This window comes from Drosophila busckii, chromosome 3R, assembly GCF_011750605.1.
Source record: "Drosophila busckii strain San Diego stock center, stock number 13000-0081.31 chromosome 3R, ASM1175060v1, whole genome shotgun sequence".
NCBI lineage: Eukaryota > Metazoa > Arthropoda > Insecta > Diptera > Drosophilidae > Drosophila > Drosophila busckii.
This window is the reverse complement of record NC_046607.1, coordinates 3317222-3458222: the sequence shown is the minus strand read 5'-3', so window position 1 is coordinate 3458222 and position 141001 is coordinate 3317222. Positions and strand designations below refer to the sequence as shown.

At 41.1% G+C, this 141001-nt stretch overlaps 12 protein-coding genes and 1 non-coding gene across 38 annotated transcripts; 6 read left to right on the top strand and 7 right to left on the bottom strand.

The window, feature by feature from the left end:
• Positions 1 to 1112: 1112 nt before the first annotated feature.
• Positions 1113 to 4154, bottom strand: LOC108601486 (centrosomal and chromosomal factor). Its single transcript, XM_017989384.2, is given in 4 exon segments — positions 1113 to 2552; positions 2625 to 3156; positions 3158 to 3210; positions 3288 to 4154. Coding segments are annotated over 4 exon segments (1626 nt in total). The 5' UTR covers positions 3666 to 4154; the 3' UTR covers positions 1113 to 1889.
• A 32406-nt stretch (positions 4155 to 36560) lies between these two features.
• On the top strand, positions 36561 to 38269 carry LOC108602700 (geranylgeranyl transferase type-2 subunit alpha). The gene has a single exon (XM_017990851.2). It carries the CDS (start codon positions 36638 to 36640, stop codon positions 38141 to 38143), a length of 1506 nt encoding a protein of 501 aa, XP_017846340.1. The 5' UTR covers positions 36561 to 36637; the 3' UTR covers positions 38144 to 38269.
• Positions 38270 to 44486: 6217 nt separating this feature from the next.
• LOC108602710 lies at positions 44487 to 46537 on the bottom strand. Its single transcript, XM_017990864.2, has 2 exons — positions 46447 to 46537; positions 44487 to 44851 (listed from the first exon to the last, which is right to left on the bottom strand). Exons 1-2 carry the CDS (start codon positions 46456 to 46458, stop codon positions 44597 to 44599), a joined length of 267 nt encoding a protein of 88 aa, XP_017846353.1. The 5' UTR covers positions 46459 to 46537; the 3' UTR covers positions 44487 to 44596.
• A 10093-nt stretch (positions 46538 to 56630) lies between these two features.
• LOC108602701 lies at positions 56631 to 65286 on the top strand. Of its 3 annotated transcripts, none has more exons than XM_017990853.1 (6): positions 56631 to 57033; positions 63696 to 64186; positions 64259 to 64529; positions 64586 to 64812; positions 64869 to 64974; positions 65035 to 65286. In XM_017990853.1, exons 1-6 carry the CDS (start codon positions 56856 to 56858, stop codon positions 65151 to 65153), a joined length of 1392 nt encoding a protein of 463 aa, XP_017846342.1. In that variant the 5' UTR covers positions 56631 to 56855; the 3' UTR covers positions 65154 to 65286. The 3 variants fall into 3 exon arrangements, with proteins under 3 accessions (XP_017846342.1, XP_017846341.1, XP_017846343.1); XM_017990852.1 differs by having other exon boundaries at positions 64250 to 64529; XM_017990854.1 differs by lacking the exon at positions 56631 to 57033 and having other exon boundaries at positions 63595 to 64186; positions 64250 to 64529.
• A 2432-nt stretch (positions 65287 to 67718) lies between these two features.
• On the bottom strand, positions 67719 to 106471 carry LOC108602696 (afadin). Of its 12 annotated transcripts, none has more exons than XM_017990834.2 (20): positions 106359 to 106471; positions 94713 to 95016; positions 94538 to 94646; positions 94057 to 94250; positions 93477 to 93998; positions 93325 to 93406; positions 80623 to 80975; positions 79261 to 79382; positions 78657 to 78711; positions 78313 to 78596; positions 77734 to 77940; positions 76598 to 77063; positions 75998 to 76522; positions 75690 to 75940; positions 75513 to 75631; positions 72293 to 72577; positions 71975 to 72179; positions 68895 to 70995; positions 68704 to 68825; positions 67719 to 68638 (listed from the first exon to the last, which is right to left on the bottom strand). In XM_017990834.2, the coding sequence occupies exons 2-20, from the start codon at positions 94815 to 94817 to the stop codon at positions 68446 to 68448; spliced, it is 6300 nt and encodes a 2099-aa protein (XP_017846323.1). In that variant the 5' UTR covers positions 94818 to 95016; positions 106359 to 106471; the 3' UTR covers positions 67719 to 68445. The 12 variants fall into 12 exon arrangements, with proteins under 12 accessions (XP_017846323.1, XP_017846324.1, XP_017846325.1 ...); XM_017990835.2 differs by having other exon boundaries at positions 75690 to 75937; XM_017990836.2 differs by lacking the exon at positions 72293 to 72577.
• LOC117134883 lies at positions 88062 to 88183 on the bottom strand. The gene has a single exon (XR_004458897.1). It is a non-coding gene; the product is annotated as a U4atac minor spliceosomal RNA (small nuclear RNA).
• Positions 106472 to 107165: 694 nt separating the features above from the next.
• On the top strand, positions 107166 to 108786 carry LOC108604097 (RAB6A-GEF complex partner protein 2). The gene is made up of 4 exons (XM_017993379.2): positions 107166 to 107386; positions 107447 to 107661; positions 107722 to 107993; positions 108048 to 108786. The coding sequence occupies exons 1-4, from the start codon at positions 107241 to 107243 to the stop codon at positions 108711 to 108713; spliced, it is 1299 nt and encodes a 432-aa protein (XP_017848868.1). The 5' UTR covers positions 107166 to 107240; the 3' UTR covers positions 108714 to 108786.
• Positions 108787 to 108841: 55 nt separating this feature from the next.
• Positions 108842 to 109708, top strand: LOC108604098 (vacuolar protein sorting-associated protein 37B). The gene has a single exon (XM_017993380.1). The coding sequence runs from the start codon at positions 108903 to 108905 to the stop codon at positions 109542 to 109544; it is 642 nt and encodes a 213-aa protein (XP_017848869.1). The 5' UTR covers positions 108842 to 108902; the 3' UTR covers positions 109545 to 109708.
• A 569-nt stretch (positions 109709 to 110277) lies between these two features.
• LOC108604096 (katanin p60 ATPase-containing subunit A-like 1) lies at positions 110278 to 113830 on the bottom strand. Its single transcript, XM_017993377.2, has 6 exons — positions 113696 to 113830; positions 112464 to 112625; positions 111705 to 112401; positions 111524 to 111645; positions 110646 to 111205; positions 110278 to 110587 (listed from the first exon to the last, which is right to left on the bottom strand). Exons 1-6 carry the CDS (start codon positions 113705 to 113707, stop codon positions 110389 to 110391), a joined length of 1752 nt encoding a protein of 583 aa, XP_017848866.1. The 5' UTR covers positions 113708 to 113830; the 3' UTR covers positions 110278 to 110388.
• Positions 113831 to 114155: 325 nt separating this feature from the next.
• On the top strand, positions 114156 to 117538 carry LOC108604751 (MMS19 nucleotide excision repair protein homolog). The gene is made up of 6 exons (XM_017994338.2): positions 114156 to 114322; positions 114394 to 114777; positions 114837 to 115183; positions 115239 to 116693; positions 116753 to 117175; positions 117233 to 117538. The coding sequence occupies exons 1-6, from the start codon at positions 114238 to 114240 to the stop codon at positions 117422 to 117424; spliced, it is 2886 nt and encodes a 961-aa protein (XP_017849827.1). The 5' UTR covers positions 114156 to 114237; the 3' UTR covers positions 117425 to 117538.
• An 89-nt stretch (positions 117539 to 117627) lies between these two features.
• Positions 117628 to 119022, top strand: LOC108603538. Its single transcript, XM_017992450.2, has 3 exons — positions 117628 to 117919; positions 117980 to 118715; positions 118771 to 119022. The coding sequence occupies exons 1-3, from the start codon at positions 117771 to 117773 to the stop codon at positions 119005 to 119007; spliced, it is 1122 nt and encodes a 373-aa protein (XP_017847939.1). The 5' UTR covers positions 117628 to 117770; the 3' UTR covers positions 119008 to 119022.
• A 161-nt stretch (positions 119023 to 119183) lies between these two features.
• LOC108603536 (protein unc-79 homolog) lies at positions 119184 to 134586 on the bottom strand. 12 transcript variants are annotated; one of them, XM_017992435.2, is made up of 28 exons: positions 134508 to 134586; positions 134221 to 134329; positions 134016 to 134135; positions 133798 to 133959; positions 133569 to 133739; positions 133423 to 133512; positions 133179 to 133364; positions 132421 to 133116; positions 131705 to 132364; positions 131363 to 131643; positions 131210 to 131311; positions 131019 to 131157; positions 130065 to 130121; positions 128871 to 128950; positions 128477 to 128539; positions 126947 to 127264; positions 126746 to 126894; positions 125961 to 126694; positions 125117 to 125902; positions 123749 to 124016; positions 123048 to 123690; positions 122910 to 122987; positions 121664 to 122854; positions 121299 to 121480; positions 121084 to 121238; positions 120310 to 121022; positions 120081 to 120259; positions 119184 to 120023 (listed from the first exon to the last, which is right to left on the bottom strand). In XM_017992435.2, exons 2-28 carry the CDS (start codon positions 134273 to 134275, stop codon positions 119204 to 119206), a joined length of 9078 nt encoding a protein of 3025 aa, XP_017847924.1. In that variant the 5' UTR covers positions 134276 to 134329; positions 134508 to 134586; the 3' UTR covers positions 119184 to 119203. The 12 variants fall into 12 exon arrangements, with proteins under 12 accessions (XP_017847924.1, XP_017847926.1, XP_017847925.1 ...); XM_017992437.2 differs by having other exon boundaries at positions 120081 to 120250; XM_017992436.2 differs by having other exon boundaries at positions 121299 to 121477.
• A 1324-nt stretch (positions 134587 to 135910) lies between these two features.
• LOC108602330 (immunoglobulin A1 protease autotransporter) lies at positions 135911 to 137009 on the bottom strand. 2 transcript variants are annotated; one of them, XM_017990417.2, is made up of 2 exons: positions 136638 to 137009; positions 135911 to 136561 (listed from the first exon to the last, which is right to left on the bottom strand). In XM_017990417.2, the coding sequence occupies exons 1-2, from the start codon at positions 136897 to 136899 to the stop codon at positions 136098 to 136100; spliced, it is 726 nt and encodes a 241-aa protein (XP_017845906.1). In that variant the 5' UTR covers positions 136900 to 137009; the 3' UTR covers positions 135911 to 136097. The 2 variants fall into 2 exon arrangements, with proteins under 2 accessions (XP_017845906.1, XP_017845905.1); XM_017990416.1 differs by having other exon boundaries at positions 135911 to 136579; positions 136638 to 137006.
• Between the last annotated feature and the right edge of the window lie 3992 nt (positions 137010 to 141001).

Sequence of the window (141001 nt, the reverse complement as noted above, 5' to 3'; positions counted from 1 at the left end):
AACGGATGTTGCATGTTGGGGTTCTGCTTAACTCTTTATGCGATTAGCTTGGGGTTTTTTGTTTTTATTTTTAGTTACTGAATTTACGAGCAGTCGCCGCATATCGCGCATTTGTTTATTGTGAAACTTATTATAATCTTTATGCACACAATAATTCATTTCAATTCAATTCAATTTGTTAAAGTGTTTACAAGAATTGCAGTCTTAGCTTTCGAAGCGAACAAAAGCCACATTTGGTTGGCAATTAAGCAATCAATTACTTAGTCACGTTACCTAATGAGGTTTTTGGTTTTTCGTTTCGTTGTCTGTTTGGGTTGGCTAAAAATATAAGTTTACCGTTACAAGCGCTGCCAGCGCTACTACATAGATCTATAGATCTTTAAACAGAATTCGGAAACACAATGCGTCCATTATGTATGAGCGAGCGAAGTCGACTCGACTCTACTCATAATCAATGACTGAGCTGAAAGTCTTCAATCAATGACAACAATCAATCACAACGCTCTGTCTCGAACTTGTGTGTGTGTATGTGTGTGCGGGGGAGGGGTTGGCAAATGCGTGGGGCAAAGCAAATGAATAAGTCACACTAAAGAAAAAAAATATTATATACTCAAGCTGTAAAAGAAAATCTAATTCAACAAAAAGACCGACGGCAAAATACTGCGGAAATTCTTATGAGTTCTTGAAACTTTTAATTGAAAACACAAAATGTTTTAGAATTTTTGAATTGATTTGCATAAATCGCTTTTATCTCAAATTACACATTGCATAATTTGGCATAATATTTATTCATTTCTAGTTGTGTGTGTGTGTATATGTGTGTAATATATATTTATACTTTTTTGTATTTTTTTGTTTTCGATTATAATTTTTTTTTGTATAATTTTTCGCTTAGAAATTGTTTTTGCTTTACCTGCTTGTTTTATATTTTAGAATTAATAATGCAATATGTTTAATTTTTTAGCATTCCATTTACTGTTATGATTTTATATTATTGTTTTCATTTTTATTTCTTGTTGGTTTACACGCATTGTTGTTGTTTTTTGTTGGTTTTGTTTTTAATTTAAATTAAATTACATAATTACTAAAATTATTTTATAACAAATATCACTACAATAGTTTGCATTTTTTTGTTGTTTGTTTTTGTTGTTTGTTGTTGTTGATGTTGTTGGTTTACTACAAGTTACTTAAGAAAATTGATTTCATTTCAGATTTTCTTGTGTTTTTTTTGTTTTTATGAATTTTTGGCAACAATAATTGTTAGTTAGCAGCTTAATTTAAATATGTATATATGTATATGCAAAGAAAAAAATCAATCAAATAATGTACACAGATCATTACAGGGCTGCAATCATAGAGTTACAAAAAATAAACATAATACGTTCGTTTGTTTTTTTTCGAGTGTATTTAGTACATGCATTGAATCAAATTGAGCTTGACAACATAACTCGTTGATTTTTGATAAATTTCATTTTCAAATTTCATTATCACAAGTGAAATGCACGCACACATTTACATACGAGTATGTATGCTTGAAATATATATATATATAGGTATATATGTTAGATATAATAAATACACAATCCGTATTTTTGATTCTTGTTCTGAACACAAGCCCTTTGAGTAAAATTAAAAATAAACTAAAACAATTGAAATTTTGACAACTAAATAGAAGCGTTTTGCAATTTGTTGTTGTTATTGATATTGTTGGTGTGGTTGGTGTTGTTGTTGATTTTGTTTATGTATTTATCATTGACGTTTACTTGGTAAGCGTCTGTCTCAGATTGTTGTTGTTGTTGTTATTGTTGCTGCTGGACTCTGATGATGTTGTTGTTGTTGTTGTAGTAGTTGTTGTTGCATCTGTTGCTGTTGTTATTATTATTGTTGGATCACACATTATAACAGGAGATTTGCTGCAGTTGCTGGAATGTTGGTGCTGCCGCTGCCGTCGCCGATGTTGCCGCTGCACCAAATGGCACAAACGAGGCATGCCCCAGATTGGCACCAGCGGCTGCGGCGGCTAGTGACGCCGCTGCCGCTGCTGCCGCATAGGGATGCATGCGATGTTGAGTGCGCAAATATTGGCGATACTTGCCGCTCAGTTTATCAGTCGCTGTGGGCGGCAAGCGGTGCATGGGCGTGGCCTCAGGACCAGCCTGATAATTGCTAGGAACTGTTGCCATCGGCGAGCGATCAATGAGCAGCGCAGCAGCCGCCGCTGCTGCCGTTGTTGCATCCCAAGGTGCAACTGGCGGTGGCAGGCAGTGTTGCTGCTGCTGTTGTTGTTGCTGCTGCTGCTGGTGGTGTTGCTGCTGATGTTGCTGGTGTTTGTTGTAACTGCTGCTGCTGTTGTTGTTGTTGTTACTGCTGCCCGAAATCAACGCATCGCGTTTGCCAGCGCTATTCGCAGTGGATGTAATGGCGGCGGAATTGACGGCGGCAGCGGCGGCAACACTGCTGTTCTTGGTGGCATACAGTGTTGCCGCATGTTGTTGCATGTGTTGTTGCTGTTGCTGCTGCTGGTGTGTGTGTGAATGTGTGTGGGTGTGTTGGTGATGCTGCTGCTGTTGCTGCTGCTGGTGGCTTTGACTTTGGCTTTGACGACTTTGGTTGCGCTGTTGTTGCTGTCGCAACTGCTGTTGCTGCTGCTGTTGTTGTTGTTGTTGTTGTTGTTGTTGCTGCTGCTGTTGCTGCTGTACTGGATACAGCGCCTGCTGCGACATTTGTGACATTTGCTGCTGTTGTTGCCGCAGCTGTTGCTGATAAGCTTGCCGCTGCTGTTGCTGCTGCTGCTGTTGTTGCTGCTGCTGTTGCTGCTGCTGTTGCTGCTGTTGCATTTGTTGTGTCTTGCGTCGGGCAGCACTGCTAGGCACAGCAGCTGTCACGCCGCCACCAACACCGCCTCCCAAGGCGGCGGCGCTGCTAACAGCGCTGCTGGCAGCATTGCGTGCATTCGCCGACGCCGTTGCCTGCATATTGTTGACAAACGGACTGCGGCGCTGCGACTCCATTTTGCGAAAATAGCAGGGATGGATCATGAGGAGCGGCTCCACGCGCTGACCAGCTGGCGGCTTTGGCTGATTGGGCAGCTCGTACTCCACACTGCAGTCCACATGCAATGGTATGCTGTAGTCCTTGGTGGTGTTGCTGTTGCTGCCGCTGCTGCTGCTGATGTTGGTGTTGCTGGCGCTGCTGCTGCTGCTGCTGACGCTTACACTGCTGGCGGCTGCAGCATTGCTGAGTGCAATTGCTGCTGCTGCAGCGGCGGCGGCAGCGGCGGCTGCGGCGCTGTTGCTGCTGCTGTGTTGCTGCTGGCGCTGGTTGCTGGCGGCGACCTGTGTTTGGGCCGCCGCCACAGCAGTCACATGACTGTGCTGACGTGTGTTGCTGCTGTTGCTGTTGTTGTTGGCGGGGGTATGTTGATGTTGGCGTTGTTGCTGTTGCTGCATCAGCTGTTGCTGGTGCGCAGCAACTGCAGCATGATACATATGCTGCTGTTGCTGCTGCTGCTGCTGTTGATGATGATGTTGCTGCTGTTGCTGCTGCTGCTGTTGCTGTTGCTGCTGCAGCTGCTGTTGCTGCTGTTGCAGAGCAGCCGACATGCTGTGCGATAGCGACGACATGGAGGACATGTCATAGTTGGCATAGCAAGCAGCCATCGTCATTGTTGTTGTTAATTGCTGCTGTTGTTGTTTGTCACACACACAATTGTTGGCAGATTTAATTTAATTTTCTTTTTGCTCTTTGTTGCGTTAGAATTTCATATTACTTAGAGCTTTCGCAACTTTGCTTTCGACACTTCACTTTGACATTGACAAAACAGAATTGATATATTGGCACTGGTAATCCAAATGTAGACAGAGAGACAGTCCGAGGAGACGGCGTCTAACTGTTGTTTAAGCTGCAGTTAATCCGTTTGAGTGTATTAATGCGCGTATGTGTGTTTTTTAATTTGTTTGTATGCGTGTGTGTAAGTGAGAGGAACCTTAATCCATATAATGTTGTTGTTGCTCGCGTGTTTAATTTTTGTTTGTATTTCGCTTTGCTTTGAATTTTGTTGGCTTCGTGCTCGCACCCGTAATTTAATTATTTTGCATTTATAGTATTTGTTAATCAGTCTTTATTTTATTATTTCTTGTTATGTATTTATAGCTGCAAATTGGTTTGTGTGTGTTCTGCTTAGATTTTTTGTTGTTCAGTCTTGATATTTTATAATGCAAATTCACGCGTGTGTGTTTTACAGTTTGTTTTTTTTTCTTTTTGTTTTTGCCTTTCCTCCAAGCGACTTTGACGGCCAGAGAATTATTCGCTCAGACACACACGTCCGTTCACTTTGAGCAGCGCAAGCGAAATAAAAAAACGGAATCAAAGAGCGCTCTACCTCTGCGTGGGCTGAGAGAGCGGCGCTGAATTAGATGCTGCCGCTGAGAGAGTAAGCGCAAGAGAGTGTGAGAAATACCGAAACAGCTGTTACGCGACGCCAACGTCGACGTTTGTTGTTATTTTTGCTTCAGTGTTTTTTTTTTCAACTTGTTTTAAAATTTTTGGTACACTCGTCTCACTTGCTTAACAATTGAACTTGGCAGTTAGCACATTTATAAAAATGTTTATTGTTTGCTGTTTAACTGCAGTTTTCAAAGAACATTGAGAATTTTGGTGTTTTTCGGAATTTATTGTTCGCAGCCGTCTGCACGCGTCAAGCTCTCTCAAGCGACTGTCTGGGCCTGGCTTGTGGCCCTTTTTCTCTGCCGACTGCGACGCTGCCTGTATGGCTGTGTTAGTGTGTGTGTGTGTGCCTTACCTGCCGCGCACAGCTGATCGGCGACTGGCCCGTGACGTCGTCGCGTATTCAGCAGATACACACACACATACACACAAACAGATACAGATACAGTGGGACGACAACTTTGTTATTGTTGCTGGCAAAGCGCTTAAGCCAATTGCAGTCTGTGTGTGTGCGTGTGTGAGTGTTGGTATTGCTTACAAATTCAGCCATATAATAGCAACGGCGGCCATCTTTACAACTGTTTTTGTTGCATGTGTGCGAGAGAGAGAACGACCAAATTGCTCTGCCTCTTTATTTTGTAATCATGCTCATACAATTGTGTGTGTGTGTGAGAGTGTGTGTGGCGTCGTTCTCTCGCTCTCAGTGGAGCGTATGTGTTAAGTGCTGCCCTGCTTTAATTTTTATGATTTCTTTTATGGCTCAGACAGAGTATGCAGTTACCATTTAATGACCTGCCTTGATCATCCGCATGTATTTAAAGGCATTAAATTTTAACTACAAATGTTTATTAGCTACATTAAATTTATACAAGATAGTAGCAGAGTAAGCGACACTCAGCCAAAATTGTTTCATAGAATTGTCATACATCTTGCATGCGCTCTATACGTTCTCTAAGCCTCGAGGTGCGGCACTAAAATGAAAGCCCCAAAAAAACGAAGCAGCAGTATTAAAAATGACTGAAACAGATATGTTAACTAAAGCAAAAAATAACCACAGCGCAGCAGAGAAACAGCAGCTGCACAGTTACAACAGCAACAACAACTAAAATAAAATTCAAACTAAGCCACACGGAAACTGCGCAATGAGCGCAACATTTTCAGTGCAAAAAGCTGCCAGCAAATAATACACACCAAAAGAGATTACCCTTCAAGCAGCGCCACCTCCCCACCGCCAACAACATCAGCATATCCCCAGCATGCCCCATCAACAAAGCGAAAAAAATAAAACACACACACACACATACATATATAGAGACTGCTACAAAGCATAAGAAGCGGCAGCAGAAGCAACAACAGTAACGAGCCAACATTAAACTTAAATGTTGCAGACATTTCTGCACTAAAAACTAAGCAATTTAAGTCAGTGTACACCGCTGCCGCCCCCAGGCCCCCCGCAGCCTACTAAAGCGTCGTCTGCAAGCCACACACACACAAGCACTACGTCATACAAGTACGTTTTCAGAGAGTAAATACACACACAGAGAGACCTACTCATACATATACATGTGTACATATGGCGAACACGATTACACACATTGTAATAAATAAGGAAGGTCGTTGCCATAGCAGCAGCAGCAGCAGCCTCTGCTAGCGTCGTTAGAGTTTGTTATTTTTTTTTTGTATAGCGCTGCTGAGCGTGAGAATTCAGCGCTGCTCTCACGCTTGCTCTCCGCTTATTCAGCGCCATTTGATAACAAATCAGCTGTTCGGTCAGAGTACTGCTGTAAAAACTGTTGAGGAGGTGTGTCTGCGCCTTCGTGTATCCATATCGTTACTGTGTGTGTATGTGTGTGTGTGTGTGTTGCTGTTTGTGTGACCGTCTGGCAGCGTGTCTGTGAGTGAAGCTTTGGCTTTGGCGTGCCCATTACTGTTGTTGCTATTCTGTTGTTGTTGTTGTTAAAGCATATGTTTTGTTTGAGCAGCTATTGTTGCTGGTGTGTGTTTGTTGCTGCTGCTGCTTGCGTGCTTAACGACGAGTCGACCGCATTACAGTTGATTATGGGGGGCACACCAATTTTTAAATTACCAAACTGCTCAAATTAAAGAAATAGGTACGGAACGGCTTCTTCTTCGCCATAAGACTACAAAGTATAGTGAGGGTAACAGGAAATTGCTCAAAGAAAAAATTACACAAAGGCATGAGTAAATTGAATCAACAGTAATTAGCTTTAGTTGCATTAGTGTGGCGGCTCACACAGACAGACAGACAGACAGACAGACAAACAAACAGACAATTAGCTGTAGTTTCTATAGCTAGAATAAGTTCGAATGCAACTGCTTTATATATAAAATAATGAAAAGATATAATAATGCCATGTGGGCATAAACTTCCTGCATAAGAAGGAAACCCTATACTGTTTAATTTGTGAGTTGCCACCTACCAAGCCACACACACATACACACACACACACATGCGTGCAGCTAACAAACAACTTCAAATTGCTGTTCGCTCATTAAATTCTTGAATACGGCCATGTTACAGCCCACATTCTCTGATTTCCTGTGTGTGTGCATGTGTGTGTATGTGTGTGTGTGCCTTGTGGCCCGGTTCTAATCGCGCTTTGTCATCGCTTTGATAAAAAGCCATTTCGGCATACAATGCACAATACCCATAGCCTGCTTACATTCGTTCATATATCAATATCCATAACTCAGCTCAAGCGAAACGCTTGTGCCTTTCTACTTTGGTCAGCTTTGATCAGTCCCAGTGCCAGTCCCAATCCCAGTCCCAGTCCCTCCAGCATCCTTAGCTGGAATAAAGGTAAGCCCGAAACCTGTTTGCATTATTAAGTAACCGCTCAGCTTAACGCTGTTTGAAAGAACATTGCGAACCGGTTCGCATCCATGGCTTCCTGTAATGCGCATTCTAAAGAAGATACAAAAGAGAGAGAGGAAAAAAAAAGAAGATTGTTTTCAAGAAACTTTCCTTTTTATGTTGTCTTCGCTCCATCTCTTTCGCACACACACTACTGTAAGTAGTTGCCTCTCTCTATGTGTGTCCGTCGTCTGGCGATTTGTTTGCCTGGGCCGCTTGTTAATTCGAAATAAAAACAGGAAAATTTACTTTACAATCTGTGCTAAAATCGTAAATTTTTAGCTGGCACTCAGGGGAGCGGCACTCTTGCAGTGCGATAGAGAGAGAGAGAGAGAGAGAGAGAGAGAGAGCGGGCAAGCAGGTAAGCTAATCCGCTTGCCCATGGCCACATGACGATGACTTGCCTATTTGTTCTCAACTCTAGTGTGTCTGCTTTAGTGTTCTGTTTTTATTTTTCTTTCAGCTTTACGTTCCACGTATTCCCCATGCCCAAGCCCATGCCCATGCCTAGGTTGTTATCTTTTCGTATTTAATTTTTGGCTGCCATTGCGCGCTGTCTAATCTTTCCAGCAATATCATCACGAGCTCTCAAGTCGCGCTCTCTAAGCAGACACGAACCAAAAATACCCAAGACCAAGTCCGCTGGCCCAATCGCCTGCTGCCTGTTTCCCCTTTGCGTGCCAAGCATGCGATGATTATGGATGCTCACTCCCTCTCTCTTGCTAGCTTAGCAGCTTGGAGTGTCCCAGGTCTTGAGTTTTAAAACCGTTGATTGATGCGTTGCCCATACGGAATTTATGCCATGGACTATTTGGGCGAACGAGCGAACGAACGAACGAACTGAGCCGCTAAGCAATTCATTTTTCAAGGCGCAGGCCGCATCCAATCCCCTCCAGCTGCGCACAATCAACAGCAGCCGAAGATCGAAGCGTGCGATACTCTGGCAGCAACAACAACAATGAGCGATTTTGTACGTAGGACCAACAACCAACAATCGAATCAAGTCGAGTTGCAAGTTCGCCTGCGTCTTTCGTCTCGGGCACGACGTCGAATGAATCTAAATTGCTAAATACCTTTTTATGGTTAGTGGGCTTTGTGTTGTGTTGTTCGCTTCAATTTAACATTTTAAAAATGTATCTTTGTAGCCGTATCTTGCCCGACTCGACTCAGTATGGCCTGGCCTGGTCTCTGGTCTGGTTTGGTCTGCTCTGCGCTTCGCAGAAGCCTTACACGTAATGCACTGTATACATTTTCGCCCGAACTGCTTTTCCTTTCCCCATCATCAGCAGCAGCAGCAGCAGCGGCAGCGGCAGCAGCAGCAATACCAATCTCCCAGTAGTGACTCCAACTCTGTCGCTATGTCTACTGATTCATCACGCGCAGCCGGTGCCCTCCTGCCATTTTGGTGGTGGCTGATTGCTGCTCACTAATACAGCTGCACACAATTGGCATTGGCATCTTTTTAATAGCCCCCACTGGCTCCCATTGGGAATTATTCATTTTCATTGTCCGATTGCTTTGCCCCGATCGAGTTATAAGCAATTTCAATTATTTCTGTTTCTCCATTTTTTGCCTTTTGTTCGATCTTGTGTTGGACTTCAAATTATGCAACTAATTGTCAGCAATGTGAAATATTTAGCTCCCAAAAACTGCAGATTTTACTGCACACCCCTCTGCCGCCCTGAAAACAGTGTCAGCTGGCAAATGCATTATTAAACTGACCTTCTGGGAAGGGTAACGCCAATCAAAAAGGCAACTGAAATTGTGGCCAGCTACCAAACTGCAGTTATACGCCAACTGACGAACATTTGTCAGTTTTTATATATATAAAGTTTTTACTTCTTTTTATTGCAAATGCTATTAAATGAATTCCGTTGAAATATTTTTGAAGAGCGAACCGTTGCTGTGCCTGAGAGTCCTGAGCCCTTGGAATGTTTAGTTATTTTTTTTCTCTGCTGCTGCCTTTCGCTCGTTATTAATTCATTCCGACCCTGAGTTGAAATTATAGTCATAGCGGCGAATATTTCAAATATTTCAACCATACGGTAATATATAGCAAAAAAATATATACATAACATATGTATAATGCTTTTCAATGGAAAGAGCAGTTAAGTTAAATTATAAGGGGTCGCTCTATAAAAAGTTGCATGAAATGAATTCCTTAGAAAGTTTCGCATGTCATTTTCAGTAGAGCTGGAGCTATCATTTCCAGAGTTACACCCTCAACAGCAAGCAGTCAAAAAACAATATAATAAAATATAGTAAAGTTGCTTTACCTTTGGGCGATTAGCTTAAAATAAAAGCAAAGCAAAGCCCAGCACATATATTTAGAACAATTTCAAAATAATAACAGTGCTTTAGTCGCTGCAACAGCAATTGCCATAATCTTGTCGAGCATTTTACAACAATTACGAAATTCTATATACAGCAACAACAAAAAAAAAAGGGCAGCGCAGCAATAAAAGGTAGAAGTGAAAGAAAAACGAATAAAAAAATTGCTGCCAGCGAATTGTGAATTGTGCAAAGGAAGTTAAGCTTACATACTTAGACATAAGTTAAGGCAAAAAACCAGCTAAGTAAGCTTAAATGTAGTGCTTGAAATCATATAAAGAGTATTAAGTATTCGTTTAGTTCAAACTATCGAACTGACTGTCACTTTGTTATTTTGGGTGCTTTTTTCGCGACGCTGAGGCGACACATTTCAAAGATATTTAATACCTGTATACAGATACACACACATATAGCCATATGTAATTATATACTTATGTATGTAGTTGAGAGTACGTTTAACATTTTGATTGCAGTTTCAAATTGCAGCTATTAGGCGGCAACAACAATTGCAAGCAAAAGGGGCAAAACTGTCACTTGCACTTGGTTATGGCCGCTATAATTGCAAATGGGGGCAAACATATGCCAAATGGTGAAAGGGGGGGGCGCTGCGCTATTAGCGTTAAGTTATGTTGTTGCTGATGCGGGGCAATATTTTATACAAATTGTTGTAAGCCCGCTCGTTATAAGGGTCGCACCTGCCTTAAGGGCCACAAGCATGCATTAAAAAGTAAAGGGCCACACACACATACGAACACACCAGCATACATTAGCACACACACACACACACAGGTGGCAGCTGAGTTGGCATCCAAGGGATTAAGGCGCTGCTGCCTGGGATGGGAGGTGGAGCGATTTTGCATTCGTGGCCGCTGTCACGCTATAATTTAACATAAATTCTACATGGCTCTGCAGATTAATGTATCTAATGACCTGATTTGCTGATTTACAGTAATTTCCAGCTTATAGACAGCCGCACATGCATGTACTTGGCCAATTCTCTACCTGCAGCTATGGGCGTTTGCTTACTTTTTGTGTATTCACATTTGCCAGACATTTCCAGGAAGTGTGCGCAAGATACACAAAAGATATGCGACTACATAGTCACTGTGTGTCCAGGTCCATTGCCAAACACAAATCTTTCTAAGCACTGTGCACAGGCAAAGGCACAGCTCGAGCGCATACAACGCGCTAGCGGAAATGAATTTGCAGTCATTAATCATGTGCCCAATAGGATTTTGCTGCTCGCCCCAGCTCAGCCCACACCCCACACACTTTACACAGTCTCGCTCAGCTGGCAGTGGGTTTCTTTTTTTCACAGCTGACCAGAAGCTGTAGTTGTAACCCAAAGGCTGCAGGTCTGTGGGTATTTGTGCTAGAACTTGCTTGAGAACTTTTCTACACAGCCAAAGTGCCAAAGGAAGCGCAAGAAACTGTGTTACAAGCAGAGAAAGGAACTAAGATAAATAGCTTAAGCAGACATTGCATATTAAGATATAGCAAGGCGTAGTGCAATAAACTAAAAAAGTTGTAGCAAAGTTTTTAATTTCTATAATGCAGCAGCACGTGATATGTGCTACGAACTATAAAGCGATATTAATGTAGAATTGCTCACATATTAGATGCATATTAAAAATGTTATAAAAGTTCTTTCAGCGAAAAGTTTAGCCAACAAGTTATAATGAATTAATTTATGCTAGTACAGCTTTTGCATTTTTGCTGCTTAGAATGTTTTTAGTGCATTAAAAATATTACAAAAATTATGCTAAAGTTTTAAATATTCCTAAAATCATACTAATGATAATCCATATGGAACACACACAAGCATAGTATTTTTAATGGTGTGTGTGACTTGCCAGGCTTGCTAGGGTTTTTTTTGTTTCCGTCTATCAATTAGAGATCCCAAACTATTCGAAATGAAATTGCCAATGATTTTGTTCAGTGCAAAAGTTGATAACTAAATTTTTTCTCATTTATATATGTGTGTGTTTTTGTTTTTTTGTTCATATGTATTAGTAAGTGCCCTGCCGTAAGCAGTGCTTGGGCACCACTGTACTAATGTCAAGGCTCTGAAATAATCATTTGATTAATATGTTTAAAAGTTGTGATTACACTACAATGTTGAGACTTTTACAACGCTCGTAATAAAAATTGTAGAAAAATTATAATAATTTAAGGCTCGGAAATAATAGTTTTATGGAGATAATATAATGTGTTTAAAAGTTGTGATAGTAATAACTCGAAAATAATGAGAAAAATTATAATAATTATTTAAGGCTCTGAAATAGATGATTTAATTTGATTGATACTTGTGATAAAGATAAGTCTTTTAAACTCTTAAATATTTATAACAATTATTGTAGAAAATTATTAATAATATATGGCTCTGAAATAACAACAAACTTTATTCTGTAAACAACACAAAGGTCTCTGATTTGATTACAAAACGATTTATTTTAACTGTTTTAACTATTAATAATTAGCACTAAGCTAACCCGATTGGATTTTTGGTTTTTCCCCAATCCTTGCAACGAATGTTGGCTCTGTTTAACACTCCCAATCTGTAAGCTTATCAAATTTAAAAACAAAAACATAATTTTTAAATACTTTTAACTTTAAATATTTTTAGCCATAATTTTCTCTTATCGTCGACTGTTCATAGTTGATATTAAATAATTGCAAATAAAAAATATTCAAGGAAAATAAGTAAAGTCTTTCAATTTTGTGTTTAAAAAACTCTTTAAAACTCCATATGTAAGTTGTTAGGCCTCTGTTGACTCTCTGCTCTCTGCTCTCTGCTTAACATTTTCATTAGTCTAAATACATATGCGTATGCTTGTTTTTAATCAGTACGAATAAAAAATGTTGTGCATTATATCAAACGTTGTTTGATATTTAAAACCCTTTCATCATTACTCATTATTATCAAAGCCTGTCAGCAAATGCCCATTGACAAAGTTCTCTCTCGCTCATAGCCAAGGGGTTCGAGTTAAGGCTGCCTGAACTCATCCGATATAAAAATTGGCATTCATTTGCAGGCAGGCAGGCAACCAATTCCAAATCGAATTTAATGCCAAACTCTCATTTGTATAGCACTTGAGACGGCGCCGTTTGTATGTGTGTGTGAGCTGGCAGTGCGGCTGCGGGGCTGCTCCAATAACAAATCGAATCGTGGCAGCGATAATTTCCACACGCAGCTGGCCATAATATCCTTGATATCCTGCATCTATTTATCTTGCTGCCCGAGCCACCCTTATACAGTATAAATTAAACCCTTGAGTGCGATATTGCGGCTCAAGTGCGAAACCAAACACAGCCTGAAGCTTTTTTTTCTCGCTCTCTTCTTAGTTTTTTGTATGTTCGTTGTGCTGGAAACGGAAATAAAACATAAAAGTAACTCTTGGCTGTTTAATGATAAAGCTGAAGTTGATCTCAGTGTGTGCGTAGCATTGTTCGTGGCCACGCCCTGTGCACAGGCGGCGCCCCTCGGGGCACTGGTTTTTGCGTATTTTTGCACGCTCAGCTCAACACACCGCACACCAAAAAAAAAAAAGGCAAAAATAAAATTCCCAAACGATTGTGCCAGAAAAAAAAACGCATTAATTACGCTATGCAGCATAAAAAATGCAAAAAAAAAACAAAAAAGCGAAAAGGCGAAACCAAAATCAAGCTGCCAACGTATGTTATTTCCATAAACTAGTGGCCCGATGTGGGGTGAGTTTAGACATTATCCTACGCATATATTCGAGCTGGTTTAACGCTTGATTATGCGTCAATGCAGCGTTTCCTTTAAGCCATTTCCTTTAACTAGTTGCAGGACATGGGGTGGGGCTGAACTGGGCTGGGCAGCTGGCACGCTTCATTGCTTGGCAGTTAAACCGGAAGCGAAATAAAACGAAAATCGACAGTTTTTTCAGTTCCAAATTAACCGGTGCAATAATAAACAACACAAATTGAAAAAAAAAGGAAAACGAGTCTAACAACGCAAATTGTCATTAAAAAAAAAACCGATCAAGAGGGAATGCATTGAAGCGCAGGCCAAAAAAACTAAAAAACCAAATACCAAAAGAGAAATGCACACAAAAAATAAATTATATCAAAAAAAAAAACTAAAGTAGAGTAGAGTTATGTCCATGCTGCAACTGTCGCTAATTGCTAGGGTCAGGGGTTGGGCTGCGGCTCAGCTGAAAGGGGTTTCTCTCTCAGGAAGTCGTTCAAAATCAAGCGAAACGAAATTACTTGGCCCTGACTGCTGTCGCCCCTTGCTGTCCTCACAAAATGCTGACAGTTGCCAGCAGGCAAGAAATACAATAAAAAAAAAAGCAACAGCAAAGGCTCATTAGCATTTTTTTGTTTTTACATATACTACGTGTCTGCAATGCGAGTTGTTGTTGTTGTTGCTACTTATGCAGTCGCACTTGCTGCTTGTAAATCGTTTGATAACACGCTAACTTGGCTAACGGAAAGTGCCAAAAAGTACAGCAACAACAACAACAACTGTTGCTAAGGGCGCTGTAGGACTTAAACACATGAGAGCGTGTAGATATGTAAATTAAATGTCTGCCAAATGCATTTATTTTATACCTTTTTGAATTGTTGTCAATTTTTTAGGGTTCGACAGCAGCATAAATATTGAAAACAACTGTCAAGAAAACAAAATGCGAACAACAGACTGTGTGCATGATTTGCATTTCCCATTAAAAACACAAAACTTCTTATACGTCTACATCTGCTCAAGTAAATAAGTTCGAGAAACTTGATATCGAGACAGTACAGCGTAAAAAACTTAATACATTTGAAGCTATTTTTATGCTCCAAACTAAAGTATGATGAACTTTTAGTCAGTTCATTTAATTCAGAAAATACTTCAAAGCTACACTTTGTTTTATATATTTGCACTGTTTAATTAAATATTTAAATCAATTGTATTGACAATATATTAAAGTACTGCTGCTTTTGATTTGCTGTCCAATAATCTTAATATTTCTATAGCTCAAATGACATGCCATAAATTCTCAAAGTTAGCTACATAAATTGCAATAATTTTGGCATAAAACTAAGTTATAAAAATGCATATAAAATGTTTATTCCTCACTCATTTTTGTAGCTGCTGACCCTCTTTCAATATATATTGGCTATTTGAACACATTGTTAGTCTGAAAGTCTCTGTTATTTCCAGTTCAATGTAAGCACAAAAGTCGTTAAAAATATTTAAAATTATTTTATAGACTGTCTGTGTGAGTCTTGAGGGCAAAGCAATGAGAATAGCATGCGCATGTTTGCAGCTTTACTTGACCTATTTATATGTGGCCTTATATGCCATTGTTGCAAAGAGTTGCTGCTGCTTTTGTCTTGACTCTGAGCCGCCTGCAGCAGCAAGCGGAAACCAAAGAAATTGCCAAGACATGCCACAAACAAGCGCCAAGCAGCACACACACAAAAGCACAAAAGGGCGAAGGCATGCATAGTGAAGAGGCAGGAGGCACGAGTGGGAGCTAAACGAATGTGACACTTAGGCTGACCACAAGCGCAACGCTCACAAAGACTTGAATAAAGGAGCACAATTTGCAGGCGAAGAATGATCGCCAGGCAGGCAGTGAATGCGACAGTTGCAAAGACAAAGCTCGAAAGCAGCTACAGTTGATTATACTAGCCCATGTAGAGAGTGCTAAATAGCAACCACCCAACCACCCACCCACTGCACAGGTTGAGGGGGCGCAGTCTTGGCTTTTCATTAGGGCTCAAGCAACGCCCTTTTGTAATAGCAGCCAAGCGCGCCACGTGCCATAAATTTGGCTTTAAATGGAGCATGGCCAACGTGTATTTGTAGCTGTATCTGCATCCTGTTAGCCCAGCTAGACCCACTCCACACTACACCATCGATGCTGTGGCCTGCCATGAGTCGCGTTATCTTACAATAAATTGCTGACTTAGTCGGCAAACTGACTGCGCGTTGCCAGGCTAAAGTTTTTAGCCACCACTGCCAGCAGCACCGCCAGCACTTCGAGTCCATAGCTTGACTGAAATTAATATTAATTTGGAGTGTGTATTATTATTTTGCACGGCAGCAGCGCAACTTTGACGTCGCTGAAGTCCTATTAAATATGCACCAGCGCCAAATCCAAACTTAAGGCAACAGCAATTCAGACCAAACTTGGGCCTGCCTAACCGCAGAGCCGCAGAGCCACAGCCGCAGCCACTCCCCTCTATTTTCCATAATAAAAAGTAATTAAATTTTAACTGCCTGCCATTCTCAGAGTTTTCGCATTGCATTCCCAATGCAAGAGCCAGCTGCCAAACAATTTTCGGAGAATAAAGCAGCAGCAATTTTTGGCAAAGTCTTTGTGTGCCCGCCGTCCTTGTGGACGGAAAGTTAAGCAGGCGCTAAACTTTTTAGCAGCCAAGTCAGGGCAGCAGCAGCAGCAGCACAATTAGACTGCGCTTAAAGGCAAATCACGTTTGGCAGCAGCCCACAGCACCCACCCACAAGCTCATTTAAATTTGATCAACATGATGTTGGCAATGGCCGCACAATTCGGTCAAAAGACACGTGAATATTCTATAAATTTTTATGGCCAGACATGCCATGTTCAATTGTCAGCCAGCCGAGCCGTCTGTTGAAATACTTTAAATGGCTGCCATAGGAACAGGAAGCGGACTGAGTGGCTGGCTGGCAAGCAGCCCAGCAAACAGGAGCAGGTAACGTCTGCTGAGTTTTCCAAGCCAACTTTCATTTGGAGCAACGTACACGTAATTGCTGCTCTCATGTAGTTTTCGGCTAGCAGCCATACAATATGTGTATTTGTGTGTGTGTGAGTGTGTGTGAGTAAACACCTTGTCTGGGCCGTTTGCCTTGCGGCCATTTTCATTTGCACAAATATTTTGCAATTTGGCTGTGTTGCTGTTTTGGCTTTATAGATATTTTGGCTCATTGCTTAGGGTAAGGCAATTAGCCAGCGGCCAAACGCGTCTCTCTCTCTCTCTCTCTCTCTCTCTCTAAACTGATGAAGGCAGCTACCAAGCTAGAGCTTAGGCATAGTTAATGCTACCTTAATAGCTGGTTAGCCTGCTGAGAAAATCACGCAGGCAAAGATCAAAGCCGAACATCGATTAAAATTCCAGCATGCATGTTGTTGAAAATGTGAAATGAAATTCAAGGAGCTGCCTGCTCAAAAATTAAAAAGCAAGAAGGCTGCTAACTGTTAGCAGCTTCTGTAGAAATATTTGCCAAAAAGCTGTGTAAACAAGGCAAAAACCTGAGACCGCAGTGCGGAAATTCTCACGAAGCGTAGCGTAGACTAAAACTTCAAACATTTTGAAACTCTTTAGCCATGGCAACTGCTATTTGCGCTTGATGGCAATTAATTTATATGAATTCATTTTTTAGGCTTCAGTCTCAAGCTAACTTGACAGCAATTTGCTTATAAGCGGCGTCGAAAGTTTTTGTGCCTTAAATTGAAGTTCAAAGTGCTTGGGCTGCAACTAAATTCAGTTGCCAACGAAATGCAAAATTATTACAACTGACTTTTCATTTTATTTTCTTATACAATATTGTTGTAATTTTTTTGCTTTGCAGCAAATTATTTACTTGCCCTTAGGCGAAGCCACCCTCAAAACTGGAGGGTTGCTTTGCTCTAAAAAGTTTATGCATAACTTTACTTGGGCATAATTTGCACCAACTCCTGGCCAAGTCAAAAGCATAGCAGCCAAGGGTTGAGTATGTGTTAGTGTGTGTGTGTGTGTGTGTGGCAACTTTAACTTCCGCATGCAGACGTTTATGATTTGCTTCATTCTCTGATAAGCATAAAGATACGCTATGTGTTTATGTTGCCCCCTTTGTGTGGGTGTGAGTGGCTCTTTATAAATTACACTACAGCACAAAACAGTGGTTTGCATTTTATAGTGGGGTGGCTGCCACGTTTGAGCCGAGTGCAGTCTGCGTCTTGGCATTTTCTCATGCTCCGTTCACCCCTCCCGCAATTGTCATGTAAATGCAAATGCAACTGACGCGCAACGAAATCGAAAGAGGAAAAAAAAAACGATTTTTTTTTCATTTCCATAACCATTTCATGTTGCATTGTTCCAGATTTTCCTTGCCTGCATTTTGCGCTTAAATGAAACCAATTGAAGCGTAAATCTTGCACGTCGTCATCAACATAAAATTGATAAAGAAACCGTATAATGAGTTTATATCGACACAAGGGAAAGTATGCAGGGGCAGTAATTTAAGCTTTAGTATATTTCAGTCTTATAATAATGCATATTATAATGTGAATGGATGTGGGATTGAATTAATGTTGCCTTATAACTAAAATGGCAATATAAATGTAAATTAAAATTAAATATGAACCATCCATCAAACCAATTCGTTGTAGCTGTTTCATTAGTTGCAATATTAAGTTCCAGTGTTCATAAGAAAATTAGCTTAAAATGTTTCTCAACTGTTTGGAACTGTCCACAATTTACTAATATGGCTAATAACAAAAGGTTTGTCTTTTGAATCGCACTAATTATTCAACATTGCATGTTGCTTTAATTAAAATTGTAATTATGTTATAGTCCTGTCGAAAGCATTAGCTTGCACTTATCAAATATCCATTAAAGCCATAAATATTTCAAGTTGCTCTATGATTACAGCCCCCTAAATGGTGTCCTTGGGAACACCCTTCTTGAAAAGCTTAAGACTTTCGTTCGCCACGTTCGTGTAATGCGTTCAAAGTTGGTACAAAACTTTCAGCCCGTTAATTCAAATTAATTATAGGCACACGCACACATCAATGTATGGGTGGGGTGGTGTCCCACAGGCCAGAAACTAATACCACACACTGTATATAGTATAATATAAGTTATAAGACATGGTCGAGGCCACGCCCACAAGCGACATGCAAACAAAGAGTTGGCAGCAGCAACGGCAACGGCAACGGCACAAATAAAATGTAATTTACTTTAATGAGCAACATTTAGTCGGCCCACATGTACAGGCAGCGTTATGTGATTGAGCCAAAGAGATAGCTGGGGCATAGAACAGGCAGAGAAAGAATGGACACGCCGTCGCCGTCGTCGTCGTCGTGGTCGTCTGATCCATTGTGTAATTAAAGTTCGCATGACCAGCAATTGCATTTTGAATTTGAAACGGGTCGCTCGCTCGCTCGCCAAATGGTTGATGGCTCGACGATTGGGTACGTCCCACTCGAGCCGCAGCTCGTTGGCGACAACACAACAAGTTAAGGCCTCTTTCTCTACGCTATGCTAGACCAAGCAACATTATCATAGACGTACGTATAGTTGGCATTTAATGCCTTCCACTTTGCCTTTTTGTCGATGCTTGACTTGTCATTGATGAGCTGCTGGTTGTTGCTGTTGCAAACATTTACGTATGCATGGCATGTATTTAAGTAGATTGTTAAGTGGGCATTAGGGGCATGCTACAGTGTGTGACCTTATATAGAACAGCAGCCTCCAGCCGACTTTGCTATAACCACTCTATATCCTGCCTGTGTGTTAAATAAATTATACGAGTGTCTGCGCTGTCGTCTCTCTCTCCCCATTATGCTTAACTATTCACAAGTATTTGCGTTGTTTTTACAAATTTCCAGCAATTTTTTTTAACGACTTGCGGTTACTGTCACTGCGTATGCTATCCAGGCCCCTCCTCTAACGCCCATAATAACACTAAACCCCTTCACCCATGTGCATTCATGTGGAAATGAGTGCAGCCAGCAGCATAGCACACAAAGTTGCATACAACACGACAAAAAAAAAAAGAAAGAAATACGTAGAAAAAACAAAACCAAGCCGCACAGTGGGAAAACAATGGCCATAGCTGCCCCTTGAGCGTTGCTGAGCTTCTAGTTGCGCTGGCAGTGGCAGCAACAGCAAAAGCGACTGCGGCGGCGGCGGCTGCTTCTGCTGATGGCTATACATACATACATAAGTGGTAATAATAATTCCGCTCAAGAGGCGTCGCCCGGCGTTTTATTTCAATGACACACAAACCAATGACGCCAACAGCACCAGCAGCGGCAGCAGCGATGAGGTTGCTGCCATATGATGACTACGGCAAATGTTATAGTTGTGTTGTTGCTGTTAGGTGCAGCCATCGGCTGTGACTGTGTTTTTGTCATCGCCATAAAGACTGTAAGCCCGCATATGTGTGCTGATATGCCCCCCAACATATGGAGGCTAAGCGCAATACAAAACTAAGCCACAGAACTAAAACGAATAGCAAATGCTCTATCAATTTCGAATGCACAACAATGTTGCAAGCTGTTGCTTGGCTGCAACATGCTCTGTCTGTCTGAGAGGGCAGTTAAAATTGCTGCTCCCGATGGCTTAATATTGCGTATGCGCCGCTCGTCATTCATTCATTGCTTGACTGTCGCTCGCTCTGTGGCTCCTTTGATTGCATTGTCTCGTCATGGTCTCGAGTGGTTCCTGCAACGTTTTATGCCGCTGCGGCTGCAGTTGCTGCTGCCCAGTCCCTATACTCAATTCTCCATCTCTTTGTCATTTTACTTTTTATGGCACTCCACCCCTGTGTGTGTGTGTGTGAGTTTTTTTTTCTCACTGAGCTCACTTGACATACAATTATGTTGATGACATTGTTGTTTATGCCTGTGTCGCGGCTCTGCTGCTGCTTCCTTTCCTTTTGCTGCAACAACAACAACACCAAGAATAATAATAATAGCGACTACAATGCCGACAAGTTTTATGTGCATTCAGTGCCTGCTGCTAGCTGCCGATGCTGGTGCTGCTGCTGTTGCTGCTGCTGGCTGCTGGCTGCCCATATCTAGACTCGAACTCGCACTCGCACTCATATTCGAGTCGTACTCGCATTCATTGTAGGCCCATATATCTCGCGTATCTCACATATCTCTATGGCCATAGCTGCATTTTTATTGTTATATAGTTTCATTGCCATTTGCTGACGTTGCCGGCAGCAGCAGCAACCAAGAGCAACCAAACAGCTTTCAGTTTGCTCGTCGCGACTTTAATTAAAAATTCTTTTGGTGTCAAATAATGACGTCTCTCTGGGCATTTTCCTCTCTCCTGCCTAATGCTCGACTCCCTGCTTAATTGTTGGGCTTCCTTTTCAAATCAAATGCAACATCTAAGAGCACTCAGCACGTCTTTGTACCCTTCCTACAATAACTAAGTTGTCTGCATTGCTGCTTCCCAGTATGGCTCATGGTAGTATAATTAATTCCCTGAATTCCCTTTTTCGTATTTATTATGCTTACCTCCTTCGTTAATCAAATTCAAATTTATGATGCGCGAACTCGAATTCTATTGATATAAATATAATATAAATTGATGAGTTGACAGCAGCAGCAAAGTTTTGTCCAAATTATCAATACCCTTTTGTCTGTTTGATTTGAAAAAGCTTTCAGACAATCACTTGGGGAAAGCTGCAGCCAAAGATTTTCAACACCCACACACACAGACAAAAGAAAAACGCCCAGTGCTGCTGACGTGACTGTTTTTGCTCTCGAGGACTAAACTTGAAGCTCGCTTATAGGAAAATCTAATAAATTTTCCAGCACGTAGACACAAAATATGCGTGTAAATTTCATTTATTGATTTATTGATGCCTATGTTTGTGTGTGTGTGTGTGTTAGTGCCACATGTGGCATGGGGCAGCGGCAGCTCTAAAAACATTTGGATAAATACGCAAAATGATGGCGTCTGCGACTGCTGCAAACTTCCTGCCATAAATCAAGATGAGCTCTGGGCAAACAATACGCAGCGCAATTCTTGACACCACCGCGGTGGCTGCTCTGGCTGCTCTCCGGCTTGCTCTTCTATTTTTTTATCCATGACTCTCATGACTCGAAAAGTTCTATTTGATTGCGTATAAGCGCAAAATGCTGTGCGCACATAAATTCAGCTTTTAAGACGAAATTAGTGACCAGCAGCAGCAGCAGCAGCCATAGCTGGGCAGAGATTAAAGTTGCCTACGTGCTAAAGTACGTGGCTGGGTGCAAAACAAAAAACTGCAGTCTCAGCTCAAGTGGTCACGTGGCAACAGTGAGGACCAATGCGCAAGTTTGTGGCACGAAAATGACTTGAGCAAATATTGTTTGTGCGAGTTTATGAACACTCACGCACATGCCTCATGCCGCATGCCACATGCTTCTTGGTGTAGCAAGCAACACACAATGACAATTAAAAAAGTTTCACACAACAATGTACGACAATCTAAGTTGAGCAAATCAATAGCGTCGAATCAAATCGAAACCTTCGCTCTACCCCTAGCTGAGCGCTGAGCTCTGCCTGCTGCTGTCTATTGACTTTACAGCTTTAATGAGCCTTTGGTTTTAGTTACCTTCGCAGTTGTCAAGGCTGCTGCTGCTGCTATTGAGCGCATGCCTAACGCCTTATTTCTTTCAATCTTTTAATTATACTCGAACGTAAAAGGTCCGTACAACGGACCGGGCACCCTCAGCGCTCAGCGCTCAGAGTTTCGCTTGGTTGCCGCTCTCTACCTGGGACCGGCATGTCCAGGGCCAACATATGGCGCAGTTAGTTAGAGTGAGTGCCTCATAAAAATTATCTTTTCCATTTCCATTGTTACGGAGCTCGGTTGGGGTGCCATAAAATCTTGCAGCTACAACCCAAGCCAACTATAACCATCGACATCGGCATAAATCACACAGAAACTTGTTAATTGTGCGCTATTTTTATTGTATACATTTCGTTTTTCGGAAAATAACACACAAATAAAGACTCGACAGACATTGAAGCGAACAGGTGCCTTTTCCAAACTAAGCACTTTACATATGAGCTGCATGTGTGTGTGTGTGTTCGATAAGATAATAAGTTGAGCTGATTACCAGGACATCGAAATAGTTGAGGAATACTTAAGACTTGCAGCTCATTGCGTATGCGTAACATGTGCAAGATATTAAGTGAGGCTTTCAGAATCTAAAATAATTTCAATAACAATTATACTGAGTGGAGACTCGATAATCTACAAATAGCTATTCCCATAAATAAGAACTGAATGCTTTAAGATTTAAATCTTTTAATGTTAGACATACAAATCTATAAAGTTTGATTGCTTCTTAGTAAAAATTTGTTAGCAACAAAACTTGAATGAATAAAAACGAAGCTAGTGCTTGTTCTATTTAAATGGCAAACAACATTAACAATTGTTTATCATATTATGTAAAATTAACTTTAGTAAAGTTACAAACATTGACATTTTGAAACAGTTGACTTTGAAATAGGTTAGCGAGCAAAAATAAACAAATAATATGCCTAGTATTTGTTAATTAAACTACATATAGCTATTTTATAAACAAGTTTTCTATAAATTTGTGTTTTTAGCACCAATTGTAGATTTCACAGATGTAGGCTAATGAAACTAGTTCAAGTTGACATCAAATATTCGATTCTATTGACGACAACTGTGAGCTAGTTGAGCTGCAAGCAATTATTTCAATTTCAATTTTGATTGTAAACGTGTCAAAGTCTGTTTTGAGTTGTATTTTCCATTGAGCAGAACAATAATATTTTTACAACATAAGCTATCAGCTTTACTTTTACCCTCCCCCCTCTGCGCCGCTGGCAACACTTTCGTGACAAAGAGCCTGAGCTATCAATCGACTTAAACCATTTGTATCAACATACATATGAACGTATATAGCTAACAAATATTTATGTACATGTTTTCATTTCAATGAGTTTATTTATTGTGAGGCAACTTTTCCACACAATGCCAATGTACATAAAATGTTATTCTCTCTAACTCTCTAGTTTGCTTGCTTGTTGCTATTTCGTTTCGTATTCGTATTTTATTGAAGCTTTTCTAGCTAAAGCACTTAATGTTTTTATTTGGTTTCATTAACGTGTTCGTCGCTGTTGTGACTTTGATACTCCAATGCAGGCAGGCAACAACTGCCTAAAGCTTAGGGAATGGAGTACTCTAGGTGCCTGGGCTAGATTTTTTTATTTATTTAGTTGGTTGTTTGGTTGGTCGGTTGGCTGGTTGGTTGGCGGCGACGTTGATGATGATTGCCAACTGTCGACAAGGGTCTCTTTTGTTGTCTATTTATAAGAATTATATTTGCACCCATTTGGGGCCTGCTGTGCTCATTTGTATGTCCAACAGACACTCACAGATACACACGCAAACGCACTTAGATAAATACCTAGGCGAACAGACAGACAGACAGACAAACAGACAGTGCAGACATGTTGAGTTTGTTTCAATTGCTTTCATAAATTATCGATAATTGGGCACAGCTTATCGGCGTAGCATGTGCATATGTGTATACACACATGTGTGTGTGTGTGTGTTATATGGCTAGACAGGTGCATTTGCCACATAGGAAAATTCATTTGAAATTCATAAGCTCATTAAACTTTCAGCAGACGACAGCAGTTTGAGCTTAAGTTTGCGTTTGCTTTTGGCATTTGGGTTTGGGTTTGTGTTTTAAGTTGCTCAGCAAATACAATTAAAATGGCATAAAGCAAATTAGCCAAGACAAACTTTTCATATTTTTGCTGCGAACTGGAAATTAGACGCGTGCAACAGCGGAAGGGAAATTGCTGTTGCTGTTGCTGCTGCCGCCTGCCAAAGGGAGACTAGCATAAGTGACTGGCAGGTTGGGCTGGGACTGGGACTGGGACTTGGGTGGGGCACTAAAACACATCCTGTGCTTTTACCCGAACAGGCGTTTTGGGTCTGTGGGTAATTGCGAGGCGTGTGCTGCAACTTCAGCAAATTGTCGGCAATTATGTGGCGAAGAGAGAGCGAGAGAGAGACAGGGTGAGAGTGTACAGCATGCACTCAAATTATTAATTTCGAAACTATTTTGAAAGAAATCAGCTTTAGTCTGCCCGCATCTATGCAACCTGCCCTAGCCAAGCCCGAGTGTATTAAATTATAATTATTTGTGCATGACAAAGGGTCATGAAACATGCCTAATGACACATTTGCCACACAGCCACCACCAACAGCAACAACAGCAACAGCAGCACTTAATATAATACAAAGGCTGCGAGGAGTCGACACGTTGCTGGCTCTGGGTCGGGCTCTGGAATCTGCGTGCTGGGGATATATTCAGCATTGGCGTCTTGGCTTTGGCTTTGGCTTTGGCTTTGGCGTATATGGTTACAATTAACAACGCTCGTTATGTTTGAGGCGTGCGGCAAGCGAAAGAAATTAAACAAAATTGGCTGCAAAACTTGAACTTGCAACACTCCAAAATCTAAAATTGCAACAGCATCTCTCAACAGACAAGCGGCATGTTTTGTTCTCTTTCAACTTTTGTATTTTATATACTTTTCATGCTTAAGCTATTCACAGTAAATAGTATAGCGTGTAGCATTCAATTTGCTGCTGCTGCCTTTGCAGATTAAGTAGAAAAGCAGTAAAGTACTTAGCTGCAGCCACAGCCACACAGTCACTTAGCTGCCACATGTTGTATGTTGCATGTCAGTTGGTTTACTTTCCATTTTAAGCACACAGCTCACAGACTCTGTATTCAGTTGGAATCGCATACCCCATGCAGGGTATCAACTGTCTACGGCTTAAGAGTTATGTTTCCTCAGCTAGTATTAGTGGCTTGAGGAAATCCGAGTCATGGTCGCTAGTGTCGCATTCAGGTCAGCAGCAGCTACAGATAAAACTTAACAGCAACAGCAGCAGCAAAAAAGATACAAAAACCTTCGTTGCCTGTTGCGATTACCAAATGTGCGGCCAAAATGTGTTGCAAATGTTTACATATGTAGCCAGAGCCATTTAATATGCCCGCTCTCATTTTCATATTTACCTAGATGCCTATGCGGATTTCATAATTAAACGGAAATGTTTCGAATTTAGACAGAGCGAGAGGAAATGACAGCGAGTCTGAGTCTGAGTCAGCGACTGAGTTTGCTTGCTGCCATCAGTTAATGATAGAAGAGAACGTTTCCCTAGTGGTTATTATGACGCACATGGCTGAGCTCATTTAGCCCATCCATCCATCCATCCATTCATTTGTGTCAGGTTCCCAGCAGCAGCAGCAGCAGCAGCAACAACAACAAGCACGACAGCAATTGCTGCCAGCTGTGTTCATAATTTGATATGCGCCAAATTTGATTCGAGTTTTGCCCGCTTTAATTAGCTACAGTTGCTGACTTTTTAATGGACACACTGGGACTTGAACTGAGCCACTGAGGCACGGCCTGTTTCTGTGGCTCGCTAACAGGGACACACACACACACAACTCGAGAGTGCCTGCCTGACAGTTAGCAGAGGCGTGGCATCTACGCTGGGGTTTAGGTTTCGGGTTTTGGGTTCGCTTATCAATTGCGCTTAAATCGCGCACATCAATTACACGCTTCAACTGGGAAAACTGGACAGGGACTGAGTGGACATGGACGTGCACTATCAATAAATTTACGTTGCGTTTCATGTTACCTTTTTAACCAATTTAATTGAAATTGAAATTTAAGCCTAAGGACAGAGACCCCCTCGTAGGCGACTACGGCACTACAATTTGAAAGCCAAGCATGCGGCTTGTCTCTACAACAACCGACAACCGACAATCGCATGAAAATTAATATGCAGCTATATGCTATGCGTGTGTGTGTGTGTGTGTAAAAGCCCAACAGACTGTCACAAAGTAAATGATATGAATGCGGCTTGGCATTCGAGTGCATTCAATTGAGGTTCAGGTAACCAAATGTGCAACCGATTTCATTGATAGAATAACATGTGTGCAGCTTAGTTGAAAGGCGTGCAGGGGCGTGGACATAGCCACCCAACTATAATGCACACTTGACAAAATTAAATAATATTAGTTGCAATAGTTAAATTTCAAATAATAATAATGTTATATGTCAAGAAAGAGTTTTCGTTTGAAAAAAATTATATTTATTCAGTCTTAAGCTTTTAATGCAAATTTCCTAATGTTTTTTAATGCAGTTCTATTATTTATTTAATTTGACAATACTAAATAACAAACAAAATCAAAGTTATGACAAAAACAAAAAAGTTATAACAAAAAAAGTCTCACAACATTTTGTCTGTCAAGAAAGTGTCTTCGTTTTTAAGAATAATGCATTGGCCAATGCATTGGGCGTAAATTTATAAATTATTCCATAAATATCATTGAAAGTTGACTCGATGTCTGTTTTAAACATAATAAGATATTAAAGAAAATATTATTTCAGCATTTTGTTATGCCAGTACCTTAAATTTGAATTGCTTTTTGCAAATTAATAAATTACTTATAATAATAATTTAAGAAAAATTGCACGCTGTTGATTGAGTGATAGTCAATACTTTTGCACAACTTTATTATACCCAATTTATAAATAAATAAAACAAACTGTATAATGCTTAACCAAACAAAGTTTATGCTCCACTTCAGTGCCTATTTAGATTGTCAGAAAAATACATGAGCTTTGATAAACTAACAAAAAAGCAATAACAATTATAATTCAATTTGTGAAAATAATCATAATAATCTTTGTCAATTGATTACAGTATCGATTTTCTCAGTCTGCCCAAAGTGTGATAGTCAATTAAAAGAGACGACGCCCACAAATTATGCGCAATTGTTTAGTCTCTCATCTGCAGCCGCAAAGTCCTTGCGGCCTCAGCCTCAAACCCCCCCCAACTTGGCTATGCGAAGCGTCGAGTGGCTGCTTGTACTAAAAATGATTGCCTAGCGCGGTGTCATAAATTAAAATCTAACAAAATAAATCAATAAAGATTAAATCTTGCATGCGGCACAAGCACACACACACACACGTACACACATACATTGATATATGCTTATGCTTATGTGGAGTGTAGCATGTAGGCATAATCCAGCTTGCTTTTATGTTTAGCTCTAAAGGTATTTGTTATCTTTAATCTGTGTAGCCTGCACTACTATTTGTATCTGTAACTAATACAAAAAAAAAAAGAAGAGAGAAACAGCAACAGCAACAGCAACAACAACGGCAACAAAATGAAAATGAAAATCAAACAGCAGCGTGTGGCCGCATACGAGAGTCGTCTACTCGTATTGCATACATGAAACGTTGAAAGCACACAGACACACACACACACACACACACACAGAGAGAGAGGCAACGCCATGTGGCATGTAACTGCGTCTGTCAGCCCCTCGAAAACTACTTAAGTATTTAGGTCTCTGTGCGGCTGTCGTTTCGCATTTTGAATGCTGAATGGGTATTTAAATTTCATACAAATTCTATGAGTGCTTGTGTCTGGGGCCACCGACAAAAAGCGAAGCGAAGCGATGCGATGCGATGCGATACGATACGTTGCGACACAAAAATAAAGCATAAAATATAAAAACGCAGTTAAAATATGCAAAAAAGCAGTTCAATTCATTCACATACTGGCAAAGCGGCTTTAAAGCTCGCTCACTATTTCATTCGCAAGCGGCCACAACGCATCCGCATCCGTCGCATCCGTTGCCTGCAGACAACAGCAACAACAACGACATTACTAAGATATAGAAGTTGATAAAGAATGCATGCGCTTTAATAATACGCAAAATAATAACAAGCAGCCCATGCACAATAACAAAAAAAAGAACAAAAAGCATACAAAACAATCAGCCCAAGTCACAGACAATGGTAGGTTTAGAAAAACTTTTTTTTACACCACCAGCCAACAGCATGGCCTTATCCGCAGCCTTACAAATATTGTCTATTGTTACTATGTGTGTGTGTGTGTGTGTGTGTGAGTGTGTGAGTTGCTGTTGTCGCTAGGCATGACATAACTTGGCTTTGCAGCTGATAATCCTTAACGGTGCGCGCGAGCTTAAAGCAAACAATATGTATGTCAGCTATAGATACGCGGCTTAAAGCGATAAATATATGCTAGAGACTTTGCATAAGATTATGCTTAGGCAGTAAGTCTTGTGCTTGATATTTATACTTAAAGCCTGCATTAAGTATGCGGCCCAAGTACAATCAATAATTCAATCTAATTAATATGTCATTGTCGTTATGTGATTAATGCAGTTTTACCTTTCCCCACATATGTCGCTTGTCACACCCATTTACACGTTTTGACTGTCCGTCTGTCTGTGTGTGTGTCCAAAAATCCTGTCATCATGACCAGGCGCTCTCCGGCTCCATTCAGCCACGACTGAGCAGATAAACGTAGCTATAACGAATACTGAGCACTTATTATTAATAAGTGCACGTTAGTGTTTGCTTGATTAAGCGCTCAATCAAATGAAATTCTATACGCATGACAAACCTAAAAATACAACAACAGCAAACTGAACAAGAGAGCCTTTAAATGAATGCACAGACAGGCCAAGCGAACAGCCCGAACAGTCAGCCAGCCAGCCAGCCAGCCAGGCAGGCAGTCAAACAAAAAACGTGCTCACAGCTAAAATTTCTCGAAAAACATAATAAAAATTTCTGAATCCTTTAGCTAAATACACAACACAAAAAGACGCACTGTTAGCCGCTGCTGCTGCTGCTGCTGCTGCTGCTAATGCCAACGCTGCCAACAATTTTCACAGCACTCACGCTGCCATGGCTCATTTAAGTGGAACGCTTTGCACTTACATACAACAAGTAAATATAATTCATAATTTTCGCTCTATTCAGCTTATGAGTCGCATGACAGCAACACCAGCAGACATTTTACAAGAGCAGAGAGATCGGGGCAGGAGGCTGTGGTTATGCTGGGGTTGGCACTGGGAATGGAAAATTGCTTTGGTATTGTTATTTGTATTAGGATGTTTGGTAAGAAGTAAATGGCTGCAGTTGCTTCTAAGCCTGGGCACTTGGAGTGAACAAAAATATGGCAAAGCTTATGGAATGAAGCTTAGAGGCTGCTTGAGTACTTTTCTTAAAGTAATTTTTTACAGAGTGTGAAAATTATGGAATTTTGTATTTAAAAAATCACACAAAAGGAAAAATGGTGATAAAAATTATTCATAAGCATGAAATTTTGCAAAACGCAACGAAATTTACATTTTTAAATATTTGTATTAAAGTTCTGCGTATAAAGTTTGTTTATTATATGTTCCAATACTTTCTGAATTTAATTTGTACTAATCAGAATTAGTCTGCAGCTTTAATTTTTTGAGTAGGGCCTGAGTAGCTTAAATTTGTTTTATATTTTAAATAAATATTACGCACTAATGATTAAACATTCATTGTCTTGCATCAGTTGCATATATTCTACTTATATCAAAGTGTATCTGCAAGTCGTTTATATCTATGACAAGCGCACCCCATGTGCATTACTCATTTTCTGTGTGTGTGTGTGTGTGTGTGTGTGTGTATGCTTGTGTTTTGCTGTTGCCCATCAATCATAATAAAATTGCAGGGAACATCAAAGACAACAGAGAGAGAGCCAAGGACAGCGTGCAGTGCAACAAAAATGGAGGCTGCAACAGCCGCAAGAGCAGCGGGCACTGCGTTTTATTTTCGTCACTTGAGTGCGCAGCTCGATTTGTATCTGTAGTTGGCGGAAATACTGCTGCTGCTGCTGCACCTTGCCACAAGCTGAGCTGAGCTGAGCTGCTGCCTACGCCTACAAAGGTTGATTTAATTGTTTGCACAGGCAGCAGCAGCAGCAGCAGCAGTTGTTGTTAAGTTTACCGTTGCTCAAAAGGACGCATTGCAGTTTAACGAGTTTCGTGTGAACTTCTTGGTATAGCAAATTATGTTTTTTTGTTTTTTTGCGCAGGATGTTTGCACCTTTTGGGCTAGAGGGATGTAACTGTAGCTGCTGCAATGCTTAATGACAGGTTAGCAGCTGTGGGGATTTGCTGCGAGAGCTGTATTAATGCCCATTTGAAAGCAATTTAATATATGCATTTCCTTTATTTGAATTGCGCTAAGCAAACAGCAGCAGCAACTACCCCTAATGGGGCAGCCAAGCCAAGGACTGAGAACCCTTTACAAAATTGCTTAGACTGCCATGCAAAATATACATGTGTGTGTGTGTGTGTAAAGTCAAAGCCAAGCTGCATACACTTGAGATCCACAACAAAACGAATTGAAGCCCAAGGCAGCTGTGGGGGGGCATTGGCACTGGGCTGGGCAAAAGAGTTAAGGCGCATGCAAATACAAATGTATCTCAAGTATTCAGCATTCTCTCATGAGTACGAGTTGAATTTAAATGCGTCGTCGTCGGCGTCGTCATCGTCTCTAAAGTGCCAAATTCGAGTGCTCAACAAGAAAAAAAGAAGAAAATGCTTTGAAATTGTTGCGATAGACGCTTGCAATAAAAATAAATTTCAAAAGCAATTGCTATAAATCAAATAAATTACTTCAGATATTTTTATTATAAATCGAATTCTTAGATTTGACCTTTGGCGTTCATATGCAAATATATTATTTACACACATGCTAATGTTATTATTATTATTAAGCAGCAGTTAATTTGCAGCTTAAGCTTTAGCAATTCATATGTTAATAAGCAAAGCGACTGATTTATGTTGCATAAACACAAAATGCATATAAATTGTTTAAAATTAAGCAAAGTGCAGTTGACAATTAAGTCAGCTGGCAAACGACGAAAAATATGAGACTCTAAATAAATAAAAATTATTTCGAGCAGACAAACAAATGCCAAATGTCAAGCGTTTGAGATACGAACCGCCGCCCATAAGATGAGTAGTTGCCCATGAGGATGACTATGCGCTGGATGGCAGCCAAGTGAAGGTTAAACAAGTGGACAGGTTAAAGTCGTTATTATTATTGCTGTTGTTGCTGTTGCTGTTGTGTTTATTTAAGCGTTCAGTTTTGGTCTTTTGTGCCCTTTTTCAATGTTGCACGTTCAGTGCTCGCAACGGCCACGACGACGACGACGACGACGACTGTCTGCCTGCCTAGATCAAGCAGTCTAGAGAGTCTAGGGCAGCGGCAGCGCAGCGCACTTAATCATATTCGATACAGATAAGCTTCAGTGCCGGTACGTGCATAGAATTTAAGCATACATAATAATCATCGACAGGCAGTCAGTTCAGTTCAGCAACAGCAACAGCAACAATGCCCACTGCTGACTGTAAACACAACAACAGCAACAGAAATTGAGCGAGGGTAGAGCGCATACTAGGCGTGTACTTTATCATAAAGCAAACACAGTTGGAAAATCAAACTGTAGAACTGGCGAGCTATCCCTCTGCGTCGTGTTGCAAAGCATTTATAATTTCATATTATTATTATTATTATTATTATTATGCTCTCAACGTTTGCAAAGAAATTGCACAAAAGCCTCGCAACAACGTTTGTCGTCTGACTCTGCCCTAACTCATTTGAAGTTCAAATTATGCTCGTCTACCGTTCCGAAAAAAGTTTCAATTTGAACTTCAGTGTACGCCAAGGCGACCCCGACCCCGAGCCCGATCCCAATTCCAATCCCAATCCCTTGCTGTTGTTGCGGTTACCAGCCAACCAAGCATGCCAGGCCAAGTTAACCGCAGTCGCATGTACCTATGGCTATCTGCGTATCTGAGAGATTTGAGACCGGCGCTGGCAACATTTGATCTTTGCCTGGCGGCAAGCTATTTTCATGTACATTTTATATATTTCTTTTTTTTCTGTTGTTGCTGCTGCTCAGCTTGAAGCTTTTTTTCTTACTCATTTTGGAAACAGGCTTTTGTCTCAGGTTTCAGCTTATGCCACTGGAAACTAACCACGATAAAAATAAGAATTTGTGCAGCTTTGATTATGTGGCTGGAGTTGGAGTTGGAGTCTGGCACTGCAACTGTTGCACTTAAGCTCGGCTGCGGTAATATAATATATCATGCAGATAATATAACGCTGTGTGAAAGGACTCAGACTCGAGCTCAGCATTCAATCAGAAAAGTTAACAAAAATTAATTAAAATTCACCCAGGCAACGCTCAACGCGTCTCTTTGTCCCCTTAATCCCTGATGTCCAGCCGAGCAAGAAATCTAATTAACTGCAACTATTTCTGTTATTTTGCAGACCCTTTCGAATTGGTTTTTATAGGCATTAGGCAAACGAATTTCAGAGCTCAAGTGGCATGCCATTGAAATGATAAATAAACATTAATTTGCTGCTGCTGCCACAGCTGAGGTTCTTCAAAAAGAATAATATTAAAAAAGAAATCAATGAGATGCGAAATATCAAAAACGAAATGTAAATAAGGCACAGCCTGGCCTGACGTTGGCCCAATGCTTAATTGGCATTAAGCACGTAAAGATGACAACCAAGCGAGAAAGGGAGAGTGAGTGAGTGAGTGAGTGAGAGAGAGATAGCGACTGGCCTCGAGGGTAAGTGTTGTTGTTAGAGCCAGCGAAGCGTTGGCAATTGTAATTAGGACGTGCCGCATTTGGACACTGCCAATGTCAGTGGATTTAAAGTTTTCACCCTTTTTTTTGTTGTTTGGTTGGTTGCTATGGTCCTTTAGTCCTTGTGCGCATATTTATTTAGGCGGGTTACGTGCAGCATTCAGAAATCCTTTAATGCCACGGGCAAACAAAGATGCGATTTTGAGGCGCTTACGAGCAGCGAGAGATGATGAAAACAAAATGCGAATAGGATTTGTGCGACACAGGCACAGGACAAAGTACGCAGTTGCCGCTTGTTATGCAGGCATCCCTTGTCACGTTGCACGTCAGCAACAAAGCCGTATTGTTGTTGCTGCTGCTGCTGTCGCTGTTGCTGTTGTTATTATAGCAATTATAATAATTGCGCGCACAAATCGACAGTTACACGCAACGAAACTTTTCCCAGGGCATCCTGCCAACTGTCCACACCCACACACACATACACATATATATATAGTATGAATATACGGCAGCAAATTGCAGAAAACTAATTCAGTTCTTGTGCACTCGCTTCCTGTCCTTTGCTGTCGCCGTCGTGTTGTTGTCGTCAGCAGCAGCAGTAGCAGCAGCAGAAGCATCAGCAACAGATTTGCATAACTTTTTCAATTTCCCAGCTCAAGCTGTGGCCATGGCATATGTGCCAACTGCCAGCCAGCCAGCCAGCCAACCAAGTCAGCTGGCCACACCCCCCTACATCCTCCTGCTGCTTCCGCTCGCCATTTAGAGCGGCGTCAATGTCGATGTCGCAATCGTTGCCAGGCTGTGTGCTTCTTATTTACGTCAATTGCTTGCGCACTCGTTGGCAACAGCAGAAGCAGCAGCAGTTGGCGACAGCCAGCAGCAAGTCCTAGCATAGGGATATATCTATATATCTGTTGGATGACAGCCACCTACGAAACTAAATTGCTGGCTGTTGTTGCTACTGCTGCGTGGGCGTGCGGTGTCAATTTTCAGCGTAGAAAATGACATTGGCAAATGCGCAATGCCGGAAAATCTTGAGCACTTGGTGGGCTGCCCATGTAAATGGCAAACTGCTGCACTGCGCTCATGTTTTTCCTATTCATTTTATTTCATTTAGACATAGAAAAAGTCTTGGGTTACCTGCCTGCCTGATGGCTGAAACAATTTAGGGCGGAGTGACGCTTTTGACGCGCAGTTGGATAGCATCCAAGTGAGAGTCTTAAGCGCAGCAGAGCTCAAATGTCAGCCACAGATTGTCTGTCTGTCTTCGCAGTCTGCTCAGTCACGTGCAGTTCAAGATGCTGCAGACAAAATGTAGAAGCGGCTGAATTTTTCTTATAAAAGTTTTGATTTGTAGATAAATCCATTTAAGTATTAGAACAACAGCTGGGTATTTAATCAAGATTAGTGCTGACTGACTGCTTCGATAATAATATTACGCCAGAGCAATCACAAACCTTAAAGCTGACCCTTCAATCTTGGCGAATATAATCTTTTAAGGATAGATCTGCGGTTGATTCTATTTCAACTGGAAATAATTTTTCCTGTATGAAGTAACACATTTTATTGGGCGTATCTCTTATAAGTCTTTTTTGTTTATTCTAGCAAATTATTATTGATTAGTACTAATGCTTATTTTGACTTATAGATTGCAAAATTATCCTGCAGGTGAAACCAGCAAGACTGTAAATATATTTATATAGATAATGCTAAAATTATTTTAATCGCAAATTTAATAGTTTCTGCTTAAATGGAATCACTGCAATATGCAAATTGCTCATAAATATATTTAATCTATATTATATGCAAGCAACAAATTTTGATATAATATAAAACTTTTTATACATCATTGTCTGGCTTTCTTTTTAACATTTTGCTATCCGTTATTAGAATTGATTCCTTTTGTGGCTATTAGCTAGCCCCACATTCTCTTTAAGATAACATCAAGACTAGCAACAGCAACTCTTCCAAATTCTAAAACATCCCAATTTGTTGATTAATAAATGATTAGAAAATTGAATTTTTAGAGCAGCAGCCCATAAAATATGCATCCAACATCTACCGCATGTGTAAATACTTGTTTAAATCCCAATCACATAAATATGAATGTTGTTTGTCTTTTGTTTTTGCAGGCAACTGTCACAGTGACTGTCGCTGTCTCTGTCACTGTCACTGTCGCTGTCATATAAGTGAAACCAAAAAACTAAAGCCCAAATCCAAGCAACCCCCTGGCTCAGTCTGTTCGCCGTACCCTTGTCCTGTCGACCTTCACTTTAAATTGCCCGCCTTTTGTATGTATGTGTCTGTGTGTGTGTTTGTCAGTGTCATAAAAATAAAAATCTCGCTTCATTTCATTTTCATGTTTTTGTTACTCCAATTACCAATGCGTTCTCCCTCTCCCTCTCACTCCTCACTCTACTTCTCCCACGTTATGTGATATGTGCGAGTTCTTGGTTTGCTTGGTGAACAATTTGCACCTAAGCTGTGGGCCAGCTTTGTTGTTATCCTTCAAATGCCGACACGTGTATGTGTGTGTGTGTGTGTGCTGCCACACCCTGTAGTCCTGTATAGTCCTTAGTCCGTAGTCCTTAGCTGTCGGGCTGTTGCCTGTCGCGACCTGTTACCAAGATTAACGCCACGCAGGCACAGGATGAACGCTAAAATCAGTCATAATATTTCAAATTTCATAAATTGATGCGTATCACATTAGACGGCGACAACAACAACAACAAGGATGCCAACTAACGGTAACGACGTTGCTGCTGCTGCTGCTGCTGAGAGCAACCCTCGGGAACTGACTTTGATAAACGCGCCTTGAGGCCATTGAATTATTATCGAGCAACGGGTACGGGTATGGGCTATGGGATATGGGTGTTGCGCCCAGCCACGCCCACATTTCAACGCCCCGCAAGAAAAGTTTTGCTGCTGCTGCTGCTGTTAAATAAAACGAAAATCGCGCATCTGTATAGAAATATTCTTTTTGATTTTGCTGCACGATTGATTTTCTCGCTCCATGCGTCTTAGAAGGCGCCGTGCCGTTCGCCTTTAGCATTCAATGTCCTTCATTCGCACCTGCTGCAGCTCCTGCTCCTGCTGCTGCTCAAATTGCTCCCCAGTCGAGAGGGTAGTTGCTTGCTCGGCTCATTTCTCGTCCTTTGTCTATGCGCCGCGCTCTTTTATAGGTCTGGCTTGTGTTCTTTCTTTCTTTTTATTGCTGCACAGCCATAAAACAATAAAAATTTCTCGTATTTGTGTTCAAGTTCGATTGGTTGTTGGCCATCTCGCGGGAAATGGGTTTCTAATTAAATTTTATGACTTGTTCTATGAAGTTTGTGTGATTCAATTGAAGGAATGTATTGATTGGTATATTGTTGAAACACAACAACTCGGACATTGCCTATAAAACTTCATTGATAAGTTAAAGTCGTTATATTAAATTCCTTCAAAAGAATATATATCAAACAATAAACAGCATATTTTTAGCTTGAAAATAAATTATAATCTAACGAGCGAGATACTAACAATTCAAATTGGCCTTTAAATGTGCCGCCTATTTGCAGCGCCATCTATGTGTCATAGCTAGTTCATATATAACGTAGCCCTGCTTGCAGCTGTGGCGGCTGGACGATTCATTACACTGATAAGATGAAAACAATGGATGACAGTGTGCTTAAGCTGCAATCACTGTTGAACAAAAATTTGTTTGTTATTGTGAAATCCGCCTATTGATTAATAACTATTGGCCAAAATGCATGGACGTGTTAAGGTACGAACTACAGAGGAGGAGCGGGAGCGCAAGAAGAAGGAGCAGGCGCTTAAAGTGCGCGCCTATCGCGCTGCCATGACGAAAATTTTAAAGAAACGCAGCGCTGGGGAATTGGATGACGAATTGCTCTTACTGACAGTGCAAATTCTACTACGTAATCCGGACATAAGCACACTGTGGAATATACGACGTGAGTGTGTGCAAGTAAAGCTGGAGCAACTGATAAAGGCTAAAGAGGCTGAGCCAGCAGCAGCAGATGCAACTGCAACTGTAACTGTAACTGAAGAAGGCGAAGAAAAAGCAGATGAAGGAAAGCCGACAACGCCCCAAGTGGAGCAACTACTGCAAGCTGTGTACACCACCGAACTAGATCTCACCGAGCAGTGTCTGATGGTTAATCCCAAGTCCTACAATGGCTGGCATCATCGCTGCTGGACTCTGGAGCAGAATCCACAGGCGGATTGGCAGCGCGAGCTGCAGTTGTGCAACAAGTACTTGAAGTACGACGAGCGAAACTTTCACACGTGGGATTACAGGCGCTATGTCAGCGCCAAGGCGGCTGTGCCTGCTGAACAAGAGCTGGATTTTTGCACTGACAAAATCAAGGTGAACTTCTCCAATTACTCGAGCTGGCATCATCGCAGTCTGCTGCTGCCAGAGATCTATCCCAATGAGCAGCGCGATCGCCCTATGGCTGAGCACAAGCTCAAGGAAGAACTGGAAATGGTGCTTACTGCTGCATTTACCGATCCCAACGACAGCAGTGCCTGGTTCTATCAGCGTTGGCTGCTGGGCAGCGGCGCCCAACAGCAGCAACCGGCTAGCGTAGCTGCCTTTCGCTGCTGCCATCACCAGGCGAAATTGGCGCTTAATAAACCCTCTCCAGAGCTGGCAAAGCTGCAGATTCTGCTGGTGAGTGAGCAACACACCGAGGAGCTGATGTTTTGGGGGCCAGCGAATCCAGATAAAACGCTGTGGCAGTGCAATCAGGACATAGAAATGAAACCCAATGTGCAATACGTGCTACAGATCAGAGAGCAACGGCTGCAGCTGTCCACGCATCCTACCGATCAGAGTCTATACTATTTTGTGCCGCCAGCTGCGGTGTCTAGCTGCAGCAAGGAGTTGCTGGCAGAGCTGCAAACTCAGCTGCAGTCTTGTCTGGATCTGCTGGAGTACGAGCCGGACAGCAAGTGGACGCTGTTGACCAGCGCATTGCTGATGCGTGCCATTGATGCAGACGCTAATCATGAGCGCAGCTTGACCCACTTGAGCAAGCTACAGCAGGTGGATGCACTGCGTGAGGGCTACTACAAGGATTTGGCCAGGCGCTGGACCATGGAGCATGCCTTGGCCAATTGGCCGCAGTCGGCGGAGTTTCCCAAGCACTTTGCAATGCCCAAAGATGTAAATGCGCCCACCTACATGCAGTATCTGATTATTGCTGATGATGTGTCAACCGCTGCTGCTGCTGCTGCTGCTAATTAATCCATTTTAAGGCTTAAGTAATTAATTATATTTAATCGTAATACAATTAAGAGCAAAGCTAATTTGTATATAGCTATACCCCTCCCACGCTTATTGTTGAGTAAACCAATTCACACTCAGCTTGTGGTTCTGTTGATGGAAAGTTATATCGGAGACTGTAGTTTAAGTGGCTGTGCAAGCAGCAAAGTTTGATGAGCTTGTCTCTGAGGGCGAAACTTCGAGTTGCATAAACTACTGTTGGCCTGGTGGGTGCAACGAAGTGGAGCAAGATTTGTGGGTTTTTGGCGGCTGCTCGGTTGCATAAATTATTTTGCAAGCATGTGGCTGGTTGTGTGCCTTGCGGCCAAAGAATGAGTCGATGAATAGCTGGCACATTGGCAGCCGCATGTCATTAAAGCAGCCACATCAAGCAGAAGCTACAGAGTAAGGAGCAAGCAAGGATGACGCCTTGCCGTTTGCCTTGTCATTGAGGTGTTAATGCACACACATGCCACACAAAATGCCAAAGACGTTGATGCAAGCAAGCATGCTTGGACTGCAGCTGCACACGTATCGTATACGTTATACACGTCGTATGCGTAATGTGTATGAGCAATGGCATTTCACTGGCACTGGCAAGCAAGCATATGGAAATGTGGTTAAGCGAGCGTAGCTTATAAGACATACACACTATCAAGTAAGTGTGTGTGTGTGTGTGCTCAACGCATCAGCATCAACGTCTTGACATTTAAATTTCCGGTACGTACTCAAATTATCCACAGTACCTGCTTATCCTTCAGCCATTCAATGTTGCCGCTGCTGTTGCTGCGCCTGACTTCATGTTAATTATCTACGCTGCTGCGATTTCTTGCAAATATTTTGAGCTCCTGCCGTCTCTATTGCTGCAGCTGCTTGTCTTTCTACCGGAAAACGTGACATTGACACGCGGCTGCTCATTAAAATGTTTAATGCCAATTACACGTGCACAGGCTTGTGTGTGTGTGTGCACTCATAAAAGACAAATTGCAAACAAATCTTAGCATCTAAAAGGCAAACATAATTAATTTGACAAGTCAAAACAAACAGGAAAGGCATAAACGAAACATGCAACTGGCAACAGCAGGCCAAACGCATATACAAGCTAAAACTAAAACCAAATCCAAGGCAAATAATAAACAAAATACAAGCTGCCAGTTGCTACATGAAAATATTACGGACTCTGTAAATAAAAAATGCATAAAAGGGTCTCAAGCACCAATGACTAATTTCATTCTTTTAATTCTAATTAAATTTATTTTAATTTAATTGAAGCTGATTATTAAATTATATGCAATATCAAAGCAATAATAGAATGAGGCATATACAATTTTAATATATTTTGTTTGAATTTAATTAGTTGAATGCATACAAAACAGGAACTCACATTGAATTATCCGAAAGAAATTAATTCAGAATAACAAACAAAAATAGCTCGTTATTATTGCAATCTAAGCGTTATTAAAATTAAATATATTCGAATTTAAAAATTTGTACATTTATATAAATAAAATTTTACAAACTCTGCTATGAACAGAATCTCAAACTATCGGACTGTGCGATCTTTTCGAATTCCTTTAATTTACAAATTTCGTGCTGGCTTTTTAATTACTTAGCTGATTGCATCATAAAATTAGTTATAAATACTTTGTGGCCACTTTTATCTTGCATATTTCAGCAGCTGCAGGAACTGTGTTGCAAGTATATTTTGTTGTTGGCGCAACTTTAATTGCCTTACGGCCGAAAACTTTCCAAAATTTTAGCGCAGCGCATTTTGCCAACACTTCCTGCTGACTTTCGGCGACATTGCACTTGTAGCAACGCCCCCACCTCGTGTCACATGCCACACACACACACACACAAAGAGTTTTGAGTTGCCAAAGACGCTGCAGTCGGGTAAACTCTGTGAGTATGCACTCTGCACTCCGATCCTGTTGTTGTTGTTATTGTTGTCCTGTCTTGTTTTCTATGCTGCTTTAATTGCCCATTGAAAGTTGTTCAGTTGTTAAAATGAACTTTTCGCCTTGCCAGTGAAGTGTAAGCAGAAGAAGCAGCGTGAAACTATTTTTGCTTTTGTTATGCAATTAAAAAGTGTCAGCCGAAGCAGCGTAAATCGATTCGTGTTTATTGAATTTACAGCTCGAACAAAAAGTAAACCATTTTTGAAACTTAGGCACACAGCAGGAGTTAAGGGTCTAATTAAGAATACAATCCAAACAATTTGTTGTAGCTTAAAGATATGCAGCAAGAGCAGCAGCATAAACTAAGTCTGTCTGCATATTTGTTGCAAAATTCTATTCAAAGTTTATTAAAGAGTTGACTGCGTTGTTATCATTAAAAAGCTGAGACTGAGATGAAGTCCTGCTGTCAACTTTGACACTGCTCCTGCTGATTCTCAACTTACTATTTTTTCTTTTTAGTTATTACTGGCACAAAATATATAAAATGTGATTGCGGTAGGCAAACTGATGTGACGCACTTATGTATGCACATATTATATATCTGAGATATATACAGACATTCAACTGCTGGCCAAGCACAGTTTGCACGTCTGGCTGGGAAATAAAAATATAAATGTCACTGCATTGCATAACAATATGTGAGTTGTCTACTCTACAGTCCTGCAATTGCAAAGCGTTGTCTCTATATTAAGCATACGCAGCGTGTGCTCAAGCTTGAGACACTGAGCAGACTAAGCTGCAGCTTTTGCCACAGGGTATGCAATTTGGCACATTGTTTATCTACATTTTCAGCTTTTGTTTGTCGTCCTGCATTTTAGTTACAGTTTTTATTTAACATGCGCCTACTTCTGCTTTTGACTTGCAGCTACAATAACCCAACACATACATACAGAAAATGTAGTTTTATTTCTGATTTCTCTTTAGCATTATCGTGTCTAAAAGCTGTCTGGCACTTGAAACATTTGCTTTAGCTTCGTGTGAGTGTGTGTGTGTGTGTGTGTTATAAATTGTGTCCACTGAATAGAACATATTTCAACAGCTGCAACTCATATAAACATAATTTAGAGCACCAGCTAGCACACTAACTTGAAAAGTTATAAATTCTGAGCGCAACTTTTTCTTAGGCAGCAAATTTAAGCCAACTGTGCAACAATGCGCGCTTAACTTTTAGTATGCACTAAAAAGCAACGGCAATTGCTAAGCTCATAAAATTTAATTTCATGCTAAAACTATATAAATATGCATTAGTTTCAAATGCACACTCTCATTATTAAGTAATTGCTATCAATAATTATTGAATACTTTAACGATAATTTCTTAAAATGCCATAAACATAAAAATTAATTATTCATGAAAATTATGCACAATTCCATGGCAATAGCAACAAGCACAATATGAACATCAACGCTTGCTCGATTTTTATGACTAAACAAGCTAATAAAATTTAATTGTAAAAATATGTAAATATTTTGAAAAATCTGCGCTTTTAACGCTGCTCTCAAGATCGCGAAAAGAACAAATTTATTTTTAATAATAAACAAATGCAATAGCAATAGTCTTTAATTTACTTATATTGAATTCAATCGTTTGTTTTGAATTGGATAAAAGTGAATGCTTGCTGATATAGCAAAGCTGAGTATGACGAATAAAAAAGGTAAGTAAAGTAAGTATATATAATTAAAGATAATAGCTACAAACGCTCGCAATGGAAGCAATAAACAGATCTAAGTAGCACCTTACTTATCTTGTTTTAAGTTCTTATTGTTATTTTGCGAGAGTTTTACAAAGCTTGAATTTCAAACAAAATATAGTTAGCAGCCTTAGCTTTTTACTCATAACTTGATCAACAATCATCCGATTCTTAAATAAATTACAGTTTTATAGTCGCATCATAGCATTTTGTATTTCCAAACTTTTAATTTTTGGCATTTTAAGCAAGCCAAAGTATTGAAAATCTTAACATTCCCAAATTTAAATGCAGTCTTGTTCAGATGCAGCTCACGAGTCTAACAAAGCATGAAACTCTGAGAACGATGCCATTTTGCTGAGTACAGCTTATAAAATATTAATATTTCACGAAAGTTCACTTGCTTGTTTGCTTATAACATCGCTAAATAAAACATTTTTAAAGCATACCCGCTTATACGCATTTCCATTTCAATTGAATGCTATAGAACAGTTAGATCGGATTGTTTATCGCTGACTTACAGCCTTTCAAAGTTAAATGTTGGGAAAAATTCGTCTTTACTGTTTACTATTCAGTGCATACCACAATCGTGGCTTTCCATATACCAAAAAAAAATATAGTGCCACGCCCACAGCACGCCTCTTATGGCTATAACTATACGCAAAATAGAAACTATGCGCTTATAAAATGCATATTTATACACTATAAACATTAATTTACTTGCATTTTAGCTGGATGCGCAGTTAATTGAAAACAACAACGTCAAAAACCTCAACCCTCAACCAGCGCTCAACCCAGTCTAAGCCCTGCAACAGCAACAGTAGCAACAGCAGCGGCAACAGCAACAGCAACAAAACTAGCAACAGCAGTTGCAAAGGCGAGCAACTTAAATTATGCAAGAATGTAATGGCAAAAATTGCAAGCGGCGTTAAATGTGCGCACGGGGCGGGGGCTGAAGAGTCTGACGCACTTGGTAAAGGGCTGAGCGTCAGTAATGCCAAATTTAATTGCAATTAATGTGTAGCTAAGCGGAAGTGCCACAGCAGCGTGCCACGCTGCACAGGGTGCGAGCATTTCCGGCGGCAGGCGCCAAAGCTAAAAATAATTTGATGCAAAGCGCACACAAATGAAATAAGAAATATAAACTTTACAAATGAAAAAAATTGTGAAATTAAACAGTAGCTTTGACTCGTTACATTGCCGCCCACATCGGGCGGGCAGTCACGTGGCCTTGCCACCTTGCAACGGACATGCACACACACAAACAAAGCGGCGAGTCCATAGCAGGCGAAATTCAATTACTCGTGCGCCATAAACCGATTAACTTATATCAATATTTATATCGCTTAAATGCAGTCGAAGCAGCGCCCAGCGACTATTATAATGCTGACCATGGCAACATCGGTGTGGGCGTGGGCGTGGGCGTGGTCAATACAGTGTGCTTTTGCATATGCAAACAGTTTTATGCAACCGAAAAGCAGTCGCCGAGCAGTCCGAGAACAGAAGAGTCAAGTTGGTCACACAGAGCTCTTTGTGCAGCGCCTGACTGTGGCAATAATTCCATTCCGCATTCGCATTTGCATTTGTGTTGGCGTTTATGGTCCACTTAAGTGTTGTCATTCGCATACAAGCATAAAACCTACATATCGCTTCACATCGCATCGCATCGCAGCGCATTGCATGGCCAAGGATTTAATGATAACACGTTAGGTGTCATTTGCAGGCGACACGAATACATACGCTATATAGATAGATAGCGTAAGCATGCGGGTGTCTCGACTCTCACACTCCTGGTCTGGTCTGCTGTGTGGCATGCCACAGAGCATATGCATACTTGGAAGCTGCCATTTTGCGCTTAATAGCTGCTAAACAGTCCAAGCGGCTGTAGTTGTTGGGTTTAGTGTAAAGTGTTGCTGATTGTGATATTTCTTTCGAGCTTTGTCGCTGCCTCATGTCACTTTCTATAAGCGTTAGTTAAGTCTCAGGGCCAAACTGCTTGCAACTTGTGGCCAGACTCCACTTTGATTTATGAGCTTAGACGCATTGAAGCATGTGCCATATATGTGGGCATGTCTGTGTGTTTGGCTGCCATGTCAATTGCTGTGACCTTATGTTACATGGATTAGTTTATGGGCCTTTGCGCTTTGACTGCGATTAACATACACAAGCGCACATATATAAATATATATATACATATATATTTTATTGTATTTGATGGTTGTAGCCCAGCGGGCGTTGGTAATTACACAATGCCAGCCATCAAATCACGTACTCACAGTCAAGTTTCTTTTAGTTGACGTAAGCAGCTGCATATAATTCTGTTTAATTTACCTACAGCTTGTATTACTTTTATGCCTGCCTTGCATAATAAATGAGAACTAAATTACACCTTCCATACACGAACAACAAGTTGAAGAACTAAGCAATGTTGTTCTTTAATTAATATAAATAAATATCAACAAGCTTGCCAGGCTCATATTTTCAAGTTGATTTTAATTAGCTTTAGCAATATTTTCTTCGCTTAGCGCTGAGTATTTGAGCTCAAGCTACGTTCCCTTTTGGTTCCCATTTTTAATTTCACTCAGCAATTTATATTAAAAGTATTTTAGTTCGCCTAGTGCTTTGATCTAAGCACTATGCTGCACATAAAATGAATTAATAAGACTTATGAGCAATTGGCCATTAGCTGACCACAAATTAAATTTATGCAATTGTTTTCATTTATGATTTACACACACATTTGCAACAATTTCATTTAAAATTCATTTCAAACTGCAGTTTGCAGGCGCCTTACAAACTCCAGCGTCGATTATATTTCAATTGCAGCTGGCGCAGTTTGCTCTCCAGTGCGGCCCGTCCAAGCAGCAATCGCTCCAGCTGCTGTAAGCGCCTGCTAAGTACCCGACTCTGTAGCAGCGTCAGCTGTTGGCGCAACCAGAGATGATTGGTCTGCAGCTGTTGTAGTTGCTGCTGCAGCAGCCCATCGACATGCAGCTGGCAGAGATCCACGTCTGTTGAATGCGTTTGCATTGCACGTCTCAACGGCTGTCAAAGACACAAGAAAATTTGGCATAATTTATGCACACACACACACAGTCTCGCACACACACACACACACACACACACACAGCAAAGCAGCATTAGTTTTGGAGCTAACAAAAAAGTTTTTGCCTAATCGCTGCATACTTGTTGGCCCCGAAAAGTTTTTTTGGTCTGCATATTACGTATACGCAACGAGTGCTTGATTTCATAGCATTTCCCTTCTAGCTGATTGACTTGAAAAAATTGAAAATTTGCCAACATTTTGGGGCAAGTTTTTAGCTGCTGCTGCTGCTGCGCTGCTCTAGCCTAATGTCTTGATTCGTTTGGTGAGCAATATTCACTGATGCGTTTGTAAAATTTGCCCCGCGCGTGCTGCCTCAAGCCCCCAGCCCCAGCAGCTACTTGAGGTGGCATAGACAAAATTGCTTTTACGCTTCAGGCTTCAGTCAAGCATAAAAATATCTGCTCCACTGCCGCTGCGGCTGTTGCTGTTGCTGCTGCTATTGTTCGATTTTCAACTATCGATTGATTTTGCATTCATTCTCTTTTTGCAACTTAGCTGGCAAACTGCATAGAACTTTACTGCTGGGCTGGCTGGCTGGCTCTGGTCCTCTCTCTCTCTCTCGCTCTGTTGTTTGAATTTGCTTTTTACCCAAATTGCTGGTAATGTCGCCTTTGTTTTGTGCTTGCAGCATGCAACAAATTGCACAATTGCAAGCGTAGCAAACTGAAAGACGTGCCAGATATTTGCAAGGAGCGAGCGCACGTGTGCTTACTAAATATAGAGTCATCTCATAAACGAAACTATTACAGCTCGCTGAGCAGTGTGATCGTGTCGAATTGGCAATTAGGCTCTCAGACCAGTTGTTGCATTCACAGATTTCGGAAGCCAATTAGTTCGCTGCGACCTCGAACATGACACTAAGTCTTAACAGCAGCGGCGTTGCTCAACAAAACTTTTCCAAATGCAGCGACATGTTGTGGTCGCGGTTGCGAGGCTATGCGTATACGTAATATTTTGTGCAAAGCCTGAACTTGTTGCGAATGTTCGACATGTGAGGCAAAGAATTTCATGCGCAGCAGCAGCAGCAGCAGCAAAACTTAAAGCACATGTCGGCTGCATTTGAATTCACTGCAACACGCATACGCAGTGTTGGCTTAAATTGCAGCAATTTAATGTGTGCTTGGCATGCCAATTAGAAAAATCTAACATCGCGTTTTTAATTCAATACTTCTTGTCGTATGCACTGCGCTATTTTCGGCCAATTAACCAGCGATTTAATTATATATTTATTTCAAGCGAACGCACGCTGCGCTTTTAAAATGCAAATTAAAAGTCACAAACATTGTTGAACGTAATTAGCACATAATGCTAATAAAAACGTCATATTTCGCTAGCATTTATTACAATGCAGGTACAAGCAGGCATTAAATAAAACATAATTTGTAGCCAGCGCAGCGCTGTAAATTGGCAAACAAATGATTTGCTGCCAGCCAAGCCAATCGCGCGCAATTAGCGTGTTCAAATTAACTAAAGGATGCAGCCTACATTGTTGTGTTTGAAAGCTTATGCGTGTGTGTGTGTGGCAACAACTTACCTGTGTCTGCATTGCAATTATTAAATATTTAGTGTAATTTATTGTGCACGTTTCAAACGGCAAACGGCAAGTGGAAAAGCAACGCCAGCTGTGTCAACTGCGGGGCCAGGCTAATTGAAAATGTATGCCACTAAACTTTAAGCCTGGCTGTCTTCTGTCTGTTTGGCTGTCGGTCTGTCTGCTGCATTGGCAACTTAATTATTTCAGCGGCACGTCGCTGGAGACCGGCGCTTAAGCCAAAACTCACGACAGCTGCAAGAGCGAAAGCGAGTGGGAAAAACAAAAATAAATATAAAGCAACTGAGGATGAAGCTGGCTCGTAAAATCGCAAGGCAAGCTGCAAGTGGCAAGTGGCAAGCGAAATAAACAACAGCTATAGCTATAGCTATAGCTGCATGCAACGGCAGCTGCTATTGAAAAATCTGTGCTGAAAGATAAAGTTGCCTGGCAGACGGATTTAACTGCAAAACGAGAGACTTGAGCAAAAGATGCAACTGGGCGTTAAATGTTGCCCTGCCACTAAATGCTCCCTGACCCCAATTCCCACGCCCACATGGGCATGCCTCTCTGTCTGTTTGTCTGCGCTGATCCCTCTTTTACTCTTTATGGCTGTGTGTGTGTTTCACATACTAGCGCCATAGCTTGCGGCTGCATTCACATGAACATGATTCATTAGCAGACTTTTGCCTCCAGTTCCCACTGTAACAGTCTAGCTTGGAAAATGATAAAAAAGTTTGCTCTATTGTTAGGTTAGCTTTGCAGCTTTTGGCCATACATGCGCTTAGCTCTAATTTTGAAAAAGACAGACCAAAACTAATTAATTGTTTACTGCTGCTACTTTTTTTTTTGCTTTAGACTGACTTAAAAGTCAAGCGAAAAACAACTGGCAACTGGCACAAGCTCACAATTAACGCCTGCAACTTTAATTGCGTTTTAATGTGCGCAGAGCTTTGTGTATCTTTTTATCAGAGGCAGCGACATGCGCTCGCTCGCTGCTTGTTTTTGCGGTGTGGCAGCGTTGTGGGGCAACGTTGTGGGGGTCAACGTGACATGTCAACCACAGTAGGCGGCTCAAAAGCATTTTGCCGCGCGTGAGCAGCTTTGAAAAACACGCACACAAACGTGAGTGCCGCTGTCTGAGTGCCTGAGTGCCTGCCTCAAAAGCAGCTTAACAAGCACACAATTGTGCACACACGCACACACACACACACACACACACACACACACATAGAAAAAGAGATAAACAGCTAGAGCCGCATGAGTCCACAGTACGAACCTAGGCACAACTATTTACATGTCGCCCTATTATGTGCTTTACTTCCGCTTCCGCTGCCGCCGCAGCCGCAGCCATTTGGTCATTTCTTTGTGTGGCGACACATACACGAACTAACGTGATTTAAATTTTTGTATGTCCTTTGAAAAATTCGTCGCTTTGCTTATCTTAACTCGTATACACCAAATCACGTAATCTGCGCTTTGTGGGTCAAGTAGCCAACCCACATATATAATGTTAATGTTACGTTCAAGAGCATAAACATCAGCAGTGACATTGCAACTGCGACTGCAACTGCTACTATATAACTGTAGTTGCTGACTAGTCAGTGACTGTGCAGCATCAGCAGCGACAAGTCACTTGCAACATGGCATAAGCTTTGCTGCTGTTGCTGCTGTTGCTGCTGTTGCCCTAAACTGACAAACTGACAGTGTCAGGTAAATGTCAAGTGACTTCTTAGCGCTCCAATTACAAGAGCAGCAAGTAGCAAGAGCAGCAGCAGCAGCTTAATAACACCAGCAAGCTTTACTTAGTTATATATTGTTAGTTCATAAGCAAAAGCAATCAATGAGTTTGTCTGCTCAGGCAGACAGACAGCCAGCCAAACAAGCAAGCTGAGTAAAAGCAAACATCATAAGTAACAATTCACTTTTTGCTTTCTCAAATGCAAGCAGGAGCTGCTTTAAAGTATATTTATAACATTTTTCAGAAGCACGAAAAACATGTTACACAAGTGCATGGCAATGTTAGCTGCAACCAACTTTAGCTTTGCTTATTGTACTGTTAACAAAAGCTATCGAACTAATATTAAGATAGCAACAATAGCAAATAGCGCAATACAGCAGCTTCTGAAAATAACATGCAGCTATGCTGATTGCATTGCAAGTTATAAAGCGTTCCACAGTGCGTATGATTTATAATTAAATTAAAACAAATTCAGTTTCATTTACGTTGCATTTACCCAATCGTTTACTTAACCGTGTGGCTGAGCTGCTCAACAGCCTCTTTAATTGTTTTATTTGCTCTTAATTGGGTTGGGGCGAGGCGTAGCCAGACGACATGCTTGACCCAAAGGCAGCAAAAGGAAGAATGAAAACATGAAAAATCTTAAATACAACAGCATGGGGAATAAATATAATAATTGTGCGTGTCATTTGGGTGAACTGATAACGAAGGCAACTTCACTTATTCCGGCAGCTTACTGTAATGGGCGTGGGCCATGCATAAGCCCATAAATAAGTGCAGCGATGAGGGCAGCGGGCAGTGCTCTTATCGCAGCCAAAAAGGCGTGAGTATCATTAACCTGGCGGTATTCCATGTAATTATGTTAACTGCTAATTGTGTGTGTGTGTGTGTGCGTGTTTGAGCCCTCAGTTTGGGTTCGGGTTCCAGTTCGAGTTCTGTGTAAAGCGAAAGTTAAACAGCAACATTAACTTAATGATGATTATCCAATGGCAAAAAGCAAATGTTTCTGTTCTCTCATTTCGCAAGTGCTGCTGCTGCTGCTGCTGCATTTACAACATGAATAGTTCGTTTTTGTTGGGTGGTTGGGTGTTGTGGGGGTAGCTTATCGTGGCCACACATGGCCTGTGGCCCAGTTGAAATGTTTTTTGTTTATTGGCTACGGTTTGATTTTAATTGCAATTTGTAAGGATTTTATTGTGCCCAGCTTCAATGGCAATTGTATTGATTTTTTAAGTGGATTTATACAAAAAGCGAGAAATGCCTTAATGGGGCGAATTTAAAAACTATGCATTGTGAGCACGTTTGCCGGCGCTAATGAAATTTGTCACTTTTTATCGCACGCTTTGGCATAAATTATAAATTATAAATGCGACATGATGTTTGCTGTTAAAATTTCGCTATCAACAAATTGCCGCAAATACACAAGCGTCAATGATATCGACTGTCAAATTTAATAACACTCTACAGCACGATATAGTATTCATTAAAAGCAATGAAACGTAATTTTTATAATTAAATGTATAATTGCTGGCGCTTAATAAGAGTTGGATTGACAGTTCGGCGGGCTTAACAGATTTGTTTGAAATACAAAATCTTTTGATGACAATAAGATTATGAAATTAACAATGACAATACTTGACTGACTGACTGTAGGCAATATAACTAGTTCAACTATTTTCATGTGTCGCATAAAGCGTAGGCATAATTTATTTACTGATTTACTGCTGAGGCCACTGCGTACAAAACAAAACTCTGTTGGTTTGTGTAATATATGAATTTGCATATACGATTGAGAGCGTTGTTATTGTTTTTGTTGTTTTTCAGCCAATATATTATGGGACAACGAAAATGTGACAACTACAAATTCGTAGCGCTGCAAACAGCGCGCGACATGAAACATGAAAATACCGCAGAGTCAGCTGCCAAACCCACACACACACACTTACACATATATGTATGTATATATAGCGAACCTTTTGCGACCCAAAAGTCTGTAAATCGTCATTCAAGTGCACTTTTGGCGGCCACGCCCACATAACTACGAACGATATCACATATCGTTGAATTCGAATGCGACATGCCCAATGCTGTTTACAATTCATTTATGTAAATTTTTGTGTATATTTTAGCATAAAAATATATATGTACATGACAATCAGTACTTATTGCAATTTTCATATAATTAATTGCAATTGAGCCTGTTTTATAATTTATTTAATTAATGCGCATGCCGTTCCCCATTGGGTCGCACACACATAAATATTTTGTGCTTAAAACTTTAAGCTCAGCCTAGTAGTAGCCCCCAAGCCACACTAACTAACAACTAATTGTCGCTTTGTATGCTTGTTTAAACCCAAGGACTATTTAATTAGTTTTTGTTTTCGTTTTTGTGAGTGCTGCTGGTTGAATGGCTTTTGGCTGGCTTTTGTAAGCTTATTATGAATAGAATTTTTAGCATACGCAAGTGCTGCTTCCACTAATTGAGCAATGAAAATCTATGCGATGTTTTGTTAGCGAAGATGAGGCATGAGATTTACCTGAAATTAATTATGTATTGAGGTAAGTTTATCAATGCAAGGCCATTTGTACGCTCATTAAAATTAATTGCCAAATATTTGGTTTCCATATTGATGATTATATTTGAGCTTGTGTTAGCTTCGCTTTAAAGTCAGTTCAAACCAAATCATCATGTGCGCTTCGCCGAAAAACCAAACATAATAACGAAAGTGTTATACACACTGTACGTGAATATATAAGCATGCATGCATATGTATATGTGCATGATTTAGCAAGTTAAAGCTCAGCACTTGGCCACAACTCACTTAGAGTGTGCACTGCCACAAATACCCCTAACGCTCAGCCTGGCAGGCAGGCAGGCAGGCAGGCAGACTGGCTGTTGGCTGGTAAACTGATGCGGAGTGTGTTGCAACAAAGGCGTCCGAGCTGAATTTATGGCCAACGGTAGCCGGTCGTTGGTTTTGTGTGCTTGTATGCTTGTCTGTTTGAATGGCTTTCGATGGCACACAAAGCAACCCAATCAGCAGCTTAAAGCACCAGCAGCAACAAAAGCCAACAACAACAGCAGTTACAACAGCAACACAAGCAGCCGAAGCAGCAGCAACAGCAGCAACTTGAACTTGCCACAATTTCCGCTTCTGCGGCATTTGATTGGCATGCTGTGGCAGCAAGTTGTTTTAAATTTCAAATTGTGCGCACACCTTTAATCAGTTTATTCAACTCGGTAAATGGGTTCCAGCCCAAAACACTTGCCCAAAAGCATCTGCAAAGCGTTTGAAGTGTGTCATAAAATGCCACAACAGCACAACAAATTGTTCACACAATTCAAATTACGATACACAGCCCAGCAGTCTGCCGCCTGCGTTAGACACCTGCCTCTCAGTCCATGCCACAGCATGTTACGGCTGCTACTGCCGTTGCTGTTGTTGCCTCAATATCTGTCAGCTACTTGGAGTATTTGCAGAGCTTGGTAGCACACTTTGACTAGCTCTTAAAGGTAAACTCTACTGGCCAAAACTTATCATAGGCAAGGCTTAAACTAAACAACAAGTTCTCTGTTTTAGTGTGAGTGCATAAATTAGATTTGACTAAATGTTAAACTTCAATCAGAGTTTCGTGCGCTTGCTCAAATCGAATCAGTTGTTGCACACGCTGTACGTGGCCAATCTGAACAAGTCAGCACACAAACAAAAAATAACTAACTTTTTATATCAGCTGCACAACTCGAGAGAATATAAAAATCACTGACGACACTTGGCTGTTGACTATACGCGCCAGAGACAAAGCTGCCAACAAAATAAACTCAAATAAACTTAAATCATTTTCAATGGAAAGTTTTAACAGTCGTGAAATTACCAAGATGTAATCAACATTTGGACAGTTTATTTCCAAAGCTAAGAGAGCATCATGACAAATATAAACAAATTGTTGTGCAGCGTGCGGCAAACTATCAAAATGATCGATCGAACATTCAACAATATTTATTTAGAAGCAAGTAGCAATGAATTGCGAACTTATGAATGCTATAGCTTTTTCGATTACTGAATGTCCAATTAATAGTTTTCTGTTTCATTTAATTATGGCAACAACAAAATTGTGCCGTCGTCCTCCTTTTTTAATTCCAAACTTTGAGAAGCTGCAGCTCAGCAAGAAAAAATTTGATTGGTACGTTTTATAACATTTTATTTAATCGTAGTAAACACAATTCACATGTGTAGAGTAATGTAGCATCAATACAAGCTTAAAACTGTAAAACGTTGAAGAATCGAATCATTGTTGACCAAGTTATAAGTAAAAAAAAGCTGAGGCTACATACTATATTTTAATTGAATTTAGCTCAGCGATTGGGTCAGCAAATGAGATTGCTCCACTCTCCTTAAAAGGCGAGGCTAACGGAGTTACAAAGAGTAGGCTAAATTCTGTTTCTTCTGTCTGCCAACGAATACAATAAAAATACTTACCCTGTGTCAATTCAAAATGAATTTAGTTCTTTTTAAATTAAACATCATTATGTTTGAACCAAGTTATGGCAATAAATCCAATGCAACTGACAATATTTTCTTTGAATTTATATCTTTGAAGCGATTTCATATTGAATTTCAATGCTTAAGTCATTTTACATTACTTTGAAATTTATTATGTTATAACATATTTTTTAGACAATTGTGTCATTTTCATTTGTGTCTGGCAGGCATTGGTATAAATATTTGGTCAATTGTGGTCTTTAGTTGTGCAAAAATCAATGTTGATTGCTCAGGGCCACTGACGCTTGAGCGAAAGCAACAGCCATGTCAAGAGTTTTAATTAAATTTGCATACATATGCACTTTATTTGCTGGCCATCAAAAGTAATAGCAATTGCAAGTTGCAAGTTGCAAAAATGTAAAAATATAAAAATGTAAATTGCACCTGCGCTAGACAGAGTAGCTGCTGCAGTAGCTCATTACATTCAATGCAGCAGCTTATTTCGCATACGCAGCGTGAATCGTGAATCGTGAACGAGCGCTAGTTAAACACTTTTTAATGATGTTGAATGAGTGCCGAGCAATCAGACGGCGAGTGCATGGCTCTAGATTCTGTCAGACTGTGTGTCAGTGTGTGTGTGCAACAATGGGTGGCAAAGGGCGGTGGTGGGGAGTGTGTTTGGCAGTTGCTCGTTTTATGCAGCTGGCAGCTCCTTTGAGAGCTTTATTTTGTAGCAGCGTCAATCGAGTTACTGTATGCAATTTACTAAGAATAAAAGCCAAAGCGACTTTATTATGCGCATGCAAAAGGTATTTAAGCTTTTTTGTTTCAGTTGGCAACTTCCACAGAAGTTTACAGAGTGTAGTACTCTCAATGCATTGATTTACTTAACTTTATGGCATACAAAATAGTTCACGGGACGTAGCAGTAGCTTGAAAATGAAACTTGCGAGCTAAATGACAAGAAATATCTTATTTGCCCAATAACTTTTACGCTGTTGCTGCACTTACGCTTCATCTTGTTGTTCTTCTACTCCCTTTATGTTAACAATCCATAACAGCTGCTTGGCATCTTCATTGTGCGTATCCTTTGTGCGTTGCGCACTCAATTATTTGTACATTTGCCTGCTGCTGTTGCTGCTGCTGCTGCTGTTGCATTTTGCTTGCTACCTTGCTGCCGCCTATTCAATGCATATGCTGCATATGTATTTACATATGTCTCCCTCAACGGCATCAGGTCCTGTAGCTATTAAGGCACAACTGCTTGCAATGAAACGCCAATTTTTCTGAAATAAATACGAGCTTAATATGCAGCAAGCAGCGAGCAAAGAGCTGTAAGCGCTGCAGCCAAACAATAGAATAAAGCGAATTTCTTTTTAAGGCTGGCAGCTTGACGAGACTACAACATTTAATTCAAACTTTATAGCAACTTTTGTAATCTGCATGACAGCATCAAATTCTGCACTACAATAATTTAATAGAATTATTTATTATCAAGTTAAATTTTTGAAAAATATTAGCATAGCTTAACGAAATGTGCAAGCCAAATGAAAGTAAATTGATTTGGAACAGAATTTCTTTGAAAAGAGATTAGAGACAATCTGTCTGCTCCAGTCTTATAATTAAGTTGAAATGTTAGGGTTTAGTCAACAGACTTAGAAGACAACATCAAAAACAGTCTTATAATTTAGTTAAAGCGGACAATATGGCTAAGATTTATTATAAATATAATTTAATAAAAAACATACTCAAGTTTATTTTATTTAATTATGTCCTACATATTTTTTAATATTTGTTTAGAGTATTGAATTTAAAATAATGGCATTTATAAGATGAAACGGTTAACAGGCTGTGGGTGCTTAACATTCAGTGGGAACAGTTTTGCTGCTGGGAACACGCAGCATCCTTGAACGTTTCATTTTCACCACAGACACTTTCCCTTTGCAAACAGAACGGCATGAAACGAAACGTTTGGCATTGAAGCTTTCAAGGGGAAATGTGCGAACGAAAAGTGAAACGTCAGAAATCAAATGACGGTTTAAGTTGGCCAAAAACAAGAATGTGCTGGCACAATTGTGCTTAGTTGAAAATTTGCATGGCTTGGCGGCGGACGTGTGGGCGGAGTAAGCACCAAAGCCAATGCAGCGCTGCGAATTGGGCGCCTAGCAAAAAAGTTTTGAATGTGAGGCGCGCTAAAGTGTTGCATGTATTAAATATCGCAGTTGTCGTCGTTACTCTTGTTCACTGTTGCAAGCTGGTATAGGGCGTTGGGCGTGGCAGCAACTGCAATCGAAATAAATGAAGCAACTTGCTGCGAATGCTACGATGCTCATCAGTGTGTTTGCGCGCCTCGCAGTGAATCAGAATGCGAATGCGAATGCGAATACGTATGTGGATGTGAATGTGAATGTGATTGTGATTGTGCTTGTGAGTTGCAATGTGTCCTTTATAAATCAACAAAAATCACATTTCAAAATTGCTGCGCATTAGAGCACGGATACAGCAACAGTAACAGATCGAAAGTCAAAAGACGTCAAACGGCGTCAAATGTTGATTGCGTCGTTGTAAACTCGTCAACAAAAAATACAAAAAATAAAAAAATATAGATAGATATAATAAATAGAAAAAAGAGAAAAAAATGTGTCTAAGATGTGCTGAATTTAAAATGTAGCAAAGCATGTGTGCGGCATCATTTGAAGACTAAATCCTGCCTGCCCGCTGTCACCACGCGGAGGTAGCACACATGGTGCCCTCATAAACTGTCTACGATATACTTAAACACACACAGACGCACACACACGCACACACACATGTGTGTAAGTATGTATGTGGTACATGGGACATTGCTGACGCGTTGACTAGTACGCCATGCAATATTATAATATAATCTGATTTTGAGCACAGCAATAATAGCTTTGACTAAGGACTTTTTCCTTTTTTCTTTGCTTTCATTAAACCAGCGAAGCGTATGCTCTTAATATCTAAATAAAATACACACACATATATTTGTCAGTCATCAAAGCGAAAGTGCAAGTTGCTTTGAACAGCATTAAGTATACGCAGCAGCAATAGAGTTCTGATATTCTTACTAAATGCACTATACCTAAGCTCTTCATTTATAATTCATTTGAATCTTAAACAATTAGTGCTACATTAGCTCAATTGTTGCAACTTTCTGCTCAAAATGATTGAATTATTTTTCTAATTTAAATTTAACGAAGCGAATTTGGTAGCATGTTTTTTAACAAAATATTTATTTTCCATTGGCTAAAATCAATAAAGTAAAGTGGCATAGGTATAATAACTTTAACTTCAATAAATAAACAAAATGCCTTTGTTTGTTTTGTCTGCCTCAACGGCTTGACGCTGCAACAATAGACACAATTAAAAAGTCAGCTTTCTATATATTTTTGCATGCACAATTAAGCAAACATTTAAACTATATAATCTTAAATTTGCTTAGATTAACATTTGAATATTTGCATATGCTAGAGCTTCGCTTTGCTGGCGAATTCAATTTCATTAATTTATTGAGTTGCAATCAAAATGGACAGCGTAATGCCCCAGAGTGCGGGAGTCTGAGTGGGGGGCAGCCTGCTAAAATAAATAACCATTCATCACAGTTCTCCAGGTGTGAGCTGGGCCACATACAAACATACAAAGGTGTGCACAGGAGTTGCTCAAAATTTCGTTTAGTGGGCGTCTGTGAATGGTTTAGCCTTTAGCCAGGCTAGCTAGCAGCGTTTTTCATTCGCCTCGGCTCGACTTTTGTGCCTGTTTTCTTTTTTGCGGTTTTTCGTGCTACCAAATAAAACATGAAATAAGTTAGGGCTACGTTTTGTAGCCGCAGCAGCATCCAAGGCAGTCACGTAGCGAGCGGGCAAGCAGAGTTGAGTTGTGTTCTGTATTGCGGTATGCAAATGCAGCTAAAGAACTTTTAAAAAGCATTTCTATATAATTAAATAGAAAAGCTTGAGCAGCATACGCATGACTCTATGCGAGTCTGGCAGCCTGACAAGCTTCTCTAGCTACTTGAGCGAGCGCAACGCGGATTAAGAACAACAAGCAAAAAAACAAACAAACGAATAACAAGCATATAAATCCCACCACACCAAACCCCCAGCAACATTTTGCCAAGGTGTCACACCAACCAGCAGCAGCAGCCAACCACCAATCCTCGCACGCAATAAAATGAGCTGTCGACGACTAGATGACGGAGCAGCAGCAAGAGCAGCAGCAGCGGGAGCAGCGAAAATAGAACGCAAGGCAGCGGCAAAAGTTGCTGGATGTAGACGCAAAGGATTTGGAGGAGTTGGCAGCGCACTGCTGGCATTTCTGGCAGCTGTCAACTTTTGTGGCATGCATCCGCGTAAGTATAAACATTTTTTACTTCATAGGGACCCAAGTAATCCGCGCTTCCACACAATGTGCATAAGCAAAAATAAAGGGAAAATCAACAACAGCAACGGCTACGGTAACAGCAACTGAGCTGAGCTGTTGCTGTTGCTGCTGTCAGCGCAGCAACCTAAATCTACGATTGAGACAAAACAGTGCGTTTCGCATCACTGCAAATCAATTTATTTAAGAGAATAACCCAAGCTGTCAACTCAACTCAAACCTGCGTTTGCACCTTAGTTATGTTTCATGCATGTAAATAACTTTTATTATTTCACTTGCCTCTCTGTAAGTGAATTATTTATTAAACGTGTCTACGCATGCCCTGAACATATTTTGCTGTTGTTGTTGTTGCTTTTGCAGGGTTGTTTAATTTAATTTTGCACATTTTTGTGCAAGCGTCGGAAGCGTTTGCCAAATTTAATTTGCATGATTAGATTTGCTTGGCTGCATTGTCGTTGTTATTTTTGTTGCTCTTGTTATTTTTGCTGGCAAGCTCATTGGCACGATTTTTGTAAGTTCATTTAGCCAACACAAATAGCCACACAGGCAGTCAGCCAGGCAGGCAAAACTTTGATATTTCCTAAGCAACAACTGACACATGAAAATGCTGTGTCTATTAGCAAAACTCGTTACACATACGCAACGTGTGCTGGCTGAGCCCAGATTTGAGCAAGCAATCTAACTGTTGGCAACTGTTTATGGAAACGTGTGTACTGCTGCTCTCTAATTGAAACATAGTCCCTAGCAACTGTCAAGCTTCAATATTTGTATGGAAAGCTGTTAATTAAATTTCTTATTAGTATGAAGTGTGCTGTCTGTTCAACAGGTCGTATGCCTGATGTTTCTACGTGAGCTAATTATAATTCATTTAAGCTATGAAATAACAGAAAACAACAACAGATAAAGGCTAAATGCAGAAGGCACAAGAATTGCGTAAGCCCGCCTTACTGCTTCCCGTTCTTCAGCAATTTATTGCCAATGGGCTGCGAACCGGCTGTGGAACTGTTGAGATATATAACGGAAAATATTTTTGTGATTTATGTTAGGTTGCTTTAATGCATCAGTAGTCGGTATCAGGTAATTTATGTAGAGCACATTTTTACTGCAAAGTATTTTAAGCGCTTAGCAAATAAAATTCCAAAGTAAATAATAGTAGACAGCCGAGATAAGAAGCTATTTGACTTCAATAAAGATTCTTTTGTAATTTATCAATATATAAATTAATCCTTAATCATTCAACGGCGTGTCGCAACCAAGCCCCACCCACACACACACACACAGCTCAATCAATCTCAGTTGAGCAATTCCAAGGCCAAGGCAATAATATATGAGCTATGCATGTGGTCAACCTCAACCCCACGCTGCCATGCATGCTGCCATGGTATAATTAAATAAAGAGCGTATAAAAACGAGCTACGATATAATAGAAGAGCGAGCTGAAAGTAAGACACAATTCAAAATGAGCTACACTGCGAAAAAAAAAACACATGATTGAGCTTAACAATGCGTTCTGCGCTGAAAAGTATGCTATGCTATATATGAAAATTGTTGGCAGTGCAAAAGCTGGAACATAAATAGTCACTCAAATAACACTTATGCCATCAATCAACGCTGCTGCCAAGGTCAGATGCCAGCTGTATGCCATTTGGGCATTTGGTAGCTCACATCTTTCAAAATGTTGGCGTTGGCAGTTTTGTTAATTACGTTAAGACAATGGACAGCATATAAAACAAAAAGAAAAACACAAAGAATGAATTTATCCAACTACATTTTATAAGTAGACTAGTACTGAGCTGGCGCTGTAGCTAAGCTGAGTACGGACTGCTACAAGCTTTCAGCAGGGAAATGTTCTCTCAAAGACAAATGGCGGCCAAATGTCACATTTAATTTATTTATGGCGCTTCCGGACAAGCGTGCAGCACATTAGAGCCAAAGTCTTAATTTAATAGTACTGGCCAAATGAAGCAAAAGAGTTGATGACGCTAATACAGTCATTAGCCAAATTCATGCAGCGCTGCTGAATTTATGCGCAAACAGAATTATTATCTAAACACTAATGCCGCAAAGGTTGCCAAGCAAACTCAAGTTAGAGAATGAGAGAACGAGAGTTATGGCAACTAATATTATTTTATTTGCATGCTATACACACCTCAAAGTAAAACCGCAAGCAAACAGCAGCTGAGCTCTAACTTTGTTTTGTCTGAAGCTATAAAAGAGTATAAAAGTCAGACACATGCAGCGTCAGAGCTTTAAGAAATCTGTGGCTGTTGCTGTTGCTGTTGCTCTTGACTTGTATTTTTTGTGTGTAATTTCTTATTGCAACTATGCGTAGAGAAAGCAACAGAAGACTAACAGCACTAACATTGCCATGACACATCGATTTAAAAAGTATTTCTGCTTTTATTATTTCACCTACATACGTATTCATAACGATGCAAATGGAATTTCTAGGCGTTATGATTGTAGTGTGCATTAAATGTTTAGAGCACCTTAGCAACTTTATTGGCGTCGCCTATCTACAACGTGCAGCAAGAGGCATGCAACAAACACATTGCCCCCTATTTTCCAGGGCACTGACAAAACTTGTGTGTGTTTCTGTGTGACTTTTTGAGAAATGACAGTGTGTGGCGCGAGGCTGTTGATGTAGGTCGTGCAAGAGGCAAGAAAATTTATGATTTTCTACTACACTTCTTTTATGCCGTGTGCCTTTTATTTTTTGCTGCTCTGCCCGTTGTTTTGGTTTGTGACCCAACCACACACCACACACCTAAGGGCATAAAGCACAAGTCCTGTGTGTGCGCTCAAAGAGGAAAGAAGCATTGTATGCGTCGGTGTGTGTGAGTCACACTCATTTAAGCTGTTCGCTTATGCATGCAACATTGTATGTACATTGATATGTTTGTGTGTGTGTGTGCGTGTGTGTGTATTTATTTATGACAAAGTGCGCAAATGCGTGAGTTGTTCAATATTTGCTCTACAACATTAAATGACGAGTTATGCCGGCTAATTAATGCGCCATATGTGGCACCAATTACACTCCCATATATTCTAGCTTGCTTCATTTAAAGTACAACTTTATGTTATTACAAACATAAATACGCTTTCTTACTGACCAGCAATAAGTTTTGCACTGCCATAGAAATTAAAACAACAACTTGATAAAGTGAAAAGGCTGTGACGCGTGCACACACAATGAAAAAATCAGTTCAAGTGGGCGTTGACTCACGTTTCCTTTGAATAAAACGAAATGTAATAAACTTGATATAAATTTATAATAATGAGCGAACTAAAATATCACATAACAAGCAAGGCTTGTTGTTTCCAATTAAAATTAAAATGCTATACAGCAACTCCAATGCTGTTATTTAAGACTATAGCTGACCTTTTGCCAGTTAAGCTTACCCAAAAAATGAAATATGCTTTACTTCAAATTTAATGTTAAGTCAACATGTCGAATTAGTTTTTATCTAACTTGCAAAAAGAAGCCCTAATAACGTAACTAAGGTTTCATTATAATTAGTAAAATAAAACCAAAGCTTGGCAGCAAATATTACTATTTACAAAATTTATGTATACGCCGCCTACGCCACACACACACACACATGCGCTGCCGCAAACTCCAAAATACACACACACGCATTTGTTATTATAAATTTTGGTCATGACTGTAATTTTCTTGCTAGCAAATCTAAATTAGTTTCTGGCCGAACAAACAATAAACTGAAATTAAATACTCTTATTTATTGCAGGCAACTGCGATTGGATAGAAAAATACATGAGAAATAAGAAACACATGTTAATGTTTAAATACTAATTGCAGAATAAATAATAAAAGCAATTGCGTAAACAAAATTACGTAGGCCTGGCTCAAATAGCCTAATTAGGCCAGCATCATGGGAAACATTTACCATGCTTAACTAAATTAGATGACCGACCCGGTTAGCAAGTTAATAAATAATTAGCAATGCGCTGAAGTCTGTCGCTTGCTTTCGACTGAGAGCGTGCGCTTAAGTTTATTAAACAATAAATTTCTAAATTTTCAGCAATTCGCTGATCAGCTCGCTAATTATTAATTCCTTGCAGCTATAGATTTCTATTGATTGACTCTAATGCTTACGGATTTCACTAATCCGTGCCTGGCAATTAATTAAATGTGTTTTTCAAGAGCTTTACGCTTCAACAAAATCAAATTCCGATAACAATGTAAAGTGAACTATTGTTATTGTATTTATACAACTGAGTGCAAGAAATGTTAAGCTAATAATATGCACAAATGTTAAGCTTTTGTTGCTTTTACAATTGCGTTTTGTATAAAAAGCAAATGTATTAAACCAGAAATCAGTTTATGTGGTTGCCATAACTGTTACACTAATTACCACTGTATTTATTGTTGTTCTACTTGCTGCAATTTAATTTTTATAAACTTTTGCCACCACCAACAACAGCAACAGCAGCAGCAGCAACAGCAACAACAGCAGCAGCAGATGTTAATTGCAACGCTGTGTACGTGCAACATCAACTAAATACAAGTTGCAAAAACCACAAAAATAAATGTATAAAAACACATTTGTGTTTGCGTTTCTTTTTTTTCTCGAACAGAGCACAGAGCAAAGTTTAAAATGTTTGCAACAAACAATACATACGCAGATATTATTATGTCATTGAGCAAGCAACTGACAACTTTAAAGCTGCGTTTAAATTGAAATTTGCCAACAATTTGAAAACAATAGCGCTGGCCATATCCAGTAGTTGGCCCAGTGCCCGAGGCAGCAGCTGCCACTGGCAACTGGCTAAAACTATTTCAGCAAATGGCTGCTCAAGTATTTCATAAAAATGCTAACTTGTAGCTTGGACAACAGCAGTTCTTATGTGTGTGTGTGTGTGTGTGTCTGTGTGTGTGCATTTGGTATTACATTATTTGCATAATAAATACTTGGCCATAATTTGTTATTCTGCGCGTAAATTTACAGCCCGGGGCAGGCAAATAAAATGTTAGCCAGCAACTGGTATTTAACCAATTTCGCAGCTTTAAGCGCTCAGCACTTCGTGGCCCGTGCTCAGTGCTCAGTGCTCCGTGCTCCGTGCTCCGTGCTCAGCGCTCAGCTGTGTTTGTATAAATTTGAGTGGGCGTGCCCACCACCCAAAAGTTACACAATCTTCATTTTGTGGCCATCTGTGGGATTTGAGTTGCCATTTGAGATACGCCCGCGGGCTAAAAAGTTGATTTGATGATTATGGCACTGCGGTCGTCTGCCAAGCTCGATAATGTATTAAAGCCACTGCGGCACATGCATGTATATTGACTATGCCCCAAATTGCAGCAATTTCGAGCTGTATTATATATAGTATTTCTTTTGTTTTTTTATTTAATACTTACGAGTCTTTGCTTGCTTTCAACAGCTGCTGTGTGTGTCGGCTGAAAATGACAAACTTTCGAATTGCTCTTCTCATTTAAGTTTTTGTTGCCCGCAGCTACTTCCAAAGCAATTAAATGTCACATGTGCGCACATCCTGCGCCTTCACTCCTTAGTTGGCGGCAAGTGCTTTGCTTTGCCATTCAACTTTTGGGCTTTCTTTTAAAAATCTTTTCGTGGCGTGCAGCAAAAGTCAGCTGTTCATTAAAAACTTTGCAGTAAGCGCGCTTGCCAGCAAATTATAAGAATATCTACATGATTTTTTGAGTGCGCTGTTCACCCTTTGGCTTAATTAAAATAGGCAGAAAAATGCATGCGTGCTATGTCAGAGGTTCTTAGGCTGCTTGAGCTATTTAAAAATTCTGCCTGCAAATAATTTAATACATATAGAAATTAATTAATTTTACGGCTTTAGACGTTTGGGTTTTATTGAAAGTGGTTTTATTGAAAATATAGTAGGTAGATAGATTGTAATGCAGACTGAAGACTGATCAAGCATGAATACATCAAATATGAACATGCAGGCAAACATTGTGGGCAGCACTTGGCAACTTGGCTGACCGCATCAGTGGAATTCTTGGTAAGCTTAGGCAAATGCCAAGTGTAGCCACAGGATATGCACATCCTTAACCAAACCAAAACCAAGACTTTGCTCTTGGTCTTAGCTTTCACTGCACACTGGTTGCCTTTGGCAGTTTGATGTTGCGGTTGCTTGGTGCTTGAGGCTGAGCAGCCCAAGCTGTAAGCATACGCCCCATTGGCTTTAAGTTTCACTTCAGTCTTAAGTGTTTATCAAATATTTTCGTTTCATTGTCACTTTATCTTTTAGACAATTAAGAACACACGTTATGAATTATACTTAGCAGCCACTTGGGCTTATATAATAAACGGAAAATTTATTGTCTATTAAATTCCTAAGCTGTCATCAAACTCATATTAATTCAATTGTGCAACAGACAACCAATTGGCTGAAAACGAAATTTGTTTGCATTTTATACAAGTCCATAATTTAAAATACGATATTCATTCATGCAGAAATTAATTAAACTAAAGCAGTTTCCTATTATGCGCAATCAAAGGGAAAATATTTATTGAATTGCTTTGACTAGAGCGTCAGACCAGCGTGCAAATCCAATTCGAATTCAAATTGTTTATTGACATTCCGATTGTGTTTTTGCAATTTTATCCATGTCCTCATCGTTTTTGACATATTTTGCAGCGCTGGCAGCAACTGCACCACAAATTGGCAACAACTCAACGCTAATTACAGCTACAGCTACACAAAAGGCAACGGCAATTGAAATAGAGTCAACCACAAGGGAACAACAATTGGCGGATATTTGGAGCGAGCGTCCAGATACGGCGACACTGACAAAAGGTTTCTCCATACCCACGTATCTGCCACCGTTTCCGGACTTCATTGCTGCCGACTTGCCGCACACACTGACAGCAACAACAACAGCAGCAGCCGCGATACACAAACGTCCAGCAGCCGGCGAAGAAGACAATGCTGATGCCGCTAATGAACAACAGCCACAATACCAGCCACAGCCTCGTCTGCATGCCTACGACAGTGAACAAAAGGAGCTGCAATTGCGGCGCCAAAAGCAGCTGGCCCTGGAGCGCGAGCAGTTGCCAAGGCGTCAGCTCAGTTTGCCGCCACGCAACGTTACCGTGCAGTCGGGCCAATCGGCATATCTGCCTTGTCAGGTGAGTGAGCGATTGGTAGCCATAGACTGATTGAATCAATTGTTAACACACATCTTGTTGCAGTTGCATCAGCATTCGAACAAACCGCTTTCCTGGGTGCGTTTGCGAGACGAACATATCATAGCAGTGGATCACACCACATTCATCAATGATGCACGCTTTGCCGCTCTGCTGCAGTCGACGGCGAACGTTAGCGCTGGACAACCCTTGGACAGCAGCAATAGCAGCAGCCTCAGCTGGATACTGCTTATCAAATATGTGCAGCCACAGGATGCGGGCTGGTACGAGTGCCAGCTGGCCACCGAGCCCAAGATGAGCGCCAAAGTGCAGCTGCTTGTCATCAGTAAGTTACAAACTGAAAACAAATTGCCAATGTAACTAACATAAAAATTTGAACAGCACCACGCACCGAGCTTATTGGCGATCAGCAGCGTTTTGTCAAGGCGGGCAGTCGCGTCGAGCTGCACTGCATAGTGCGTGGCACGCTGGAGGCGCCCAAGTATATTGTCTGGCATCGCGGCGATCATCAGGTGCTGGCAGACAACGAAGCCAGCGGCAATGAGCATGGCTGGTATACGCAAATCGATCGCAATATCTTTGGCAGCACCGAGCACAATCGCAATACGGTAAGCAGCTAAAATTTTTAATTAAATCGTAGACTAATATTAGTGCAATTTGCTAGATTGGTAGCTTGATTATACCGCTAGTGCTAAAGACGCATTCGGGCAATTACACCTGCGAGCCGGAAAACAGCGCCGCAGCCTCCATGCAGCTGCATGTGTTGAGTGGTAAGCAAACAAAGCTAAAAGGTGCAAGCGTTGACTTCTAACAACTGCCACTTCTTGCAGGTGAATACTCCGCTTCAGCCATCATGTCCACAGCCGCTGGTCTATATCGTCCTGGCTATAGCTACAGCAGTTTGCAGCAGTGGTTAATCTTTTTACTTGTGGCGCTGCATAAGACATGACTGCAACTTTAAGCGTTTAGCGCATATTTCTAAGTTGATAGCATAAATTCTAGGTAAACTTGAAATCAGCACGAATTCTTATTGCTATTTTATTTATTGTTTTTTCAACGTTAATTCAGCACAATTTTTTGTATGCAAACTTACGATTTATATAAATATTAGATTGCTAAGCATTTTAAACTTTAAGCTGTCGTTTATATGTATTTAAGTATTAAGAAATTTGAGTAAATAAAGCCAAAGGCGTATTCAGTAAGAAAACATTCATAGTCTGCAGCCTGAAGAGCGCTCTCCTCAGCGTCTCGGATTGAAGTCAAGCAGCTACTTGCAACGCTATTGACTGTAAGTTCTCTGCTGTTGCAACTAAAGCATAAAGACGCTTGACTCTGAAGTTGCTGCTGCAGCATTTCTCTCTAGTTGCTTAGCCTCAATGCAAGCTATTTAAATCGCAGCAACATGCTGCTGCTGCTGCTGCTACTGCTGCTGCTTGCTTTGCTTTTTCCAAGTCATAACTTGAAATTGCAAATAATAAAGATTGTTGCCATAAATTAAAAGAGAGAGAGAATGGCCATACCCAAGCGCTTGTGAATGGATGTGCTGGCAAAATTGTAGATTGTATGGTAAATGCTGACACCTTTGTGCAGCCTTTTGTTGCCACACAGTCGTTTGTTGCACTTTAGCGTGGGCAAAGTTTTTGTTTTTCTAGCCATGGCGTTGCAACTATTATTTTCCGCGATTTTCTTGATTGCCCGCACGCGGTTTTCACGTAGCTCATTTATCAACACGGCTGACCAAAGCTGAGGCAGCCGTGGCCAAAGTTTTATGGCCAACTTTGAATTTCCTTGCCACAAAAGTTTGGCCCACATTTTCATCTTCTTACCTAGTCTGCTCTGCTCGCTGCTTGCAACGCCTCAACCTCAACCACAATCCTCAGCCACTCTCGACAGACAATTTACAGCTGGACAGCTGGCAATAGCAGCAGGATCTAGGGACTCTAGAGTTGTGCAGGCGCACACACAAAGGAAGCTTGGGCTGGCCTAATCACTTTTTGATTTATTTCCCACACAGTCGCGTTGAAAGTTTTGCCACAGTTCATATTTTTCACTTGTCTCCTCTCGTAGTAAGTACGTTTATTTTCTCTGTGCTTTCTTTTACGTCGTGTACTTTCATTCCTGTTGCTTTTGTGCTGCTGCTAGAGATGAAAGCTGCTCAAGCAGTGGACGCAAATCCGCAACGCCAGAGCTTACGATGAATCAAATATCATTTGGCACTGCACAAGGTAAGTCTTATTTCAGGTCTTAAATACCTGCTCAAAAATGCAGCCTTTGAATTTCTGGCTCTAAGCGAAATCCCCAAGCAAGCGCACGCGTTCCTGGCGAATCGCTTAAATAATTTATTTGCCAGCGACGACAAATTTTGAGTTTTTCTCGTCGCTTCTCAGAGCTTGACATGCAGTTGCCAGGACATAGGTTATTTGCCTTGCCACTAAATAAGTTCCTGCCACTTTTCTGTGGCTACAAGCGCTTAAAGTTTCATGCCAGACTTACATATTACATGCGCCGCCTTCAGTCATACGGTTAAAACTTGGCCCGCAACTTTGAGCGTATGGGAAATTGGCTCAAGCGCTGCTGTCAGCCAATTCCCACACTTAACTGAGCGACGCCTTCTAATTGTACAGATTTACCTGTCAGCAGCAGGAATTTCGCAGCAATACCGTTTACCGTTTAATATTATCTGAAAAATATACTAACGCTTCGCCTAAATTCAATTAAACTTCACTTTTTACACACAAAAGTTCCAGGTTACTTATTTTTTGGCCTAACGCCGCAAAGTTTCGTGAGAAACATTTAACTTGATAGCTAACTTTTCAACTTTTGTGCCTCTTTTTTGTACTAGCTCATTTAAAATATATACAGGTAGGTCAATTTCAAGCCACCTGTTGCTCTGTTGCTGGGAACAGTTGACAGTGCGCATGACACCAAAAATTCAAATCGCACATGAGCGCCAAAGCCAAACTGTTCTTAGCATCAGCTGTTGTCTACAGTAGACGCACGCTAAATGTAATAAATTAAAGCACAAGTTGTAATTTTTATATATATTATTAATATAATAACTTTTTATTTTGCACAGTTATGCACAATATGTTACTCGTGTTTAATTTTATATGCATTTGCTTAATTTTGTTAATCAAACTAGACGCGCTTAGAGTTGAACTAAAAATCAATTCTCATTAACAATTTTCAAAAAAAATGTATATATATTTGAAATACTTGGAATGCGCATAAAAGTTTGTTATTTTAACTTTCTTGATTCGAATAAACTCTACTTGCTAAATATAACAACGAAGTCATATAAACTTTCTATATATATTTGTATATATATATATATCGTTGAATATATATGTATATACGTTTACGTTTAAAGCCATTAGGTTCTTGTGTAGTGAAATCCTATTTGATTTAAATTGGTACTTTTTGTTTATGATTATCATAATTTTTTTTGTTTTTTTCGTTTGCTTTGTTGCTTTAAAAGGTTTAAGAAAATGTAATTAAAAATATATGTGTGTATTTTTGTTGTTTCTTGTAAATATATATAGATTTGCTTTGTCTTTCTTTTACTTTTAGTTTCATAATTGAATAATTGGACCATTTGTTTTATGACATCGTGGCTTAAAAATCTCTAATAATAATAATAAACATTACTTGTTGTTTGTTATTTTTGTTGTTGTTGTTCCGCACATTTCCCAGTTAAATACTTAACGCTTAACTAACGCACATAATTTACATAATTATATAATGAACATATGAATTATTTGCAACAGTTTGTTATATATCTCATATATCTATAAGTATGTTTACTTGTTTGTTTAAAACGCTTTACAAATGTGGCTCACCCAAATTTCGTTGCCCAATGTAGGCTCGATAATAGTTAGATATAAGTATTACATATAAGTATGTATATATAGTTAGTTGAATATGCTAATTTTGCTTTTCACTAATTGATTCCAGTTAACGTTTTTGTCATAAACAACTCTTTACTACTACTACTACAAATCGTTAGGCGATAACTGTTGGATTGGATTGTATATTGCCTTGCTTAGCAAATTCGTTAGGTTATTCGTAATTGGTTCTCTCTATGGTAACTAAATGGTTAACAACTTGGCCCCCAATTCAACTGAGTACTTGTTAGGTCTATGTATGTAATGGTGTGTGTGATTGTATGTGTGTGCTTTTCTATATAGATATGTACATAGTGCTCTATTGTAGATCGACTATTGTGTTGAAGCTCTCAGCTCTCAGTGGACTGCATCGATGTCTCGCTGCGCGCGCGATATTTTCAGCTTATCCTTGGGCGTATTATCCTCACCAGACTCTAGCGCAAACATTTTCATCTTTTCCTTGAACGACAGCTTCTCGGGCACTGCATCGCCGGCACGTTGTTGCTGCTGCTGTTGCTGCTTCTCAGCCAAGCGACGTGTGCGCGGATCTCTGTGGATTTGCCAAACAAATTGAATTTTAAAACCGCTTACAATATTAGTGGGCAACAAGCTTACCTGTAAACCTCCTGGGCGCCTATGACGCCCGGCGTTGATTGCACCGTGGTGTTCCAAAGTGCTGCATCCGGCGTTGCAGGCATTGACGGCAACATGGAGGCATCAATGCTGTGCTGCAAATACTGCAAAAGCAAAACAAACAAGTTGAGTACGAAATTCAAGTCAGCGCTTATACTTAGTTTGCTACTTACACTCGCATCTTCGCGTATGGTGTCCAAATCCTGATGCTCTAACGCATAGCTATCGAGCAAATATTGTTGCTGCTGCTGTTGCAGTTGTTGCTGCTGCAGCAGCAGCTGCTGTTGCTGCTGGTTGTTGTTGTCCTCGTCGTGGAAGCTCACACGTTTGTTGTCTCGCTGCAGCAGCGGGGGTGGCGTGCTAAAGCCCATGCCACCGCCTGTGGCAGAGACATAGGCAGCATTTAATTCCATAGCGCTTAGCGGCGATGCCTGCATGGTGTTGTTATTAAGGCTGCCACTCAAATTGTTGTTGTTGTTATTATTGTTGTTGGTTGCCGTTGTGCTATGCAATGCTGCTTGATTGCTGGTGGCCGTTTTTAGCAGACCCATGGAGGAGTTGCCGCCAATGCTGCCACGCAGCTTCTGTTGCGACATAATCAGATATGAGCTGTTGCGTTCGGGTGGCGGCGGCGGTGGCACCACCGCATCCAGCACTGTCTCATTGTTGTTATCCTTGTCGAGCATGCAGAGCTGGGTTAGCTCCCTGCCCAGACTACAAATGGGATGCTCTGTCTGCAGATGACGGTCGTCGGCAAAGCTGGCGGACTTTTGTGACTTTGAGGGTGAGGAGGGCGCACCGGCTGCCGCATTGCCAGCGCCGCTTTCAGAGTAACGATTATTTTTGAGTATGCTCTTGGGCTGCTGTGTGCTGACTGTGGCTGGTGGTGCTAGTTGTGGTGCTGCTGCTGCTGCTGGTGGTGGTGGTGGTGCTGCTGCTGCTGCTGCTGCTGTGACTGTTTCCACAGCATTGCTTTCGCTTATTTCAGCCAACTTGATCTCCGTTTGGCGATAGCTGGTGATGGGCGTTTGTATGGCACTGACCTGGCCGCTGGCTGACAGACGAAATAGTTCTTGTACATTGTCCTTGTCGTATGGCTGCTCTTGGTCCTGATCCTCCTGCTCTTGCAACTCTTGCGCACGTCGCTCAAAGTCACGCTCCAGTATGAGCGTTTTCAGTTGCTCCTCCTGCTGCGGCGTGCGCGCCATGATGACCGACAGCTCAGAGATTTGCTGCTCACGCCACTGACGTATGTGCTCGCGTCGCATTTCCAAATCCTTCTCACGCTCCTCTCGCTCCCAGGGATTGCCGCCACTATGCAGTGAACGCGTAGCCGCTTGATTCGCCGGCAAGTAGCTGCCCTTGGGTGGATCCAGTGTGCTGGCCACATAGTTCATGCCAGGCCCCAGCTGCTGGGCGCTCTTGAACAGCGGATGCGTTGCAGTGGGCGGCAGTGGTGGCTTATCCTCACCCAATGCATGAGTGGGCAAATAACCAGCCTGTTGTTGCTGCTGCTGCTGCTGTTGTTGTTGCTGTTGCTGCAGTCGTTGCTGCTGCTGCTGTGGCTTGGGCGCGGTGCTGGGCGGTGCTGCTGGCTTGCTGGGCGACTGCAGACTGCCCATTGGCTTCGGTGGCAAAGTTATAAAGTTGGGCGATGGCTGCTGTTGCTGCTGTTGCAGTTCGTAGAGCGCAGCAGCTTCATGCAGCTGACTGCGACGCGCATGTTGCTGATAATCCAGTCCGCCATTTTGATAGCCAGGCACAAATTCATTGACGTTCTGCATGCTCTGACTGCTGCTCATGGGCAGCTGCTGATGAGCGGCTTGCTGTTGCTGCTGCTGCTGTTGTTGTTGTTGTTGCTGCTGCAGTTGTTGTTGCTGATACATGTTGCTAATGTTGGGCATGGAGGGTCCAAGCATTTGCTGTAGACGCAAAGTATGTTGAAAGTTTGGCTGATTCTTAGCGCGATTGCCAAGCGTGTGTTGGCCATTGAGATTGCTGCTGCTGTGAGCAAATTGCTGTTGCTGTAGTGCATGTTGTTGCTGCTGCTGCTGTTGTTGCAGCTGTTGCTGTGCAGTTTGCTGGCTGTGATAATAAGCGGAAACGGGGCGCGTGGGTGGTAAATTAGCGTTGCCCTGCGGCAAATGTTGCTGGTAAGCCGATGCCTGTTGTTGTTGCTGCTGCTGCTGTTGTTGTTGCTGTTGCAGCGTGGCGGCGGCATGCGGGGAATTTCCATTGTATGCGCTCATGGCGGCATGTGCAGACATTGTCGGTCTGTAAGCAAGCAAAGAAATTTATATTTTATAACATGTTGTTAAGCTTAAGAGTTACGAGCAGCTGTTGCTGTTGCAGCTGTGCTCATGTTGCTGCTAACAATCAATTTGACTGCATTGCATATAAATAATCACAGTTTAAATTAGTACGTAATCAATAATAATTCTACGTTCATTAGCAAGAACAAAATGATGAACTTTAAACTTGTTATAAGACATATAAAAGTGTATCATGAAGTTGTGCAAGTGTATGTAACAGAAAAGACTGTAGAGCAGAACGTAGACTTAGAAATATAGACTGAGTCGTCTATCTCTATGAGCAACAAGCACTGAGCGACTATAAGAGCTAGTTGCAATTTAAATTTTTTGTCAAAGCGTATCAAAAAGTTGGAACTTTAATGCTTGCTTGTTAATTATAATAATTATTGTAATGCATCAAAATGCCAAATGTTGCGTATCAACATTTATATTTATAGTTCAGTTTATTTACTTTCTAGTTGAATTTATTGTTGCAGACACTTAACTACCCAAATGCTCGTTATTAATGACATTAAATTAATAGCTTTAAGTGAAGCCAGCTGCGTTATTATTTGTTGCAGGTGCCATGTGCGTGTGTCTCTGTGTGTGTGTGCGTAAGAGTCGACAGCTTAATTGCTTGTATGTGTGAACTGTGTGTCGTTTTGCCATTTAACTGAAATTGCTGCTGGGTGTGCAGCAGCAGCAGCAACACGTGTTGTAACAACAACAGCAATGATAAGCTAATTACTCACGTACATGGCACATTTGCACAAGCTGAAATTCACGCTTAATGGGTATAAAGCCATAAAGTAATTTCTTGAAACGCATAGTTATCCTAGAAATAGCAACAATAAACTCTAGACACTCGACTGGGCTGCATCAATTATTAAGTTGAGTGTGCAGGCAACTAATCATCAGCAACATACTGTCCGTCTGTCTGTCTGTCCAACTAATTCACTTACCTTTCGTTTAAAATTGGCTGGCTTTGATTTTGTGCACGATACACGCTTAGATTCTGATAGAAGCCCTGCTCGTTGACATTTCCATTAGCATTGCCATTTGGCATTGTGTTTGGATTGTTGTGGCTGCTGCCATTCAACTGCCCCACGCCTGCTCCAGCATTGTTATGCAAACTGTGCGTGCTGCGGGATTTGGAATTGGCCAACGCTGTAGTTAGAAGAGAGAGAGCGAGAAATCAATTAGAGTGGAACAGTGTTTGGAATTATAGGCGGGTTTTATTTGGGGGCTTTTGCGGTTTTGCGGCGGGCGGACACACTTACATATGTTGCCTGATCCCGTGTGATGATGCAGGGCCGGCACCGATTTACTATTGGGCAGGTGTGCAGCTAAGGGATTCATACTACTGTTGTTGTTGTTGTTATGGCTATGACTGTGGTTGTTGTTGCTCATGTTGTTGATATTGCTATTGCTCAAATTTAGGTGCTGATTGACGCTGTGACTCGTGTGGCTGTTCGCAATGAGCGGACCACCGATGCCGCCCAACGATTTGGACGATTCGGCGCCGCCCATGCGACTCAAATCTCGCTCGGACATGCGGCGATTACCTGATGTTGTTGTAGTTGTTGTTGTTGTTATATCCATCAGCCATACATTGTTTGTTTGTTATTGTTGTTGGTGCATTGGAGTAGGTTGTGCGGGCGGAAAAGAAATAAATGCGTATTTGTTTTAGTAATCACCCAGTTAAATATTTATTTTAAGCGCATACACATAGTATGCGTGTATTAGTGTGCGTGTGTCTCTGTGTGTGTGTGTACTACGTGTGCTTATATAATTTGAATTTACTATGCATACACAACTGTAATCAACAGCAACAAATCTACAAACTACAAACAAAACACAAAAGCCATGCCAGGTTGCAAAAACTCGATTAAATATTTAAGTACAAAAGCTTGCAATTAAAAAAATAAATAAATAAATAACAACGCTGTAAAAAACGCACAAGTAAATTAATCAATTATGACAGACAACAGCAATAAACAATATGAATTATAAATTAAATTTGAGTTAAGCACAGCTGCACTAATTAAATAAGCGAAAATCAAATCTACGTCAAACTAAAAGTTAACGTAATGCATTGTTTGATTTTTTTGTTATTGGAAGTAATTACAACAACAAGAACCTCGGTGCATGGCAATTGGGTTGTCATCTGTGCGTGCATCGACCAGTTGCTGCTGCTGCTGCTGACGTAGTTGCTGCAACATCATTATCATCGTACTGAGCAGTTCTGACAGCCACATTAGCTGACATTTTGTGCAGCTCGGAGCAATCACAGGAGCAGCGGGAATTGGCGGCAGCCAGCTCGTCGTCGTCGTCGTCATCATCATCATCAGCAGCATCCTCTTCGCTGCAGCTGCATATGCAATCGTTGCTGCTGCTCTTGGCCAAGGACAGCAGCAATTTGGCTGTTGAGGGCGGTGAGGAGTGAGGTGTTGGCTTTTGTTGTCGCTGCTGCTTGTGGCGCTTCATTTGCCGCACGCTGTGCGCCTGGCGATTGTTGCACATGACGCTGCGACGACAAAGCAAATGACGTGACAGCGGCTCAGCTGCTGTGTTGCTGGCAAGTGGCTGCTGGCGCTGCTGAGCTGCCTCCTGGCAGCTGTCATAGCACTTAAAAGTGGGCAGCGCATTGTTGTTGCTGCTGCTGACGTTTTGGGTATTGCTGCTGTCAGCTGGGCCACGACAATGCGCGCAACAGGGACAATCACAGCTCAGCTGGGACTGCTGCTGTTGCTGCTGCTGCTGCTGCTTGGGCGGTAACTTTACATTGTAATCCTTGCCAGCGCTGCCAAACAAACTCCACTCCTTTAGCTGCTTCAGTATGTCGCTCTGTTCGCCATGGCTGAGTCGCTGTTCACGCCCAGCTGTTAACGCTGATGTGGACTTGGATCTGCTGCGGTTGGGCGCAAAGCTCTGATGGGCATTGAAGTAGGCGGCCATTTCGCGCACCTTGCCCTGACCCAGCGGCAGCTGAAAACTATTGGGACTGAGACTGGTTTGACTGCTGGCGCGACGACTGCGCACAATGATGTTGTTGCTGCTATTGTTGTTGTTGCTGCTGCTGTGGATGGCGGTGCTTGGCTTTGGGCTATGTATAGTGCTGGCACAATATAGATTGCTTATATTTACATTTGAAGTGCTGGAACAGGAGTTACAGGAACTGTCACTAGGAACTTGTATGCTAATTAAGGGCGCAGCCGCTGACCTTTTATGCGAACGCTGCGCATTCAGCTGGCGGCAAACCGAAGGCGACTGCGTGCGCAGCAGCGGCATGCGCTCAATGGACTCACTAGACGAACGCTGACTGTTTGAGCCAGAGCCGCCCGAGCTGTAGTCGTTGGCTGAGCAGTTGGTGGAGCGTTTGGTGTTTAGCTCGCGTCGAATTTTCTGTATAAGCGGCATGCGCTCGGCCTGCTCAGCGCCCAGAGATTCGCTGGAGGAGTTGACAGCAGTTGCAAAGTGACTGATGGCATCATGTGTATGATACTTGCGATCAATGCTGGGCGGCACGCTTGTTCCAGGCTGCTCCAGATCAAAGCTAACAGTTTTGCGATAACCAGCGGCAGCGCTGCGTTTGCCCACCGAGGAGGAGGTGGAGGAGCAAGTGGGCAGGTTGTTGCTGGCAATGCAGGGACGCTGCTGTTGCTGCTGCTGCTGCTGCTGTTGCTCATCTTCATCGTCTATAAAGGGTATGTCGCCCGAGTCGGCCATGCTGGCAATGCTTTCCTCATTCAGCGGCTGATGCGCATCGCTGTAGCAAGCAAAGTTGCTAAACGACTCTTGGGAGTTGCGCGTCGATTGCTGCTGCTGCTGCTCAGCTGCAGGCGGCGGCTCATCTAGATACTCCTCTATGTAAATCGAAGGCGGCGGCGTGCGTCGCAGCGGACGCAATGGACTAAAGTGCGGCGCTGCAGCGGGCGGCTGATAATAGCCGGCGACTGGTTCATTGGATAGATACAAGCTGCTGGCGGAGCGTGCAATGGGACGCGTATCGCGATAACGCGGATCTATGTGCAGCTGATGGCCCAGAGCGCAAAGCTCCTCCTGCAGGCAAGAGGCGCTCAGACGACGCACGGGCGGCGAGGCGGCGCGCATGCAGGCAAAGGATTCGCGACGACTGCGATTGAGACTATCGTCGGATATGGAATTGTTGTAGTAGCGCGCCTGTTGCTGATACGAGCTGTGGCGACGTTGCTGAGAGTGTTGCTGATATTGTGGCTGTTGCAAATAGTTGCTGCTGCCGGCGTCTTTTATATTTGTATGGCAAGCATGTTTAGTAGAGGATTTAGTTGGGTTTAAGTTAAGTTTAGCTTACGTCACAGCATTAAGTTTGAGTGTGTGTATGTGTGTGTGAGCTTTATGTGTGTGTGTTTTATATTTAATGTTTGTTAGCAGCTACCCAGGCACCATTTCTAGTGTGTGTGTGTTTGTTTGTTGTTTACAGCTGCATTGTGTTTCTTTGTGTGTGTGTTGGTTACTCACCACGCTGTATAACGGGACTGGGCTGCTGCAGCAGCGTGGCTAGCCCATGATAAATGGCACCCTGCTTGGCCACCTCCAAGCTAACCACTGGACCAGTACGCACCAAATAATCAGCAGCACTAAAAGTAAATTGCATAAATAAATAAATTTAACTCAAATTTATGCCAATTTGTTTACCGCTCTTGAGTGATGCCAATGAGACTTTGCCCATCTACGCGCAGCAGTTGATCGCCCGCTTGCAAACGTCCATCCGCATCGGCGGCGCCACCAGGCACAACGCTCTTTATATAAATGCCCAAACGCTCCTGGCCAGCGCCTTTGGCTGCGACAATGGACAAGCCCATGCCATTGCTATTCTTATGCAGCTTAATCAGCTGCACCTCCGGCTGTGGCAGCTTGTTGGACATGGCGCTGGAGCTGCGTGCCTGCTGCAATTCAAAAATTATTAGCAACTAGTTTACTTATTTACAGTTTGTGGTGCTTACATTAAATTGATGCATGTAAACGGTCCAGAGACCAATCGATGTGGGCTGCGCTGCCAGACGGCACATGCCCTGCTGCTGCAGCGGATTCAAAAAGTCCACCAGGCCGCTGGGTATGCCACGCACCACATCGCAGCTGAAGCCATCGTCGGGCAGCAGCAGCGCCAAGTGCAGCTCGGGCGACTCCTCCAGCCGCACTTCGCGTCCATCCGCACGCGTCAGCTCATCCGCTACAGACTCAGCCATGCGTATGGCTGTGTCCACCAGATTGCGCGGTATTTTCTCCAGCTGCAGCAGCGCTGCCATTTGCAGTGAGTTCAAGCGAAAGCAGGAGCAAGCCAGCTGCTGTATCTCCTCCACCGAGGACTTGGGCGCCTGCAGAAATTGCGCGCATTGATTTATCTTGGCCAAATGGCAATCGGCCGCTAGTTCAAGCCCCTGACGCTCAGCCCAAAGCTCCAGCAGCTGCAGTCGCTCCGTCATCACGCGTCCCCACTCCGCCGTGCACATGTGCGAATTGGCCACAATCTGTGTAAGCAAAAATTAAGCATTAATAGGCTGTTGCATGCTACATTATAAATGGCCTGCTCGTGGGCCGCTCACCGTATTGAAACATATGACATTGATGTAGTGAAAGAGCTGCGAGAACAGCTGAATGGTCAGCGCAGCGTTGACGCGACAGCGACGCAGCAGCGCCATGGCAGAGCCCAGAACAGTGAGCACCAGTCCAGCAGCCGAGTCATGATCAATCGTTTCCGACAGAAATTGATTGAGCGTTTGCGACAGCTCCAAGCGAAAACAGTTGACCAAATTGCGAAATGCCGTCTGCACCGCCTCAGCGAGCACATCCTGAGCCTGCACGCTAAACGCGCTAATGTGACGATCCGATTTAAGAAAATGCAGAAACTCCGAGCTGTTGGCCATCCAGAATGCCAATATACGCGCATCTGTGTACTGCTCTTGGACTACGCCGTAGACCAGATTGGCCACATGATGCAGAAATATGGTCAACTTGTGAGCGCGCTCTGTGGGCTGCAGCTCCGGACGGTAGTGGGTGGAGGCGCGATATCTGCGAAAAAGCATAAACAAGCGTTATTGATTTTTATGCATAGTCTGACCCTGTGCAAATGTAATTTGCGCTATCGTGTTTACTACACTAGACTGTCTGTCTGTCTGTCATTAATATTAATAGCGCGCAAATTGGGTCAGCAGCCAAGATAAATCATCATAATTGTTAATGAATTGTTGATATTGGGCAGCTGGGAATTTAGCTTGGCCTCAAGTCGATGCTGAGCTAAGCACACAAATTTGTCAGCTCAGCCTCAACTGTGAGGCGTTCTCTTGTGTCGGACACGTAATTGAGAGCTCAGATTTTGGGTTAAATGCATGCGAGTGCAAATGGCATTTCACTTGACTTGATTATAGCTCAACATGCTATGCTAATGTATCAAATGATTTATAGTTAAGCCAAGCCCCAATAAGTAGGCAACATTTATATGCAGCAAATTGCTTGGCAAACTTTGCACTTCAAACATTTATGCTGTTGCTTAAACAAATGTTTGCTTTTAAACAAATGCCCGCAAGCTGTTAGTTGCAGCAAAGTTACACCTAAGCAATTAGGAGTTAATTGCACGCCGTGTGCGTTAGTCAGTGCAGGCAAACAACAAACAGACAACATGAAATGCGTTCACAGACAATTTGCACTTGTTCATTTCGCTGGAACTAACTGGAGAACGCACCTGGCACACAGATAAAGCGAATAGACTGGCGCCAGTTTAAAGTGCGGCACATTCACATCCAGTTCACTGATGATGTGACGCAAGAACAGCTCCTGATGTGTTTCCGGAAATTCCAAAACGGCGGGCAAAATGGGCTCCTGTCCTTGATTATCGCCAGAGCCGCTGCCCGCAGCCGTCATCAAGCCAGCGCCAGGCATCTTGGGCGATCTAAATGAGGTATGCGTATTAGAAAAGCAACATTAAACATGCTGAATTTTTAGTTAATATAAGCAAAGACATAAAAACTGATATATGAGCCAGACGTATAAAAATGCAATAAATTCGCAAACGAACAAATTAAATGCACACGTAAAATGTGTAGGTGTGTATGTGTGTGTGTGTGTGAGTAAAAATATATGCACATATATAACAAGCTGAAAAATATTTGTGTTTGGTGTTTGAGTTTGTAATTGTATTTATATTTGTATTTGCTCTGCTGTTGAATTTGAATGCTGCACTTCCAGTAGAAAGAGAAAGAGAGAGAAAGGACTTTTCATTGTATTTGCACTAAAAGTCATTTGCAGTGTGTGCTGAGCTTACCTGTCCTGGCTATTGGAGCCACTGGATTTCATGCTTGATATGGATTTAGTTTCATTCTCCAGATTACCTTCCAAGCTCTGGCCATCCAGCTGATGTTGTTGTTGCTGCTGCTGCTGCTGCTGGTGCTGCTGTTGTTGATGGTGTTGCTGCTGCTGCTGCTGCAGTTGATCCTTGCTATCGACAACATCACGCAATGAATGCAGCGTATGCTCTGCGGAATTGTTGTGCAAGCCAGCGCTAGATTGGCTCAATAACTGCTGCTGCTCATATTCACTTTTATGTGTCTGTGTTTAAAAAGAAAGTTTAGTGTGTGTGTGTGTGTGTGTGAAGTTTGCTTTACTTACAGAGCTCAGCGCGCCATCCTCATCGTTCCAGGAGCCAGGCGACATTGGAGAGCGACTAGCGAGTTGTTGTTGTCGTTTAAATTGGTGTGAGTGTATTGGTGTAAATTGTTTCAAAGTTTATTGTTGTGAGTGGTGGGTGAGGGCGAATTAATGTGGTACACAAACAATAAAAACAAACAACACGTAACGTACATAAAAAGCCACAAAGGCGTGAACATAAAAATAAAATAACAAAATACATTGGCAAATAAATATGAGTACAGTATAAAACAAAAAGTTATATAACATATAAAGCTGAAATTTCTATATAAAGCTATAAATGTTGCCTTCAGTCGCGCTGCTGCTGCGAAAGTTGCTTATAAATGTGAAAGCAATTAGAGTCAATCAACTGTGTTGTGTTGGCAAAAGTTAATGCAATCTAAAATCGTTAAGAATTCATTAACAGCACTAAACGCAACAATTTGTTTAACCAGCTTTCAATACAGCAGACTCAACTTTCAATTTTAATGAACTTTTCGCAAACTCATTGCCAGCAACACTTTGCTACAAAGTTAATGTTAACTATGCAGCAAACTTTTGGCAACATTTACACACACACACTTACCTCTCGTATAGGCAGGCAGAGTCGAGCTGGGATTGCGACAGCGCCAAATTGTAGCGCCCATCAGTGGGTGAGTCCAGAAAGCGATACGAGGCGACGCGTCCGAACATCACAACTGAGCCGTTCTGTTATTAAATAAATAGCATTAATAATTAATAAACATTAATTAATGCTTAAATTACTTTTTATGCTTATTCAAAAAAAAAAACGTGTGAACACAACGATTTATGCTGCGCCACTGAACTGATTAGAAATACAAAATGACAAAATTGGGGCGTTTCGAAATCAGTGACAAATGCTAGGACGCCCCCATTTAAAATCTACACTATAGATAAGAAGACAACATAGACAACTTAGTTTTCAATTATAAACAAACTGTGAGTGCGCTTTAATTTAATTTATAGTGCATTGCGCTAGTCGTTTTATTTATATTTTAAACATATTGCATAACAGCGCTAATGTTTTGTTTATATTTATTTGTTTGCGCTCATGCGTTGTTTGAGTTCATTGAGCCGCAGCCAACCCAATTTGCCAATTGAATGCAGATACAATAAACATAGCATAATAATAATGTCAGTGAATTAGGCTAAATCTAACTGTATGTAGTAGTTCATACAGCTACATCTACAAACTCGAACATGCTGCGGCTTATCTCGAGTGCGTAAGCAGTGAGTGTGGGCGACGCTCAAGTTTGATTTTGTTTATTCGGTTGCGAATTCATCAAGCGTAAAGTCAAGCAAAGTTGCGTGAGAACAACTTGAAACACAATTGTTGTTGTTGTTGTTGTTGTTGTTGCTGTTGTTGTTGTTGTTGCATTAACGTCAGGAAAGTTGTCAAAACAAAGATAAAACAACTGGAAAAGGTTGAAGCAGCGAGTTTGGGATCTTGGCACAAAAGTTAAAAACGTTTCAAACTTTAATTTGTAGAGACAATGTCAGTTACAGAGTTTTGTATGTTTAACAAACGCTTAATTTACAGCGAGTGCGGCTTAGAATTCTATTAAGCCAACATTTCTCAAAATGCTGTGTGCACTTGAACTATTTTTGTATTTCATTTCAATGGCCACACTCAAGTTGGGCCAGCAGCCACTTTAGCTGCCGTCTGGTCTGTCTACGGCTTCGGCTCATTACACATTTATTACATGGACAATCAAATCCTAAAAGCCCCCGCACGTAAATATGAACTGAACTGGAATTGGAATTGCGTGCGCAACGCTAAGAGGGTCAAGGATGTGCGCAGACTGTACTTTTAGTCCATGACATGTCACAGCTAATTAATCCAAATTGTTACACACACACACACACACACGCGCGCCAAGTTAGTCATTCTAATTAGCTTGGAACAAAAGCGAAGGTCGCTACTCACATGCAAAATAGTCGGCTGACTAATGTGGTGGCCATTGACAAAGGTCAGCGCATCCGTATGCAGCGGCGTGACCGTACAGACGCCCTCATGCAACGAGATGAGACAATGTCGCGGCTGTATGGAGGGTCCGAATAACTGCAGGCAATTCGTATTTGCCGAGCCAACCTCGACGGGATCGCTGCCCAGCTTAATGCGTCGGCCGCCGTCGCCGCTGTGCGTCACTTCGACCAGCACTGGACCCTCACGATCGCCGCTTGTGTGATTCGCGCCATTCGCAGCGCCTAGTGGCTTTTTCTTGCGTCGTCTTGGCTGCGAGTCCGCCGGACGGCGTCGCACATGGAACATTATGGAACCTGCAAACACACACAAAAGTATAATAATATATTAAAGTTACGCTTTAAATTCAATTGCTACTTGCTAAATACATATTAATGTATTATATTGTTAAAACTGCAGCTGCCTTTGTCTGACAAATCTCGTTGGGAAGTGGCGACTTAGCTCACTCAATGTGAATGCTGCTAAAGCTGAGCACAATGCAATGCAGTCGCAAATGCAAGCAGCGCATTTTACATTTACAATGCTGTTCACATAAATAGCTACGCAAGCTTTAAAGTTCATTTGTTAATTGGCGCCCACATACAATTGATTCTGAGTTAAAACTAAGCTAACCACTAACTAAATCGCTGTCTATAATTTTAAAAATAATTTCTAAATATATTTTTTATATATTGCAAGCTTAACTCATTCAATTAGCAAAGAAATTAACGTTCAGTTAAATAAAGTTTACAAAATCTACAAAGAAATTAAAGCACAAGCTTCCTTATTCTCAATAATGTAATTTTTTAAATATATGTAATAGAGAAACACTTGATAGCTGATGCAGGGTGACATCCCTACAACTATCGACTACTTGAGCAGCCCTAAAAAGATCAATAGTATCATCAATCTTAAATAAAAGTTGAAGCCGCGAAGTTTTTTGTTTTAATGTTGCTTAAAGAGTCCTTAAGTTGTTTGATTGAAAGTTGCTAAAAGTTGTTAATTTAATGTACACATTATTCCTTTATTAATTTACTAACTACTTGCATTACTTATAACATTATCTTATAATAAGTTAAAGTTACGAATACATTTATTGCAAGAATTTGCTTTTTGGCTAAGCTATTCAATGCTCAGATTTATTTAATTATTTAATGTTGACTATGAACAGTCGACGCTAAATGAAAACTATTACAAAAATAAGCAGTTCAATTTAATTAATTATTTAATTTGTCAAGGCTATTTTTTACTGTTCCAGTCTACATGACTGATAGTTAGGTTATAGTATAAGATTTAATACACTTATTGTTAGTCTCGTACGGAAAAGATGCAATAAATAAAAGCAAAGCAACGCAAAAAATTTTATTAGGATAAATAAAAGCACGCAATAGTAATGATATATTAAATCTACTCTGAAATAAGCTAAGCTAGCAACATTACTAAGCATTGATATTGCTTAATTTTCTCTTTAAAATTGTTTGTGTACCTATTTTGTTGGCCTGCACTGTAAGTCATTTATGCAGCGCCTAAACAATTTTGCAGCGCAGCGCACAGTTCACAACTCAAATGCTCTCTAGACAATATGACGGCTAAATAGCAATTCAAAAACAAAAACACACACACACACACACACACAGAAACAAACAAAACATGAAATCAAATCTAAACGCTGCCGTTTCATCAATTTCCGTTGCGTTATTGCTGGACGTGCAAAGCTATAAACTGTTTGCCCAAAGTCTATACAAAAGTCAATGTGTGTGGCTGGATGAGACTTTGGCTTTGAGTATAGAAATCAGACAATTTCGCTATATACAGATTGGGGATTTTCTATATATATGCATATGTGTGTTGTAGCACAGCTGCAACAAACTGTAGTCGTTGTTGTTGCTGCTCGTTTGCATTGTTTCGACAGTTTGGCTGTTGTGCATTGTACAGAATGTTAAACGAAGCATGCAAAATATGATGCCAGCGAGACGCGAGACTCGAACCAGCAGCCCCAGTCCGAGTCCCCAGCTCCAGATGCGCCATATGTATTTGCATTTGCTGCAGAGCATGCAACCGTAAGCTGAAACTACAGCGCAGCTGAAGAAGCAGAGCCCAAGTCGACACACATGGCACATGTCAAATAAGAGTATGTTTTTGATCAACTCTGTGTATGTGTGTGTGTGTGTGTTTGTTTGTGTGTGTGTATGTGGGTGGGATTGGCATTAAGTTTCGGTTGGATTGTTGGCCATGTCGAGCTAAAAAACTTATTAAAAATAAAAGAGCTCAGCTGGCTGCTGTTTGTGCAAAAAGTTGTGGTTAGCTCTTGGCACTGTACGGGGCGTATGCGCAACGTGGAAATTACTTTTTATTTTGTGACACTGGGGAAGCAAAAAAATAAACTAACACAACAACAACAGTAACAACAACAACAATTGTGTTACCTTTTTTGCGCAGCCAGTAGAACCACATTGAATTGCTAGAGAAATTTATAGCTACGCTTGTTATTTACTTGACAGCATTAAATTTGCTAGTGCAATGAATTATGTGACTTGTTTGTTAATAAAAGTCATTTGAATTTGAGTTTGAGCAGCAACATAAACTTATGCAATTAAAAAACTAAATTTGTTAGTAAGCAAAAATTTTAATATTAAGTGTGCAAATAAATGAAATGAGTTTTAACATAAACTGCGCTTAAGCCCTTTTTTTTTAAACAGCTGCATGCCTATTTTAATTAAATTTAATTAAATGTCTCTTGAGTACATTTTGTTGGTAAATGCTGTTTATAGCCAGCACGTTTATTGAATAATTCATGTGCGTTGGGATGCAAACGGCGAGAGCTTAATGAAAAGCGCTTGGCTTAAATAAATTTGCTGTTAGCGTAAAACAAACAGTTCAACGTTTAGTTTTTGACTTAAAGTTGTAGCTTTAAGCATTCGAGTTATTTTTTTCAATTTAGACGCAAATTTACGAGCAAACTATAGTTGTAAATCAATCAACAAACAGCCAAACAAAGGCACAGCCTGATGAACGGACAGGCAGACAAACTGACTGGAACTGTCTGCAGCGAACGTTAAGCGGCGCAGGCGTTTGATGAATTCACGAGCTCATTTTGTATGCATGAGCAGCTTGCAGTGTGCAAGGATAGCAGCAAGCCAGGACTATAATACGGTACATATATATGCTGGTATATATAAAGTATAAATGCCAGCAGTGTCAATGACAGCACTTGCTGCGTATACTTAATTTCAAGCGATCGCATTCATTTCTTAAAGCAATTTTATTGTTGCTTTCATTTCCTTTGCTTAGTTTACAGCTGCAGAGGCGCAAGCTTTGTTTATTTGCTGTCAATGTCGATATATCAGCCAACTGACAATTGAAATGTGCAAAGGAAATACAAACAAATTCACCCACACACATGTGTGTGTAGATAAAATGCAGCAAAGGCAAGTTGAACAACAACAAAATGCATTTTAATTGTGCAAGCTTGGCACAAGCAGTAAATTGACAAAGGTAATAACAACAGACAGACAAACAAAACAACAAACAAACTGTGAATGTGTTGACAGTGGAAATTTCACAGAGAAGGACAACGAAAGACAAAGAATGTTGCTGTGGTCCGCAAGCTATGAAAATGATTTGGTCAACAATACGCTGGCATGCCCCACGGCGTGGCACGTGCATAAGTGAGCATACATTGGCAGCAGCAGCACCAGCAGCAGCAACATCAGCAATGTCAAAAGTCCACAGCCAATACTTAACCAAAGCATACTGAGAAAATTGCATAATGTGTTTAATGCCACGCCCACAAATGCTCTATGGTCATTACCTTGACACATTACGCCCACACATAACCCAACACCCACCCACCCACCTCTCACATTTGCGTACACTCACGTATGCCACAGACATGTGGCCACAATTCTGTGCAGCCCTCCCTCATGCCTCCCTCAGAGTTCATTGTTGAAATTTACTGCACATTCTCAACATTAATAAACGTGTGTGTGTGTGTCTGTGTGTGTGTGAGCTGGACACATTAATTTTTATTAGCGCAACTCTTTTTTATACACTTTGCAGTTTACACAAAAAATAGCAAGGCTTATGTAATAGTGAGTGGATAACTTCGACCTTGATCAGCTGTCAAATTGAATTAGAAATCAGCTAAGTTTGTTGACTTTACTAAACTAGTCAAAGTGTATTAACTAGTTGTTTGTATTCAAATTTAACATTAAATTGCTGTTCAGCAAGACAAAATGAAATAGAAACCAGCGAGCAATGCTTTGCTATACTAATGAAAGTGTATTACATAGTTGATTACAGCCAATGTTAGCTTGTCGCTTTTATACACTTGGAACATTTCTTGAGTTTCTTGTGCAGCAAGACAAGCAAGCGCTAGATGGCGCTGCCGCAACAACTTACTGGTTATCAAAGTGTATTGCCTAGTTGCTTGCATGCCATTTTCGACTTATCGCTGCTTTGTTATTGTTTTTAATGACCAAAGCGATTTTGCGGTAGGTCGCAGCTTGCATCAAAGTAGCTCCGATTTTATATTATGATTAATTTTTAAAGCTCGCTACGAAATTGTTACAATTTGTCAAACTTGACTATCCATTTCAATTAGCGGCGGCGCACAACTTCTAAGGATTGCAGCAAAGCGTTTTTGATTAAAATTTATGCCTAGCCGGCAAGTTTTGAGGCAAGTCCTAGAGCCTAATTGGAGCAGAGATTGATATGCTTGGCCAACAGGCGGCGTCAGTTGAATAAATTATTTGTTTACGTACTAATTAAATTGCCCAAAATTTGTGCAACTTTAAAGGCACAAACAAACACAAATGTGTAACATTCGTACATTGAATTTTACGCTGCCCACAAGCCACACACAAGTTCAGCCCTTAAGGCGTTGAACGAACGAAGCGCACATAGAAGTTGCACGTTGTGCACACGTTGCACAAATTAAAACAATGAAAATTTAATGAGGCAAGTTCGCTAGCTTTACACACAGATTCATTTGAAATGCGAAACTGCAGCAGCTTAATGCTGGGCTAAAGCCTGCAACGTATATAAAGCAATTTCAATTAGCAGCAAAGCAAAAAAAACTCTTAGTTTGTTTTAATTTACATATTCGCAACCAAAGTTAACTTTTTTATATGCAAAGAGAGAGAGAGAATGAGAGAGAGAGAGAGCAATAAAAAAATAGTTATATACTAAAAGAAAATATAATTATTTTCAGCGCTTGCTTTGTCACTTAAGGTGTAAGCACATAATTGGACATATTCAGACTAAAAGCAACAGCCGAAAATGAGGTCAGTGTGTATGAGAGAGATAAAATAAAGCGATACTCAAAAGATAGTAAGAACAAGCGTTAGTTAATTGCTTTTTAGAGCGTTTTCACTTTGCCTTGGACCAAGTTGATGGCTTAATTAAAGCCCATAGGCTGCAAATGCTAAACAGTTAACAAACATTTCTGCGGACAGCGAGGCTTTTAAGCGTAATCGAAAATGCCAACTCGACAGCAAGAGCGAGAGAGACTGAGAGTGAGAGTGAGAGCGAGTTGTTTCGTGTGTGTTTTGTTTGTTGCTTATAACTCACGAAATTTATTGATTTTTGTCTGTTTGTTTTGGCCGGGCCATGGACGGATTATACGTGCACACAGGTCCTACACACACACACACACACATACAACATTTTTTATATGCTTTCATGTGCTGCTGACTAAACGCAATATAATAAAAATAACGAATTTTTTTATTTGACTTTTGAAATTAATGGCACAATTTTGAAAGCGTTCCATGCAGCTTATGAGCCATGACAGACAGCAGAAGTGCCCAGCAGACATGCGAGAATTCAATTTAGAGCGCAAAGCTATGCGCGCAGTGATAAATAAAATAAAATAAAATAAAGCTATGCGTTAAATTAATAAAAGTCAAAGCAATCAAAACTGACAAATGTCAAAGCACATTTTTAATAACAATTGTCTGAGTTTATTGCGTTGATTTGTTAAAGTGACTAACCGACTTGGACTGCTGCTGCTGCTGAAGCCGAACGCCGGTTTGGCCACAACAATGCGGACACAAGGATAACTGAACACTGAGTGCTGAGCACTGAGCGCCACAGCACACAGAGCGTATGGGCAACGCGGCCAAAGGCGCTGACTGACTGAGTCACAGCCCCACTGACAAACAGACCGACTGACTTACTCGCTCGCTCGCTCGAATGTATGAATGAAATAACGAAAAAAAATTTATATACAAGTGTGTGTGTGTGTCTTTGTATATAAAAGCAAGCGCAGTAAATTATGACAGTGTTAGTGCATATACATACAAGTGTATGTGTGTGTGTGTGTTAAACAACATTTAGTTTACACTGTTTTTTCAATGTGTTTGTGTCTGTGTGTGTGTCTTCATTTTCCCCTGTGTCTGTCTGTGTGTGTGCTTAAGTGCGTTGGCTAGAGGACAAACACACACACACACACACACACACACACACACACACGCACACATTTGAAAATAACCCAAAAGCTTATGCAGCCAGACCAACTAAATAAATGCCCTGCGTCAGGGGAGCGGTCAAGGTTAGATGGCTAACGATGCGATAAGTCTTAAGCTTTAGTACGCTAAACAAATGGCAAGCTATCGATAAATGAAGTTTGAGCTGTTAGTAGCTAACGCAGTGTTATCGATAACTGCAGTTTGAGCTAGCGCAGATCATTTGTCGCTTTAGTACGCTAAACAAATTGCAAGCTATCGATAAATACAGTTTCGAGCTATTAGTAGCTAGCAGTGTGTTATCGATAACTGCAGTTTGAGCTAGCGCAGCTCATTTGTCGCTCAAACTTTGCTACAAAGCAGCCATAATGGCAACATAATTCACTATCATTTGCATGTTAGCCATACATTTACATAAATACACACACACACACACACACGCGCACTCGAACGACATAAATCAACCTGAGCACATCATCATCATAATTTGACGCGCTCTCAGACCAATCAATATACCCAAACCCCCAGCTATGGAACATGGGGCAAACAAAAACAATGAAAGTTCACAAATGCCAACGATAGAGATGCTTATGTACGACATATGTATGTGTGTGTGTGTGTGTGTGCACATAAAAACATAAGATACGCATACTTGAAGCCACTTTTTGGGGTAACGCGCATCGCAGCACACACACAGCACAGTTAACGTCTTTATTTTTGTTGGCCAACTCTCGCTTGCAATTTGGCTGCTCAAGGCTCAAGGATATGCTGTGGGCGTGGTCGGGGCCAGCATATTAAAAATACGCAATAAACTGGCGTACCTAAAGCCATGGCCCATGAACTCTCAGCATTTGGCAACAATGTGTTTTAATTACTTTCGTTTGTATGAGTATGAAATGTATGCTATAGACGACTCCCTATAAAGTAAGGGAGCCTATTTCCAAAAATTCCGAACGATCGTTAGTCGAACGGGGGTTGATATTTATATCATTGGTGTCAGCAGCAATGTTCTCACTAGACGTTCATTGAACATTTCTGCTCCCCAAGACAAGGAAGGAAGAATCGTTGATAAACAAGCGCAAGTCTATCGTTTGCAGCCAGAACCGATTGAGAATTACAAGCGTCAGTTAGGAGTAGAAACTGCTTAGCTGATCTATACTGATCATAATTGCAATTGCAATTACCGGTTATTGCTGCAAGTTTAAGAATTGCATGCATTTAAACTAGTTGCCAATAAATTCATCCCTTAAGTGCTCATAACTTGTTTGCTTTTCTCAGATCAATGGTAGCTCCTAAGCTCATAAATAAATAGACAATATACGACAGCATAAACTTGGCGTATCAGTCAAAAAAAAATCACAGCAAAAAACTGCAAGTAAATAATTCAATTTATGTCTAAGAATTTATTACATATCATACATATTCATCAAATGGTCTGAGACTGAGGCTGCTACCTTTTGGCATTAGGCCAAAAATTATATTTGCATGCAATATAAAACATGAAAATTGAGTCTGTCTGTTTGTACGTGTGTGCGTGTGTGAAGAGCAGCTGTGACAAATTGACATTCCAGTTGCTACCTTCTGTGTCTGACTGTTTGGCTCGACCCCCCACCTCTACCCAGTTGACAATTTTGTGCAGTCATCTTAGTCTCTGTCTCGGGGCTAAACAGAGAGCACACAACGCTTGACAACTGTCAAAAAAATAGCATAAATTTATATTGGCGCAATTATACTAAGACATTGTAGTTTAAAGTTTACAAAATTGAATTTAAAGCACAGCACAAAAATCCCTTTACCCGCCGCCCAAGGCAACAATCAATTCAATTAAAATTAAAAGCCAAACGCTCTAGGCAATTTTCTAATGGCATTTATGCAGCCTTTTAAAGCTTAAAAGCCCAAACGAGAGCAGCAACGAGTGAGAGACAGACTGTGTGTGGGTCCAACAATAAAGAAAAGAACAAGTTGTTAACCCAATTTGCTTTCTTTTCGCTTCGCATTGCTATCAAATTCCTAAGCGCGTTGCAAACGACAGCAGCAGGCAGCAGCCAGAGCAGGCAGCAATTGTAAGGACAGCACGACAGGCGTTAAAGGCAAGCTAGCGAACGACCTTCAAAATGAACTGCACTACTACTGCCTGCTGGAAAAAGAAGCGGTAGACAAAATATTGTTACTGTTATAGTGCTACGGGTGGCGAACGTGAGCTTTGGGGACATTGCCTTGTAAAGAGTTCGGTTCGCAGCAGCAATATTAAAATTATGCGCATGCATTTTGCAAGCATTAAGCTGCGACTAAGACGCCCAGACGACGACGACGCAGGCGACTGTGACTGATTTTATGAGCAACCACGTAGCCGAAGCTCTATATTAGGCATGACCTTTCAACATGTCCAATGCTAAATGGTTCAACTCTCAGAGCTGCTTTGTATTTGATTTGATTACAAACATTTTTTTTCCATTTCCATTTAGCATTTACGATTTTTCTATTTTATATTTTGTTCTTTGTTGTGTTTTCAATGACAAACGAAATGTCAACAGGACATTGTGTTCTGTCAAGGACCACAGACTAACTAATGCATGAGTGAGCGAGTGTGCGTGTAATGATAATAGCATATTAGTTTTTTCCCAATAAACGACATATCTATAGCTAAAAAAATTAATATTGCTGCCATTAGTGGACATGGATTTACTTTTTGCTTTGTGTTGATAATCAAATAATTATTATGTTAACCGCTTGTCAGTTCGTAAGTAATTACGTAAATGCGTGCCCGGGGTGCAAGATAAGCTAAGCTGTGTTGAAGTTTATATTTCAATTGAGTTCAATTTACAAAAAACGAAGCGCGCACAACTAATAAATTTGCATGCCAAATTTCGTAGCATACTTTTTGCATTGCGGACAGCTCGCAATTAAATTGGAAACACACAGAACTGCTGACAGCTAGGCAAATATTAAGCTTAATGATTCAATGATTGCTTGGGCATCAAACCCTTCAAAGGACACTTACGTCTTATGCCCCAATCCATCATTTTGCAGCTGTTCTTGCACTTGTTGTAGGACTCAGTTAGTGACGACGACGATGTTTGTGTTGTTGTTGTTGCTTAATTGTGACTAGACGACGACGACGACAAGTGGGCCACATTAGCGTTGGCCAAGACGCTGTACTGCCGGCCAGCAACAAGATACATATTAAACTACAAACGGAGGCGCTTAAAGCTTACAACAACAACAACTGTAACATGGGATATATATACACACGAACAACAAAACACTTTATGACAGGCAACAGTAACAGCGACAGCGGCAACAGCAACAGCAACACGCACAAATTGAATTGAACTGCTTCTAATTTTGACAATTTTGTGTATGCCTCAAGTAAGGCAAGGACAAGCCAACTAGACAGACTGACAGACAGACAGACAGACAGCTTGGCTGACTGACTGAGTGACTGACAGGCAAGTGCATGAATAACGCCGCAAACTTAAAATGAATGCAAAATTTCGAAAACTGTTGCCGCCGCTTGGGCGCTAGCGCTATCGCTATCGCTATCAATCGTTCAACGCGTTCGAGTTCGCGCTACTCGATTTTATACGGACCGATTGCTCTGCCGTGCTGCTGCCTGAACCGAGCAGCATTTACTTCATGACTGAAACCGAAAAAGTGAAAACTGAACTGAACCTGGGCGCACAGACACAATACGCTGCTGCTGCTGCTGCTGCTGCTAACGCTAACGCCAACGCCTGCGCCAGCGACAACAGCGACGCTTCGATAGCGAAGTGTGACTGTGACGGCGACGCCGAATAGAAACTTTGCTTAACTGTCTGTGTATACGAATGTATGTGTATGCCACATATATGGGGCAGGAATGGGCATGCTGCTGGCATCGCCGCTGCCTCGGCACTTCAATCGGGCACCTCGACATTGACGAGGACGTTGTCAGCAGCAGCAACAACAACATGAACGTACAACAAGTGAAGCGTGTAGCGTTGCCTTACAGCCTGCTCAAGTGTTCACAATGAAAATGCTTTGGCTGTTGTTGTGGCACAGGTGATGGAGTTTTGGCAAAGCGAAAATTTAGCCATAAAATTGCCATTACGTTGAAGTGAGTTAGTGTGTGTATGTGTGCGACAAAATTTAAGAGAGCCAACTAAGTAGCAAGAGCAAGATGGAAAAACCCTCAGCTGCTACAACTTTTTGATAAGGGACAACTGCACTGTGGGTGGCAAATGCTGCAATTATTTAAAATAAATTACTATTATTATTGCTTATTAGTAAAGCAAAAATAATGCAGAACTTGTTTTGTGCAATTGTTCAAAATATTATGAATAATGTGCAACTGCTTGCCTAAGCTTTAATTAATTTATTTGCTTTTGCACATTTCTTATTTTATTCTTATTGAAACGCTTTGGCGCCCACTGTGCAGCAGCACAAGAACCATAACAAATGCTACAGACACGAAGCCAACACGAAGCAATAAATTAAGAGCATAGCCCACACATAAAGAGAGCCTGGCAAAGAGCGCATGTATGCGAGCAGGATTCATAGAGCTGGAGCAACAATAACGAAACGATAAAAATCAGCGACATCAAAATGCTGTTAGAATGTCAAAAACATTGCAAATGTAAACAGAACGAAATAGCGAAGCTATGTAAATGAATAAAAGAGTAAGTTGAATGGAATTTCCAAATCAAATCAAATGCATTTGCAAATTAATACGGCGCTTTTTGCTGTCAATAAGCCGTTGCGGTATAACTTTAGTTTATTTACAATAAATAAAAGCAGTTGTTGGACTTATATATTTAAAAGATTAAAGCTAACGAATAATTTCTGATATGAGCAATAAATTCGCTTAGCTGACGCCCAAAAGTAGGCAGCATAATTAGGGCCACGCTTAAGGAAAAGCAACAGCGCATTAAATATTAAACTCAAATGCGGACGCATTTACATTTCACACCTACCAACAATAATACACACATACACACGACACACATTGTGTATGTATGTATTTGGGTGTGAATGGCAACATGTGTCTGTCTGCCAGTGCGGACTGCTAAGTGCCTGAGCTGTCAGAGGTTAAAAATGCGGTTTCCTTTGCCTGCTCTTGTTTTTGATAGCGTCAACATTTCCGGCCGCCGTTTTTTCTTATTATTTTTGTGCGCACACACCACAGCAGCCGCCGCCGCCGATGTGCATTTATTTAAATATCATTTATGTTTGTCGTTTTACTTTATTCGCATTTGAGCCTCGGCCTCTATTCAATTCCCAGCGGCCTTTTTTGTATATAAACTTTATTGTCGGTTTTAGTAAATTTACTGTGTGTGTGCCAGCGAGTGTGTGTATGTATGTGTGTGTGCATGTTTGCCCTACTGCTTAAATCCTTTTGTGATTTTGTTCACTAAGCCTGAATTGTATTCTTGTTGTAAGCATTTTGTTGTCAAAAGTTTTGTTGCGCCTGCGCCTGCACTAAAAATTTGTATTTTATTTATTATCAGCAGTAGCTGATAAAGTTATATATACCAGCAAGCTTTCAATATTCCTTTTGTTAAATATTTGCACTGTATATATTTTATATTGTAACTTGACAAAATAAATACAAACACTACAAACTTTTCTTACATTTAGGAGCTTTGCTAGCATACAAAGTTATGCATGACAAAAGCTTGTTGCCATGGACGTAGTCCTTAAAATGGTATGTGTATGCGCTAAAGCCATAATTTTTATAGCAAACATAAAATTGCGCGTAAATATGCAAAACATATAATAAATTGTTTTGTTTAAACATTTTACACTATACAATACTTTTTGTAATTTTATATATATTATATTTAGCAGACTTACGTAGCTTTTCTTTCAAGTCCTGCCCCATTTTTGCAAATATTTGAAACTAAACTTATGCCAAATTTTCAAGCAATTTCTTGCCACACGCGACAAATGCCAGCAAACAACTAAACTAAGAATACCCCAAAATCGCTACACAAAAGAACGAAATAAAATAACAAAATAGCAACAGTCAGCAGCATGAATTTGTTGTTATAGTTGATAGGGTAAGACCTTAACATAATTATTGATAAAACAATGCTAATTGTTAGCGCAAGCTTGTCGATATTTATGAATGAGCGCTCGTCCTGGCTTTAAGGAGCTGACACACTAAGTGATTTTTAACGGCACGCAATCATAAATGCAGCACGATGTGGGGTAAACTTACCGCGCGACGTTGGATGATTCATGAGTATCGATAGCGGGCACTCGTCATCGTCGAGTATGTACTCCGTTCCATCGCTGTTTACCTGCAGTTAAGCAAAAAAGCGTGTTAAGCATTGTAAACAATTAAATAGTTTCACTAATTTGTAATCAAACCTGCACTAGACAATATTGCAGCGGATCTGCCTTTTCCAGTCCATACTTGGTGAGCATTTCCCTCACTACAGCTTGAGCGCAATCGCGTATGGACAGCAGCAGCGTCTTGTAGGGCACATCCTGGCAAAGGCTCTCGCCATAGATCTTTAGTGTGCCGCCTGTATCGGGACCGCCGTCACGCGAACGAAACTGCTGCAGCTTCTTTTCCAGCTTCTGCTGTCGCCGTCTGCGCATTACCGCCTCCGGATTTGAGATCGAGCGTGTAAATGACGTTTCTGGCAGCTCCGTATAAAGTTTGCCAGCCACAGCATCGCCAGCATCAGCGCCACCAGCCACGCCCACACTGCCATTCATATGCGCCGTTGAGCCAGCGCTGCCAATGCCATTGCCCAGCCCCAATTGACTGCCATTGGACTGTGGCGCATCGGAGCCCAGCTTGGCAAGTTTATCCTTTTTCTTTTGCTCCTTCTTCTCGCGCTTTGACAGCTTGCGCTTAAAGTTCAGCTCGGACTGCTCAATGGGCTGCAAGCAAATACAAAAACGTTAACAATGCGTTTAAATAAGCGTTAAGCAGGCTTACAGTTGTCTTTTGATCAATGTTCTTGAGCAAGAAGCGACCCTCACGATCATCAATGTGCCAATTGAGCTGCACTAGCAGCGGCTTTTCATCCGCATTGAGGCGACGCTCCTCGCCATTGGCATGCACCTCATAAAGCGCATAATTAGGCACTGATAGCATTCGCATATCGGGACGAAACTTTTCAATGAGTGTGTCTGCAAGGGAAAGAGAAAGAAATTTGATAATTAGCTGCGCTTAAATAAATATTAAAAGACTTCAGTACGGCTGCTTTCAATTGGTAACATTGTGTTGGTGAATTCCCCAATTCTACATATTGCAGTATTATATCTTAAGTAATCCAACGTATGGTCAGACACTTGAGTGAATAGGAAACAAAGAAGGCGTCTGTCGCTAAAGTTACTGCTGATCGGTAATGCAGACGGAGTAAATTGACTTCACCAACGTTTTTTTCACCAATGAAGGGTTTTGTGTGGTGCTTTACCTATGACATCTGTGACTGTTGCATCGCTGGCAACGCGAATGCATTTGGTGGCCACCTTTTGGCCGGCATCTTGAAAGTAAAAGCGCATAACGCCATGGAAGAGCAGATTCTGTAACCATATGGCAAACATTAGTATTATAATTATGCAGAACAAAGTGTATAGAGCTCTACTCACCTCGTCTGGCTCGGAGAGAGCAAACAGATCCAAACGATTGGCATTCCATTGCTGTATAACTGAACGTACTGCTTCGCGATCCAACATTTTCTTATCATGTGACATGCTGTTTCAGCCAGAGCGGTATGTGGGGTAGAAGTTGCTGCTGCTTGTTTAGCTTTAGTACTCTACACAATTCTTGGAATGTTTATGGTATTTGTGACTCCAGTGTGTGACCGTCGTTTATCTTCTTTCTTTTTCAGTTTGTGAGGTTTGCTGGTGCTTGGGGCTGGGTGTGTGCCAATGAATTGAAGCTTCAGCCTAACTGTAAACAAAGAGAGGAAAAAAATGTGGTACAAAATTAGAATTTAGGCTTACAACTTCCATGTAGCAATGAAGACTAGCAGCTGTTGCATTTCCGTGTTGTTGCAAAAACATGTGCACAGCGAGAAATTTAAATTAACTTTATAATATTTTTGAATGCAGCTACTGTATCTTCAGCTATATCTATAACACATGCCATTTACATCTTGTGCGCTCAATTAAGAGCTTCATAGCCATTGACCCTAGACCAGTACAAATAACCTGAAGATGTTTTTGGGGTGTGTCGACGCGCTTAAAAGTTCATCAACAGTTCTTTCATGTCAAAACAAAAACAAAAACGTAGTTAAAGCGGAACTATGCCTGAAACGATTCTCAAAAGCAACGCAATGCGAGACTTCCCCGCTCTCTCTCTCTCTCTCTCACTCTTTCTCTCACTGGCTGCTTAATGTCTTTATGTTTTGTTGTTCTTTTGCGCTATCTTCTGCTTCTTCCATATAGTTTAATAACCGTCAACGGTTACGCTTCGCAGAATTCGTCGTTGACTGCACACACACAACGTTATAGAAACATGTTAAACTGCAAATAACCCTACAGACGCCCTCTCTGGTTCCCTCTCGTGTTCCAAAGCTCACACGAGGGTGGGCAAGGGGTAATTCCACTGAAGCAATTTATACTTAGCGAGGGTGCAATTGCAATAGCAAAGCAATTTTTAGTCGCAGTTGTTGCCAAGCAGCAGCTGTCCCTATCAGACGCCCACAACTAAGGATGAAAAGTAATAGTAATAGAATTCTGTATACCCTTTAAATCCCACCATATATTCCGATCTCTACTTTACTCACTCCTTTAAATCAAACTCTAGCTACAATACACAAAATTTATTCCTTTTTTTCAAAGCGTATTTCTAGTGCTACATTAAATTACATAAATTGTTGTTTTTTGGCTATCTAACTATTTTTATTTGCTTGCATTTTAATAGTTTGTTATTTAATTTCGACGGTTGCTGGGCAAAACTTCTGAGGGTTGTTTATAACTTTGACGGAATTTTGTAAACTAAACAAAATATTTGAGCACAGGCTCATAATAATTATCGTAAAGACAAACAAAATGAAAAAGGAAAATTGTTTGTTAATTACTTAAAAAAAAAACAATTTTACAACATTATTAAAAAGACATAAAGGTGACATTTACAACGAAGCAACAATAAAACAAAGTCAACAATCAAGTTGTTGTTTATTGTGTTTGTTGTTGTGTGTGCAACGAGCTCAACGATTGCGCTCATTGATAACAGTGTAAAAAGCCGGAAAACCGCAAAGAAAGAGAAAGACAACAACGAGAAACTGTCGCTTGATAAATAGCCAAGCACAGAGAGCAGCATAATACAAATAAAAAAAAATATATATAATAAAAATAAAGTACCGCAAGAGACAAAGCCCTGACTTAAGTAAAAGGTGAATGTACGACGGACGACGCCAACTCCAAAAAGAGTTTTGTTGCTGTCGCGCTCACGCTCTTGAATTGAATTGAACTGGGTCTGGGACATGCTAAATTGTTGCTGGCCTAGGCATAAAAAAAATCGCAAGACAGCAGCAGCAGCTGTCGCTTTGACACCTGCAGCACTTGGCTGCAAGTCTCGTGACTTGCCGTTATCTCTCTCCTTACCGCTGCCCACTTTAATTTGCTGCTGCTGCTGTCAGCGTTTTTCTTACAACGTTTTGAGGTCAGTAGGTCTTTGAGCAAAACGGAAACTGAACAAACAAAACTCACACACACACATACAGGTAAGTCGTAGAACATGCCTCATTTTGCGGTAATTGATTTCAAGTGTGTGGCGCCTAATTAAAAACCAATAACAATGCCAGGCCAGTTTGCTTTGCTATAATTGCCTTAAGTTCAAACGTAATCTGTATAGCCATGACACAAACCTTTGGCGCAAGTAATTTAGTTGCTCTTCTGGCTTTATTTTTATTGTTTTTGTTTAGCTTCTGCCTTTGTCTGCGCCGTTCGCTTTTGAAGCCGCTTCTCGACTTTGCTGCGGCTTCTTTTACGACTTTTGCTTTGGCTGTGTGTTTTGTATTTTTTTAAGCCTGCGACACTTTTGCACTCGAAAAAGCAACTGAGAACTATAAATAAACAAAAGAGTTAAGTGCGGTATACATGACGGCAGCATACACTTTGTAAATATATTTATTTACAAGATTAATTATTATACAAACTAATATAATTACTAAAGATATATAAAAGTGTAAATATAAAAACGCTCACTTATTTATTTATCTCTCACTTTTTTTAGCTATTTGGTTTGCGTCACAGCTAAAACTCATTATTTTATAAGCCAATTTGGCAAATTTTGCTGCGCCTGTTACTATTGCTGACGACTTTTTATTTATTTTGTTGTTTATACACGTAACTGTAGTTGCCTTTATTGTTTGCTTTTTACATTTTTCATTTTTCGTGCTCTTTTGTCTGTGAAAATTTAGCGGCAAAAGCGAATACAGGCATACCAATGTGGTTGTTGACTCTTTTTTTGCTGTTTGTTATTGTTATTTTACACTTGGGTTTATGCGTTTTCTCATTGCCCAGGCCGAAACGAAAATATGAGTCAAGCTTGTTGTGCTTTGGCCATGCTTAATTGCTTAGCTTTGGCTTTGGCTCTGTGGCTGTGGCTTTGACTTTGACTTTAATGAGCCACCAACTGCTCGAGACGAAAATGATGAATCAACAAAGCAACAGTTGAAATAATTTTACACAATATACAGCAGTAGATTTGAATTTAAGTAGAGGAAATATAGCAACAGCAGGAAGACACTTGAATTCTAATGATCATGACTAATTTAAGGGCAAGCAACAAAGTTTGTGTTTCAAAAGTTCATTGTAACCTTAAATTATAACGCGTCACGAGCTTAAGTAGGGCGTGCACACCTTTGGAACAGCAATAAAATTTAAAATATGCCAAGTATGTGGAAAGTACAATGAGCTCTAAACAATTGTGATTCATGCACGAATATGTTGCTGTCTCGCTCTCTCTGTTAAATAAATAGTATTTATTGAATTGCAATTGCAGCCAACACCTCTCAAGCAGCTCTTCAAACAAGCTTGAGGCATAATTATGCATGCCACACAACTCAGCCGCACCTCACACACACACACAGACACACACACACACACACATATGTGTATATGCTCAGCATATTTAATTAATTAATTTTACATAAACTTTGCTGCGTCTTGTGTGTGAGAATATGCATAGAAAATGTCTAAATAGTAAAAAATCAGCAATAATATTTATTTTTAATTATAAACACATGCAAAAATCCAAGCGAAGCGAAGCAAATGTTATGCATAGCTTAACTTATTAACTTGAAAGCTCAAAATTGCGTGCAGCGCATTTGAATGCCCAAAATAAATATCAATAAATATATAGCAAAAGTCAAACAACAAAAACCGAAAACACCAAACAGCAGCAAAATACAAACTCCATAAACGGAAACGATTAATCAACTTTCACTTGTTTTATTCAATTCATTTATTCATTTTCAAGTTTTCATAGTTAAGTCTTAATGAGCATTTTAGTTAATTAAGTTAAACAAAGTGGTTTGCTTTGCAGTCTTTTTTGTATCAGTTTGCGTTAACAGGTTATTGACTGATTATGTTTAAAGCTTTTATCGCTATATAGCATGCCATTATCAGAGCTTTATCTTTATTTGTGGTCTCAACTGAGAAATTTATGCCTTGAAGTTTCAAATAACAAATAAGTGGATTTTTTATCTACATTTAATTTCTCATTTAAATGCCATTTGTTTGTCCGAGTTAATTATTTATAAAAATAGTACCAAATGCAAATTATTATATATAGCTGTATTTTCGATTAATATGCTTAAATATTAAAAGCTTCGCTTTCTACGCACACACACTCTCTTTTCTCTTACTGATATTTTATGCTTATGTAATTCGCAATTCATTAAAAAGCGTATAAGAAACTCAAGCATAGAGTGAAATGGTTTTTGTATATTTTTTGTAACTTTTATTTTAAGTTTGCAGCAATTGCCTTAAGCGTTGTCAAGTTTTCTTAACTGTTGCCATATTTTCTTTATAATCTTTTGTTGTTGTTGTTGCTGCTGCTTTGCATGCTGTGATTGTTGCTCAGCGCCTAATTAGGCCAGGAAGCAATTTAACCGGTTAATAGAGCTGCCTGCGCTTAGTTTAATGCAACAACAACAGCAACAATAACATGCCATTTAGAATTATAGTCTAGCTGCTATGCTTGTGTGTGTGTATGTGTGTGTGTGTGCCCCCCACTAAACTTAAACTGCATATTTAATGTGGGAAAAAAATTATAATTTTTGTTTGGCCGGAACCCGCTTTGATGTCGTTTGTACTTGCGCTTGGGCTTGTCAGCAGCCAGCAACACAAAATGCTTTATGCACTTAGATTTAATGCTTAACTACAAATGTGGGTATCCCCCACTCCCCTCACACCATCATACAGCCTTAGCAACTTCTTGGAAATGCGCAACTTTCACTTGAGCCAAACAACGCCCATAAAAGATAACTCTAGGCGTCAGAGGGGGGGAGGAGGGGGCACGCAACATTTGGTGAAACGTACGACAATTGACAATTGGCAATAAAATTTCAATTAACGTGAAAATGTCAAACGCAGCAGCAGCAGCGAAACAAAATAAAGACAAAGAGACAAAGTGAAAATCAATTTAAGAGAAAATAAAATATGTGAAAAATAGCAGCAAGTGGAAATAAAGTATTAACAATTTAAAAATACCAAAATAAATAATAACAAATGCGCACTTTGAGCTTATAAATTGATTAGTATTGCGTACTTTAAATTGCAACAATTACAGCATTAAATTAATCATTAAATATGTCATATATATTATGCATATAGCTTAAGCAATTTGTTTGTTGCACACACTTGGCAAATCGCAATCAGAGAAGCGCGACGTCATGTCAGTCAGACAGACAGACACACACATGGAATCATAATCAATGCAGTTGTTAGAAAAGTCGCTAACCGGTTAGCAGCGCCAAGTCAAGTCAAGTCAGTCAGCCACTTGTGGAATGTTGTCTGTGGGCCATGGGGAGTGACGAGCGACCGACTGAGCGGCTGAGCGACCGACTGCTGGTGACATCTGTGCATCCAATGTGCACATTCATTTTCATTCATTTTCATATGCAACTGCGCAATCGCAACTGTCAAACCAAACAGCATCCACTTAATGCTACAACATTGGGCAATTTATGTTACGCCCAGTACAACAAATCACGCCCCCTACATGTCTCTCTCCCTAACTATCTTTGTCTCTGTGTACTGTCGTAACCTTTTGGCTTTTAATTGTGCTGCAGAGCATTTAACAATTTAATTTATTGCTTTTTATTAATTTACTTTACAGCTGTAACCTTGGGTCAAAGCCACACTCGTTACTCGACATATGAGAAACTTTAATGTAAGTACTGCACAATTTTATGTAAATTTAAAATATTTATTTATTCAGAAATTTGTTTAGAATTTAATACAAAATATAATTTTAGCATTTAGCATGTAAAAACTCAGCTGCATTTAAAATTTGCTACATCGCATTAAACATTTCTTTGCATAATTTGATCTATATTATTTTCTAAGCAATTTTTGCTTAATTGTTACAAAATTGCCGTACATAATATGTTATTTAAGCTTAGCTAACACATTTATTTGGGTCAAGTAAACGCTGCATAAATTTGTTTGCAATTTTTATACAACAGCTGCTGCTCTCTTGTTGGATAGCGATCAGTTGTATTTTGTTTTGTAATTACTTGTAAATAGTTTACGCCAGAGATAACAGCAGCAGCCAAAGAGATGCCAAGCGTGAAATCTGCAGCTGTTAAAATGTATGTTGCAAGCAAAAAGAAACCAAAAGCAAATGTTAGGCATGGCCCAAAGGCAAGCTGCTGGGCTTACACACAGACACACACATGTATACATGTCTATAGCTGCATAATTTGTAAGTAAACCAAATAGCAAATAGCCCAAAGGTAATCAGCTGTCGAGCCAAACAAAGCGACAGACAGACAAACAGACAGCAAGGCAGACGACAGACATTTGAACAAAATAATTAGTTTGAGTGCGCGCCAGCACTTGAAAAAAAAACCAAAGAAGTAATAACAACATACGAGAATACATGAGCAAACACTTAGCCAGACAGACAGACGAACTGACGTACATTAAGTTCACATTATGCATTCATTTAACCGACGAGACCAATAGACAGACATTCTTTTTTATTAGAAATGCTACATTTATGGCATTTTAAAGCGAATTTGGCATTAAAAATTTGTTACTGAAATTTGCGCATGCGCTGCAAGTTAAGTGCAAAAAAATTAATTTTTAAGTAGAATTAAATAGCTTTAAAATTATTATGCTTAAAGCAAAACCAAATGCTGAAAAAAGTAGATTAAAAAGAATTTCAAGGCTACCAATTTCGTAGAAATTTTATGCAGCATATAGAATTCTTAAAAAATGTATTCTATTTTTTTTTAAATAATTTTTTATTAACTGTTATATGTTAAAGCTATTTATCACATTTATTTATCAATCTCAAGGGACTAGCTTAGGAAATTTTTGCAATTTTATTGCGGAATTTTTAACGCTTTATAAATCAAAAACTATTGAATTGTAATCAATCTCTAGAGATAGCGGATCACATTTTTTATCAGACCATGCAAAGGAATTATAAATAACAACAAAATACATGTTTCTATGAAATTAAAACAATAAAAATTGTTTCGATTACAAAATTACAGAATTTATTAAATACAAAATTCGATTCAATTCACAGACATTCCTGTTGACTGCCCAGAGAGACCTTAAATCTAATGTTGGTCTGATAACTGTCAACTGGCAGTACGTGGTGGCATTACTGTTGGTGTTAGGGGTGGAAACGTGGTAACACACACAGACACACACAGACACACACACACACACACATATACTCATGCAGATTACTGCTCTATTCCCAGGGCAAAAGTCGAGGAGGGCTGTTGCCAGGTACAACAAAATCAAGATCATGAGCCACAGCAGCAGAGTTGAGCAGGTAGCAAAAGGATCGCATGTGTGTGTGTGAGAGAGAGATAGTGAGGGGAATAAGGTTCGTTCGTGGTGCACTGGCGCAGAACGTGGTTGGAAAAATAGTTTTTCAGTTTTATGAATTATACCAATTGACAATTTCAGGGCAACAACAACACATTCCACAGCAAACAACAAAGCAAAAAAGTGAAATAAAATTATATATAAAGAAGGAAAAAAAAAAGTACAGTCATTAAAGACGCTGAAGCAGAACCAAGCGAGGCGGCTTTGGGTCAACTCCTCTGCTTGTTGTTTGTCTAGACGGACTCGCCCTTAACTCTCTTGTTGTTGCCTATTTTGTTGTTACCTTTTTGGCCATTGTCACACTTCTGCCATCAATGCAAATGCCGCTTGTCAATCACAGTAGCTGCCACTCGAGAGCTGAAAAGTCATTCCCCGACTTGTAAGCAAATGTTTTTGGAATCTTTCTCGCCCATTATGCATTTGGGACTGACAGTTGGTAGTTGCATTACCAATTTCCATTAGATGAGAGCTGTGAGCTGATATCTAAATGGCTTTGAGACAATAAAACACAAGAGTCTATGAAAGCATTTATGGCAGCACTACGCTGAGAGATAATTTAATCGATTTTAAAAGCGAATGAAAAGCTATATAATGGAGAATTGCTAATGAAATGAAAGATTTCAACTAAAGAAGTTTATTTAAAAACTATTTTTACTGCCAAATTATTGTATAATTCAAATTTGAATTTGCTAAATATTACAAAAATGTTATTTCAATTGTTAACTTCGCTGCTTAGTTAAAGTACAAAAAATGTTCACATGTTTTGTTACATTTTTTAAAAAGCAAAAATATGCTAAAAATTTCAGTACGTCAACCAGACAGACCCACAAGTGCATAGCTCTCCAACCCCAGACAAACACAAGCACACACACACACTTATAAAAATGCATGCATATGTGTGTGTGCTTTTGAGATTTCTCTGTGGTGTTTAGTAGAGTTGTTGGTAATGCGAGAAGTGTGTGGAGCGCGTTTGGAATGTGCGGGAAGACAGCGAAACAGAAAGAGATAGAGAGGCAGAAACTATGGGGAAGCCGCCGCTGAGAATATTTTGTTCTGCACTGTGGGCGTCGATATTCCAATTAAACGTTTTTGCTGTTTCTTCTTTTCTCTCGTACTAAAATTTGCAAAATGCACATCAAGCAAATAAAAGAATGCACATTGAAGTGTATTCTAAGTAACTCGACAGTTCTCGTAAGGGAACTTGACAATAGCTCCGATGAGACTCAAAACACAAAGCTCGAAAAAAAAATCACGGTCAGGCTATCTCATTGGAAAACAAGTTTTTTGCAAAACGAGTTTTCATTTTCTTTTTTATTTTTCTTGTTGTTGCGGCTGCGCCCATAAAGGTGGCCCCGGTGTTTTTATTGGGCGTGGCACTGCTTGCCACTAAATCAACACACGAATGTCTAATCCAATCCCCATATTGGCAATTTTTAGAAAATTGGCGGCAGTCTTTTTATATTTCAGTTGTTCATTTATTAAATTGCAATCTTTAAGCTAAATTGTCAACTGTTTAAGGCAACTGAAGCGTTCAGTTATGGTTGAATTACTTTGCCATATATACTAGATATTTTGCATATTTATTTCTAAGGTTTATTATTACAAAAACAAATTAAAAAATTATAATTTAAGCAACTGTGCATATTATTTAAATAGTAATAAAATGTTTCCAAGCTATAAATGCACTTTCACTTTCAATTTTATAGTTTAGTGTTTCATAAAAATCTTTGCTAAGCAATTTGTTGATTTCCTCAAGTCGAATAAACGGAAATCGTTTGTGTTTTTTTTTTCTTAAACTTGTGACTTTTATTGCTTTCAACTCTTTGGCAGTTGTGAATTCAATTTGTTTATACAGCAGCCGAGGCCAGAGCAGCTGCGTATAAAAAAACAAAAGGCTCCGATTTCTAGCTAACTCCACTCCAAAGCTAAAAAGCATAATAAACTATAATTTGCGCATAACAAAAAGCCAAGAGCGATAACGATACTATATACATATATGTATGCATATATACTTATATATGTGTAAAACTGTCTGAGAATACGATACGAAAAGGCGAGCGGCAAGCGTCGAAAGCAAAAGTAAACAAAGGCAAAGGCGAATAACTTGATGCATGCATGCGCCAAAAATAAACCGAGGACTCCAATTACAAACAAACAAAAAAGACTCCAAATTGCAAAATAGGCGCAAATGTGTAAAGACAAACAAAAGCTACAACATAAGAAGTTAACTTGACTAGCAGTTGCTCTAACTAAAGCCTAAACTATGTTGAGATAAACAATTCGTAGCCTTAGCTATTGTTTTATTAAAAATTAAATACAGTTGACCGACTTTACTTGTAACTATTTCAACTCAATGAAAGTTTTGCCCTCGATTCGTTATCAATGAGCAAATATTTGTTATGAGTGTCCACCCTATGATGTTGTAATTAGATTAGTTGACACCTGCAACACACACACACACACATACACAAGCGTGTTGGTGTGTGCCAGTTTCTTTAGTACTGGGCGTTGTTATTGTTGTTGGGATCTTGCGGCCTACATTAATTTGTCTGCGCAGCCTGCACTTGTTTTATTTATTTTTTTCATATTTATTTTGTGCATTTGTTTACCTTGCGCATTTTCACATTTTTTTTCTTTCGTATTAATTTTATTTGGGTTTTGTACACAATTTTCTTATCGCCCCAGCACTCAATGCAGTTGCATTGTTATTTTTATTTTTATTTTTATTTTTGTTAGGGCGGCAGTTTTAATGTTATTTTTTGCCTTTGCCTTTGCTATTGAGGTAATACCTACAATTTTAGTTTATCTGTCAGCGTTTTTGGGACATGATAAGGTGAAATATTTGGAGCGTGCCCATTGATAATTGTGAACAAGTATTTCAGTTTAAAAAGTAGCACTAAGATTACATATAAATGGGCACAAATTAAAACGTACTATGACTCATGACTTGTTGGCCCAAAAGAGTACAAAGTTCAGTTTACAAAGCGGCAACAAAGCAAAGTAGCAAAACAGCAAAGCAAAGCAAATAAAATGCAAGGCGCCAAAATGTAGCTGCAAATTGGCATTAAAGTTGCAGCATAGAAACCGCAACTGCAACAAAAAAAAGCCATGCAAGTACACACATAAATACAAGCATAGAATGTAAATATGTGTGTCTATGTATGTGTGTGCGCTTGTAGGTAATTGTTCTTGTTGTGGTAGTACAATGACCGAAAGGCAGCTAAAAGCAAATGCGCGCTCTCATGCTAAAAAGGTAGTAGCTAGGCTAAAATGTAGTAGAATTAACTAGCCGCGTTCATGCTAAAAAGGTAGTAGATTGGCTTAAATGTAGTAGAATTAACTACACGCACACACACACATGCCTGCATATAAAATATGTAAAAACTACGACGCGTGTGCGCTTGTGTATTTAAACCTGTTGTCAAAGAGTATAGCAATAATAGTAACAACAACAAGAGCTGCACTAAAAATTCCGATCTTCCAGTCGTCGTCGTCGACGTCGCGCCGGCGCTCGCTCTTTGTTTGGACTGGAGTGAGTTAAAAAGCTTTTCGCGCTCAAAAACAGGTATAACTGTTCTACGCTTGTGTGTGTGAGAGAGTGGAGTGTGGAGCGTTGTGGAGACTTTTTGAGAATTGGAGCCAAGACATCTTCACGAAACAGCAGAGTAAAATGTACGCGAAGATAACCGTACACGAAGGTGAGCATCAAAATGTTAAGCAGCAAAACACACACACACACACAAAAAGAAAGAAGGCAACAACAATAACGTCGACGCACCCTTTTCTTATTGTTGCTGCCTTTGTAGATTTTAAAGCACAAAACCACATCCCGAATTTATCATACGTAAGGGGATCAGTAGTAATAACAACAACGATCGAGGGGGAGCATTAAGAGAAGTAAAAAATTAACGTTCCACATTCTCTACAACTAGAAAACAAAACGAAGCAAAAATAATCAGACAAAATGCGCTGACGCCGCTGCTGCTGCTGGAATGCGTGCTGCTTGTTGTTGTTGTTATTACTAAGCCGGACATAGCAATTGTTGCTGTTGTTGGAAATAGAGAGAGGGTGGAGACAAACGACAAAATGCATTTGCTGCACTTGAAATGTTGCATTCAATTTGAGTTAATTAAAAGCCACAGCAATTGAGCGTAGCTGATAAGACAAAAATAAAAACAATAAACTTTTTTATTTATAACTTACACACACCTTTTGCGCACGTTTGGCCGTGTTATTTATTGAAATCCAAAAGAAAACACGTTTGTAATCCCAGCAGTAAAAAAAATCACTTTTTTATGCACACATACAAATGTATTTATATATGTATGTGTATCACTAGAAAACAGCAGCAAATATGCCGCTACACTTAATTAAATTAGCTCAGAAATTGAATATTTGTTAACTTTGTTGTCGTTGGTGTTGCTTTTGTTGTTGTTGTTGTTGTTGCTGCGGCTGCACATTTCGACGCACGCAGCTTGCGCAAATCCGTTGGCTGCGCAAAGGAATGCAAAAGTGGAAGATGAAGAAAAACAACACACAAAAAACTGAACGAACACTTGTTTTGCACTTTAATTTATATTAATTTTATGCAAATAAAAACACTATTACACTTGTTACGTTATTGCTGTTGCAATATATTTCTTGGAATTTGTATTCTTTGTATACCGAACGCAAAGCGAACGACGCGCAAAAACATTTGAAAACGAAACCGTACGCGCAGGCTACACGTCTGTTTGACTTGGCGAATGTCGAGAGAATGAGAGGGAATGAAAGAAAACAAAACGAGGGCTGTGAGCGTGGAACTGGAACTTACTTACAATGCTGGCTCTCAAAGTGTGTACAGCTCAAATGAGCCAATGACCGGATTACATATATATGTCAAGATTTGTTAACAATTAACTGTTGTAGACTATTCTAGAGGCAATTTCAAAAATATGCATATATAAGTTGTTTAGTTTACACTCATTCCGAAATTTCAAACTGCTGATGTTATTGCAATATAGCAAGTGTCATCCATTATCATTTAACTTTTACACCAACACCAATTGTTATGTTCTTGTACACAACAAGTGCATTTTATTATGCTTTTAAATGATTGAAATCAAAGCGAAACTAGTGCGAGCTGATTCGGCAATTTATGCCACAGGCGAGTGTGTCGAATGCCTCATCGAATTTACTCACAAAGTATTTGACGAGGAGCAAGCAAACGCAAGAGAGCAAAACGCCAACAATGCAAGGTAAACAAAAAGTGAAACCCAGTCATAATTCAATTAAATGTACTAAACACATTTGCACAGCCTCGAGAATTTGGCCTGGGCATCGGCACAGCTTCACTGCTATCGCAAGACCAGCTATAGCACACCGGCAGCTGATAAAACGGCTGAGCTGGCTGAATTAATTGGACGCACAGCGCTGGATTCAGTTACCCAAACGCCCGGGGAAGTTATAGTGGCCACAAAGCCGAAGATATTGTTCTGCGATCTGAAGCTGCAGCCGGGTGAAACCAAAATATGCAAGTGCATAAAGTAAACCGCCAATCCATCACTAACTATTCACTTTTGTCTACCTACAGATTTTTTCAATGAGTTTGTGCCGCGCGATGGTCCTCCCACGTATCGTGGCCATGACATACGCTACTTTTACAAAATTACGATTGCTACACAACGCGTCAAATCAAAAGTGCAAACGCTAATGGTGCCCATACGTGTGCTGCCCATTCCATTAATAGCACGACCCGACGAGCTGCCTGTCACCGTGGAGACCAACGAGGAGCTGGCACCAACCAATCCCTTTCTTGAGAAGCGCGAAATAAGTGAGCTGGAAATATCGTGGCATCATCTTAAAGTAAGTTGGCTGCTCATATTTTTGATGATTGTTTATTCTAACAATTTTCTTTAGAATGTTACAGCTCGTCGTGCTCCCAAGTTTTATCGCATTTCGAATAAGCGCGGCTTCGTTGGACGCTTCTGTTTGTTTAAGCCCGCTTACAAGCTAGGCGAGGATATTGTAGGCAGCCTGGATTTCAGCAACTGCCAAGTGCGCTGTGTGCAGTTCTCCGTAAAGCTGCAACAGCAGGAACTTCCCATACGACCACAACCGCAACAGCCACAGACGCCTACAGGCGATGACGTTTCCTCTCTAAACTCCTTTGATATGGCCAGCATTGCCAGTGGCATTGCCCTTGACAACATGCATAAGTCAGAAACTTCGAGCAGTGCTCGTAACAAAGACGAGCCGCTGCCCAGCGGTAAGCTAAGCACCATTTCCACATCCCATCAAGTGTGCTATGCGACGCTGCAAACGCAGGTAGTGGTACCCATTCCATTGCATGTGACCCCAACGTTTCGCACGGATATGGTTGATGTCAAGTGGCGTCTGCATTTTGAGTTTGTCACCAGTGTCATGATGGACTTTGGCACGCCTAATCCAGTGTCAGGAGAGCTTAAGGCACCCGCGGAGCTGCCGGTCGAGACAATGGTGTGGAATTTACCTGTCACAATTTATGCAGCCAATCCGTTGCAGATATATGCTCCAAGTCAAACGTTTAACCTATTAATTAAGTAATGTTCCACAATACAATTGCAATAAATAGATAACGTATAAACAGTGTTTGAATTCTCAGAATATGCAGCTCGATAGCGATAGCCTGCGCGATTCGATAGGCTACGTAGGTGCACACTGTCATCCAATAGCATTCGGTGATTAATAATAAACATAACATTAAAACTTACTGACAACAAAAACCAAATAAACATGTATCAGGAATATCTAAATCAGTTGCAAACATCGCTGGTGCCTATGAACTCTGATCAGTTAAAGGATTTACTACACAATGACGACAAATTGGACGAAAAAGTAGACGAAGTACTCGAATCTCTTCGCACACAAAAGGAGCGCTTCTTGAAAGAGAATCGCGAGAAGGCGGAGAGAAATATTGAAAAAGAGCCACAAATCATAGAACTGCGCAGTAAGCTGGCCGAGCTTACAGCAGAGAGCAAAACCAGCTGCACTAGTGTTCAAGATCTATTGTCACAAATCAAAGAAAAGTCTGGTGGCGTCAGCCAAGAGACAGCGCTGGCTTTGCTGCAAACGGCAGCAGCAGAGAGCGAGGAGAAAACAGAGGAGCTGGCAAAGAAGTTCACAGACAACGAGGTGACCGTGGAGACATTTCTAGATGAGTTTCTCAGTGGACGCCGCACAATGCATCTGCGCAAGCTAAAGGCAGAGAAAATGCAAGAGCTCATAAGCAAGAAGTCCGCTCCGCAGCGTGCGCCCGTGCCCGCTTACGGTAACTTGCCAAGCAGCGGATTCTTTCCGGCACCAACAATGGGCAATGTGCCCTATCCAACAATGGGACCAATGATGCCCATGCCGCCACCCCCGCGACCCTATTAAAGTTGATTAATATTTATATGTTTAGTTAAGAAATGCTGCCATTGCAAACAAAAACGAAGCGCACGTCATGTGGGGAAATGACTCATTGCTAGCTTGGTGCACAATGCGACTTGTCGAAAGAAATTCAGAAATTCATTGACAAATAAATAAAATGCCGATCGAGTTAAAAACTTGTGTATGTTTATTATTGTAAAATGTTTCAGTTGTTGCATCTTTAAGTACATTATGCAGCTGCCGTTGCTACCCCCAGCTCATAGATAAAACATTTAACTGAGCTGCTCTCCCATACGCGGCATTATAAATTAGCCCTACATGTAAAGACTAAAAACTATTATATTAATTAAGCCAGTATTAATATTAAATTAGAACAAAGTTAGCTGAGGACGACAAATATTTAAAAAAAATAACTGAAGCCGAGGGCTTTGAATTAGAATGCGTGTTGGGATACTAGTTGTTAATATCTGGAAGGATTGTGCATGGTGTATATATGTATGTGTTTAGGTAGGTAGATATATATTTACTTGATTTAGGGTTAAAGCTAAGGCAAAACCAACTGTTGGTTTGCCTGGCAGGCAACATTAGGTTCTTGCTTAGCTTGCGATTTCTTATTCCTCTTAGAGAACTGTTAGTCTTTTGAATTCCAACGCTTACATGTTATATATCTGTAGTTTGTATATAAAATATGTTTAACTCTCTCTGTCTCTCTCACTTGACGGGTTTACACTTTAAAAGCTTAAAAAACTATGCGTGATTTTTGTTGTTGCAGTTGCTGTTGTGTTCTCCAAAAATATATGTAAATGTTTATTGCTAAAATTGCTGGAATTTCTATGCAGCGGCAACGCCATCATGACGAACCGAATTCCTTCATCCATTTCTCATACTTGTCCAGATCCGCTCTGGATACGCTCTTATTGCAGCGGCCAATGGCTTCGTTGAAGTCATTATTGGACACAGGCAGATCCACCTCCTCCGTAGCTAGCTGTCGTATCTGCTCTGGCGTCAAGCCGGCGATCTTGCGTCGCATTGACATCATGCTTGCCTCCCTATTAAGCAAAAGCAATTAAAGCAATAGCTGCGAACAAAGCTGCTGCTGTAACTTACCTGCACACATTGGTTATATCTGCTCCAGAGTATCCGCTTAGCTGATTGGCCACATTCTTGAGATCGACACTTTCATCCACTTTTACCTCACGCAAATTGATTTTCAGCAACGCCTCGCGTCCCTCATCCGATGGCAACGGTATATAGATACGCTTCTCCAGTCGCCGACGCAGTGCCTCATCTATGTCCCAGGGGAAATTGGTGGCAGCCAGCACCATTACCACCTTAGCCTGCTCCTCGCCACCGCCCACGCCATCCATTTGCACCAACAGTTCCGATTTGACACGTCGCGATGCTTCGTGCTCCGACTCAGAGCCGCGTCGCGAGCACAGCGAATCAATCTCATCAATAAATATGGTGCTGGGTGCATAGAAGCGTGCCATTTCAAACAGCAGACGCACCATTTTCTCAGACTCTCCGCGATATTTGGATGTCAACGTGGCCGAGCTGACATTGAAGAAGGTGGTGCCGCATTCAGTGGCTACCGCTTTGGCTAGCATGGTCTTGCCCGTGCCTGGTGGGCCGACCATCAATACACCTTTCCAAGGACGTCGTATGCCCTGCAACAGAAAAAAAAATGGAATAAGTTAACATATTGGAAATCGTAAAAATATTCACTTATATTATTAATACGGCTGCAATATTAATTACCACTGTCTTCATTGTCAGTAGTGTCAATATTAGGACTAAGAGAAGAAAGAGTAACAGAAATACAGAGAGGGAAGCATGAGTAGAAAAGAATTGAGTTAGCGAGTAGCAAGTAGAGCAAAAATATGCTCGGAATGAACGTTGTGTGCTTATTGACGCTTGCATTTCAATTATCTTATACAATAAAACCAGATAAAGCCATGTCAATGATGATTCATGCGATGACACACCTTAAAGTAATCTGGCATCAGCATGGGCAATACCACAGCCTCTTCCAGCAAGCGTTTGGCGTCGTGCAGATCAGCAATATCGCTCCAGCGCACCCTTGGATCCTTTTGCAATATATCACGTTCTGTAGAAAAGTAATTGCAAATTAGATAACTTGCTACGTTTAGTTAATACAATACTTACCCAGTATGTCCACAAGCTCAGCTTCGATGTGATTGTTGGGCTGAAATTTACGCTCCTCCTCGTTGGCTTGTGTATCGCCAGAGTCGCCGTCAGCTGTGGTGCCATTGCTGCCCGCTGCTGTGGCATCATCATCTTTGCTATCATTGTTGTTATTATTATTATTGTTATTGTTGTTGTTGGAGGTGGAGAGCTTGCGTCCTGGCGCGCGTCCATTGACGCCGCTGCCACGTGCGTTGTTCGATGTGGAGGCAGCTGAAGAGTTGCGCGTGTTGCGTGCTGCGCCATTGCGTGCGGTGCTTTGTGGGATTGTGCTGGGCCTGCCGCTGTTACTTTGTGTAGTGCCCGCGTTTGTTCGGCGATTGTTAGTTGTGCTAGTGGCACGCCGCACCACTGTTTGTGCAGGTGGCGGCGGTTTTGGTGGTCCCCAGACATCTGGGTCTTTGGGCGGCGGCGTCCATATATCTGGATCAGGTCGAAACCAGGCGGCGGGATCTTTATTCACTTCACTGTCATCGCTTAGCTGCGCACGCAGCTTATGAGCAAATTTTGTTTGCTGCAAATCTAATGAAATATCCTGCAATGTGCGTTGTATATTCTTCACCTTGGCATGCTCCTGATTAATTTGATTGTTTATCATACTCCATCTGCCCTTGCGCAAGGGGTCAACGGTGCTTTTAAGCAAACGCGCCAACATGCCCTGCACAATAAACAAAAGCAATTAGTAAATAAATGCTGTTTAATTCAATGTGTTTGTGTTACCTGTAAGCCCTCGTAGTATATGCAGGCCGAGTCGTAGTTGCCAGTCAGGGCCATATCTCTTGCTAATTTGGCATTCTCGCATATTTCTTCAATTGTAGTTTTGGCCATTACGGTCATTCCTACGCAAGTGGTTGTCTTTTGCTTGCCACCACCTCGCAGTAACTGAAATGTGTATCGGAACAGGTTGTTGTCGTTGTAACCAAAAACGAAACAAAGATTAGTGCCAATTAAAGTCATAGCCATTGTTGTTGTTGTTGTTGTCGTCAGAGTGCGTAAGCTCTTCGCTCTTGCAGTGTCTTTGTAGTCGCGCTCACTCTCTCTCTCTCACACACATAAGCTCTCTCGCTTAACAATAGAACGGAAGCAGCGGCTTCGTCATTCGCTCACACAAACACACAAACATCAGGAGACAATCAGCCTCACACTAATGCGCGCGCTCACACACACTCAGGTAAAAATGGAAAGTGAGTACGCACTATGCCTCTAGCCTCAAAATAACCGAAAATAATAACGGCAGATAGCAATGGCAACGACCGAAAGACAACTACAGCCAAAGTACATACAATACATATGTAAGAATCAAGTGTGCTAATTATAAGCACCAATTGCGCTACCCGTTGTCACCAAATTTAAATAAAAACAGCAACTGAAAACATGCAGTTGCAATTTGGCGCCGCACTGTTCCCATTGACGTTTAGCATATGAGCCCCCAAAAATACTTCCAAATATGTTTTATGAAAAAATGTTAATAAAATTATTATAAACCTTCGACCGACAAATAAGGCGCATGACCTTGTTGAGTCGTTGCTGCTGCTTTTGAATAATTCTTTCTCAAGTCAACGACGTTTAAGTGTTTTATGCAAAAATAAAAAAAATAAACCAACACACGCGCGCGCTCTCACACACACACACTCACACACATATGCACAGTTGAAGAAAAAACACAGCTCAAGTTTCAGCGGTGTTTAGGTTTCATCACACACACACACACACACATACAAAGTCGACTGCGCGCTGTCACCAGTCAAATGCACATTAAAAAACACTTTTTATTAGAACCCAAGTTAATTGTACGCTTGTAAATTCTAATTGCATTTGCTCAGATGTATTCAACAACAAATTTTCATTTTGTATGCGCTACGTGGGGGCGGCACGGGGCTGTCACTCACGGACGACACGTAAATTGTTCAACTTTAGTTGTATGTAGTTTTTTCGCGGCTCTGCCTACTTACGGTTATGGACATTAGTGCACTGGCGTTGTTGCACGGCGTTGCAAGCGTAAACGTTAGGCAAAACTTAATATGTATTACAAAATTGTTTAATTTAAAAGCACAGCGTTTAGCAAAAATAAACTGGTGTTGCTGCTGCTGCGCTGCTGCGGCAATGTTGTTGTTGCTTAATATTATTGATGTATGCAGTGTGACCGTATCTTGCAAGCACAATAATACCAGTTGCATTTCAAAAGTATCTAGCTAGAGACGGTATTTCAAAATAAGTAGTGGATTTTTAACTTGTTATATGGCTAAGTCAATAACTAAAGTTATTTATATAGCATGTATATTTAGAAAATATTATTAATAATTGTATATTACGAGGTTTATTCATAATAATTGAAATATCTAAAATAGCCATTAAATATCCGTCAGATCTGATATCAAAAATAGCTAATTTGGCCACACTGCAAAGAAGCACACATTAGTAAACAGGAATCTTTGGCTTATATTTGATTAAAATATTTATTAAGTTTAGCGCTGACGCTATAGACGGCGCCAACATGACTACGCTGTCTCGTGCAAGCATTGAAAAGGCGTTTAAAAGCGACGAGAAGATCCTAGCTGCAGCCACTAAAATTTCACAAGGTACAAACAGCTGATTAACTTACAATAATATTGTAATTCCTTTGTACTTTATGCTTATCTATGCTTATCAGAGCTCACGAATGGTGACTACCACTTTGAGGCGTTGGCTGATGAGCTGGGCTTTGCCATGACCTCTGCGGATCTTAATCAGCGCATAGCGGGCACCAAGTTCTTATCAGCTGTGCTGAATGCACTCCCCAAGGATTATTTAAATGCCAAAGAATTGAAATACATGACTACCTACTATGTGAATGGACTACGTGATCATCATGGAGTCATATCCGCGCTTATTGATGGTCTACATGCGCTAGTTTCGATGCAGAGCCTGCCTGCTGAAAATGTGCCGGAGCTACTACGCGCCTTCTTCCAATACACCAACAGTCAGTCGCAGACGCGCACAGATCGCACCAAGCTGTTCAACATATTCCAGTATCTCATACAGCATTTTCCAACAGGTGGGTGTGGTCATAGTACATAAATTGTAAATAATTTATAACAATTTCTTTGCCTGTAGAGCTGACGGAAATGTCTGACTTTTTGAGCGGGCTTGTCGAGTCCATTGATGGCGAGCGTGATCCACGCAATTTGGATATTATATTCAGCTTTATGCCACAATTTATGGCTGACTTTCCGCTGCAGCATTTAGCTGAGGAATTGTTTGAAATCTTTGCCTGCTATTTTCCCGTTGACTTCAATCCCAGCAAACAGGACCCAGAGGCTGTGACGCGTGATGTGCTGTCCGAAAAGTTATCCAATTGTCTGGTGGCCAACGAACAGTTTGCTGCATGGACAGTGGCATTAGCTTTGGAAAAGCTGGATAGCGAGCTGCTGGTGGCCAAACTGGATTCCATTGAGCTTCTGGTAAGCAACTGAACACAATGTAGAATCAAAGACGTACAACTTTTATAATTGACAGCGCAAAGCAGCATTAAGATTTGCGCCCACTGCACTGGAGCCGCACTTTACGGAAATCTGGCAGGCGCTGAAAATGGAAACCTTTCCCGGCTCGGACAATGCCGAAGTGCAGCGTGCGGCGCTCAAAGCGCTGGCAGAGTTGCTTAAGGCCGCCGCCAAGGAGTCAACAATAAGCCACAATTACCAAGCTGCCATCTTGGGCGTGGTGCTGCCGCATCTCAGCGATGTGCATCAACGTTTGTATGAGCCTGCTGCCAAAATTGCGCTCATGTGCGTATCCGGCGATGCTGCATACGCGGGCGATAAGATACTTCATACCATACTCTTAAAGTTGCAAGAAAGCAAGCAGCAATTGCCGCAGGATGAGCAGCGCCTGCAGTTTTATCGTTTGATCACCGAAGTGTATCGCATGGCAGACATGAGACAAGCGCTGCAGCAGCTGGATCGCGCCATAGCGTTGCCGCTCCAGGATGACGTCATTGCAGTGCTGCGTATATGCGAGAGCGAAAGTTTGGAGGGCAGCGAGCAGCAGCTGGAGCTGCCTACAGCGGCTGTTAAAGTGCTGAGCGAGTGTGCGCCTGTGCTAAGCGAGCCGCAGCGCGCCTTGATCTACAAGGCGTTGGTGCATATCATAAGTCATCCGCGCATTGATTTGGAATTCAAAACGTTGACTGTTAGCCTGGGCGCACTGCAGCCCGTGGAGCTGCAATCCAATGTACTAGACGTCTGTCTCAGCAGCTTTGCTGTGTATTCTCAGTTTATAAAGCGTAAAGTGTATGCAAATTTGTTGCCACTTCTGCCGCTAATCGCTTTTACTCAACGCATATTGGATTTGATACTCAAGCAATTATTTACACCCACCACAGTGGAGCCGTCACGACGTCTGGCTTTGGAAGCTTTTATTGCTCTGTTGCAGCAGCAAGATCAGCGATTTATTGTCGAGCTGCAGCAGGAGTGTAATCTTATAGATAAGCTTATAAAGCTGGCGCAAAATGATACGGAAATGCCCATGGAAAATCTGGAGCTGGTGGCTGCCTCCCTGAGTCGCCTCATGCAACAACTGCCAGTGTCGGAGCAAAGCGCCATTGTCAGCGAATATTTGCCAGAGCTGCAGCTGGAGCTGGCATCGCATCTGTTTGTGGCGAAAGGACTACTGGGCTTTCTGCACAAGGACATCTCGCTGGATGATCATTTCGAGCGTCTGCTCAATGATCTAACTGAGCTCACTTTGACTTCCAAGGACCCAAAACTACGCACTATAGCCAATCATTTGCTCTGCAGCATGGTTAATAAAATGGAGCACACACCAGCCAATCAAAGCCATTTGAAACGCACTTTAAGTCGGCTTATGGCGGAGGTCAAAAAGGGCGATGCTTGCGCTGTCGAAGTGCTGGGCTGGATTGCCAAAGGATTGGTTATTGCGGGTTTCGCTGAAGCCAGCGATATTGTTGGAGATGTAAGTAGTTTTGCCCACAGTATAACATTTATCTACATTTATTATTCCTTTATTTAAAGCTCGGCGATCTCCTTAAGCATCCCACCTTGTGCCATGCTGCGGCTTTGGCTTTTGATGTAATTGCTGTCGAGAATCCAGAATTGGATCTGCCCGTTGTCAAGTTTCTGTATAAGCAGAAACTCTTCCAAACTATTCTGAGCAAACTGGACGCCAAGTTGTTGAGCATTTGTCTGCATCATATGAATGCCTTAATCTATGTACTAAAGGCAACGCCACATTCGGTGCTTAAACTTAATATTGAGAAGATTGGACCATTGCTGTTTAAAGTGCTGGAGTCGCACAACTCTGTGAAAACACTTTGCATAGCCTTGGGTATTTGCGAAAACTTTATCAAGCATCAGGATGCGTATTTCCAGGCACACTTGACGCATTTTATACCCAGCTGCCTGGAGCTCTCTATAAAGAAGCAGGATCAGAATATGGTAAGTGTTGTATTAACTGCAGCTTACGTTGATTTTAAAAATATTTTATCCTTGCAGCCAGTGCGCATTGCTGCACTGCAGCTGCTTTATGATATAACCAAGTATCCTACGTTTGTGCTGCTGCCACATAAGGTGGATGTAACGTTGGCGCTAGCTCCGACCTTAGACGACCCTAAGCGTCTGGTGAGGAATATGGCAGTACAGGCACGCAACGCTTGGTTCCTGGTAGGTGAGCCTGGAGGTGATTAGCGAGTCCTCATCAAGTTCGTTGTTACTGTTAACTCAGTTAACGCACAAATTGCAAGCATTTGTCATTTATTATGTTTTCCTCTGAAATACAAATATATTTCTTTTATAAATGAGTTTATATATTGTTTGGTTATCAACAAGCAAACGATTTGTTTTGTTGTATTTTTAAACAAAGCGCCAAATCATAATTTTATCGATTATGAACTAGATCCGCGAATGAGTTTTGAATATCGAACCTGTTATCGCTTATCAACAGTGCGATAAGAGTCAAGCAACAAATATTTTGTTTTGCTCAATTTATTACGAGGAATAATTAAATTGCGGCAAATATTAAAATTTATTTAAAATGGATGATCATGCGGCGCGTGCACCGCCGCTGAATAGAATTCCCGGCACTTCGCAAATAAAGGAGCAGCACAAAAAAGATCTGAAAACGCTGAGATATCATGAGCTCTTGGAAATGAGAGACAGACAGGGCAAACTTTTGGCGGCCAAGTTAGTTGTGGTAATATTGCAATTGTTTTAAAGTATTAAATGTGTATCTTTGTTGGTTAGAAAACGTTTGGAGCAGCTGCCAGACAAAGGTAAGCGCGTAAAAGAGGCCTACGAAGAATTGCTCTTGGAGCTACAAAAACGCGACGATGTGGAGGCTGCAGCCAAGATGCTAGGCGAACTGAACATAGCGTCCAAGGGCAAGGTGGCGCTTAATAATCTTGAATGGCATGGACACACAACTGATGATAGCTCTGATCCTGTTGATGATGTGTTGGATAGTGATGACGAGCAGGAAATGGATCCGCTGCGTATTATAGCTCAACGAACAATGCATGAGCGTCAAGTTAAAGTGCTGCCGCCGCCGAAAACGCTAATCACTGCTGAAGACTTGGCTGACATACAGTCGTTTAGGCAGGAGCCCGATTCGCCAGATTCGGCGATAGCCGATCAGAGCGTGTCCAGCAGAGAAACAAACGAAACACTTCCAGCTGAGTTAATAGAAATAGATGCGGCCAAGGTGCTGACCAAACGCATGCCAGCTCCAGTACTAGATCAGCATGCGATATATCTAATTGATAAAACTGAACATCATGCAACTAACGAACGCGAGAAGTTTAAACCATTTCGCACTACTGTGTCCAATGTACACGATCCGGATAAGGAGCGTATACGCAAGAAGGGCAAGCATTGGGAGGTGACTGCAGCAACGCCACCACTGATACAACACAAGGAGATACAGCTGGTGCCGCTGGCCGAGTCAGCCAGCCTCCAGGTCGATTATATGCAAAAAGTCAAAGTAAGTGTGTCAAGTAATTAAAGAAACTATAACAAAAATTTTATTGTTTACGCAGGACTTACGCATAAAGCAGGCCGAGGAGCGTCTGGCCAGACAGGAAGCAAGCGGCAGACCCATACGCCTACCAGAGAATGCTATACTGAAAACCAAAGCCTCGTTTACAAACTATCGCAATCCACAGGTGGATTATTTAATTGAAGGCCGACAACAGGCCAGCGAGCAGCAGGAGGTGCTGGATCCCGCCATAACTGATAAGCCCGCGACAGGCATTAACTATACAGTCTATGAGTAAAGTCAGCAAGCTTAAATTAAATTAAATCATATGCTGAAAGTAACTTTTAAGCTATAGCAACAAATTGTAACTAGAAGTGTAACTTTATTTTGTAAGAGCTTTACGCAAACAGTGCTAATTTGTATGTTAGACATTAAACAATTTTATACGTTGAACATTGATAGATTGGATAGAATATTTGTAATTTTGCTTAGTTTTAAATTGAATAGAACTGTGTGGCCGTCGAGGACTGTAGCTCGATTTGTCCCATTTTGAATTGCAAGCGCTGCAGCCATTTAAGCAAGGCCTCCGACTTGTTAGTCTGCTGCTCCTCATAGTCCGGAGCATAGTCGCGCACGTTCTGCAGTCGCACATGCAACGTATCCGAGAGCTGCGTCTGCGAGGACAACACTGTGCTCCACATGGGCAGCAGCTTGCCCAGCACGGTGGAGTTGGTCTCCTTCAGCGCTTCGAGCAGACTAAGAAAATGCAGATTAACCATTTCGGATAGCTTCGAATTGGCGCTCTGCGCTTGAAAGTCCGCATTGGGCTGTGCGCCTTGATCCTTGTTGGCTGGTTTGGCATGGGAGACAAGCTGCAGTATGCAAGGCGTTACCTTGGCCCAGAACTCAAAGAGCACGCCCAGTGTGCAGCCCTCGGCATTGCTGTTGGTATTATGCGCCATCTGCTCCAGATACACCGTCCACAGCTGGCAGAGCGTAAAAGCATGGAACAGCGACGACATATGCAGCACCGAAGTCTTTGACTGCTCAGCGAATCCCGCAAAAATCACCTGTATATGATCCGCTATATGACAAGATGCCTCCTGCGGCACTGGCTGCGAGTAAGTGACTCCTTGATGCTGATAGTGCACACTAACCACGGGCGCCTGACCTGCTGCTGGCGGATTAACTGATAATGGTGGCAAGGTGTGTGTCTCCTGTCGTCGCTGCAACAGCGCCATGTGGGTCAGTGAGCCCAACAGCAGCCAGGACAGCAAACGCATGTGACCTACGCATTCTGTAAATTCCTTGGGACTGCAAATGCAAATCAAAATTAATAAACTTAGTGGGCTAGACATGTCATCCACTTACCCCTGCTGCAGTGATGATGGCGCATTGTTGAGCCAGGGCAGATAGCGTGAGACGGCTTTGTTATCCCGATTATTGCCGCGAGACATTTCCAAGGCCAAATACTGCGCCACAGCGCCCTTGAGCACGCCGCCCAAGGTGTCCTCGCTTAGTCCATTGCTGGCCTGACCGTTCTTGAAATTCTAAAAGTTGCAGTTAATGCTTTGCAGTCAAAAGCTTCAAGCTTAGTTACCTTAATCTTGCTGAGCGTATGGAAATCCGCTAGAAAATCAATGACATCGTTTATATATTGACGTAGGCAATCCGCTGCATTGGTGGTCAGCACGGGCGGCTCATCTGGCAGACCGTTGAGTGCACCTGGCGGCAAGCTGCCACCAGCGTCGAGCAGCACGAAGCCAATAATCATCAGCAGATTATGATCGGGTATGTTCGACTTGAACTTGAGCGCCTGCACAAACTCAAAGATCATTTGACGGCAGAGCAAGTTCTTATCGCGATCCTTGTTGAAGCTGCGCGTGTTGAGTGTGCAGAGCTCATAGAGCGTGGGGTATTCCAGATTGGTATGCTGCACACAGTAGGCCATGATCTTGGAGTAGGGATCCAGCAGCGTTTTGGGCACGCAGTTCAAGCGCAGCGTGGATACCATCAAGTCCAGCATATACTCGGCATTGCTCAGATTGGGCATTACTACAATGACTTGGCGCAGCAGCGACTCCATTGCCTGCATGGCCTGCGACCAGACAGCTTGACCCACGCCCGCCTCTGTGGGCACGCACTGCAGATACTCGGCCATGTTGCGGAATATAATGGGCAGCTGGTCAACAGGCAGCGCCTTCTTCGATGTGAGCGTATCGCAGACCATGTAAATGGGGCTGGTGGCATTTAAGTCCTGGAAATCCTGCAGCGCGCGAGCAATGCTGCGGAAATGCTTGTGGCGGATTTTCACTGCAGTTAGCAAAAGACAAAAATGTGACTTGAGCTTAAGTTAAGTCAAGGCATAACTCACTTTTCATTTGGGTTTGGAACACTTGCAAGAAGATGCCATTGGGCGCCAACTGATGCAGCACGCAGCGTATAAATTGCAAGGCTACAGCTTGAGCACTGCTAGCCAAAGGCAGACTACTCTCACCCTGCCAGGCGTGAGTGCTGCTCAAGCAAATGCTGTTAATAAAATGGAGAAGCTCAAGCTGAGATTGTTAACTGCACATTTTTGAGACTTACCGCGATGTCATGGTAAGCACTTCAGGCAGAAAAGGCGCTGCCATAGCCGGCTCGCGATGTATAAAGGTGCCCAGTATGACAATAAAGATGCCAATTTCCTCATCCGTGTACTCTTCAATAACAGCGCCGCAGTCGGAGCAGCGTTCCACTATAGTATAGTCGCCAACACGACGTGAGCTCTGCTAGAAGAAGGGAAAAGGCATTAAGAAACTAGAATTGCCAAATGCCTATAAATGAGCGGAAGCTCTGCAGAGAACTAATCTTAGATTTAAATAAATTTATCTATGGTCTAAGATTAATATCAATCAATAATATATTAATGACCACACCCATGCCTGTCAAGCTTTTGCATTATTGTTACTTACGCCGCGCTGCTGCGCCGTTGCAATTGTATGTGTATGTCCATTGGAGGTCTCGGCGGCCTCATCTGCGTCATCATCGTGATCTGTGGCAACTGGCTGGAAAGGTGGTGGTGGCCAGGAGCCGGCAAAACGCGAACGTATATCGGGTATAGCATTGGTGTCCACATTGAATGGCGCCATCTTCTGGCGCGGACGCTTGGTGCTGCCTTGGGGTTGAATAGCTGCTGCAGCTGGTTGCTGCTTCAGCTCCTGTGTTACATTCTTCAGTATAGATGTATGCAGATCAGCTGGTGGTTGGGCTGGTGTAGTTGTTGTTGCTGGCGCCGCAGCAGCAGCAGCTGTTGCATTTGTAGTGGGCGCATTTGCATTTGGTGGCGACTCTAGTGCCACTTGTTTGATAAGGCGACGCGGTGAATTGTTGCGACTGCTTTGAGTGACATCATCCTTGGTGCTCTCGGACACATCCAGACTGTCCTGCTGTCTAAGGTGGCTTATGTCTGGCAAACTGAGACCATCGCGCACGCGCTCCACCAAACCGGCGACTGTATCCTGCGTGCCAATGGGCAGCAATCGCTCTGGCGTGGGAATCTCTAGCGCTGCAATGTTCTTGGGTGTGGGCAGCAGACCAGCGTCCAGCTCATCACGTGGATTGGGCATAACATTCATTTTGGACAGCGGCGAATCTGGTGATCCATATGACTTGTCGGCGCAGCGCAGTGTCTTGGCTTGCGTTTTCTTTTGACGCGCTTCATCAGCTGAGGAGCTTGAGGTGCCGGCGCTGCACTCCACAATTGTCTTGTGGCGTCCAATAGATTTAGCTGCTGCAGCAGCAGCGCTGCTGCCATTCGTCGAACGACTACCGCTGCCGCTCGAGCTTGGTTTGTTAATCTGTGCGGTTGTTGTTACGGGCATATCCTGTAGAGCACCCAACGCCTTCAGATGATTGGTGGCAATGGCTGCAAACATTTTGGATGTCGAAGCAGCTGCACTCTCTAGCGATTTGTTGCGCACAGTGACAGCGCGATGCACATCAACGGGCGGGCTAACAATTGCCGTCTCGGTAATCTCAGTGCCCACCAGTGGAGTGACAATCATGCGTACGCCCTCCTTGTCACTGCTGTTTGTTTTGATCTTTGTCGTATAGGTATCGCCAGTCTTGGTGGTAATCATGGACTTGTGCGATTTGTTTGTTTTCTAAACAAAAGCATATTAAACATTAAATGAATGTTAATAGATTTGTTTATATTACCTCTTCAGTGTATTTGCGTAGACTTTCCATTTTGCTGGGCGTTATGTCCTCAAAGTGTATAGTATCATCAAATGAACCCTGTATAGATTAAATACACATTTTGAAAATATGCCATAACATTGACAATTAATTAATTACCGGCGCACTGCTGCCATGTAGCGTGCTATCCGATAAATCGCTCTCAGGTATGGCTACCAGCTCGGATTCGGTTTCATCTGCATCCAGACTGGAGTCATTGTACTTGCGAAAAGCATGTTGCAGCTTGGGCGTAAAGGCAACATTCTGGCCTTTGCTCTTGGAGGCAGCGCTGGTGCCTTCGGATGGAAACATTGGGCTAGCTGGTGGACTAGCGTCCTTATCCTCGGGATCCGTGCCCAGCGAGGGTTGGCTAACATCGCGTGAACGCGCTGAGCCCACACCCTGTATATCCAAAATGGTAGTAGTGGGTATGCGACGACACTGATGAAAATGCCCGCGTAGACTGTTCATGATCACGCGTATAGCCGAGATGACATAACCACTGAGCGGCGGCTGAGTGTAGGAATATTTGTAGAGCACAACAAGCAGCGTGAAGAGCCAGTTGCGACGCGGATACTGCTCCAGATTCCATAGCGAGTAGTTGAATACCAAATTCTGATAGGATTCACCCGATGTATTAACCGGATTTGGTGCATATAAAATGATTTGCATGACCGAAGGCAAAATGAGGCCGCCAATCAAATGGTTTTGATCAAGCACTTGCGGTAGATTGGCCAGAAAGGCATTAAACACGGCCGAAACGCTGTAATTAAAAACAAATTGTATTAAAATGAATGTAGAGTCGAGAATTTGAAGCTCACCGCAAGTTGCCCGGTGTGGTATGAAAAGTTTTGTCAATTTGATTGTGACCCAAGAGCAGGAATAAATGCTTCAGCACAATGTTTTGTGTTTTGGTCACTGGCTTCTCCTCAGATGGGAAAGCCTGATCGGTACGCGACATGAACTGCATCAACATAAAGACCAGTAAATGTATTGTCTCGCGATCCGATTCCTCCAGCTCTGTGATGCGACTAAGCAAGCCAATTAGATTCTCATCATTTAGACCACCCAGCGAGTGTATGTGTCCATCTAAATGAAATAAATAGATTTATTAGTAAAATAACAAGACAATTTGTAGACTAGCAAAGTAAACACCAATTTGGAAATTTTCATAGATTTTTGCATTAGTTGTTGCTTTTAGTTTCTGTACAGCCACATGCCAATTGCACAATTAGATTGAATTTTTTACGATTAGAGTAGAGAGTATTCTCTATAGGGTGTAATTGGTAATTGGTGTGTTGAGAGTATTTGTATGTTTGTATGTTTTATACACAAGTGTTTTCAGAGTGGGGTCCAGTTGAGAAGACATCGAGAATACATTTATATTATATACGATTAGTTTACAACAGATTTTGAGCATACATACCAGTAGTCGGAAGGGAACACTTATAACGATTTGGTTTTTGTTTTAAGCAAGTTTTGTACAAATTACATATATAGTAAGTATTATCAACATTGATATGCTAAAAACAAGAGTTGCATTAACAATTAGAATACACAAAGGCACACAGACATTCCCATACAGCATATAGAATATTCCATATTCTATAATCTTTACTTTTGCTGAAAACAGCTCGAAATGCTAAATCAAACACAAAATAATTCAAAAGGTTTTGTGGTAAATAATGATAATGATGAAATGAACTGTTAATTAGAGCAGCTGCTGTACTTATAAAATATAAATATATATATTTTATAAAAGATAATTTGCCGCATTTAAAAATTAAAACTATTTGACTGAAAGTATGCAACAAATATTTATATTCACTACTAAAAATATTTGACAATATCAATTGAAAAAATGTGTTCTTTATAAAATCATAATTATTAACTTTTTGCAAATCAATATAAGTTGTATCACAGATTACAGAATCTTCTATATATATGCCACAATCTTTTTTGATTATGAGTTATGAAGCTTGCGTAGATGAAAGCAACACATAGACATCTGTAATAGTTTTAATTTGAAAGCACAATTAATACAATAAAATACACATTAAATGAATAAAATAATTGTATTTAAATATAAATAAAATTCCAATTAAAAAGAAACATTCAGAACACGTTTAAATAAAACAGAAATCACATTTATTGAACTTTTACGCACACACACATGCTCTAGCACCTACCTGGATTGGCTGTGCCGGCGGCAGCTGCGTTGGCGCCACTTGCATGTGAAGCGGCAGCGACGGCGGCGGCGTCACAGGTGCACTGCACCGAAATTGCCTGGGCCGAGGGACTGGGACTGGGTGCGGGCACCGCTGGCTGTGCTGGCAGCAGATTCGGTGCCGAAGGGTGCTTTTGAAAGTGAGAGTGAAATGATGAGGTGAAGCTGCTGCCACTGCTGGCGCCCGTGGAGGAGCAGGATGCGGCTATGCTGCTGGTTGTTGCTGTAGCTGCTGCGGCTGCTGCTGTTGTTGTTGCTGTTATTATGGCAATAGTTGTAGTTTGCTGTGCCTGCTGCTGTGCTGCTGCTGCTGCTGCTGTTGCGGATTGCTGCTGAGCGGCCTGAGAGCGTAGCAGCGTGCCCGCTTCTTGCAGCGTGGGCAACGGGCTATGATGACTCGGTACACAATGCACTAAATACTGATGGCTCTGACTATGAGCCGAGGCAAATGTTGCTACTTGTGCACTACCAGAATGCGTGTGTGTGTGGGTGTGAGTGTGGTGGCTGGGGTGAGTGTGAAGTAAAGCGTGTGTGTGTGGATGGTAGGGAAAGGCTGTATGGTGTATGGGGCAGGGGGCAGTGTGGAGCTTGGAGCGTGTATGCAATGGATTACTAGTGGTGGCCACACTATGACTAACTGTTGTGCTACTCTGATTGCCTAGAAACTGACCCAGTCCGAAACGTGATGTCTTCCGCTTGAGTATGGGCGCTGAGACTTGCCGACTATAGATTTTCTCCTTCTCGGGCACTGCGGAAACTTATTTAGTTAATCGAATTAAATTTATGTAATGCGCTTGCTAGTTTACCAAACTTGGAGTCCTGGCGCGGCGCCATGCTGGCTGGTGCGGACATGGTGCGCTTGTAGGGCCACTTGGTGCCGAAGGAAGCGCTCAGAGTCTTGGCCATGCTGCCCGTTGTGTCCGATTGGCTGAGCGCCTCGCGTGCCTTTAATATTTTAGCTGAGAGCGCCTCGCTGCTGTTGTCGGAGTTGCGCAGATCGCGCAGATACGAAATGTCACCGCATTTCTCCAGATTGATTTGCGCCTCGATGAAGAGCGTATCGAAGCGATTGAGAAAGAAATCCCAGCCGAGCAGCTTGCGATCGGAGAGCGAATTGTGCAGCTGGTAGACAGACTGCAGCACCACCGGCCGATCGACAATGAACAGATCGAATTGTGACTCCAAGCAGAAGAGCAGTGACCGTATTGCCGTATCATGTATGGTTCCGATATAGAGCGTCGCCCGCTGCGCCACATACACATTGATGTCATCCATGCTGGCGATGAGATGACAAAAGGCCGTAGCCAGCGCTGTCTGCAGGCCCACCTCGGAACGCAGCGGCGTCGAATCCATAAAACGTGTAATCACGGTTACTCGTTCAACTGCAGTGAAGCGTACACGCCAATCCACATCGTGAAAGGCCTCCTGCACCACGCGCCAGAACACATCGGAGCCCAGCGGCAGCGTGATGCAGTGCAGCAGCAGCGGCACACACACCTGGCATATGTGCGAGTGCTCCGCATTGCAAAGCTCCCACAAGCTGCCACAAAACAAAGTAATAAGCATTGTAAGCGTATTGGCATTAACTTACTTTTTAATCAGCAGATTCTCCTGGCACCAGATGAAGAAGCCGCGATGCTCCTTGGCTGCCTTGGACAAGGCGTCGCCATGCAGTGCCATCGTCTTGAGGCACTGCAGCACATAGTAAAGTATCTCTGGCTTTTTAATTGTAGGTATTTCCTAATAAAAGAAGATGCTATAAGCAGCTAATATACATGTTACGCATACGCACCGTTAGCAGTTGATGTATATACTGCAGCGTCTGTGGCAGCTGATCCAGCGTAAACTTGAATTTACCCACTGAAGTATGCCAAAAGTCATCGCTATCCTCTTCCTCCTCCTCGTCATCAGAGCCACTGCCATTCTCACCACCAGCGGTGCTGCCATTGGCGCCATTCTCACCCATTACCGATGCCTTGGTGACGCTCGCATTGGCGCTGCCAACATCCGCATCGGATAGCGTTATGGAGCGCGCTATGGCACGATCTGTGGGCAATATAGAGCCCAAGTCCAGTTGCTCTGAAACAGTTTCTACCGTTGCCGTCATGATCTGCATTAGAAGTAGCAATAATTTAAGCATTAATTTATTTTCTTTCGCTGCTGGTTCGCATTTTTTTTACACATTTGTACAGTATATATATATATTTACACAGTATTATACATGGGAGTGTACATTAGATAGTGGGCATTCTTCAAAATAAAGTACACACGTAGACAAATGCAATTGCTTATGCTCAAAACTTACACATCCAGTAGTTTAGTTAAGTTGTCGTGTTTGTTTGTTGTTTGGTTAAGAAAATTAATTTACACACAAAGTACATTGAAAATTGCATTAAAAACATATTAGGTATTTGTGCATTTAAAATATTTTATACATTTGTTTTTATTAGTAACTGTTTGTGATTTAAGGTTTTTCCAAAAACTGTGAAAGTGCTGGGAACACCAAACATGCTTTTGAACAATTGAGCATAAAATGAAAGTAAAATTGTTATAATAAAGTTGTATATACATTGAAGAAATAACTGAGGAAATATTGAGTTACTAGTTGTTTAAATAAAACTTATGTATAAGTACATATATATTAAAGTAAGTAGTTTGTATATAAATTTTAAATTTGTTTTGTATTTTGTAATTTATATTCACACACATACAAGATACTTTGAGACACGGATAAAGTCTAATGAAAAATCTCTATATAAAACTCTGGCCTACCATATAAGAATTCTATTTAACTAAAATCATAAAGCTATCATTTAATTATTTTATTTTTTCGTAGAGCTAAAACTAGTCTGCTATGTGTCAACTCTATAATTAATAATAAAAAAATAAAATAAGGATATCAGAATATTCTTTCTGGTACGGAGAAGAGCAGATCATTCAAAGTTCTGCTCTGCTGTATACTTATGTAGATTTAAAAAAGAAGATAAGTTTATCTAAACGTTTAAAATCTCTCAAATGTTTTTCGCTAAACTCACTATTATTAAAACTACATGTATGTGAGTTAAAAAAGTATAAAACATTTTTTTTTGTAGAAATTTTTAAATAAAATTAGAAAACTGAAAGCACTCTGTACATATTTATATACACTTAATACAAAGTTTAAGTTCTTTGCACATAAATAAAAATTAATGCTTATAGTATATAATAAAATTGAATTATACAAATATCGAATGAAGGCCAAATTAAAAAGCATATTTTTGAAATTATTTGTTTTTGTTTTGGTTGTTGTTGTTTTTATTGTTGTTTTGAATGCACAAAGTACCTCGTCTGTGGCGTGAACTTTTCTCAATTCATTATTATCAACTGAATGCCCATTTTCGTTATTCTATAAAAAATGTATAAAGAAAACGAAAAGTTTTTAAATACAATTTTGACTTTCGAAATGATAAGGTCGATTGTTAAGCTTAAATATATAAAAAGTAAAGTAAATTTGTAATATTTGTGAAAAACAAACTGAACGCTCACTGCAAATCAGTACGGTTATGTTGCTGTAATAAATTTATTTTATTTTCGAATATTTATGGTAAGTATATAGATTTATTTGGTTTATGGGTGTTTTGTTTATTAAATACCTACTGAAACGCATAAAAATATCTGCATATTGTGTAATTCATAAAAGGGTATTAACTAAATAAGGATACTACGTGAATACATACGGAACAGACATGGGGCATATGAACGAGCACGCCGCCCACTGAATGCGGCTCAGGTTGAGGCACGGCCACCGGTACCGGACCTTGATAAAGAAAACATATAGCGCACATTAGTATATGATGATATGATATAAATTGTCAGTTTACACAACTCTGCTAGAACTGTAAATGAAATCATTTAAGTAGTCAAAGTTAACTTATAGCATTCACTAATCGAGCATGCATCCATCCAAGTATAAATCCTAAGAATTTCATTCACACAAAAATTATATCTGAAAAAAATAAAAATTCTTTTGCATGCGTTCATTGATAATTTATTTCCAATTGAAGCTAAGTTAATGCCAAGTAGTGTGTACAATTGGATATATGTCGATGTAAAGAACTTGAAGAAAAAATATTTTTGGCTTTCAAATTGTACACACACGGGCCTATAAACTACTGTAAGAAATATTTCCTATAGAAAATTACACTGTGTAACAAAGTATGTATATTTATATGATTTCCAGAAAGATTGTAGTCTTGGATGCTTTAACATCCGCCGAACTTTTTCTGGCTACATACACCTTCTTATTAAATAAGCGTATACGTAATATGAAGTAAAATGTGATTATCATTTGATGGGATAGCAGCAGACCAGAACGGAAAGATCTATAAGTTTAAACACATTCTCCATTTTGTTACACAGTGTTTTAGATAAATCATAAATTATAAAGTGTCTACTATGTGAACGTTTTTTTGCATATTTATGTTGTAGTGTCGAGTAATTTGTTGTGAGATTACTTATCATTTATCAAATCGAATAAAAAGAATATAAATCTAAATTTATCTAAGGGGGCAGTTTTACTAGCTGTAAGGACAACTATTTAAAAGCTCGAATGCTAAATCATATGCTAAGTACTTAAGCTAAACAATGATAGATAATATTGCAAATTTGTCTTGTTTGTTTTGAATGGAGCGAGTGAAGTTTTCAAGTGAGTGGATGTGAAGAGGTCTGTTCTTGTATTTCGTGTAGGTTGTGGTGTAGTAGAAAATATTGAAATTTATTTGAATTGCAACAAAATGTTTCAACTGATTAACAAATGTCAATAATGTAATGCAAACGGTTTGTTAAATTTAATTAATTTGAATATTGTGTGTTTTGTATTTTGTTTTTGGGTTTTTAACGAATGCAAAAAAATTTGCGTTTTGGTGCATCACCTGCCATTATAATAATTTTTCCATCGTCTGAAAAGAACTGATCTAGCTTAAAGATATCTGATAATGATTGATAGATTGAGATATATTTTTTTTAGTATTTTGATGAGTTGTTGTTGAAGTTTATTTTGTTGTTTTAGTAATGAGAGCAAGTTGGTAATTCACATAATATGTGTGACAGATAGTTAGATAGATAGATAGTTGAGACGCGCAAAAGAAAGTGCGAGCGAGACAGCAAGCGAGCGTTAGTTAAATTAGACGCGTTAGATATAGGTACATACATATGTTAGAGATAGAGAGAAAGAAAAATATACATATTTATGTAGAGAGAGATAGCAAGATAGAGAGACATATAGTACAATATAATGAGCGGTGTAAAATCATAAAATATACTTATATTAAATGAAAATGGAAAATGGTTCAATGTATCTCAAAATATGTGAGATTAATTTTTATTAAGACATTGTTTAGCACTGTGGGAAGTTTATATAGTATATGGCAAGTGTCTGAAGTGGAGCATTAGTCTGAGCCTTGTTTATATTTTTGAGTAGCTAAGATGTACTTTGATGTTTGACTTTAGCTGGAATTGGGTTTTAAATTGTTTACAGAGCATATCAGGTGCAGGTTATACTAAGTACAAAACTTTTGTATTGGCATTGAATGCGCTTTAAACGTGGATTTAAGTCTATGATTTGGTTAGTTACAAATGACGCTGCCAAATTTGGTCATAAGAATAATAACATTCATCGCTTTAGCTATATAGCATTGGCAACGATGTAGGTACAGACTACGTTAGCTACTAGTTGGGTGAGTTTGGCTGCATTACTTTACAGTGGGTTAGTTTACATATTTAAATGGTTTAAGGGCTGGAGCTTAGTTGGTTTTGGGGAGCGTCTGACTCAACGACAGTTTGACAAAATTAAGCAAATAAATCAGAGAGTAATGTAAGCAGCTTACCGGCAAAGCCGCCAAGTGGACCCAGTGGTATGGGCAGTGGTGCCATTGACAACGAAACATCGCGTGTTTTCTCCTTATCCGACTCCGGTGGTGACTTGCGTGATGATTTCTCCTCCTCAATAATATCCTCAATGGGCACCTGCAACAAGCAGCTTAGATTAAAGGCCACATGTAAGCTCTAACAAACTTACATCTGGTGGTCTAACTGGATTGAGCGGCGCCATAAATTCGACCAGCTTGGTTGACAGCTGATGCCACATGGTGGATGCTTCGCAGTAGGCACACTCGGCCACCTATAAGCGTCAAGTTAAGTACATTTTTTTGTATGGCTATGCGATGCCTACCTCACTTACCTTGAGCGCACACACATGACTGCTTAGTCCCACACGCGCGGCCGTGACCATGCACTTGATCAGCCGCGAGACATTCTCACAGACGCTTGTGTGTATGCCCATGTGCTGCTCCACATCCTGCAGTTCCATTTGCCGCAGCAGTATGTCCAGCATGAGTATGCAGCAGGTTAGATTATGCTCAGCATCTGTGGAGAACTCAGTGTGGCGATTGGTAGGCGCCTCATCATCTGAAATGGCTGAAGTGTTGCCGCTGTCGTCCTCAACCACAGGCGCTAGAAGCAGCAGCAGCAGCAGCATTAGGATAAGTTAATAATAAGCAAGTGACGCACTTACAGATGGAACTGCGTCTGGGTGGATTGGCCATTTCAGCCTTGGCCTCCTTGCAGGGCGTCTTGGGCAATTTGGCCTGCAGCTGGCACTGCGGATCCTTCTCCTTCTCACGCATTAGCTCATGCTGTATGCCGTACTTCATAATGCGCACGCCATCGCCAAACATTGCAAAGAGTTGTACCAGCGGTATGAGTATCTCCAGCTTGGTCAGTATCTGCAGCCAGTGCAGCGCCTGCTGTTGCACCTTGGCTGTGGTCTTCTCAAAGCGTATGGCAACAAAATTGTACATGGTCTTGGCATCGAAGCCGAGCGGCGACATTTCCGGATCGAGTATTTTGCTTAGCACAATTTTCAGCTCATTCAGCTCCTTCTCGGCCACATCGTTGGTAATGGCCTCCATCCAGTGCGGCATGACATAGTCCCAGATCTCCGAGGTAATCACCTCATACGGCACCAGGCAGATCAGACGCTGCAGACCCTCCTTCAAATGACTAGTGCGCGAGGCTAGCGTCTCCCAGTGACCGCCCACGCGCGCATACTCCGGTGGATGTGGCAGCAGACAAGAAATGAATACATTGTAGTGTACGCGACAGATTTCCTTCAGCCAGTTGCACACATGATCCACTTTCAGCTTCTCAATGGTGCTCTCTATCTGGCCAGCAGCTGTAGCAAAGTTTAGTTTAATATCAATATTTATATGTAGCTGAACTGCTGCTTACCATCGTATGAATAGGCTGTCACATGGAACCAGTGAAAGAGCATGCTTAGTATGCGACCCAGCACCTCAACGGGCGTGTCTGCATTGGGCGTGCAGCGTCCCACCAGCAGCCAAATGCCATAGCGACCCAGCTGCTGACGCTCCTCCAGCGATATATTGTCCACAGTGCCGTTGCCGCCATTCTTCTTGGCATCCACACTCGAGTCCTTGCCCGGCTCAAAGTTCAGCGGCTTGGCCTCGCGCAGCAAACTCACCACCGACTCGACCATGTGCATTTGCATCTCGGGATCCATCTGCCAGGCGGGCTGCAGACTGCGATGCACCACATGATCGCCACCGCGGCGTGAGTTGTGCCGATTGCTGTGGCACTGCGCACAATAGCGTATGGGATGATTGCCATTGTAGCTGGCGCACTCCGTGGAGAAGCAAATGGAGAAGGCGGACTTTTCGTTGGAGCGACAGTTCTTGTTCTCGCACACCATCGACACCTGCTGCATGGGATGCAGTATATCGCCAAAGCCCAGATTTCCATGCTCGCGATGTATCTCATTGGCGCACTCAATGCACAGATATAGAGGCGGCGGGCAGTCCGGCGCATAGGTTATGCTAATGCTATGATCATAGCATACTTTGGCTGCCTCAGCATTGCCGGCATTGGGGCAATGCTCGCGCTGACAGGTGAAGGGCATGAGATCGTCTACAGTAAGCAAGAGTGCGAGTTAAAATAAAAGTTTGTTTAGCTTTGCTGGCAATGCTTACTCGTGAGCTTGGAGAGCAGCACACGGCGATCGAAGAGATTTGGATCAAAGGCGGGCCAATAGTAGAAGAGCAGCTTGGCCGCAGAGGAGCGGGAGACAGCAGTGCCATAGGCCACCACACAGAGTATGTCCTTGACCACGTTGTGCTTGAGCGTCATCAAGCATTCCAGCAGCTGGCAATGATGAGCTAAAGCAGACATTCAATCAAATAGTTTTAATAGTCTATTCTCTTTGCTAGCACTTACCAGGATTTTTAGAGTACTGCAGCACCATCATAATGACAGAAGAGACAGATTGACAGGCTTGGCATTCCTGCTCATCAGCGCTGCGTCGAGCTGGCAAACATTAGAAGTTATTATTTCGATTGTGTTTATATTCAAGTCTAACTTACTTATAGTAAAGGGCAAGATGTAATAGCAAAGAGCATTGACAATATCTTGATGTAATGCTGGCGGTAGTACAGAGATAGTAGAGCTCACTAGATAGGGTAGATTATCAATTAGATCTTTATCCAGAAAGGGCAAGATGCAGCATAGACACTGCAACAAAGCTTTGCCGAAAACTGAAAGAAAGCATTAAGAATTGTTAAATTAAATTTAAAAACTACTAATGCAATCTACCGATTTGTCCATATTGTATACAAGGTGCCACATCAATGAGCATAGTTAAAGCGTTATAGAGATTGCCATATTCAAGATTGGGATAGGCAGACATGCGAGTGGGATCTTCAAGGGGATCGCGTATAAGTTCGTGCGGAGAAGTGCGCACATCCTTAAGGACAGCTGTTGTGACAAAATTAGTTAGTTGAAAAGCTAGCTAGTGATTATGATTTAATTACTTAGTAGAGTTTGAGAAAAGTATTTGATATTGTTAGCAATATCAACGCCAGAGGGCGCAGGCAAGACGTTATGCAATAGACGTACATGGTATTCATGAAGGGCTCTCAGTTTTGCCTGAACTGTAAGTAAAGTGCAAATGATTACATCAAATAATTGATTTGTCTGTCTGTGTGTGTGTATCTGAGACTTCTCTGGCGTACTTACAGGCGGCAGCGCGAGTGCCCATGTTGATGAGTTGCACCTTGAAGCTGCCAGTCATTATATCAGACAAATCCTTCGCATTGCCAAAACTACTGCCGAGCGACTTCGCATTCTATAAATATAAATGCATTTAATATTTTGTGCTATGTGCTACGTTGCATTACGTAATCAGCGCTGGATGCTGTGCAAACTTAAAACGCAATATATATTATCAATTTCATAGCTTAAGCATAAATTTCATACGCCTGATTAGCTTGAGAGTTGCTGCATTGTATTTTTGTTAGTCTTACCTCGAAACTTGTTAGTTTTTTCAATAAATTTGCAATTTTTTACGGGTTTGACGTCGCTGCGTGACCACAAAGAAAAATCTCTATAACTAAACTGAGTTTTCTTTGCGTGTGTGTGTGTGCGCATTTGGGTGTGGTGTGTATCTGTGTAAGAAAATTTGCTAACTGTTGGATGCCAAGGCTAAAGCCAGTCAAACTGATACTTATTTGATATATTCTTTTGCTTTTGTCATGCTGTTTAATAGTATTTAATTATTTGTTAGCTTACCTGTTTTATTTATTATCTTTTAACTGCTTTTATTGCATTATTATCTTTTGCAAACTGCTGGAATTTGAAGCCGGAACTTTTTGCGGGGGTGAGTCATGACCCACTTTTACTACCTCAGATTAAACTCACCCTGTTCGGTCAGCTGAACAGCTGAAATTTTGGAACATGCGCATTTGAAATTTTCGCAGTTGCCGCTGCTGCGTTTTCCGCTTTTCCGCTCTGCTCGCAACCTCAAGAGCCACAAGTGTTTGTTTTGGTTTGCTTGCACGTAAATATTTACCACATGTTTATGTTGCTTATCAGTTCGCGTTGAGTAGAGTTTGCGCAGTTAGCGTCTAATGTTTGTAAACAATTCCCCAGCTGTTCGACACTGGGAATGCAACAAGTTTCCCGTTGGAGAGTTTTTCCGCTTGGCTGCTACGATTGCTTGTAAACAAACCGTAAATATGCGGGGTATGTTATCAAACGATGGGAATTGTCTACAAAATAAGAAAAGAAAAGAATTTTAAGAACTGTGTTGCAATAATTTACATGTAGGCGTTTTTATGGAATTTCATTTAACTGCGTTATGGCTTTATTAAAAAAACCTTTATATATATGAGAATATAATATAATATAATATGATGCCACAAATTGTTAATGAAGATAATTTGAATATATATTTTTTTATTTACATGAATAATTATTAAAAAAATAATACAATTACTAAAAGAAGTTAGGCAAGCGATTATATATTTGTTTTAAATTAGATTATTAGGTGCAAAATGTCGTTTAATTTATACTTTGATGAATGGACAATGCGTATAATTTTATTTATATTTTTATTGAATTTTAAAGTGATTTCGACAATCAAAACATTTATTTGTATTCAGCATTCAGTTTAAATTAATTTGTCAACTTGAAAGGGTGACTCATTTAGGGCTTCCGAAAAGTGAAAATTTTCGTGCAAATATTTAGGGAGACGCCTGCTTGTGTCTGGCTTAGGCGGCACCCTTTAACCTCTGTTGAAATCTAAGCCTTGTGACATTTTTACAGCAGATTTAACTGAACTCTGGCGAACCAGGTGACAGACAAACTGCTATCAATTTACAGCAGAGTAAATGGGGAAAGTATTGGTATTTAAGCTGATATATTTGCATTTCGTTATATTCATAAGCTTTGTTTAATGTTTAATTCATCACAATGGAAGTTACAATTAATGCCGAACTGCAGATGAACTTTTTCAAATCGTTGTTTAAGGGTCACAAAAGTACCGAGTTCTAAGGAGAAAATGTGACAGTGGCAAGCAAAGTGCATAACTTCTAGTCTGGGTTCAAATCGAGGACCTAGTTGTCGTCATGCATTGGCACAGCCACATCATCGGATACCGCCAACATCTGGACAGCCTCCAGCATGTTTGGCATCTCAGCTGCTACCTGTGGCAACTTCTCAACCAACACAGCCTGCATCAAGTCATGATGCGATGGGCTTGGTGTTTCGGTAGACACATCATGAACTAAAACAGTTTCAGTTTGTTGCGCCTGCTGTTGTTGCTGCTCCGGTACCGGTGGCGCATTGGGCACTGCTGGAGCTTCAGCTGCCACATCAGATGGTTGCTCTGACTGCTCGTTGTTCGCATCTTGTTGATTGGCGTTTTTCTGGCGATGGAAGAGCATCTTCCAATAGCCTGATATGGATGTTCTCAGGTTGTGCTTTGCATTTGGAGCTGGCTTCTCAGGCTTTTCCCCACCAATCTCCGATTGCTCTGTCTGCACGGCCATGTTGCTGCTGGTGTGGTTATCAGCAGTCTCTGCAAAGGTCACAGCACCTAAGTGTCTCAATTAGCTGCAATTGATTTCGATTTGCGTTGGCTTTAACAAATTTACCTGACGTCTTGTTGGGATTGTTCTTCAAGCGTGTTAAGAAGCGACTAATGCTGTTATGCTTAGTTTGCTCTTTATTGATGTCTTCTTCCACTTCGGCAGACACTTCATCGTTAGCCTCGCTCAGATTGCTTGACTTCTTGCCCATTTTGAAGAAGCGTTTCAGCGAATTGGATTTGTGCTCAGCGGTTTCTGCACCAGTAGCGGCCACATCCTCTGCCATTTGCTCTGGCTCAGCGAGCGGTACATCTTGGAGATTAGACATAGTGCGACCACTTGAATTTTTCGAATTTTTATTTATTTGCTGCTCGTTGACGTTACGAAATAAAAATGAATCTGTGTGTAAATAGCTACGAGTTTAAACTGACAAACTGCTGGCAAATGTGCTTAAAGCCAACACCAGCCCAAAAGGCCTACTACAACTAAAATGTTTATGTGTCTGCCAATTGTTAACTAACTGCCGTTTAAATGGGGTAACATGTGTTAACAACGACTGCAAAACTGGTTTCAATTGAGAGCATTTGCAATTTTATGTGCTTTTTGTTTTTGCTGTGCTTTTTTTTTTATCAAAGGATACAATGCCAGCCAATATCAATTCATTCAGCACACATACCCTCCATATTGCCATTGTTCCCAAAATGTTGCCAGCCCCCAAACCGTTGACCGATGGCCACCAGCAGCGACGCTTTTGTTAGGCCTCTCTTACAAAAAATCAATTGAAGAAGTGGCGATTCCTGCTGTCGACACTGCTTACGCTTATACATTCTACATACAAGTGCCATGCATTTATTTATATACTTGTAGTTATGCTGTACACCAGGCCCAGAACAATGGCCAATTGGTTTGCATTTATAAATGGTTAGCCTTCATAAAAAAAGGTGTTGAAATAGCAAGTGATTGGGGCTTTAAGGCATGTGAAGCATTTAAATTATATATATGAAATTATGAATTCGCGTTGCAATTCAATTAACAATACAGCAATTTAACAATCTAATTAAAGTTTTGTCTTTAATTATGCTAGCAGCATTCATAGATATTTATCGAGCTTAAGTATCGATAATTAATTAAGAAAGTTATTTGACATTTCGAAAACTCCTTTGATATTTATTAAATGAATGTTTCATTCAAGTATTTAAAAACTTTCATACTTCTTCTTTTGTTGTTAAAGCTTAATCAATTGCCAGCTTGCTTCCAGTGTTTTTAGCTCCGCACATCAATAAATCATTATCAAGGGCATAGTGTGGGAATAAAGGATTAAAGCAATCCCTTGTCGCAGCTGTTGGCCGGCTAACGAGTTTTCATCCCACTCCATGGCAAGTGTGAAAATGTCAGTGGCAATATGACTAAGAGTTGAAGTGGCATTTGAAGTTTGCGCTACGTTTGGGATGGGGTGGAGTCATATAATGCCAAACGGAAATTGTTGTTAGGTCTGTATGTTTGTGGCATGGCGGCAAATTCATTGCCAACACATTTGAAAATACCAAATGCCCCATAACCAGAAGCCGCAGTTGCCTTAACGGCAATGCCAACGACAACGACAACAATAACAGCAACACCCCCTGGGCTTACGCAACTACAAAGGGCAGCAGAAGCAGCAGCAACGGCGGCAGCAGCAGCACAAGTGAAAACAATGGCAGCAGAAGCTGCAACGGCGGCAGACCACAAAATGTGTTGCATGCCCCCTGGCGCTCTAACTGGAGTTGCAAAGAGATAGAAAGAGAGAGAGAGAGAGTGAGCCAGACAATGCTTACAGACTCAGCCCAGGCAAGTGCATTCATTCATTGGCAATAACAATCAAACTGCTGTTGGCACTTTGCTCTTGCTGCTGTTTGCTGTGGTTGAAGCCACCAGCCACAGCAACAGCCACAGCCACTGCCTCTGCCTCGTTGCCTTGGCTACTCGCAGTTCTTGTTGCGCATTTGCAATGCCATTCAACTTGTTTGTGCTTGCCGACAACAATAACAACACAACAACAACAACAACAACAGCAGCAATTGCCAATTGATGCCTTGCCATAACCACTTCATGTTGTTAGCTTTAATATTTGCTGGCATTAATTTTTTTTTCCAGTCTTCATGTGCATTGCACATATTTTGGGCATAAAGGGTGCATGTTTGTCTTACTCTATCGCTTGTGGGAAAGGTAAACTTTATCTAATAGAGGTCATAAAACATTTCTAATACAATTTGGCATTACAACAAATCTGCCTGCACCTTATAGATTAACAATATTTATTTAGTTGCAAGCTGTTTACATGCCCGAGGCGATAAGAGTTCAATCGCATTGGTTTATTGGCCTCTCGGGCAACAAGCATGACAACACATGTCGCGTTTGTTCAATTACCGCTCAACTCTATTTAAAATAAATATTTTATGTATAAAGATAATAATTTGATAAGTTTGTGTGCTTAAGTCGAAGTTTATTATTTCACACTTTCACTTTTATTGCTGACAAAACGTTATTGTGACTGACTCTGAAGTTTTTAATATTTTAAACTAAATTAAGCGTTAAGAGTTGAGTTAATAAATTAAACAGCAGTCGCTGGCCGGCGCTAACAAAGCTCTGCTTATCGATATCGACTGATGGCATCTGCTGTAAGCAGCATGTCAACAGTTTAATAAATAAAATCAGTCAGCAGCACAATTAAAAAGCAACCACTAGTGCGAAAGATCACTCAGCAGCAGCTTCAAGGTTGCTGCCGGCGGTGACAACAACAGTTGCTGCAGTTTGTCGCTTTTGATCAGCAAACGGAATCAATGCGCTGACTTTTTGATATTTGAGTCTGCTTAAGAGTTATGATCGATTTATTATGCGCACTGGTGTTGGTAATGCTGACAACTGCCTAACAACAACAACAGCAACAACATTGGGGCTCAGCAACTCTCAAGTTGCTCCTTTTGGGCCAGCGACATTGATTTTCGCCACGTAATGAGGCAACTCATTAATCATTTTTTAAGTTGTGTGTGTGTGTGCAAAAATGCATCGGCTGGGGGATTATGTTGCTGCAGCCAACGGCAGCAACAGCAACAGCCCGCCACTGACGGAATGCTGGCAGCATGTTGCCAGGGCCATGCAACTGATTGGCGGGGACAGCTGCAATGCGCTGCACAGGTCCCGAGCACAGCGTGTTCTTTTCTCAAACACACACACGCACAGGCACATGTATATGCTTGCTTGATTTTGTTAACCTTTTGACCATTTGAAGTTATTTTTGTATGCTTTACTGCCAATTTGGTGGTCATTGGCCATTCACTTGACTTGCGCCTGTTGCTTGTCTGTTGTCCGTTGTCTTGCCAGACTCTTGCCTGCTGCCTGTTGGCCTGTTGCTGTTGCTGCAGTTGCTCTTTTGGCACACAACGCACCATGTCTGACAGTTTGGCCGATTGCCTGGCCTCTGCTGCTGCTGCCGCAGATTTCCTACTTTACCTCAATGTTTCTGACTCTGTCGTGCGTCGTCTTCGCCTTCGCGGTCGCGGTCATCTTTGCTGTCTTGTGGCACACTTGACACTAGCCTGCGCTGTTAGACACACACACACACACACATAGCCATAGGTAGCTTATATACGCACATGCAGACATATTTCAAAAATCCGCAATTCTAACAAAATTTCTTCATTTGTTCGCTGAACTTGTTGCCTTGTTAGCAGTTGTTGGCAATTATTTATAGTTTCTGATGTATTCAATTTATTATGCAGATGTAGAAAGTTGCTAAATGTCTGATGTATGTACTATGACTCTAACATATTGAATGTAATAATTTTTGCATAATTTAGCAAAGCAGCAAGCTGACGGAAATGCATTTGTACCAAGCAGAAAGTTGTGAACAGACTCTGGAAATTGCGAATGCTATGGAGTTTTTACTTAGACTAAGTTGCTTCCGGTTTTGTAATCAATTAGAGTGAAGCGAAACGAAAGGATTAGGTGTATCAAAAAAAATATAGCCCTTATAATCTGAACTAAAATGAAAGCGACAGGCAAAGAATTTTCTCACGATAAACATTAGGCCATTGGCTCTAATTGATTTATGCACAATTTGTCTGCATAAATCGAAGCTAAAATACAATCGATATTGGCTAAAGTTCATCACACGTTGACTGGCAATTAATTACGTTAACTGCATAAAAAGTCCAGCACAGTTGCGATCGCTGCAGTGGCAGTAATTAAACTTAACTGCATAAGCGTTAGACAACTTAATTTTGAAGGTTGCTGCTGTTGCTTTGGCCAACTTAAGCGGCAATCCGGCGATCAACATGCAATTTTCAATGCATTTAAGTTTAAAGGCCAGCCAACATGCTGTGTGGAAAACAAAAAAGATTTTCTAATTTATTAATATGTTTAAAATAGGTTGGCAGCCAAACAGTTGGAAG

What these genes read in the sequence shown, in the direction of transcription:
- LOC108602700 (XM_017990851.2), top strand. Translation starts at nt 36,638, where the DNA reads ATGCATGGACGTGTTAAGGTACGAACTACAGAGGAGGAGCGGGAGCGC.
- LOC108604096 (XM_017993377.2), bottom strand. An exon ending in TATACTACGAGGGCTTACAG is followed by an intron (nt 112,402 to 112,463) that starts GTAACACAAACA and finishes TTTATTGTGCAG; the next exon opens with GGCATGTTGGCGCGTTTGCT. An exon ending in TGATGCCAGATTACTTTAAG is followed by an intron (nt 111,206 to 111,523) that starts GTGTGTCATCGC and finishes TTTCTGTTGCAG; the next exon opens with GGCATACGACGTCCTTGGAA.
- LOC108602330 (XM_017990416.1), bottom strand. Translation starts at nt 136,899, where the DNA reads ATGTCTAATCTCCAAGATGTACCGCTCGCTGAGCCAGAGCAAATGGCA. An exon ending in CAATCCCAACAAGACGTCAG is followed by an intron (nt 136,580 to 136,637) that starts GTAAATTTGTTA and finishes TGAGACACTTAG; the next exon opens with GTGCTGTGACCTTTGCAGAG.
- LOC108602696 (XM_017990834.2), bottom strand. Translation starts at nt 94,817, where the DNA reads ATGTCACATGATAAGAAAATGTTGGATCGCGAAGCAGTACGTTCAGTT. An exon ending in TCGCTTTATCTGTGTGCCAG is followed by an intron (nt 77,064 to 77,733) that starts GTGCGTTCTCCA and finishes GCTTTTTCGCAG; the next exon opens with ATATCGCGCCTCCACCCACT. An exon ending in GGCGCCCAGGAGGTTTACAG is followed by an intron (nt 68,639 to 68,703) that starts GTAAGCTTGTTG and finishes GCAAATCCACAG; the next exon opens with AGATCCGCGCACACGTCGCT.
- LOC108604751 (XM_017994338.2), top strand. Translation starts at nt 114,238, where the DNA reads ATGACTACGCTGTCTCGTGCAAGCATTGAAAAGGCGTTTAAAAGCGAC. An exon ending in AGCCACTAAAATTTCACAAG is followed by an intron (nt 114,323 to 114,393) that starts GTACAAACAGCT and finishes TATGCTTATCAG; the next exon opens with AGCTCACGAATGGTGACTAC. An exon ending in AGAAGCAGGATCAGAATATG is followed by an intron (nt 117,176 to 117,232) that starts GTAAGTGTTGTA and finishes TTATCCTTGCAG; the next exon opens with CCAGTGCGCATTGCTGCACT.
- LOC108603538 (XM_017992450.2), top strand. Translation starts at nt 117,771, where the DNA reads ATGGATGATCATGCGGCGCGTGCACCGCCGCTGAATAGAATTCCCGGC. An exon ending in GGCAAACTTTTGGCGGCCAA is followed by an intron (nt 117,920 to 117,979) that starts GTTAGTTGTGGT and finishes TTTGTTGGTTAG; the next exon opens with AAAACGTTTGGAGCAGCTGC. An exon ending in ATTATATGCAAAAAGTCAAA is followed by an intron (nt 118,716 to 118,770) that starts GTAAGTGTGTCA and finishes TTGTTTACGCAG; the next exon opens with GACTTACGCATAAAGCAGGC.
- LOC108602701 (XM_017990852.1), top strand. Translation starts at nt 56,856, where the DNA reads ATGAGCTGTCGACGACTAGATGACGGAGCAGCAGCAAGAGCAGCAGCA. An exon ending in AGTGCAGCTGCTTGTCATCA is followed by an intron (nt 64,530 to 64,585) that starts GTAAGTTACAAA and finishes AAATTTGAACAG; the next exon opens with CACCACGCACCGAGCTTATT. An exon ending in CCGAGCACAATCGCAATACG is followed by an intron (nt 64,813 to 64,868) that starts GTAAGCAGCTAA and finishes GCAATTTGCTAG; the next exon opens with ATTGGTAGCTTGATTATACC.
- LOC108604098 (XM_017993380.1), top strand. Translation starts at nt 108,903, where the DNA reads ATGTATCAGGAATATCTAAATCAGTTGCAAACATCGCTGGTGCCTATG.
- LOC108603536 (XM_017992435.2), bottom strand. Translation starts at nt 134,275, where the DNA reads ATGACTGGCAGCTTCAAGGTGCAACTCATCAACATGGGCACTCGCGCT. An exon ending in ATATACATCAACTGCTAACG is followed by an intron (nt 126,895 to 126,946) that starts GTGCGTATGCGT and finishes TTCTTTTATTAG; the next exon opens with GAAATACCTACAATTAAAAA. An exon ending in TACGCAAATACACTGAAGAG is followed by an intron (nt 122,855 to 122,909) that starts GTAATATAAACA and finishes GCTTTTGTTTAG; the next exon opens with AAAACAAACAAATCGCACAA.
- LOC108604097 (XM_017993379.2), top strand. Translation starts at nt 107,241, where the DNA reads ATGATTGAAATCAAAGCGAAACTAGTGCGAGCTGATTCGGCAATTTAT. An exon ending in CAAAACGCCAACAATGCAAG is followed by an intron (nt 107,387 to 107,446) that starts GTAAACAAAAAG and finishes ACATTTGCACAG; the next exon opens with CCTCGAGAATTTGGCCTGGG. An exon ending in GCCGGGTGAAACCAAAATAT is followed by an intron (nt 107,662 to 107,721) that starts GCAAGTGCATAA and finishes GTCTACCTACAG; the next exon opens with ATTTTTTCAATGAGTTTGTG.